Raw genomic sequence first — 144,179 nt, forward strand, 5'->3', positions numbered from 1 at the left:
CACAAGTCGCTTGATGAATGATTTGTTAAGCACTCCACTTGTTTGATGTTAGATTAGTACTGCAATTTTAATGTTGTTACCGGCACTGACACCTAAAATTATTGTTGCGCGAAATGCGCTAGGAAATGGGAAGGACGGGTAGGTATATATACATAGATTTGGTTGAGAGTTGGTCCGAACAAAAAAGGGACTGAGAGTAGTAGAATAAACTTAATAACAATAAGACAAAGTGGTAGAATAACAGTCTTTTATTTATTCATTTTCTTTGTACTAGACCATGTGCTTGTGTTTTTTTTCGGAGTCATATTGCAAACATATGAATATTAAACAAAAATACCTGGCACCATTATAAATTATATTAAATTAACAGATAAAAATAAAATCCACCGAGAAAGAGTTCCGCATTGGTTTGGACATGATTCATTTTATTTTATTTAAAACAACGACGGTGGAAATGCAAAAATACCTAAGCGACATGACTAACTTAACAGAAGAGCCAATTAAAGTTTTTTTAAATTATGTAGGAATCACGCCAAAATATAATAATAGGTAAACAAAAAAAGTCTTTAATTGGCTCTTCTGTTAAGCTGCAACCTGCCGCAGATTAGACACTTTTGCATTTCCACCGTCGATATTGTAATACATTTAAAGTACTTAAAATACATGAGAATTATTACTTACAAGACTCACCAAGCCAATTTCATGGCTTGTCAGTGAGGATCCTTAAAAATAAAATAATTACACATTTGATCAAATACTAAATACTGCTAACTTTTAGTTTATGAAGGGAGCAAAAAAAGACGAATGAACATGGAAATTAATATAGCAACGCCAAAATTACAATAAGAAATACAGTAGACGCTCTCTTAACCGGCCCGCCGCGTTAACCGGTCTCTTCTAGGAATGCCTCTTTTGAAGTGATGTTTGACTTTTTCCTGTACATATTTTTTACAGTTTGTGAAATGTTATTTTTTAATGTGTGAGTTTTTAATACAGAATAAATGTTCTGTTTTCTTAGAGTTTTGAAAAAATTGTGTTTTTTTTCTTCCTTGCGAAAGAGTTTTTTTAAATGTGATTTTCTCTACCTTCTCTTTAACCGGCTTTTTCGTTATCCGGCCCTGAGTCGGTCCCGTCAAGGCCGGTGAAGAGAGCGTCTACTGTATGTAGATTATCATTAGGCCTTCCCCTTAGATCTCCATATTTCCCTATCCCGAGCCAACCGAATCCAACCACTTCCTGCTACCCGTCTTATGTCATCAGACCTCCTTGCCTGAGGTCTGCCGACATTTCTTCTGCCTGTTCTGGGTCGCCATTCCAGTACTTTTTTAGTCCATCTAGAGTCTGTAATTCAGGCCATATGACCGGCCTAGCTATACTTCTGGTTGGCAACCTTGTAGACCATTATGTACGTACATAACAGGCATCAATCGTTGTAATTCGTATATAGGTATAAACCCCTGATCAAATAGTTACTTCCATCTCAAAACATCTGTAAACTAATGAAGAGACCGTGATTTGGGAAAAATGCCCAAAAAGACTTCAAAGTCTGAGCGCGGGCCAATCCTTTTATTTTTTTTATTGCTCTACGATGTTAAAGTACATAAATATTATATGACACTTTAAGCCTATAAGGAAACCACTTTATGCGGAGATTCATAAGTTTTTGTAGTTCATAAGCAAAAGGAAAAATTGCATAATTTTTTTAGAGAAAAAAAGTAACCAATAAGTATAGACAAATTAGACAAACCCATACGCATGATTCAAAAATAAAAAGTAATTAAATAAAAACATACTATAGCATATATACGACTAAAAAAACACGTGAACAGAACAAAATATATATGTGCAAATGTTGATGGGTGTAGAGCACGGTTTAGACTGAGAAAGATATGGCATAATCAAAATAATAAAAAATACTTAAAGATGGACCTGTCAAAAGTCAGAATAATCGGCTTTCGTGGATGAAAAGATTTATGAATGTAGGCGAAGCGAGGTATATGTGCAGAGACAGATTAAAGTGTCGTTCTCTTCTCTTCCCCGTACGAGGAGACGTCGGGATGGTTTGTTTGTTTTTATTTTAATCTACAACAGATTGTATAATTTCGGTCCAAAGATATTCCGGTTTATATAATTTTTATATCCATTAGTACTCGTTAGAAACTTTTTCTAAGCCATCTTTAAACGTTGTAAATTTATAAACTTAATTGTACAAAGAAACAAAATGTAATTTGTATCAACGCACAACGTTCAAATTAATCTATGTATGTATACTTAATGCATCAATAACCTGCACTGCGAATCTGAAATTATTAAGGTTTAATCTTTAAACTTTATTGATAACTAGATACATAACAAATGCACATTTTAAAAGTTTTATTAAAAAAATAATTTTAATTTAATTAAAAAAAATATTTTTTTAGGATCTTTATTTTTGGCAATTTATTTTATGTGAAATTAAAATTTTCTCTTTTGTATAAAAAAATGAACCTACGTACCTTTGTACTTATAGGATGTAATCATATTATATTCTAGTATTTATTTAGTAATAAAAACAACAAAAATAGGTTCCACTTTACATTTCATTCCCAAAATGTTTCACAACAACCCAATTTTGGTACTGTCATAGTATCACGTACTCTGTGAATATAAATTTGAAGTCCACTTTATTAAAACTTGATTCCTATTTTCCCTCAGTTATTTACGAGAAGTTAAAAATGGAAACGGCAAATAAATTAATATAATTATTTGGGTAATTTTAGGTACAAATTATTTTCATGTAAAATACAATAAAGTTAATGCTAAATTAAAAATAAATAAATCAAGAGTAAAAAGATTTATTTGAAAACCTTTTTTGATCTTCGTATTTTTAACTTTTAAGGCAAGATACTACCGGCATTTGCTGACTTTAAATGATGTTTATTCAAAATGTGTTTAAAATAAGTACCTATGATGTTTCAAATTTTGTCGAATAAGCAAAACATAAAATAAAATAAATAAAAATAGATTAACGAATTACAACAGGGATGGAGAATACCTTAGAAAAGAGAATATGGAAGTCTTGGCATATCCAGGAAAATTGTTTTCAGGCGTTGCCTAGTATATGAAATTATTCAGTCAGATGGATCTCTTCACAACAATAAAGGTTTCAGCTCTTTAACTTCACTAAAATCAACAAATGGAAGAAATTAAGAAATATGGATGTTCAAACATAGGAAAAATGTTGAATGTTACACAATGTGTAAAGTGACCACTTAAACCAGCCAATTACAGGTCATAGGCCCTGTATATGCCTAGACTTCCATATTACCTTTTCTAAGGTGTTCTCCATCCCTGTTGTAATTTGTTAATCTTAATGACTCCCGAGGGGGTGAAATCCAGTCTTTTGTCTACAAACATTTGGACAAACTCAAATATTGTTAATGAAAATAGGTTTTAAAAATACGCATAGTTATAAAAAAAGTTATTTTTCAAGCATATTCTGAAAGGTGAAATAATTGTACCGTCAAAATCGAATTATTTTTTTAAGTGAACTGCCGCATATTTAACTGCAATCATACAACGAATGAACTTTAAAAGCACATGTATATGTATATTTGTTCGGTATACAATAAACATTGTTTTAATTAAATGATAGGATCAGAGTTGAAAGGTTTTATTGTGTTGGTCGTATGATAGTATCGAGCTTCCCGTAACAAATAACATATCTAGGTCCCACATCTCTCCTGATCTGTGATATCGTGACGCCTGAGGATGCCTTAAGGAAGGACGCTTATTTATAGCCTACCTGTGTACAAATAAACCGTTAACGAAATACTTGCTCTACGTTTTGGAGACTGCCTATAAGGTGTTGGTTTTAAGATATTATAAAGTACTATACTTATAATATTTATATTATCTACAATATCGCAGTGTGTGCGGAAGTTTATACTTTACAAAATTATTACAGGATTAGTTGACTGCATATAGTTATTAGATTCAAGGGCGCAAAATAGGCTAACAAGGAATACGGTGGGCGTAACTACAAGCATATAGTAATGTCATAGAATTAATAACAGTCCAGAAGGAGCGTAGAATCATATTCGAATATATCGGACTCTGTTCAATAATTCCCCCACTATGCCCCACTTTCGCTGCGCGCATTTGTGATGTCGCCGCGTAATGTTGCACGATGGGAAAAAAATAATCATATCACAAACGTAAGCTAAAAAAAAGCAATCTGTTAATTTCTCTAAAATTTTATGGTGCACGCGGAAATATTGATTGACACAACAGAGTAGATAAGTAAAGTGTCATTTAATAAGAGTAATTTAATTAATGAACTTTAAACTTAAAATATAAAACAAATTTTATTTGACATATAACGGATATTTTTATATCATGTTAAATAATATTTGACGTTTTGAAGATAATGTCGGTCAAATGTCCACCACAGAGTTGTTTAATCCGAGGTCCAATTTTAATTATTTATCTTATTAGGTGAGCAAAGTAGAGTAAAAAAATAAATACTACCCTGGCAATACTAACGAAATTTCCATTTTGTTTCTTCGACAATCTGACAGATGGAAAAATGCATTTGCTAATTAAACATTTGTTTGCTAATTACACATGAAATGTGATACCACCCTGTTTCTTTAAGATCCTAGCAGTATTTCTACACTTTAAAAGGACACAACACAGCATAGTTGAATTCAAATCAGGAGTTGTGTACTGAGCGACGTCTACAAAGAAACTGATGGGTCAAAACGTAAACCTATTCATTTATGAGTAGTTTAGTCGCCTTCTGTTTGATGTGCGTATGCGGTTTCTGGACTATTCCTTATTCTATGAGTAATGTTTTAAAATATGCTGGATAAAAATTGGCAGGACTCACCAAGCCAATTTATATGAAATTGGCTTGTCAGTGAAGATCCTTTACAGTAAAACATATGATTACCCTATTTGTAAAATAAAATTACTACTTACTTAACTATAAGGAGCGAGATTATTTTTTTTTATAAAATTTAAAAATAAAATAAATACACGATATCGATATCTTGACTTCAATATTCCTTACGCTTAAATGTTTTCCATCTCTGTTGTAATATATTAATCTTAACTACTCCCCAAGGGGTGAAATCCAGTCAAACTTTGGACAAATTCAAAATGGTTTTTTTCACTGAAAATAGTTTTCTCATTTTAAAACCCCTTAAACTGAAAGGTGCGAAAGAGTTATTCGGAGAGTTATTTAAAATATTGAGCAGTTACCGGTTATTTGCATCGGGTTTTATTTCTGAAACTACGCACTGTAATTTGTTTTAAAAACGAAATTCCTGACTTCAAAACGCAAGCATAGTGTATTTACCAACACGATCAAATTTCACTTTAATAACGTAATAAATGCGCTTTTAGATCTATTTTAATTTAAACTTAAATAAAAGGTACTAAATAATAAGTGCAAAATAAATGTTAGTATATATTTGTATGTAAGCACTTACCGACTTTTTTGTGAGTACCATTTTAAAACGTATCCGTCTCTTCGTCAGGACATGGTGAATGTGTATAGGGGAATATGCATGTTAGTGTAATTAGTGTTCCGACGAAGAGACGGGTACATCTCAAGACATAGACAAGTCTGTAAGTGTTTGACCAGAAAGTTTATGCTTTAACTCTTGAAAATAATTTGTGTACATACTAATTATTTATTAAAATAAAAACACTTGAATATCAGTCTATTCAGAATATTTATGTTATTGAAGATAAGTACACACGTACATGTGGGATTGTATCGACCAATATTTACAAATGGTATATTTTTTGTGAATTTTTTTGTTTTTGTTAAATTAGGTACCTAATAAAATATAATAAATGGATATTCCCAACACAAGAATTTTTTGAATTAAAACCCTCAATGAGGAAGTTCAGTGGTCTTTTTTTTTCTTTCTCTTTGCTAATAGAAACCAAACAATTTAAAAAAATATGTATTGTATTATCAGCACCATGATTTTTAATTTTTTTATATTACTGAAATTACTCAGTGAGTGAGCAGTCGATATTTTAAGTTCTCTTCCGCTTCTTCTCGGTCAGTTCTGCCGATTGGTCCGTTGTCTTACCGTAAACTGGAAATCTTTAACAACTTTCCTATCATTAGTTGATTCATATGAACTGGTGATTTTTTTTTCGTACATTTCTAAACTACTTAGCTGTACAATTAAATGCTCTAAGTTTTGCTTTAAATTTTAACCACGCGGAAGAAAATATTTTTCAATGCAATATCCCGTAGGTCTGAAGAGCCTGATTGATATAATCTTCGTATTTTTTAGAAATTTATAAAGAAAATTAGAAACAATTTAAATTAAAATTTTCATTCAGATAAATGTTCAATTACGAAAAAATTAAAAGTAAAAAATTTGAAAATAGTTTAATGCATTAACGTATAATTAACTTTCTTTAAACCACCTTAATTAATTAATTGTCCCTTTTATCCACATATATTTGAATATTTCAATTTTACATTTAAAAAGTATTTTTAAATTGCAATATTTTAATTTACTTATATTCTTTTGGTTAGCAACTAAAAACTTTCGTTTATATCAGTCACACCACTAAGTTATGCAGGTACATTTTGTGTTATATGTTATACTTATTTAATTACATTTGGATTGTATTTTACTCTTTATAATCCCATACCAAGCAAAAAGGCTTGCCTTTTTTTTAGTGCGTATTTCGTTTCGTTTTTCAATCTAGGTATTTTTCGTTAAAATATGTACGGTTTACCTAAAAATTGCAACAGTAAATAAAACAAATTAAATAACTTAAAACATGTTAGGAACCTCTTTATCATATAAATGTATAAACCAGTTAGAGACAAGTCCAAAAAAACAAAAAAAATGGTTAAGGAAGTATGAAGTTTTAAGTTTTATGCGTAACTTTCCTCTCTATTAGATTAAATGCTTGTAAAACTTTTTAAAAAATGAAATGGTTCTTATAAGCTGACCAGTATTTCCCAAAACTAATGCCCATGGACGCCTCAAAGGAAAAGCCTGACCGTGAACCTCCAAGTGAAATAACTCTACAAAACTGAATAGTAGTACAATTAAAAATTATATTTTGATTTCCTGAATGTATGTGATTTTAAAATAAAATGAAATCACAACATTGTGGCACATGTAAAAGTATTTATTAAATTTGAAACTTTTGTTTCAATATAAATGAAACTCTTTTTTCTTCTTCTTCGAGTTGTAAATAACTCGCTTGTGGTAGAGCGGTGTTCGAATCTCTGATCCATGATTATACATTTTGTTATTAAAGTATAAGTCTTTTTTTCTATTATAAATCAAATGCATTCTTTTCAACATGCCCTTATAAGCAAAAAATGACGAACATTATGTCTGTGATCTCCCGCTGTTCTTGGCAGAATAGTATCAAACTATCCAAAGAAAATGAGCAATATAATGATCCAATAGACTCGTAAATTATTGTGGATTGTAGATTATATTTTAGCTTAAGCCGTATTTTATTTGTAAGTTGCAATTGTAAATTCAATTCCAGACAGTACTACGTGTAATGCAATTACTCTCGAGAGATGTCTAAACTGGAGGACCATAAACATTTGGCTGTGTTCATGAAATAACATTATGCCAAGTTAAGAAACATTAAGTTCTCGCCGAGGATATTCTCAAAGAGAGCTATATTTTTATTTGTGATTAATTTATTTACAAGGATGGAAAAAATATTTAAGACATAAATTTTTAAAGGAAAAAAGACTTTATGATAAAAAAAAATTCAATATTTTTTAACCAAATTATTTAAAGAGGTTATTTGTTAACCATGTTGATTATGATTTTAGAATTGTTGATGGGTAAATTAAAAAAGCAAAATAAGTTTGAAGACATCAAAATGATAACGAAAATAGCGGGAAATCTGTATTTTAATCTCACATTGAATTTATTTATCGTTAAAAAGTCTATAAAATAAATGATTCGGGTTGTGGTCCTGTGGCTAGTGTTACGAACTCACGTATCAGAAGTCCGAGGTTCTAACTCCACTCGATTCTCCAACTTCCTTCGATTCCTATGTTCAAATAGTGAGTTATTTACAACTCGCTGAAAATTGACAAAAAAAAGAAAAATATGTGTACATATATTATAGAGAGGCTGATCAGGGTCAGGAAAGGGTTTGTTGCACATAATCTGAGTTTATAGACAGAGTATCGAGAAAGTTGACAGCTTTGAATACTTGGGAGTTCATATAACTGAGGATGGAAGGTCGCACAAAGAGCTCGCAACCCGCCTGGAATTGCTGAAGCAACTTTTAACATGATGCGTGTTGTCTGGAACTCTAGTCTATACTCGGTCAAAACGAAATGCCTATTATTTAACTCTTGTATAATGCCAGTACTTCTATTTGGGCATATCTTGGCACCTTACCAAGGCTCAGAGCACCAGACTTATGAGTTTTGAGAGTAAGTGCTTCAAAAAAATATTAGGTACACGGTGGTTTGATTTTATAACTAACATTGAAGTCCGAGAATGGACGCAGCAGCCTCCTATAACGAGCGTCTTGAGGATGCGGCCTCAGGAGAACCTAAATCCAAGTTGCCTCTTTAAACCTCGGGCTCGCGCCGTCCTGGAAGGCCGTCGATGACGATCTTTCGATTTTATTTGGCGGAACTAAGGGCCGTTGGATTGACGTGGGAGGAGGCGAGAGTGCTGGCTGGCGATATGGTCTCCTGGAGACAATTGGTGATGTCCACATGCTCCACTTAGGAGCGGATGTGGAAAAGAAGAGAAGAAGAATAACACAGCAGTTTCATTCAGGGAGCTTACAGATTATTAAAAGACTAAAAAATACGTGCATATAAAATTATAATTAAATTTTATAAAAGTTTAAAGTAGTTGTCAACCCTGCAGATCAAAGACATTCCTGGTTGCCAAAATTTCCTTACAAAAATACCAACTTCCGCCATTCCTCAAATGACACTTTTGTTTTCAGAGACAAAAGTTGGACACTAACACCAGCACAGATGACACGACTACACGGGGGATTACAACAATAAACCATTATCGTCTGACAGGGAAAGGGAGAGAGGAAGGAAGCGCATAGAAGATATATAACCACTAGTTACCTTACTTTGAAAAGTTCTAATTAACAATTTTGATTTAAAAATATTGCCGTCTGTAAAGTAATATTGCAAAAAATGTTAAGGAGATTAATAAAACAATGTAGAGAAAAGTTTCTTTTTATCGGATAGTTGACTAATTCCGGGTACCATAATATTTCTAAACTGAAGACAACTGCGGAAACATGTCGATCGGTAAAACATGGATCTTCTTACTACGGTGCGAATATTGACAGCCGTCACCCGTTCGGTCGTGAAGTGTGCGACATTTACGTAAATATTTATATATTAAATGTCAAGAAGAATTTTTGGTGTAACATTTTGTTAATAAGGGTAAGTGTTTTTAAAGTTTATTATTATTTTAATAATAACCCGTGTTTTCAATTTCACATAACGTGCATTATTTTGACATGTCTTTGATCTGTTACGTTCCTGTTGCGATTTGTAAGAAGATTCGTCATATACACAATACCGTATAGAGTCAGGCTTCAGTTTGGAAGCATGAAATATATAACTAAACATTTATTTGTTTTGCATGACAACTTCATCTCAATCAATTGCAAGAAATGAGATAAATAAAAAATCCCTAAATGTTCAAAACAAGACGACGGGATACATAAAAATTGTGAAAGAATAAATAAAAAAAATATATATATAAAAGCAGTGCAGCAGACTTCTTTGGAAGATTGTATAAAAAATAAGAAGACAGTAAATTATGTGGACAAATTTATTTCTCAAAAAGCTGGAAGAAGTCTTTATCTTATTGTGATAAATCCGGTTATGGTCCCGTGGGTAGTGTCTCACGGATCAAAGGTCCGTGGTTCGAATCCTACTCTACTCTAACATGATTCCCATTTTCTAATAGTGAGTTATTTTCAGCTCGTTGAAAATGGGTCTTAAAATGAAATATTTGGGAAATTCAAAAGAAAGCAAATATTTATTTGAAAAATATTATATTAAAAGGAGAAAAATAAATAAAATGCATTCCATGAAAAAAAGGCGCATGTAACATATTATCGTATTCACAACTTTGATTTTATTTGTGATGTTGGTTTAACAGTTGATTTTGATCACCATTCGATCTTAATACGTAACTATAATTAAGTACAAGAATAATTAGCAGCTTTAAAACTGAATTTATTATTTAAATTTGTTGCAACAGAGAGGGAAAACATTTTCGAGAAGGGAATATGGGAGTCTAGGCATTTACAGGGCGTATGACCTGTCGTTGGCTGGTTTAAGTGGCCACTTTACACACTGGGTAACATTCACCATTCTGCCTATGTTTGAAAATCCACATTTCCTCAACTCTTCCATCTGTTGATTTCAGTGAAGTTAAAGAGCTGAAACCTTTATTGTTGTGAAGAGATTCATTTGATCGAATTATTTCACATACCTGACAACGCCTGAAAACAATTTAAAAAAAATTTAAACTTCTTCTTGGATCAATTGGTTTTATTACAATATTTTGAGTTTATCCAAGTGTTTGTAGACAAAATACTGGATTTCACCCCCTAGGGAGTCATTAAGATTAACAAATTACAACAGAGATGGAGATCATTTAAGAGAAGGGAATATGGAAGTCCAGGCATTATGACCTGTCGTTGACCAACGTTTATTCTATTTAAAAAACATAACTATAGTTTCAGAAGAGCAACGAGTGATACAAAACTTTTAAACTTTTGAATCAACCGTCGATAGTAGTGCACATACGAATCTCTAGGTGTATTTTTAAATAGAATAAAAGTTTTTTGTCCTAAAAAACCTTCAAGCTATTTTTATGAAATTATTATTACTTAAAATTTAAATTTTTTAATGATCAAAACGACCAAAAAAGTTAGATTTTTTTCGGAATTCTAAAAAATCTAAGAAAATAAAATGACGGGAAATACAGATGTTTCAACTTAGGCAGAACAGCGAATGTTGCACATTTAATAAAATCGTCATTTAAACCAGCTGACAAGCCGTCATTAAAGGCAGTATGTCGAGAAATGCCTAGACTTCCATATTTCCTTTTCGAAAATGTTTTCCATTTTTAATCTTATATCTTTCAATATGAATAGAACCCTTTGAAAGAAAAGTAATGCATCGTATAGGGGTTGAAAGAAATACCGAGTAAAAACAAAAAAAACTAATTGTTTTTTAGAACTGCGCCTGACAACTATTGTGTTGAAATGATAAAGTACAATTATTTTTGAAAAAATGCTAATTTTATTATTAGTATCTTATGATCCAGAAGTTTTTGGAAACCACAAAACGAAGAAAAATGGCGTTTTAAAAATAAAACTTAAAGAACCATAAAAAATATTCCTCGCTGCTTTAGATTCCTTAAGTTAAAAAATATTTTAATGGATCATTAACGAGACGTGGGCCCCGATTACAACGGGAAGTTAACATTTATCTTCAATTTTATCTTCAAAGTAAATTAAGTTTTCTGTATGAAAATCAGAATATGCAAACAATGTTTTTTCTAAACATGTTCAATTATAGGTTACCGGCGAAGATACTATAAATGTTCATGCAAATATACTCATTTTCGTACACAAATATCAGTTTCTCTTTATGGACAGTCGAAGATAACTCTGTTAACTTCCCATTGTAACCGGTGCCGTGGCGCAGTAAAATTTTTCTTGAAATTAAACAAATATAAGTAGTATCTATTATTGATTAAATTTGTGGATGTATTTGTATAATATATAAATAACATATCTTGATACCTGATGAAACCGGGTTGTGGTCTCGTGGTAGTGTTGCGGACTCATGAATCAAATATCTAAGGTTCATAACTTAATTTAAAATAGACTTTTAGGAAATGATCTGAAAAATTAAATAATTAGGTAAATAACGAGAAATCAAATACTTATTTGTACGTATTCAAAAATCACTCTAGGAAGTTAATCAAGGTTGATAGGTATTTTAACAGAGATGAAAAAAAAACATCTTTGATAAGATAATACAAAAACCTTGGCTTATCCGCACTGTGCATTGGGCACTGAATAGAAATATAAAACAAATTTTAAAAAAAGTATATTAATTGTAGCGGCCTTTTTGTAATCTCCTGCTGCTTGGGAACAATATAAAAAATATCAAATTCCCAGAAATCGAACCTGGGATCTGAGATACGCTCCGATTGATGTTCCAATGCAGCGGTGCCCATTACACCACCAGGGGCGCATAGGTAAATTATACAATTAAATGTTAGTTTTAACAGTACGAATAAGAACCTTAAATCATTGGGAAAACTAAAAACCACACCATAACAGACAAATATGCATAAATATGAGCAGGTTTTTTACAATAAAGAAAACGCATATTATACTTAATAATAATGGTGTAAACCTTATTTGGACTTTTCTAAACATATTTTTTTTTTACCAGGTAATTTTGTCAATTAATCCATTAATAGCATTACTCACATTTAAAAAATAAGTCATCGGAGAAAAGAAATAAAGATAATAAGAACCTCACCCACGTGATAAAAGTTTCAGCTCTTTTGGAAGAGTTGAGGATATGTGGATGTTAAAACATAGGTAGAATGGTGAATGTTACACAGTGTGTAAAGTGGCCACTTAAACCAGCCAATGGCAGGTCGTAAGCCCTGTAAATGCCTAGACCTTTATATTCCCTTCTCAGAAGTTTTTTTCCTTTCTGTTGCAACAATTTTAGTAAAATTACATTAAAAACATAGATCTAACTAGCGGACTGGACTGACGTTGTCCTGCCCGAACGTTGGTTTGCTTGCTATTAGCTAGGAAAAAGACTTTTCATTGATAAGTAGGTACCTAGCTTCTTGTTTATGATTGAATTCCAAAACTAAAAATTATTAGTGTTCAAATATTGAATTTAAGTAGGTATCCAGGAATTTGTTTATGGTTGAATTCCAAAATATAAAAAAATTAATTAAAAAATATACATATTTTTTAGCAAATGTCAAACTAGGGTTTTCTCACCAACAGGTGTGCACTTTATAAATTAATCCGATTTTCAAAAATGTAACAAATGTCAGTTAATATTACTTTAGCATTATCAAAAATCTAGTAAAAATAAATAAATGGGACGAAATTATGAGCAATGTAAGGAAAGAATCTGATTGGGGTCCGCAAAAAGCGAATGTTGTTTGTAAACATTCAAAAACAAACTTTTTTAAATACAAAAACTACACCCTTCCATTTTTTTTGTATATGCATTCTCGTCAAATGCAACCCTGGTAGGTTAATGAAAAAAATATTTATGATTCTAATTTTTTTTTACGGATTTGATTAAACATTTTAATATCTACAAACACGCACAGCGCAAAGATCTACGTTTCGCTCAAAACCGCACGTAACTCGGCTAAGCCATTTTGGAGAGGTTCAGTGACATCACACGTACAGAAAAGTGATATGTATAAAGATATATAAAATATAGGTATTTTACAAACACGTTAAGAGTATAATATAATAATACATTTTGAATAAAGCTAGAATGTAACCGTCAAATAAAAGTTTTAACAATTCAATCCAAGATGAATAATAACAATAAGCTGAGAGAAAGAAAGAGAGAAAGTAAAATGATGTTATAAAAAATTAAGTACCTTTTCAAATACAAAATAAATTATTCTGGTTAAATTGCACCCTCGGTATGCGGTTGGAAGGGGGAAAGTGCAGTCTGTTAAAGCCACGACCCGTGAATGTGATATCCTTCGGACCATTTAACAGGACTAACTGCGCGACGCCCCTCAGTTCGATGCAAAAAGTCAACTCGGAAAAACAAAAAAAGACTCGAATGAAATCTCTCGCCTCTGCGATTATTCGTCGTACTGAATTATGGAATAGTAATGGTCATAACAGGTATCGATATTAATCGATCATACCCGTACTATTTGTGTGTTTTATGCCCATTATAACTTAATCCCACACAAATACACCTCTACACTTACTCTCATACAAATACACACAAACACACTTTTTTGTTGTACTACAATTTAATATGTATGATTGTTTATTTAGAAACTTCGCTGGTCTGTCTTTAAACTACATCTATTTATGTTATTATATCATTGTTAAGTGTTTATTTCTGTAAAATAAATAAATAACACTACATTGGATATCCCAGCATTGGTTAGAATATTGAATCGTAATCGTAATTTGTTATTTATTTATTTATTTATTTTGTTCATTAACGCCCAAAAGGCATTTACAAAAAATAAAAATGAAATACATGTTAACATACTAAATAATAAACACATACAGAAAAAATATGTGAAATTAGTTAAAAAGGATATAATAAAAAGTTTTACAAACTAAAAAAAAAAACAATAATAACAAAGGTATGCAAGAAAAAACAGTAAGCATATAAACAAAAAATGCAAAGATATAAGTTTATGAAATAAATTCTGTAAAGCAAACAATAAATTAAGTGTTACGGTAAGCAAGAAAGATATTTTTAAGTTAAATTAATAAACAAGCAAGCATATATTATCGAATTGAATTGTCAATAATAGTTTGACGAGCAGCTACAAATAAACTTGTTATTGTGGACTTATAAGATAGTAAAGAATTGGACAGAATGTCTGCAGCCGTTCCATAAGTGTTACCTAAACTATGCAGTCTCGGTATCAATGAATTGTTTTGTTGGTTGGAAGAAGTAATGGAGCAATGAAACAATAAAGTAATCCCTGTGTTGACGGCAGGTACTCTAAAATTAATCAATTCAAGTATTTTTGGTGCGTCAAAAAGAGATTTTATAATTTCATACAGTACAATGAGATCATTAATAGTTCTTCTTTCAGAAAGTGTTGTTAGGTTATGCAGTGTTAATAAATAGTCATAATTCACACTTTGTATTGGAATGTTTAGTTTGTAGTTTATATATCGTAGAAATTTATGTTGAATGTTTTCTATATTATAAATATGATCATTATAGCAGGGTGACCATATTAATAAATTAAAATATATGGAATAATCGTTAAGTTATCTGGTTAAAAATACAATTAAAGTAATCGTTGATAAAATAAAATAATTAAAAATTGTTTCTGACATATTCGGTGAAATAAACATTTATAATTAGGTAAAAAAGAAAATTCACGCTTTCACAGATTTATTTTTTTAAATTTATAATAATTAAATTAATGTAATCTAATAATTTTTTCGTGATTTTGGAGTAGAATGAATATTTTAGTAAAAATCATACTGATTATTTACCGGTTTTTAATGCATAATCAGTTTCGAAACAACATGTAAGAAATTTAATGTATGATGTGCCTATTAAGCAACTACTATTTTAGTTGTAAATGTTTGTAAGTTTAAAAACGGATATTTTTATGATCGGTTATTGATTATTTTTATCAAAGCGCAACACTAATGGAATTATAAAGCTTTAGTGTCGCCGTCTATGACGAATTGATATTATTCGATTTTGTTGACCCTAAAATAAGGCAAAAATAACCGTTACTTTAAAGAAGCTAAATACTCAAAAGTACTTGTCAATCTAGGTTATTTATTGAAGAATAAATACAAGAATTAACGTTCGTTAGTCGCTTTTATTCCAAATTATGATTTCTAAGTGATAAATATTTTGAAATCCACTTTGATATTTTTTCTAAAGAAAACAAGTTAATCAGTAAAGATACAAAAATTAAAATATAAAGAATATCTCGATCGCTTTAGATTAATCTTTTACAAGTTTTGCGACTCGTTAAATACTTGACAAAACAAAAAAAAATGTAATGCAAGTTTCCCTTACTAATAATTATTAAGACCTTTAAACCTTTAATTTTTAACATGATTTTATCTACGATTTTATTATTTATAACGTTTATATTATTTATATTCATTCATTATATTATATTATATTCATATAATTTATAATGTTTATATTGAAAAAAACATTATTAAAAATAGAAAATAACTCAAAATATTGCAATAAATAGGTAATTGCAGATAAAATATTTTACCGTTCTACATAAGAAACCAAACATTTGTCAAACCTCCCAATTACAAAATTTACAATAAAAAATAAATTTAAGCTTTCTGAAACTTTCAGAAATATGTAGCATAGGTTTATACATTGTGCAACAAAATATACCGGCTTAAAACCAAAATCCCCATTGAAAATTAGTCAAGATCCTCAAATAAATATAAAAAAACCTCAAGTGCTATTAAGGATTATTACCTGTAAGTTAATAATGATCGTTAAGAATTCTGATTCTATTCCATATACATTTGTACATGGAACTGTATTATTTATCCACCAGGATACGTGCAAGATATATATATGTACAAGTATATAAAATTAATAATTATGAACGGCCTAACGGCATTAGACTAACGAAGAGACCTTTAAAACTCATTGCATTAGGATTTAAAATTGTTCAATGAGCTACCCGGAGAAATAAAATGAATAAATAGCCTTACAATACATAAATCTATTTAAATAAAACTGTTCTCAATAAATGTTGATATTTAATGTGATGTAAACTAAACGTTTGTCTTACTGGTTCTTAAGATCGAATAAACAAACTTAATAAAGTATAAATAAATATAAAAAATACGAAACATTAAAAAAAAAAAAACAAAAAACATTCCACAAAAGAAAAATATAAGAGGGTATTTTTTAATATAACAAAGGTACATTATGGTTGATAATATTGGTTTAAACCTTTCCGGGACAAAAATTCAATAACAATATTCTAAATCTCGGTAATTTCGTATTTATTTAATTATATTAGTCATTAGTGGCTTTTTTTTTTACATATTAAATAGCATATGAAAGATAAAAAAATTATGTATAAAGTACCTAAAATCAAAGTCAATTGTACTAAAATACGAGAAAAAAATAGTAATTTGACAATTTACACATTTATATTCTTGTCATTATTATAATACTACGGATAAATTTTATCCTTTGGAATTTTGGTTCATCGGGATGATATTTTTATTTTATTATTTAACCATTAGCTAAATTAAAATTCGGTTTATTTATTGTTTATATATTCCAGTTTTATTATATCCTTGTATTTTTTATATACGTAAAGTACATTTCGATTTTTTTTATTTCTCCACATGTGTCAATAAACAAATAGCAATAATGTACATTCCTGTATTTCGGTTAAGTTCCATAAAACAGTGGTTCTAAGAATTTATGTGAAAATAATAAAATGCCAATAGATAAAGTTTTCGACAATTTCAAATTATTTCAATTTTATTCAAATGGGCACAATTTATTGAAGACGCTATGTAAATCAGATTTGTACCTTATTAAATGAAGAATTTATTAGCCTGGAGCTAAATGTGGACATTCAAACCAAATTTTACATGTTTTGGTATAAGTTTTTTCGATGAATGTGTTGAGAATGTAAATAACAAATTAATTAAAAGACAATAATAACACGTTACTTTAGATAGTGGAAGCCATTATTTTTTCATACATGGAATACACCTTATCGTTGGAATTAAACAAGCCTATAAAAGTTATAGGCAAAATCGTCAGGTGTAAGTATGTAAAACATCCACTCAATTATTTTTTACATAAATACTGTCTATTTAATGTAACCATCAAAAAAGTTCATTGACCGTATTCTAAAATATTTGGTATTTAAGAACAGTTTTTACTTCAGCAGCGAAGTTCTTTTTCGATATAAAAAAAAAAAAAAAAATGGGACACTGTACGAATATACTCGTACAAGTTTTACACGCATAAATTACTGTAAGTCCTATCAGAAAGCTTTCAAAATATCATTTTCGACCATTTGTGGACTTGAGAATTTTACAAGACGGTAAATATGTAGATCGTGTTTTTATTAACACTTTGAGCACCGGCCGAATACACGTAAAATTTACCTTGTGCCCGTCCCATTTTTGTGAAATTTCATGCTTTGTTGGGGGTTTCTTAAAAGTGTCATAATTATGAAAAAAATACATTAAATCAATTGAAACTTTTTGGATTTATTTGAAATAATTAAATAAGTAATGTTTGTATGATAGTTTTGCCAAAATTGCCCTTTATGGAGAGCCACATTGCGCATTGCAATGTTCGCACATATACAGAGCCTCACTCCTTTTTTTGTGCTTTGTATCCCGAATCCGTGTAAACACGTGAATATAATTACTATGCGTTGTGTCCCGGTTCCGTGTTTTCACGTGGTTTACCAGCAGCAAAAAAGTACTAATAAAAGTCACTAGATTTCAATAAAATGCACTTTTTTAGACAGCTGATAAACCACGTGAAAACACGTGACCGGGACACAACGCATGGTTATATAATCACGTGTTTACACGGCTCCGGGATACAAAGTGTTAAATACTGTATACTATTATTCAAATGGCCTTGTTGTCTTTTCTAAATGTATTTATGTTCTGTTTGATCAGTTTCTTGTATATGTTTTTTTTCGTTTAAGCTTGGTAAATATAAAAAAAATAAAATAAAAATTAAAACTTTGGTATCCAATTAGGACCAACATGAGAGTTTTTCCACCATTGCGGTTAGTAAAATTATTTTATGAAATACTGCAGTGCAAGTACAAAATTCTAAATAATTATTATACGTCAACCTTACCGAAAATCTAACCCTAGACCTTAATGCACGGTAGGCAAATAAAAACCACTAGGCTACCAAGCGGACTTTGAGTATTGTTGAATACTCAAAATATTCTAACAAAAGTGTTATTTACCTTAGTGATGTGTATTTCAGTTTGCCTGAAACGGTTGAAGTGACTGGTCATCTTGCCTTTAGGTAATAAATTATTAAGATACCCTGCAATCTGTCCATGCAGTGTCCTATGCGCCATACATTAAGAATTACTACGCTCTATAGCTAAAATAAGTCTCACGCCTGTAGTATGTATATTGTATAATTAAACTTAGTTATGCAGAAACCAGCCGGCCATTGAAAAGTAAAACTGAGATAATAGCACTTTTGTGTAATCGAACCAACACAACAGTTAGAATGTTTTTTACTTTGACAAATGATAAATAATGCATATGTTCGTATTTAAATAATATAAGCAAGAATTTTAATATACGTTTGATCAGTTTTAATGATTTTTAAAGTCTAGCCAACCACACAACCTCAGATGTGCATTTTGCAGAAAACAACCACCCTAGTAAAATTGATGAATGTTATGTCATTTTGTATTAAACATTTTATTTTATATTTATATTAGGGTACTATGTATTATGTATTTGAGCTGTTTTAATGATTTTTAAAGTCTGGCTGACAACACAATTTAATTAAGATGAGCATTTTGTAGAAAACCGCTAGCCTTAGTAAAACTCTAATGTATGTTGTGTTATTATGTATTGAACATGTTATTTCATATTTATATTGGAGTACTTAATTTTGAATAATCACTTAATTTAATTGTTATAATAACTTTAAAAATAATTTAACTATGTGTTAAGGATTTCGGTGATTTTTTAAAGTCTGGCTGACCACACAATCAAAAATATGCATTAGCAGAAAACAGCCAGACCTTATATTGAATGATACCTCATTCAAACTTTAAATGTATGAGCAGTTATTTTAAAATGAATTAATTTATAAAATTAAAATACTTATGTATTTATTTACCCACTTTAATTTATTTGAGAGAACTAGATTTCTGGAGGCATTAATCTTCTCATCAGCATCTACATTGCAAGATTTTTCTAGTACTGTGGGTGTTTTCTGCAAATTGAGAAATGCCGTTTTTGTGATCAATAATATTTTTAGAAGGTGATTATTAAAGTTTTTCCTGTGGAAACGGCCTGGCTGTTTTAAGTAAAACATGGAATTGACGCAATTGTAACTGGCTGCTTTCTGAAAAACTACGTTACTAACTACTACGTATGAGTAGCAAGATGGATACGAACTGACTCAAATCCTTACAGGCCACGGATGTTTTATGAGCTATCTTCACCGTTTCAAGCTCTCAAAAATCTATAGCTGTCCATGTGATGATGAGACACCCCAAGATGTCCCTCATTAGTTGATGTATTGTCCCATTTTTAGCTTAGAGCGAATGCAGCTGGAGGCACGATGCAGAAGTTTGGATGAGGACCAAGAAGATATCGTAACAGTAATAAGTCACAAGGACTTATCGCGTGAGGTAAAATCATACATAAAAAAATAGAAAAAGGTGATTGTTGAAATAAATAAAAATAGGACACAAAATGCCGAACGCTCTCAAAGTGGAATGGAAGATCTGCTTATGCCTGTCAATAGTCCGGCTTCTCTTGTATGAGTTCCACAACCAGATCCTCACAATAGTCAAAAAATTAGAAGGAACATACCTTTTGCAGTTACTATAAGCGTTGTACATAATAAGCAAGGCAAAAAATATGCAACTCCTTTATTAAAAAAAATAATAAACTACGTATGAGTTGAGTTTTTGAATAGTTAGTAACACACTGCTTGAATTTTCACTCTAAACCGTTTATTGTTTAGCGAACTACAATGGAGATTACATCCTACAAATTCCACAGTGAAAGTTGAAACTTTTACTACCAGATGATTAATAAGGGTTGCGCTTTGTTAGGCGTAAGTTAGAAATGTGGAAATTTAGAAGGGGAATGTTAAATTGAAACAAAAGATCACTAATAATATATCGGTTGTATTCAATATTAAAGTTAACGTTTAAGAAATATAAATAGTAGCGTTATTCATTTGTTTATTTACTTATTTTTCAAAAAAATAAATTATAAGCTTTTACCAAATCACGATACCATCGGAAAATAGCACATTCATAATTTTGTGAATGTCACAAAGAAAAATCATTAAATTTACTGACTATTTCTTCACCATCCGTTAAAATTATATTATCATGAATTATTATTTTTTTGGAAGATAATACCTATACTGAGTTTGTTTCCAATTTGAAATTTCATAAATCACGTTTCATATTTTTTTAGGATCTGAGTTTGAATTTAGTAATAGATTGGAATAATTCATTTTTACAATTTTTTATCAGAGTATTTAGAAAGTTTCGGTATATTATATAATCTTTACGTTTATTTTCATTAATAGGCATATTATTCGATAAACAAAAGTTTTCATGATTTTTATAAATTTTAAAGTTTATTTCTTTGTTGAATAGATATTATAAGATCGCGAGTTATCCAGGGTTAAATCTTTTTATGTTTCCTTTTTGGTGTTGATATTGGATGACTACTACTAGCAATACGTTTATTAAGAATATCATAAAAAATGTCTAAAGAAAGATTCGGATCGTCATCAGAAAATACTGAATACAATGTTTCATATTGAAATAAGAAATTTAATTTTTGGTATCCGATTTTTATTTTGTTTTTATGTTGATAATTGTAGATAGTAGAGTTGTTAGATTTCATATAATGGGAATCAAAGAAAAGGTAATAGATCAGTTATATCAATTTTTAGTGTAGCTGTTTTTGGAAAAAGACGATGGTTAGTTTTCAGAAAAATATGGTCAAGGCAGGAATTTAAGAGAGAATTTGGCCTAGTACAGGTGTTAATATATGATAAGAAGCCTAAGCTATAAGGTAGATTTAAGTATTCATTAGTCAATTGGTTTGCTATTGAATTTAAAAACGTTTATATTGATATCTCCTGTTATAAAAGAAAAATCAATTCTTTGTAAATTTTAATTTTACATCCAATGAAAAAGAAAAACATAAATGAATCATATTTGAGTAGTTTGATTTGGGCGTGTAAAAAGCAACATTAAAAAAAGCAACATTAAAGCAACGTTAACAAACTAGTAATGTAAAATATGGATATACCGTCATGATAAGTGTGTTTAGAGGGCGCTTTCAACGCATTATTTCTCTCACAATTTTTTTTTGAAGCTTTGAAAGAGTAATCTTTATTTTAGGCAACACAATTTGGAATTGACACCTTGCATCTATATTAAAAAATATTTGAAATATATAAAGACTGTTGGCTGAATGCATTCTGTCAGAATATCCTGGATATTTGCTTTTTATATTTGGTATTGTTACATAAAACGAACGGGAAAAATGACCATTATTGTCACATAGGCATGGCCTGAGTGTATACTTTATTTTTATTGTAAAGTGAACATCAAGGAAATTAAAATACAGTTTATTTAATTAATTAGTTTACACATGCATGTACGCACAAAACAACACACATAAAACACATCTATATACATACCAACAATATTATCAAAAGGTTCCTTAAGTATATTAGTTTACTCTATAATTTAACCATGGACGAGGGCGGAAGTAAATAAGTTTTCTAAGTTAACAATTCACATGTAAACATACCTTAACAAAACACTCGAAGCGTTTAACATTCATTAGTTTTGTTAGCGTTAATTCAGGTTTGTATTACAGGTAACGAAAATAGGGGGTGAGATATCTAGCGATCTGTGATAATTACTAGTCTTGTTTACCATGTTGACAAAACATTAAATTAATTCACCCTTAACTTAAATTACACAAGATACCTTAACAAATAGAGGGCTTATATTTTGTACTTTAAGGGGTGGACATTAGAAACATCACCTCGCAACATTCCAACAGAAGCTATATTACTGATGATTGAACTAGTAATTCTATACGGATAGGTGGGTAAATATCCAATGTATACACTGATTGAAATCCTAAATTGACTTTTTTAAATCCCTTGAGAAATAAATGCAGGAACTTACGTAACAGCTCAAAAACTGTCTTTCTTGTCATGTTCCGTGCGCTTGTTGCAGGCATTTTATTAAAAAACCGTTCCAAAATCACAGATTAAATAAGTAGGAAAATGCAATTGCATTCTTTCAACTCATTTAAAATTATAACACCACTTCAAAATAACTAAATGTTCACTGTAATTCAGTCGAAATTCAGTAATTTATATTGCTTTTGCGTTAAAATTTGCATTTTAAAATAATTCTAACAATAAATTAATATATTTGTTAGTTCGAAGACAAACTTTGAGCTAGACGCTTGTTGCGTCGGTTTAAATTGTATTTTGTTTAAATTGTAAGGCGGGGTATGAGACTGTGTAAATACATAAAATACCTAGCGTCGGCGGCCGACTAGTTGTGTCTTGGGCCTTATTTATTCTTAGACTTAGATATTTAGTATCCAAATGTTATGATCAGATAAAGATATGTCATCATGCTTTGATTGAAAGTCAATTTGGTTTTCAGTGTGTTCAAATTTATGAAGACTCATCATCTAACCAATTCTTGCACTTGATAGTGCAAAGAGCACTGAATTGTCAAAGTTATTGCATCGTGCCTTAATCTTTTGTTACAAGAATGTGATCAGTTTTACAGTTCCAGTCTAGGAACAATGAAATATATCAATTTAAAATCAAGTATTTCATTTTGACCTTCCCTGAAATTGAACTCGAGACCTCAAGAGTGGTAGGCGGATGCGTCAACTACTTTCGATTTTCTTTTTTCAATATTTTTATGAGATTTTGGGTTCAGTTTCCAAAAGACCGGGTTGAAAAAAAGTACTTGAAAGAACGGACGCGTTCATAAAATAAATTTAAAAAAAAGAAAATTGATGTTTTTGTAGATATTTTGTTAATAATTTTCGCATAAAATATCTATCGATCAAAATTCGTGGCCAAGTTTTAGCATTTTTTTAATGACCAACAATAGCATTTGCCTAAATCGCTCGTTGGTCAATAAATAATATGGTAGAACCATAAGCCGTAATTGATATTTTGATGGTGTTATGCTAAAATATATAGGCGGCCTCCGTGGTGTAGTGGTCAAGATGCTTGACTTACACACGACAGGTTCCGGGTTCGATTCCCAGTATACATAAATTTAAAAATTTGATTTTTCTCAAGCCTGGGTGTTCTGTGATGTAATTCACTACTGTAATTGGGCCTCCTGGCCTGTTGTGGTGCGAAAAAAAAAAAAAAACGTAAAATTGTAAAAAAATGAGTTTAGCCACACCAACCTTAAACTGAGATAATTGATATTTAACAGCTATATTTATCTTATATATAAAACAAAACAAACTACAAATAAGCCAATTACAGGTTTTCACAAGTAGCACCACAATAAGTTAAAAAATATTCGCGAAAATAAAATGAACAGTAATCTAATGCAAATCCGAAAGAAAAGAAAAAACAATACGAATTATTTTGAAAGCAAACGCCGCACGTCATTATGATTATTCACAAATAAGTCTACCGGTTTCGAAACGTACCCGTCACTTCGTCAGGATACTTACTACACCAACATGCAAATACTAAAATTTACATTCACCTTTACCATCACCGTAGTAAACAAAGTACATATTTACGAAAAAATACATACACTACAGTTAAAAGGGACGCACACACCACCATGTCCGAATATGCACTTAAATTAGGTTAATAATATTCAGCGTTATGTTTATAGAAGAGAGAATTAGGGAGGGAAAGAGCTAAGGGGTTGAACTTTACAAGATCGGTTAATTTTTAAATAAAAAAATGGGCTATATTGAAAGGTATTTGAATATTATTTAGGGGAAAAATATTTTTAATGTAAAATACCTTCATGTTGTTTAATTAAAGTCCTTATTTATTATTTCAATGCTAAATTGTAACTCCTGTATCCTTATTAAAATCGTGATTTGAATTGATGAGATAATTGGCAAACTCAGAAAATTTATTATTATTCAAACATCTCATGTGCTCGTTAATGCGAATATAGGCTACTTGACCATTTTCCAGTATACCTTGATGGGTACGTCTCGAAACCGGTAGAAGGTTAAATACAAATATCTACTAACATTAATTAAAACGTTTGACCACAAACTTAATGCTTTAAACTTTAATAATATTGAACTCATTAAACTTTTTTTTCAAAGTAAAAAAAACACTTCTGAATCATGATTCTCACACTAATGCATTTCATAAGATTTTATGGCTTGACAAATTTTTGCAAAAAACTTTTTTTTGTGAAAACTTTTTATGAAAAAACATTGAAAAAATGCTGATTTTTTAAATTAATTAATACAAGATGTTAATTGAATATTGGCCTCGTGGTGAAATTATGAGCGCGTTTGCCTGCCATGCAAGAGGTCTCGGGTTCGATTCCCAACATGGTTGTGATGAAATATTTATTTAAAAGGGTGTTTTCACACTAGAATATTTCATAGTCCCTGGACTGTCACATGAAGCGTAAAACTGATCATCTTACCTTCATGTAAAAAAATAAATTAAGATACGCTGCGATTTGTACCAATGCAGTGCCCTATGCACCATTCTGTGAGGAAAGGGATCGATGATGACGATGAAATTTAAAAAATATTATTAAATTAGACGTGTTTATTTATTTATAAACGCTTATAAGGCTGCTACACTAAAACAGCTGGCTAAAACAAAAAAGTATGCATACAAATAAAAAATGAAATAATTATAATAAAAATATAAAAGGAAAAATCAAATTCTACATTTAATTTGCAATTGATTCTTTTCCAGGATACAACACTTGATCATCAGAGTCGGGGCTTAAAAAAATATTTATTTCCATAAGACTGTAGTCCTATGGAGTTGGACTTGAGTCTCAATAAAATGTTAATAAAGTAATAAAAAAATAATAAATAATTACTACTGTTGATATCATAATGTTGAAAAAAAAATGTAAGCAGGTTCGCATTAATGGGCATCATTATTTGATGGCTATATTTGTGCGAAAATAAAATGATAATCGTACCGCCAATAAAATTGTTTATACCACTCCGGAAGGCAGACGGAGAAGAGGCTGACCAAAGTTAAGATGGCTGGATGAGGAGGAAAGTAAAAATGAGAAAGTTTAGTGGTTTGTTTTTAATTATTTTTATTTGTAAATAAATTAAGCCAATTAAAAAAAAAAATATGTATCGTATTATGAATGAGATGATTTTTTAAAGTTTGGTTTTTTTAATAATTCCGAATGTGGCGTCTCATGTTATCTTCCTTTTCTTCTCGGTGGGTTCTGCTGATTGGTCAGTTCACTTACCATAAACCGGAAATCTATTACAACTTTCTTATCATTGGTTGATTCGGAAAAACTAGCGACGTCATTAAAAGTAATTATTTTTTATTAAAATCTTTTTTTTCCGATACATTTTCAAGAAACTTCGCCTGTGCTCGAATTTCATGCTTATTTAAAAATAATGATTACGAAAAACGTCAAAGGACCCTATTGTTGAGAGACACCTAGTAAATTTAGAGTTAATCAGATGCTCAAAATGCGCGCGCTTTGTACAATAATTACTCCAGAATTAATTGCGTCTGTCATGTCGACGACGAAACCCGGTCACTGGAAAAAATTTATAAATAAAAGTGGAATAAAGCTATTTACGAATTTTTATTATTATAATTAAAATGCAGTTCCACCAAGAAATGTCAGTAGAAAAACTTAATGTATAGTTATATTACTTTGCTCAAATTTGTAATAAAACACCGATTAAACGTCAGATTGTAAACTTTCAACCTTCAAATTCGAAACATTAATTAGTGTTTTTCAATTTACCGAATTACGCATTATAAAAAAAAGTGTCATTTTTGAGTTTTCAAACATCTTTATGGCTGTTAAGTGTGCTGTCGGGATAGTGTAGCCATATAAATATTTTAAATTTATCTTTTTAATTTTTATATTTTTTGAAAGAGTCAAGCGTGTTACCTGCTAGTTTCAATATTATTACTTTAAGGAGTAAAAGATACAACACGTTTTTTCTTTTCAAATTACAGGATTTAAAATGATAATCACGTGATTAAATTTGTCCATCAGTTAATTACATTTAGGATGCTAATCTGTGCGGAATTTTTACAGACACTACAATATTTAGGTAAAACCCGTGCTGAGTCTACAGAGAGCTTTAATGAGGGTTCCGAGTGCTTTGCGAGTTAAACGTTTTAATGCCTGTTTGTATTAACACCCCTATTTAACGTAGAAGCAGTCACTTCTAAAACTATATACCAAGTGATATAATAAGCCCTACTCGATTACGGTTAAACTTATTTACAAAGTACGTCACACGACAGGTGTTTACAACTTCGACAAGAATTAACGATATCCGAAACCCCACTCTATCACAATTTGATTCCCTTTATTACAATACCTAGAATATGCGAGCAATATGACTATAGATTTATTGAGGTTGACATTTTTCATAAATGTAAATTTAAGTCAAAAGTCATAGAAATATTGAAAGAATCACATATTGAATTAATTTTATTGTTACGTGCATCTTTTTCATTTTTTATATTTTACATTCGTTTTATTTAGCATAATTTAAATAATCTTCAGTGTAAACAATTTTTTTGGTGTGTGCATGAGTGTCCAACACAAAGAAATTGTCGATATATCGAGGCTTTACTGACAGAAAGTATTAAGTCTCTTAAACAAGTTGCGGGATATTCGCATTTAAATCTTTTTTATTCTTTCAACGTATTATTTCTCCCACTATTTTCTTTTATTTGAATTATTTCACCATCATTTATGAAAATAACTGTAATATACGGGTATTTTACCACGCCTTTTGGTAAAATTAAGTCATTTTACATGCAGTCCGATAAAAGTATTAAAATTTACAAATATACAGGTGGTAGATATTACAAATACTTCAAACAGTGTACATTAAATTAAAAAATAAAAATTATATGACTCTATTACTTCAGGTTTGCCTGCTTTACAAAGCATCAGGTTCTCGACGTCCTGGACGTCCGCTGCATATTAAGTTAGCAGTTCATGTCACAACTACGACATGCGAACCTGACTTGTGAGGATGCACAGGAGCTGGCAGCCGACCGAGATGCCCAGAGAATCTTTGTGAACATCATATGCTCCAACTAGGTAGCGGACATAGAATGATGACAATGGTTATGACGGTTGGCGGCCTCCGTGGTGTAGTGGTCAAGACGCTTGACTCACGCACGGAAGGTTCCGGGTTCGATTCCCGGTGAGAACACAAAAATTAAAATGTGATTTTTCTCAAGCCTGGGTGCTCTGTGATGTAATTCACCACTGTAATTAGGCCTCCTGGCCTGTTGTGGTGCAAAATAAAATGTAAAAAAAAAAAATGTAATTAGATTGGTCAACTATCAAATAATTAGTAAAAAGTTGGTGCAAATACCGCTTTTCCTCTCTTTTGATAAAATGTATTTGATGTTAAAACGTGTATCTTGGAAAGTATTAGTCCGAAGAAAAAAATAAATTATTACAATTTTCAAGTAAACTTTATTTTCTCAGACTTTTGTATATTTTTTTCTATAAAATCTGTAAGAACGTAATTGTACGTAAAAAAAACTGTTTTTTTTTTCAAAATGACGGCATGTTCATTTCAACATGAGCTTTTGGTAAAATTACAGAATTTTACATCCCTAGTCTAGACCCCGTGATAGTTTCGAGGGCTTACAGATCAGAGATCCGAGGTTCGAACATTGCTCTACCACAACTTGCTTCCTGTCAAACACATAGATCTATTTTTTTAATAATGGGTTCAAAATTACAGTGTTTGGGTATATTGAATGTTGGGTACCCCTGACTGGAAGGTTATTGAACTTTTACGCTTACTCGGTAGCAAGTTCAAGGTGACCCCAATGTCACCACGTGTAAGGGTACGTTGTGAAAGAGAGAAGGGTGAGAAAAACAACCGCATTAGAGAAAGAGAAGCACGATATCTCAATAAAGCCGGAGAAATTTAAATGGATTTCTAGTCATTTTCAAGGCTTATTAAAAAATGTCACCAACTGGTTTGAGTTATATTATTTACCGATAATAGGTAGGTAGTGTATCTTCGTGATCACTCGGGAGAATTTATCTTCAAATATACCGTCATGGTAAAGGTATGACGTAATTAACTTGCCATTGTAATCGCGGCCCTGGGATTTAATTTTGCGTAAGGAAAACATATTTCTTTAATTTAAGACACTTTAGAATTAACGTTTCCCCCACTGTTCCAAAAACATCCGCTCGTTACGGTGCATATACACATGCATAAAATGAGAGACTTTATATCGGAAAAATGTAATGTTCATAGGCAATTGGTTCAATTATTTAAAGTCAAAAGTGATAATATTGTTAATCTAATTGCTTAAAACATGAAAAAAAACATAAGCTTATGCTCGCAGCGTGAGCAAAAGAACCACCCCCTAAGACAGCCATATAGCTACTAACAGCACTAACTGGCGTCTAGGAAAAGTACTAGAAACATCAATCTCCACGCGTAAGACGCGTGAAATTGTCTCTCTCGCTCCCAAATACACCTGTATTATCGAGAATTAGACGTAAAGAGTGTTTGAGACAGTTATATATTTGGTTACTTTTTTACTATGTACTCCGCAACATGTGACACATTGGTAAACTTTTTATTGTTTAAGTGATTTATCTCCAACATTAGATAAAATGCTTTTTCTGTTCCCAATAAGCATTAGTTAAAATATTTAAACTGATAGGTAAATATAATTGATTATATTAAAAGAGATATTAATGTTATTAGATGCAATGTATACTAGCTACACATCACTGGTAAGGGACAGTTAATATTGAATAAAAACATTTTATAGTAAAAAAAATATATAGTTGTAAATTTTGTAATTTAGTTGTTAATATTTTATAGTAAAAAAAAAATATAGTTGTAAATTTTGTCATTTCGTTCTGACTTTTTAGTAATGTTTGCTTTAAGGAATTTTACACTGTTCGCTGTAAAATGGGTAGGTATTCTAAAAATATTCACAATTCTAATTAAGACTAAGTTACGAGGTTTTTACGATGTCTGAGAGCTTTCAAACATGATGAACTTACGGCTGTATTCATAATTATTTTAAACCGTTTTTTACGAGGCACCATTTTTAAAAATTACTAATTGGTTTTAGAGAATAGCTCGCAAGATTGAATGCGAAAAATTGGAAAATACCTTTGGAATAAAAAAGAAAATAAGTATTTGGTACGTATCTCTTGTACGTTAGTACCGAAAATGTATCAAATTTACTGCTACCCAATAAAGAAGTTCAGGGCTACGGGAATTTTGAGATATTTTTTGTCTTACACGTGGAAAAAATAGAATAATTAATTGTACGGCGAAATTTCTCGAAAACGTACGAAAATATTAATAAAAATGAACTACTTGGAACTCCGTTACAAGTTTTTAAGAATCAACTAATGATCTTAGAGTGTTGACATAGATTTCCGATTTCTAGGAAGCCAACTCACTAATCAGCAGAGCTTTCCGGCTAGGAGTTTTGAAGTCAGACGGGGTAATTTAAAAATTACAAAACTTTTAAAAAATCATAAATTTTCAAGAAACTTCGCCGTACAATTTAATGCGCTAATTATTTATACCGCGCTTAAGAAAACATTTTTCGTATTCAATTTCCCCTCATTAGGGAAGCAGGAAACACTACAGTCTAAGTACAATTGAAGGAATACATTATGATCGTTGGGTAAAGATGTTTAACTGTTAACTAGCATCTACTCTTTTTACTATCAATAAAAACTTGACATATTTTTATTAATAGTATCTGTGAAACTTTGACATACTTGAACATATTATTGGCGTGTTTCGAAGACAGAAAACGAATACAAATGATTGATGGCTACTTTATTCGACAGATTTATGAGTAATCTACATGTAATAACTTAGTATTAAAATGCTGTAAATGTTTGTAGGTTAATAATATTTTTACACGTAACGGGAAAAATGCAGGAAATGTAATAGAGAAAAATAAGTGAGATGGACTCTCCAATTTTTATGGCCCTTATTAATTTATGCTGATGAAGTGCATTATTTGGGATATATGAATTTTCTCATGCTATAATACTGTTCGCTTCGTGATGTAGTGGTTGGGTTTGTTTAACATGCACGAAGTCTCCAATTCAAGTCCTAAAAAATAAAATAAAATATAAAAGTCGGGATGTGACCCCACGGAAGTGTTGTGACATCACAGATTATAGTTTCAAGACTCTGTCCCGCTCTACCACACCTTAATTTCCATTTTTTAGCACAATTATTCATGAATAAAGTTAGTTAATATAAGTATTTAACCACTTACCGACTTTTTTGTCTACTGTTTTCAAGACGTATCCGTCTCTTCGTCAGGACACTCACTACACCAACGTTACGTAACGTAAAACCACTTAGCCCCTCCCCTTCCTAACCCCCATTCCCCCATTCTGCGGCATATCACTAAATATTATTTAAATAATTTTAGTGCATGTTCGGACATGGTGGTGTTTGCATCCCCTTTAGCTCTGCATGTAATTTATGTATTTTTTCGTAAATACTATGAATACTACTACGGTGACGGTAAAGATGAAAGTGTATTTTAGTATTTGCATGTTTGTGTAGTGAGTGATTTGACGAAGAGATGGGTACGTCTCGAAATCGGTAGACATAAAAAGTCGATAAGTGGTTGAATACGAATATTTACTAACATTAATTGAAATGGTTGACCGCACAGTTAATGATTTGAACATAAATAACAATTATTAATGAGTTGATTTAATTAATTAACCGTATGAGAATATTATATAGGGCAGACATGTCTTATAAGAATCATGGGTATCATGGGTCGTATTTGACTTTGTTGGGAATGAAGTTATAAAAGAACGGACGCAGCAAACTCCGGCGATCATCAAGCGGAGACGATACGGTTGGCTGGACTCCGGATGTCTCCTGAGAGCCTTAACCACGCTTGCCTACTTTACAAGGCATTAGGTTCTCGACAGTTCATGTCAGAACTACGGGACGCGAACTTGACTTGGAAGGACGCAAAGGCGCTAGCTAGCGACATAGATGACTAGGGGCTCTTTGTGGACACCGTATGCTCCAACTGGGGAGCTGACGAGGAATGATGATATGTTGCAACATTAAGGCTTTTTTGTGCTATTTAGTACATATTGTGCGCTTTGTTAAAATGAGCAAAACATATTTGATATTTTATTGACAATTGAAAACATTTTGAGGCAATATAACCTCAAAGTAATAATTCACTAGAGAAGCTCTTTAGCTCTATTGCATAGAACAAAAGTGTTTTAAATGTTTGGTTAAGATTTTAGTTAAATAAAAAACTTGTAACGGACGGTTTCGGTTTGCGCTTATAATTGTCGATCTGAGTACCTACAGATCGTTGTATTGCTTTAAACTATATGTAACTTCGTGGTTCATAATCATAAGTTTTTGTCCATATGGGCGACTTTATTAGCCAGTGACGTATTACGACTCTAAGATTATAACACAATGTAACACAAATGTCCCCGTCACAATAGATCTTCACTGGTCGCAGTGACGTCAAGATCTTGAATAGCACTAACCCCCACCTCTAAGAAGAAGACGCAAATGTCACATTCCAATTTTCTTCAGTTTTAACATTTTAATATGAAAATTTTGAAAAACTTAAAAATACCTGTTTCATTACAGTTATCAAAACACATGTTACGTTTTTAGTTTTATAGAAGTTGAGTTTTAAAGAGACTATTAAAATAAATAAAATAAACAAAATAACTAAAATAAAATAAAATAAAATAAAATAAAATAAAATAAAATAAAATAAAATAAAATAAAATAAAATAAAATAAAATAAAATAAAATAAAATAAAATAAAATAAAATAAAATAAAATAAAATAAAATAAAATAAAATAAAATAAAATAAAATAAAATAAAATAAAATAAAATAAAATAAAATAAAATAAAATAAAATAAAATAAAATAAAATAAAATAAAATAAAATAAAATAGAATAAAATAGAATAAAATAGAATACAACTTGACATTCCCTTTTAACGATTATAATGAAATTAAAAAGCAACTTTTTGAAACACTGTAAAATAAAACATGTGTCGGTGTGTAATAAGTTTATGTTCCTTTAATTATGTTTATTTTATTATAATATAAAAATTTTGAATTGGTCAACTATATTATAAAAATCCCTCTCTTCCACTCCTCCTATTTCCTCATCTTTTTCAGAGCTCTTTTTTTTCTCATGTCTTATATAATATATTATTTTTCTCTTTACTGTGTAACATGTTCTCTCATTATATTTGTGAAAAACTTTAACTGGATGTATATATTATTTTTAATATTTTGTATTCTTATATAACAACTGTTGTTTTTCTTTAATAAATAAAAAAAAATAAAAAAATAAACACGATTGGAACTTATAAATATGAAGAAAAAAACAATTAAGGTATTTTTGTAAAAGTAAAAAGTTATGTTTTATTTAAATTTACGTTTATTGAATTAATTAATGTCAAAAATGTTGCCAAAATTTAAAATTCTTCCTTCAATGAACTGAAAATATAACTATAATTAAAAACAATGTCCGCAGTTTTAATTTGCTATATTTGCATAAATTATTGGTTATTTTTCAAAACGTATTATTTTGTGTAGTAGGACGTAACGCTAAACTAAATAAGGGTTCTTTTTTTCAACTTTAAGTTAGTTGTATAAAATGAGAGGCATTTAATTAAAGAAAACTTTAAGAAATACAATCAACATAAGGATAGTGTTGGGATGCAAATTTGGAACCTAATGCGTGAAATGCCAATCACGCTAACCACTCAATTACGCTAAAACTCTTAAGTCAGTTCAATCAATTGAAGGGGTTAAAAGCAAAAAACACAACTGTCCATAATCACTGTTTTTGAGAAAATCAAGAAAACTAGTAGCGAAAAGACTACCTCGAGTCACTGTGTTGTACCTTAACAACCTTGTCAATCTTAGGTAACCTGAGGTAAGGAAACAAACGCTTGATAACCACTGTTTCTCTTCATCTTAGTAAAATAATACGTGTGTCTTGCTTAGTGATCTAATTAGATGCATATATTATTACTATTCCGACGACTACAAATGGTAAAAATAAAACATACATATGGTCAAATGGAGACTTGTAATTTTGGAATACCTCAGGGTACGGTGATAGGTCCGCTTTTATTTATTCTCTATGTCAATGACATATTTTGTCAAAATTTCAATTAAAAAATAATATCATATGCCGATGATATGGTTGTTTTAGTTGAGGGAGTTAACTGGAACTCAGTAAATTAAGTGGCTAATGACGTTATAAATAAATTGAAATTATGGTTTGACAAAACTATATTATCTTTAAATACGGAAAAGACAAAAATCATCCCATTTTTTATTAACATAACAAATTTAGATTCAGTAGTAAAATTAATTATTTACCAAAGCAATTGCAACAAAACTAAGTGCGATCTTTTTTGTTCAGTACTTGATACAACAGATAAAATTAAATATCTCGGTGTATATATAGACCAAAACTTAAAATGGAAAGACCATATTAGTGAACTAGTTAAACAAATTAGAAAAAGAAAATACATATTTATTAGATTAAGGAATATTTAAAAATCAGAAAATTAAAAATAGCTTTTTACTCAATTGTACAATCTTTGTTACAATGTGGTAAAATAAATTATATTATACAAATATATAAAAGAATTTGAGATGAATAAGTCACTCAGATACCAACATAAAATTAGAATTCCTAAATTCCACACTAGTCATGGTCAAAATAGCTTTGTCTTTAAAGGAGTAAAAAATTATAATAATCTTCCCAATGAACTAAAAACTATTGAAAATAATATATCAATAAATAAATTTAAAGTAAATCTAAAGAAATTTTTTGCACACGTGTAAAAACCACATTGAATTTTAAAAAGTATGAATGTATTATTGTTTTGGGTTCTTTCTTTATATATCCTATGTTTTATTTTTTTCTTATGTACTCGTTTTTAAAATTATATAAACTCTTATAATAAATAATAAACAACTACAACAGTGTAAGTCACTCTCCAAGCACAAGAGTTAGTTTTTTTTTGGAGAGTTACAGTGATAAAATTGACTAGATGTGTAAAAGTAGATATGTGTATAGAATTTTTAAAAAAACATGTACCCTTTATGAAATTTATTAATAAAAAAATATAAAAAAATTGTCCCATTTTTTTATACTTAATTGTCACAAGGTACTTGATCCGGGTCAAGATCCTAATGGAAAAAATATTTAATTTGAAATTATCTTCTTCTTCTACTTGCGGTGCCTTATCAAGCCTCCCCGACGCTGGCGATCACTACAGCGAAAGAATCTTGGCCCTGCGCTACTCTGAGGTCAGGACAACTGCTTGTTTGATGTACTCGCTACATTGAATCCTGGGAAAAGATGACCAGAGTGGTTTCCCGTTGCCTTCTCTGGCGGATTTTTCTGTCAAGGTTACCTTTCCTTCGATGGTTGGTTCTGGTTTGGAGGCGCCAGAAATTCGCCTTTCACCCTCTCGTTATCTGCTGTCATCGCACCGTTATAAAAGCCATCTCATTGCCCAGGGTTCACGACGTGGACGCTAACGAGTTGGACAAGTCATAAGTGTTGTCAGTGGAATGCAACTGAGCGTTCGTAGCATTTAATAGAATCACACCCTCCAGCAAGATGTGACTCACTGCGACCCTACTGACGGTTCGAACACCAATTATCTAATATTCCTAAATGTGTGATAAACCACTTTGTGAATGTTACAGTTTGTAAAGTGGCCATATAAAGAGGCCAATGACAGGTCATAAGCTCTGTTAATTTCCACACTTCTATATTTCCTTCTGTGAAATGTTCTTTATCTCTGTTGCAATAAATTAATATTAATAACACACTGTTCATCCAGATCCAGTTTTTATCTACAGAAATTTTGAAAAACTCAAAATATTGTTGGTTTTTTATGAATGTAAATTTAAGTCAAAAGTCATAGAAATATTGAAATTTGAATGTAAATTTAAGTCAAAAGACATAGAAATAATAAAAGAAGCACATATTTTATTTATTATATTATTATATACATCTTTTTCGTATCTTGTATTTTACATTCGTTTAATTTAACATAGTTTGACCGTAGTTATGCAGAAAACTGCTAGTCCACAATATTGGTGGCCTCCTTGGTGTAGTGGTCAAGACGCTTGACTCACGCACGGAAGGTTCCGGGTTCGATTCCCGGTGAGAACACAAAAAAATAATTGTGAGTTTTCTCAAGCCTGGGTATTCTGTGTTGTAATTCACCACTATCATTGGGCCTCCTGGCCTGTTGTGGTGCTAAAAAAAATAGAAAAAAATGAGAGATTGGTGTTATCGAGTGCAGTTATTTGTTTTTAAAAAACTTGTAATAATCACCTTCTTAAAATAGTATCGATCACAAAAACAACATTTCTCAACTTGAGGAAAACACCAACAGCACTAGAAAAAATCTTACGGTACTTACAAAATCATTTAAACTGGTAAAATAAGGTTCAAGTAAAAGTTTGATAAAAATAAATAAACTATGTATTCATTGTTTAGTTATAATCACAAAAATACTTGATGGGTCACGACGAAACCCGGTCACTGGTAAAAAAAACTTAATAATTATAAATAAAAGTGGAATAAAACTATAAAGTATTTTTATTATTATAATTAAAATGCAGTTCCACCAAGAAATGTCAGTAGAAAAACTCAATATATTTATTCATTGTTTATCATTTGCAAAGTCAAAAACATTCCAACTGTTGAGTAGATTTGATTATTCGCTCTTTTCCCAAACGTGCTAATTTCTTAATTTCACTCTTCTATGGCTGGCTGCCTTCTGCATAACTACGTTCATTTGAATTATTATCTTCGGCGTAAGCAATTTTTTTGTTCCTGCTTGTTATGTCAATCAGCGCATGTATGTCTTAATCAGTGCATGTGCTAATTAAAATGCATGTCGCGATGGTTTTATATTTTTGTGCATCAACAATGGTGAAGGTGTATAGTGGGTTTTGCATGTTGGTTCAATTGGTCTCCTGACAAAGAGACGGGTTTGTCTCAAAACCGGGAGACAAAGAAAAGTCGGTAAGTGGTTACGTACAAATATTTGATAACGTTTAGTATTTTTTTTGGTGTGTGCATTGGTGTCCTACACTAATATACAATAAAATTGTCAATATACCTGTTTTCTGTGAAATGTTCTTTATCTCTGTTGCAATATATTAATATTAATAAAATCCAGTTCTAGTCTACAAAAAATTGGATAGTTACAAAATATTGTTAGTAATTGATTAAATAATAATTAAAGCTTTTAAGATGAAATCTGTACCCAAGAGGCTTAGAGGATAAAACACGGGAGTCCACATTCAGTAGTTTTGAAGTTAAAAATGCAGAAATTATCGCTAGAAGCTGTTTTATTCGTAAATAACACATCGGAGTCCACATCCGTCATTTAATGTTTTTTTTATTTGAAATAAATATCTGAAATCCATTTTGTTTTAATGCAAAGAATATCAGCTGTCCCAGATACTCTATTTTAATATGTTCTTTTATTATAACTTTTCCATTGATAGTTCTTTACAGATTGAAATTATCTCATTTGGTTCCAAAGTTATGATGTTTTGGAAATCACAAAATATCGTTTCCCGAACATCTCGTTCAACGTGACTCGGGTGGTTTACCATATCCTTTAAAGTATAGAAATAATTTTTGACGTAAAAAGTTTATAGTGCTTTTAAAACAGCGAAACGACTCGTTAAACGTGACGCATCAAGTGTCAAAGTTTGCATTCTTTACATTTTAAATTGTCACACGTTTTTCCTCAATTTCCTCGATTTTCTTCCTTTTCTATGCACTAGCAAGATCCATTATATAATAGTGCTGAGAACGCCGCGCGGTCCACCGGCCGCCCGCCTTTTAGTTATATTCGGGAAGCCGAAGTGTTCACACGCGCCGGAGTGTCGCCGGTTCACGCAGCACGCACATCGCGTAATCAGTTGCCTATTCTCGTAGAACGAAATTCGATTTTTGAAAAATTTCGCGTTACTCAACTTACCCCGAAAAATGTAAAACTTATTTTTATATAGCCCTTAAATAATATTTTAATTTTAATGCAAATTAAAAAAAGTTTGCAAAAATTAAAAAATAATTGAATTCAAACTTTCTTACTGGAATAAAATATTCATAAACTCACCCCGATCCCAAATTAAAATTTTACTCGCCTTTTACATGCATTTTTTTATAATTATATGGGCGTTAAATTTTCATTTTAGAGTTACAGTTTTTTCTATGATAGCAATGGCGTTTTTATTTTTAAAAAAGTGTTTTTTTTGTCAAAGTGAATTTTGAAAGTACTTGAAAAAAACGTATTTTTAAATAAATTTTGTGTATCATAAATAAGAAAATGGTGATATTTTGTGAAATGAGTGAGTTCTCGAAATGAAAAAAAAAAATGTTTTACGCATATGATATGATGTATGTATATGAATGAATGTGAATAATAAAAATCGTAAATATGCAAAAAGCATTTGTAAACTACTGTTAAATGAATAAAAAATACGTAAGTGTTTTTTAATTCCTTGGATGAAATTTCAAAAAGTATCAAAACTCGTGATTTTCAAAACAAATTATTTTTACAATTTCATATCATGTCGGAGTTTAACTACAATAAAATGTGTAGCATTAAAATAATTGAAGAGTATGAATTAAAAGTTTTACTAGCGTTAACAAAAATCAAATAGGTCATTGACCCCATAGAGGGTGAAATATTAACACGCAAATTTTCTTATCTACGAAATATAACTGAACTAATCGGAAACCAATCAAATAACTTAGTGACAATATATAACCTTTAACTGTACTCTTTTTAATTAAACTCAATTGAAAAAGAAGCATGTGGGTAAAAAAATATGAATTATTCATTTTCTTTTCAAATAGGTAAATATCAGTTGAAATAAACTAGTTGCTAAGTATTACAATATTTGAAAAAAAACATATTTTTATTAAATATTTGCTTTGAAAGGAGAAAAGTTCTATTTGAAACAAACGACTTTAGCTTTAAAATAAAAAGCACTTCTTAATACCGGAACACGTTTTTAAGATAAATATTTTTTTATGTACAGACTTAGAAACGTAATTTATGAATAATAAATATGGACGTTAATATTAAGATTATAATGTGATTTGAACATAATGTTGGGTGAACAAAGTTTTAATTTGGAATCGGAGCGGAAACTTGAATGAATAATATTCATTTGTTGAAGTTTTCATGCAATGTCGTTTCGCACGCTCTTAAATTTGCCGAACATATTTTTTACGCCAATATCGTATCGTCATAGTGGCAGGTATACTACAAAGTCACGTAGGCCAGATTCTCTCCTCTCTTCATTAAGCACAGAAAAAACCTGAACGGGCCCGAATCGGACCGAATTCTGACGGCCGTTTTCACGTGATTTTCGTAATCTAATCTGAACACCGTTTTGCGACGAATCAACCACTAATCGGGTTTAATTATTAATTGTGATGCAATGCCACGTCGAATGCTGTGACGGTTCGCGGAACTGAAAGTGAAAATAACGAGTTTTTTCTTTACAGATATATTTCAGCGATGTAATAAATACACAGCGGTCCAAAGAAAAATAAGTGATATATGAAAAGCGTCGAGAAAGTGATCGGTGATAAGTGATTAGTGAAAATTCTGATTGGATTACTCTTCAGCCAATGAATGGCCCGCAACGCGGAGCTAAGGATAATTAACAATCTTTCATTAGTAAGTAAATAAAGAATTAACTAAACATGAAGATTTAAAAAAAAAAAACGGTTTTGGCGTAATCATTATTGCGTGTATTTTGTATGGGACTGAAATATTATTGATGTAATAACCTATATTTACATATAAGTTATTGATTCAAAAATACTTGGTACATTTCAATAATTTGTCACACTGTTCCATTAAAATATTGCGTATTGCATCTTTTTCAACTTATTTTGAAATGTACCAACACTTTAGATAATATTTAGTTTTAAATAAATTATCCTTACAGTGTATAATATTCACCAGTTTGAAGATGCCCATTAGAGGGTGAAAGCGTTAATTGGTCAAATAAATAAGTGGATGTGTACCAAGTATTTTTAAATTAATAACTTATTTGTAAATATAAGTTTATATCATTACAATGGAATTTCAACAAGAATTGTCAATAAATAATTGAAATAAAAATGAAATATTATTGTAAATATTGAAATGTTATGCGATTATCAAAAAATATGCGTTACGATTTTTAGGATATTACGAGTAGGTATGAGGACTTCCAGTCTTGACAAAAATTTGAGTCTCTAGACGACGACGAGACTCAGAGACCAAGTCTCGAAATTTTGAGACTTTACGAGACTTCGAGTGTATTCGATGCTAAATATAATTCATAAAAAACAAATAGTGCACGTAGTAAATAAATCACATCATAGCATACTTTTAATTAAAATTTTTATGAAAATATCACCAAACATAGATCACAATAGTCTAACTAAAATAATATTTAAAAATATATTTTTAAGTCAACAACCAGTTAAGGGCAGCCATCATGCTCCAGACAGAGCTAAGAGAAAAAATGATGATCCAGCCTCAGGTTAATTAAAAAAGGCAGTTTTGAGCTGGGGAGTGTATTTTTTGCTTTTGATTCTTAGTGTTGCCCGCTCTTTCGCCGAGATTAAAAAATCTGTATAAATATATATACATATAGTGCAATAATTTATATAGCGCTATTTTTGTGAAAATCACCTCAAGGGCGCTGTACAGTAAATAAATATATCAGCAAGTCTTGCAGCTACAGAGCGCATGGACAGTTAGAAATTTACCCCTCATTTACACATTTTAAAAATTGACAAATAAATTTAGTGTATTAATGGTATTTAAAAAAAAAATATATGAATTGTAAAAAGGAGTAAGATTACAACACGTCTTTCAGCTACTTAGCGCATAGACGATTGGTATTCTAAACCCCATTTACAAAATTTATGTTTTTTTATAGTTGATATAAGAAAGCTTGATAACCAATCATCGTGCAGCTACAAGGCGTATGAATGAGAGGAATTTCAGGAAAATTAAAATGATATCAATAAATTTACAAAAAATAAACGTAAACATAGAGCATAGTAGTAAATTTTTAAAGTGTTCATGCCAAGAAGTAAGCTATCAAAAACTAAATAAATAAAGCACTGTTTCAACTCCATGGTTAACAAAGGAAAAAAGATGTCCGAAGAGAAGCTTTTGTAGACAGTAGGTAGATACCGTCGCCATGTAGCCGACTGGCTGCTTGATATTAATTCGTATCCAGTTTATGATCATGTCCATTAATTTTGAAGAAATCTTCACTTTCATTATCATCTTTTCTAATATTATATTGTGAGTGCTATATTTTATAATTAGTATGTAAGCTACGTGCTAGCAACGCGTTCTCTACCCTACAGAGCGTTTAGAATAGTACCGCTGGTCTCAAAATTTCTCGAGAGTCTCGATATTGCAAAGGTCTCGAAACTCAAAGAATTGAGTCTCCTAAAATAATATAATTAAGCAATATTATTATTATTTAAAAAAAGCAATGATGGAGTAATATTGATATAATTCACCTGAATTACTCACATAATATAAACTTTTGGTATTTGAATTAATGAAGCGCGTAATATTAATTAATTTTCTTGCTTTTAATAAAATATTTTTCTGGTTTATTTAACTCATATAACTTTTTATTAAACTCCACATGTGCATGCGATACTAGTAAATAAGCGATGCTTTAAAATTAAAAAAAAAAATCATTTGGAAAGGTGTATAAGACGATGAAAATAATTTAAAAATAGTTTCTAATAATTGTCAGATTTTCAAAAAGTAAATTTATTTTTGTAGTATCGTAAAAAAATGCGTTCGTAACATCGACAATAAAAAAACGGAATATTTAAACTTTAAATGCACTTTTTATATCATCGATGTAACTGTAATATGAATTAATTATAATAAGGCGCAAATTCAAAATTTTATAGAAGAGCGATTAAACAATATAACTTCATGAATAACAGTATTTTTTATGTCCGTTTTTTAAAAATAGAAATGTCCCATAATATCAGCAAGCGAATCAACAATAATTCCTTTTTCTACTCTAACTCATATAGTGTCCATGCGGCTCGACTTTGGAATCATCTCCCATCCACAATCAATTAAAAAAAATGTTACTAGAGTATCTCTGTTAATCACATCTGAAGAAACATCTCCTTTCTCTTCCTTAATCTATTCTTCTTTCCTCTTTATTATTTTTTCCCATTGACTACTAATATCAATTTAAGGTAAGTTATTTAGAATTTTTTTTCTACTTTTGTGTATCTTTAGTTTTTAATTTGATTTTATCTTGAATACGTTCTAAACCTTAAATTTTATAAATGACACCTCCATTAAACTGGTTGGTTCGTAGAAATTACCATTTGGCAATAAGCCCGCCAATGTACAATTTATGTTATGTACAGAAAGTTAATAAAACAATGAAATAAAACATACTATTCAATTTAAGATATATACACATTTAATGATTTTGTGGCTAATTTCGCATAATTGAAATCTAAGACATAAAAGTTCATCTAATTTTTTAAAGCTAATCGGCTTCGTGGTAATATTAGCTTAAAAATATGTTTTTGTACTATAATATTTCATAGTCCCTGAACTCGCTTTATAAATAGTTTATGTTCCTATTCTCATTGCATCTTGTCTATAATATAAATTTGTACCGCATGTTGTATATTGTTGCGTAGTTATTATTTTTCAAGGAATAACCCGCTTAGCCTCTATTTAGAGGCTTGTCAGCAGGTGGGATAGAGGAGATAAGGAAGTAGGTAATGAAAAGTACACCACAACACCCAGACCAATTGAGAAGAAACCTTTCTTGGATTTTTTTCTTGCAACTGGCGGGAATCGAACCCGCTTTTTTAAATGTTTTTTATGTAACAATTTGTATACATTATTACCAACAAATCACTGTGCGCTCAACAATTAATATAAAAACACAAGAAATTGAAATATCCTTTTACACGTTAGCACACACGTCATGTGCCAAAAAATAATTTAAATCGTTTTGAGTCGATCCAAATTTTAAAATTGGAATTCGTATTTTATGTTACCCTTAGCGTTTTCGAAATTAAATTGTCAACTGAATTATTATTAAACGTATCGGTAAAATATTCATTAATGAATAATTCAGGATTTAATTGAACTATCTAGTTTTATTCGAATTGGAATATATAGCATATCATTAGGCAGGTTTTAGGATATTTCATTTTATACTCGTAATATTCATAATCATAAAAATATTTAAGAATTTTTATGGATCAAGTAAAATCATATTTTATGTACAATATTAGAGAAAATTTAGCGGGACTGTTAGAACCTGCTACATTATGCTAATAAACTGATAAGTGGCAAGGATTTTTTGATATTTTTTAATTAATTAGTACGATAAATTTTTATTAGTAAAGAAAACTCGGTATTCACATAAAGCGAATGATTGACGTTAAAAAGTGTTAATATAAAATCACAGGTATGAAATGAAATACATCTCATCCTCTTTTTCTTAGAATTCTAAACATCTGAAAAACATAGTATGTACCAAAGCCAAACACGAAATCCAGACTCTTCTTTGGCAAATCAAACCTGAATGTGGAAGTTTAGGTATACGGGAAATCGGATGTAATAAATGTTTTCGTGCACGCGGTGATGTTTTTATAAAAAATAGATTTTAATAAAATTGAACCACTTTAAATGACGTCACTAGTTCTTCTAAATAAACTGATGGTAAAGAGTTGTGTTCGGTTTCTGGTTACCGGGAAGCCAATCCACCTATCAGGACAACTCACCGAAGAGAAGTAGTTACGTCACATGCGGAGTAATTAAAAAATTACAAAACTTAAAAAAATTGTGCCGGTAATAAGTCGACACCAAAAAAAGGCTTAGTTTGATAGTCATTAACAAATAAAAAAAATCAGCAGCATCCTCACTAACTGTATTTTTGCTTTTGTATGTTTTTTTTTGTTGGATAAAATATGTTTTTATGAAAAAGGTAAATAAATAAAATATTAAAAGTAAATATTTTATGAATTGCTGAAAAAGTCAATACAAAACCACTGTTTATAGACTTTATAATAATTATATCAACATATTACAACAGACATACAGAACATTTTAAAGCAAGGAATATAGAAGTCTAGGCATCCACAGGGCTTATGACTTGTCTTTGGCTGGTTTAAGTGACCACTTTACACACTGTGTAACACTCACCATTCAGCCTATATTTGAACATCTTTATTGTTGCGGGTGAGATTCATCTGATTGGAAAAGGTTTCAGCTCTTTAACTTAAAAAACGTCAACAGATGGAAGAGTCGAAAGAATATTGATGTTTAAATATAGGCTGAATGGTGAATGTTACACAGTGTGTAAAGTGGCCACTTAAACCGGCTAATGACAAGTTATAGGTCCTGTAGATGCCTAGACTTCTATATTACCTTCTGTAAATGTTCTTCATGTCTGTCGTAATATGTCAATATTAACAGCTCTCTTGTGTGTGGAATCCAGTCATTGTTTCCAAAAGTTGGACAAACTCAAAACATTGTTGATAATTATAACAGGTATGCATCTAACTGTGTATCCAGGTGTATAAACAATTCAGTTCTGTGTGTGAAAGAAAATCAGAACCCTGGACGAGCAGTTCTGGTGCCGACCCTCATTAATGGAAGCGAAGCTGGAACGAGTAGGAAGTGGAAAAACAAGTATAAAAGTAGGCTGAATGCTGTCGAAATGCCAACTCTCAGGCGAATGTGTGGTAAAACTATGCATGACAGGTGCACAAATATCGAGATTCGTGCATTATGTAAGGCTGAGACTAGCATTATTGACAAAATCAAGAAAGGGGTGCTGCGTTGGTTTGGACAAGTGAAAGAACGGCTAAAAAGATTAACTATGCGAAAGTTGACGGATGCAGAAAATTAGGAAGACTGAAATTGGTGCATGAGAAAATGTATCTAATACCAGAGTGACGTGGGGTTCTATCGTCTCCACCTACCCCCATAGAAAAACGGCGTGATCGTTTGTTTAAAACAATTGAGTTTGGTAGAAAATAAAAAAGCATTTTATTTTATTGAAATTCGAATTAACTTCATTTCAGTGCATAATATTACGCCACTATTTTTTAAAACATGTTTTATATTTTTAATGTAGTATATTTTGATTACCTGTTGATGTCGAAACGCAATAAATATTTTTGTCAGTAATTAAAAGGGCATACCTTGAACTTGATAAAATTGTAATTCAGTAACTGAAACATGACCTTCTCTGGTCAATAATTTAAACATTGTAATTATCATACACGTACGACCTAGTTCCAATATCCGGATATTTAAATTTTAGGTCCAATTACCCCGTACGAAACTTTGAAAATATCCAATTTAATTTCTATCGATTCAAATTAAATTTCCATTTGTCCGCCTCATTTTCGAGTGGCAAGCACGTTTGTCTACCTTGCAAGAGGTCTCGGGTTAAACATCTATATTTATATCCCAATTTTTACACAGACTCCGGATTGGTAACAAATAATAATGATCAAAAGTATATTGTATAGTATCCTCGGCACGGGTAACCTTAGTGAGGTCATATTATTTTTATTATTGTTTATTAAATGAAAATACGCTGCGGTTGGCGGACCGATCAAGTGTCCTATGGATCACCATCTTCGTATGAGGGAAACGACAGTAATCAACAAAGATATTGTAAATAGTAGTGTCAGCTTCGCGAAACTTATAAATAGTAATGCAAATGTTAACGAAATATTTATTTATAGATAGATGTTCAAACATCAGCATCATTCTCTGGTATCTAGGGTAGCTTGGTCATTTTTTTTTTACATCAGACAGATATCAGTCTTACGTTTCAGGGACCAGTCCATATTATAGTGTGGATATATGAAATATTATAGTGTAAAAACCCTATGTTGATAAAAATTTCACGTTCATTATACTCTTTCTTTTCATGCAATCGAACCCGAAATCTCTTGCTTGGTATGCCAAACGCGCTGACCATAACACTACGATTATCAAACAGATATCAAGATAAATGACCATTTAAGTAAGAGAATTCGTCGGAAAGAAAAAGTTTAGTCATTTACATGGCTTCTGTCATTGGCTCATTGAAGCAATTAATTTGCATACTTTTTTTGTCTATTTTCATTATTAAAAAAAATAAAAAAATCAGCTTTTTATTTTTGTAAAAATAATAGTCTACGAAGATGTGGACATATTCAAAGTAATATATATCATTGATTGAATTGCTATTCTCTATGTAACATTTCATGATAAATTATTATAAAATAAAAACTTTGTTAACAGTGTAACATAAGCATAACACAAAAAACAAGGTTTTTATTTTATACATATTACCTATGCATCGTGTGGTGAAAACTATCACATCCGGAACTACAATGATCGGTATGAGCTAGACGACATATTGACATAATAAGAAAAATAATTTAGAAACGTTTCAAAATTTAAAAAAAAAACTTGAAAAAAAACAAATGGTTGCTTACTTCTGCAGCGCGCCAAACTAGCTACCCTTTCCTCACTCCTGTTTTCTCCCATGCAGAAGGAAGCAACCATTCTGTTTTTAAAATAAGTTTTTTTTCATCGTTTTAAAATGCTTCTCAATATTCTTTTAAATATGTCGTACTCATACGATCTCCGTGGTTTTGGATGTGACGGAGTATACCATACACGCTTTATAATTTTCTACGCGTGTAAATGGAAAAAAAAAAATGTATATTTATTTAAGACCGAGGTGCGACGATCTTAATAAAAACATTGTAATTTTCATTTAATCAAACTGAAATAAAGTTGCATACAATGGACAAATTGTTTTCCTAATAAATTCACACATATGTTTTTATTTTCAAAGTATTGCACGCATCTAATTAATTCAACGCAGGTATGTAAATAAAATAATTTCGGCGTGTTTTATACTGCATAAAGAATTGATTGATTGAATCTCATCAGTTATTTCGAAATGATGCGATGTTGCGACCTTCATTAATCTACATATTATTTATTGAATAGTTTTTGTTAGATATGTTGAAAAATGATAGATTTAAAAATGTTATTTACAAGCAAATAAAAATGTTTAAATTTAAATGCAAAGATTTTTATAAACATATCAGATCATAAATTAGAATTACATGAATTGATAAAATCATCATCATCAAACCCTAATCCACACCTGATAGTGCATAGATCACTGCATTGGAAAAGTACATACACTGAATCGCGATCATGTGTTACAGGAATGTAAAGTGATCAGTCTTAGGCTTCAGGTGCAAATCCAAGGACAGTATAATATTGCAAAGTACAATAACCTAATAACGAATAATTCATTTTGACCCTCCCAGGAATCGAACTCAGGACCTCAAGCGTGGTAGGCTGAGACGCCAACCAATACTCTACAAGGCGGAGTTTTCTCCACTCAATTCCCTTTTTTAGAAATTTCATCTGATAGTAGAGGTTTCTGGTTCTATTTCACTCACAGAATTCTATTATTTATCCACCTAGACACAGAGATACGGTAGCTGGCATTAAATAAAGGACATCGGGCTTAAGAAAGAGACTTTGCTAGAGCTTTGTAGAGCGTCGTCTCTGTCGCACGAGTTATCACGAGGATCATTAAGAGAAATATAAAGTATGCATAGGCAACGTGCAGTTGCCGAAACTAGTCGGTTGTGTCAATAAGTGGTTCATCACAAAATTTTTTTTCTTCATATATCTCAATTTTTTTTATTTATCTGTATTTTTGTTCAATTTCATTGGACAGTATTGTATAAATACTTCCTTGGCAAGTTCCTTGGCATCTTTTTTCTTTTGCGTTTTTGGGTTATATAACTGTTATAAATAATTTCAAATAATAGTTGCATAAAGCTTTAATTAACGCAATTCATACATTTTTTTTTAATTTCTTCTATTTTTCTTTTAATTATTAATTTTACAAACATTTTTCTTTCTTCCTTACTGTAACATATTATTTACTTTGTTTGCTTTATCTTTTCAGCATTTATTTTACTATCTTATGTCTTTGCATTTTTGTTTATATGCTTATTGATTACTTTAATATCATTATTTTTCTTATATCTTTTCTAAACTTCTAACTTTTCCTACTAATTTCACATCTTTTGCGTATATTTTATGGTTTACATGATATAAGTAGGTTAGGTTAGGTTAGATTACTTAGGTTAGGTATTGTTAAACGTTATTATTATATCTTTTTTAAATTTCTAACCTTTCCGACTAATTTCACATCTTTTTTGCGTATATTTTGTGTTATATATAATATAAGTAGGTTAGCATGGTTTTTTGTAAATGTCCCTTGGGCGTTAATGAACAAAATAAATAAAAAAATATAATTTTCTCAAATAAAAGAGTATATTTATGGGTCGAGGACATTGAACTTTAATTTGATCTTCCTGACCGTATGGTATACTAATGTAAAGATCGCAATGAACGAGATTATTAATGTGATTATGTATAGAATGCTTTTTTAAATGATGACTGACGCCGATGGAAGAAATGGGTATGATATTTGCATTTCAGATAGTAAAAAATGTGCTAAATTGTATAGAATAGGAGGTAAAATTAATTTAAGATTCAATTCGTGTCGTGAAGCCATAGAAATATAATGTAACAGAAAGCGAAGAATCATGTTTGCATACATCGCACTGCGTCCAAAAGTCTGGCTTCCCGCCTGCGCGCATGCGTAAAGTGGCAGCGTAATGTTACCAGACCGTGAACAATAATAATAAACACGCCCGAATAGGATAATTTTGTGTAATGTTATGTTATGGTTTCCCAAAAAAAATATTTTTCTGACTGAATTATAAAACAAAGAGATACTTTTATTAGGCAAACCAAAAAAAATCTTCAAATAATCATTTAGTAATTAAGTATTGATTTTAAAGGTTTAACTGTAGCCTTTGATGTTCCTGGAGTGGCACCTTAAGCGTAATACTGATCACCATACCTTCATGTAACAGATGATCTTAATACGCTTTATTTGGTTAACAAATGCAGTGCCTATGCACCATTGGGTGTGGAAAGATGATTGATGATGACTTTATACAACACGCAAAATACCCAATGAGGAACTTAAGCCCTACGGGAAATTGGATGCAAAAAATATTTTCTTGCGGGCGGTATAAATAAGAGCATTTATAAAATGTACGAAAAAAATAATAATAACGCACTACTTTAAACGATGTCACTGGTTCATATAAACCAACCAATGATATGAGAGCGATGTGGGATATCCGGTTTGTTTACCGTAATCGAACCAATCGGGAGAACATACGTCACACGCGGAATTATTTCAGAAATACAAAACATAAAAAAATCATACAATATAAAAAAAAAAAAAAAAAAGTTCGGCATAGTTTAATAATCTATTAGCAAATAAAAAAAAACACCGAACTTTCTCATTGAGAAGGTAAAATTGTAATACAAAAACAATGTGCGAAAGCCTCCCCATTAAAAAACAGCTCTTTTTAAAAATTAATAAGGTTTTTTTTATGCATCATCTTTTGACAAATATTTTCTTTTTTAGTACAAATTTTTGACCAACTTCATTTGATCAGTCTGTTTTTTTTGGTTGGCTGCACGATATTGCTTTTAGCAATAAGTCCGCCAAAGTACTTATTCTTTGTACTAGATGATTTGAAATAAATAAATAAATGCAATATCAATATTTAATTACCTTAAATGTTTTCGATTCGGTACTAACATTGTTGAATAACTTGTAAAAGTCCCAAACCCACTTTTGCACAGAGGAGAGTAGAAACAGTTTTTACTACCGTAACGAATGGTACTGTAGTTTTTTCTATATATTTAAAAAAAATAATGGGACCGTACGAATACACAAGTCACACACAGATTATTCGAAGTCCTAACTGGTTGCGCATATATATTGTAGGTATGCATTGGTGTCAATTATTGTCGCAATCTCCACATCCAATCGACCTACAGCCTTGTCTACCTTACCTCAGTATTCCTTCATAACCCGAAATAACAAGACCACTGGTGGCTACCCGCAACATTATTTGTGAATCCAAGGGGGCCTTCCATAATTTTGAAATTTTTATTTTGTTGGGAAGTTCAAAAAGGATACATAAAATACTTATAATGTGTAAGTACGCATTGGTATAATTCTTTATCTATATCCCAATTACAGAACTCATCATCTTTCATAAATTATATAAAATAAGTGTGCAACTTTATTAAATAAATTTGAGCTATAATAAAGATAAATTTAAAGATAAGACTAATTGTTTTTTTTTAATTAAAGAAAAGAGAAAATAAGAAAAAAAGAAATATTTTTTTGACTAGTAAATTTCTTATTCTATACTGATTTACTTTTATACATTTTTACACAAATTTCGTTGTATGTTTTCACTGTAACTCTCCAACAAAAAAAGACTAACTCTTGGGCTTGGAGAATGACTTACACTGTTGTAGTTGTTTATTTGTAAGAGTTTATATAATTTTAAATATACGGTACATAAGAAAGAAAAAAAAAACATAGGTATATTAAGAAAAAAACATAAAATAATAATTAATTCATACTAATAAAAATTTAATGCAGTTTTTACGTGTTCAAAAATTTCCTTTAGATTTACTTTAAATTTTTAAGTTTTTAGTTCATTGGGGAGATTATAATAATTTTTTACACCTTTGTAGACAAAGCTATTTTGACCATGACTTGTATGGAATTTAGGAATTTTAAAATTATTTTGGTATCTGAGTGACTTAAGAGTATTCATCTCAAATTCTTATATTTTTTTCTTCTTTATAAATTTGTATGATAGAATTTATTTTATAAAAAGTAAGATATAAGAAGTAATAAAAGAAACTAAAATTGATTTACAAACACATACACAAATATAAGACATTTGATTACAGAATCACAGCAATATTTAAAAAAAATCATTAACTCCATCATGATAAATGTGAATATCATAATTTTTCTTTCTATTTTGTTATAGAGTCTTAACTTTCTCTAAGAGGGTTAAAATGTGCCACATTGTTTGTAAAAATTGGAAGGTAAAAGTTATCCGGTGATCTCAGGCGCCTACGGGGAACGTACAATGACACATTTTCAACACAAAACACTGAATCAACATTATTGTGAATTATATTACATAAGTACGTCAAATCTGCAAATCGTCTCCTAGAACTAGGATTATTATTACGCGTCTTTGGTGTCGCATCCTTAATTTCAAGTGTCTGGACCCATATCTGGACTCGTATCTGCAATTTTTCTCCTAGTCTCTAACTAGGATTAGTATTTCGCGTATTGGGGGCCGCATCCGTAGTGTCAAGTGTCTGGACCTAACCGCCGCAGGAACGAGAGACGACTGGAACAGGTCAGTGGTTTTCCTTCCTAGTCCATCTTCCTTGTAAGATGTTGTGGTTGACGATTGACACCGCATCGCCACCTGGATACTAATTTATTTTCATAAATTACGGCCCACTCTGCTCAATAATAAAGTAGAAACTCTATGATGACTTCGCCCTCGCTATTTCGTTCCCAGCTTCCGAAGAAAAAAATGGTTTTCCCACCACCGACAGAAAACGACAAACTTCATATTTTTCTATTTTTAAAGTTTTACAGGTTAGAGAGACGACATTATAAAATACTACTTACATTTTTAATGATAGATGTAAGGATTTGCGCCTCCCGATACTAGCTATAGTACAGCTCTAAAAACATTATAATTCGTACTTATATTATAAATGCGAAAGTGTGTTTGTTTGTTTGTGTTTCTTTCGCGTCTTAACGGAGCGACCAATTGACACATTTTTTGAATAAGGATAGCCGGAGAGGTGAGAAGTAAAATATGATACTTATTTTTCATCTCGAATTTAAAAAAAATACAGCGAAAAAATATATTATACATCAACAATGAGCAACATTATTTAAAAATGAAAAGCCGGTAAGTGGGGATATCAAAAATAATCAATTTGAAATCAATTGTTTTAATTTAAAATCTGACTTGATTTATCTGTTGATTTATGTTGTACTAAGTAGGTACTTTTTTCCCCTTTATTAGGGCCTCCTACCAAAACATAATTACCGAGTATAAATGTTAAAATGTAAAGTAAGTCTTTTGTCACTCCTCTGTCAATTTTTTTTGTTATATTATTATTAATACAAGATTGGTAAAAAAAACATGTCTAATTATTATAAAGTCAAGCTTCTTATTAACAATTAAACATTGGTTAGTGAGATTTGTTTTTCGTTTTGGTTTTATAGTACCATTTTGGATTAGTGTAGTGATTCACACTATATTTTACAAATACTGCAAATATTGAGATATTAATACATAGACGTGCAGTATACAGTAGAATATTTTTAAAACTAGTGAGAGGTAAACTACGGTAACTCCAAATAATATGAAATTGAGTTATTATTATATCGAAATAAAATTTTTCGTCCTCTATCATTTAGTGAATAGCATTAACTCCTAATTTCTTTAACAATAAAGATAATATATTTATTTTTTACTGTAACTTCACACCAAATTAGAGGTTGAGGACAGTAAGAAAACAGATTTTTAATGCATATTTTTGTAATGTGTATAATATATTTTAGTGAACCGTTTTACTGTAAAGGCTCTCATTGAATACAAAATGTTTAAAGTATGATAAAACACTAATTTGTCTCTTCTGAAAAGTTGGATTTATGGAAATACTTAGTTTACGTATCGCATACAAAAATAAGTAAATAAATAGTTATACAATAAAATAAATAAAGAAGAACGTTGTCATTAACCACTTATTAAAAATGTGTTTTAAAACAATGTTGTTTTATATTTATTTTGTTATAATTAATAATCACAAAGTAAGCGCTTCAAATACAATTTTTAGTTAAAATAGTTATATCTTTAAGTTTACAATTTCAAAGCACATCAAAAACAACACTGACGACCATTGTCAAAGCTTATTCTTATTCTTAGAGGTGGGGGTTCAAGCAATGCAAGCTCTTGACGTCACTGCAACCTGTAAAGATCTATTGTGACGCGTCCGAATAGATTTCGCCCTCCAAGCCTAGGTTTATAAAGAGTCTGACTACTGTGTGGAAAGCGAGAGTTTACATTTTGCTGAATCTCCTCCTCCAAGCCCAGATACGTAAAGTATCGGGCTATTTGGTAGGGGGCGAGATCTTTAACATCCTCAGGTTTAACCAATGGTCTCCTGAGGATGAGGCTTCTTCAGACATTCACATTGAACGTGTATAGGTGTTTTCTCATCTGCACTTCAGAACCTACATGTAGAAGTTTCGGAAAGGTTCATTCTAGAAACGTGTTTGTTCAATCAGCAGTGCCATTGGCGGGCTCTAGCTCTACCCTAACTTGATTTCGTCTGAGCTTTATTAGGTCGAAGGCAAACCTTTGCGAATACTCTTGTTATCAGTTCTTTTTATTATTCCAGCTATTGTCGCAGCTTTGTAATATTGTATTTTTCTAACAAGTATCGTGAATTGCGTTTTCTTTATCGTCAATGGCTACCGTCTATTTGTTTAAGTCAATGCATTTTCCATACAAAACTTGATTTTGTGCTGATTATTTTCGGCAAAAACACACTTGTCAGCCAAAAATGTAAGCATGCGTGAAGTGGCAAATTTTAAATTGACCTAGTAGGTGTGTGATCGGCCATCGGAGAAATGATACCGGATTCAAAAGTTGATTTTGCAAGTAATATTAGCATTTATATTAGCCTTGTAATTCTTTCGTTGGAACTTTAAACGATTTGCGCTAATCTTGTACCATTATCAATTGAACGTAGTTATGCAGAAAGCATCCATCCATAGAAAAGTTAAACTGAGATAAAAGCACTTTTGTGAAAATAATAAATAATTGAATAGTTAGAATGTTTTTTTTACGTTGAAAAATGATAAAGCATACAGTCGTTTTTTATTGAATTATGTATGACCAGTTTTGATAATTTTTAAAGTCCGGCTGACCACTTAACCGAAGACGTGCATTTTGGAGAAAACAGCCAGCCTTTTTATTATTATTATAACTATTTTTATTTTTTTGAAATTTAACGCTTACATATTATTAAATTCATTTTACAAAAATAATTTCTAATTTTTCATTTATACTAATGTTGTTGATAATGATATATTTTACGCCTTGTGAAAAGTTGGTCTGAGTCTTTTGTTTAGTTTTGTCTAGTAGTTTTTTGTATAATTTAAATCCCTGATTTGTTAGTCTCGATTGTTCTTGTCTTGTTTTGGAATGTTGTATGTGATATTATTCTGATATTCTTGTATTATCTCCATGTTTATTACAATTTCTTTCAAGTTTTAATTCTTTATCTACAATGATATCAGTGGCTAACTTATGAATAAATTTTAAAAATTCTAGTTGAAAAAGTTCATTAACATTAAATTGTTTATTTTTTTAAAGAGTTCTTTAGTTGGTGTAAGATGAGATAAAATTCTGATACATGTTGTGTCATTTTGTATTAAACATATTTTTTTTTGTCAGGATACTAAATTGTTAAGAATCGCTTAATTAATTTGAAATTTAAGAATACATTTTTCAGTACAGGTATTTTTTTTTACAAATATTTATGTATTTATCCATTTTGATCAAATTAATTAATTTTGATAAATCTTAGATAAATCTAAGAGAACTAGATTTTTGGAAGCATTATTCTTCCTATCAGCATCTATACCGTAAGATTTTCTTAGTACTGTGGGTGTTTTCTGCAAATTGAAAAATGCCGCTTTTGTGATCAACATTATTTTCAGGAAGTGATTATTAGTGTAAAATGAAAGCGGCCTGGCTGTTTTTGGCAGAACATAGAATTGACTTTACGGCATCCGATAACACTAATATATATTTTTTTCATAATTGTGGACTGGCTGCTTTCTGCATACGTTTATTTGCGGTGCGGATTAGCGAAACGAGATTATAAAAAGTCAAAGCAAACTAAGAATCGTTGGATAAAATGGAATGGTAATTACGCTGCTGTGTAATGAGTGGAACTTTGTCATTTTAGATATTCAATTGACGGCTAGTTTCGCCATCTCGTTCCCGGATAGGCAGATCAGGAACAGAGCAGTCAGAGAGCGCGTGCTCTCTGACTGCTCTGTTCTAATTTATCTAAGAGAACTAGATTTTTGGAAGCATTAATCTTCCAATCAGCATCTATACCGTAAGATTTTCCTAGAGCTGTGGGTGTTTTCTGAAAATTTAGAAATGTCGCTTTTGTGATCAATACTACTTTCAGGTCCGCGATTATGAACGGGTATCTCGATCGGTATGTACTGAGACGGCATAAACTAATATCGATATTTATGTATGAAAGTGTGTATATTTGGATAAAAATTCAAAATATCTTCGTCGGCAACCTGTAATTGAACACGTTTAGAAAAAAAATTATAAACATATTCTATTTTTCATATAGAAAACTTTATTTTACTTTGTAGATAATACGATAGTGTTAAATTTTTTTTATAAATTTTTATTTTGTTAATCTTTGTTTTTGATTTTTGTATAAAATTGTAAGATTCAATATGTCCATGTATTTATAATTTTCTCAAACTGAACGGTTTGGGTAGGTAGGATAAAATTGCCTCAAGGCAATATGCCCGCCGTTATATGTATATTTATTGTAAATGTATATAAAGTGTCAAATATATAAATATATATAATATTGATAAGATAAATTTTAACTTTCCATTATAATATGTACCCTGAAGTTGATTATTACAGTTTTTAGTATGAAAATGACCTGCTGTTTTTAGCAGAACATAGGATTGACCATACAGCACCTGAAAACAATTTCATTTTCAAAATTGTAGACTGGCCGTTTTCAGCAGAACTACGTTCAATTGATTCAATAAACCAAAGAATTATTTAATATTGCGTACTGAATTGCATAGGGTAGTCAAAAAATAACGACGATACTCACATAAAATTAAATGAATCTAATCGACAGGCGCAAAAAATGGCTTGGTGGGATTCAGTTTTTTTAAAATGAAACATTTGCGTTTTTATGATTTATAAAAAAAAATCAATTCAAGGGGCCATTTGCAAAGAGTTGTATACCTTACTAATAGAAAACGGTAATTAAGTTGGGGTAAAGTTTGGTTCGAACCTCGGACCTGTGATCCGTGAGTCCACGACACTAGCCACGGAACCACAGATGATTCTTAAGTTCAAGTATTGATTACATGTTTTACTTCTGGTTGAACAATGAGGATAGGTCTCAGCAAAATTTTCCCAGAATATGAATTGAATAATACACAAAACCCGCGTGACTTTTGCTCATAGGCACCTTTTCTTTATCGTACCGAGAGTGTTATATATATTTTGAAAGAGCGTTTTATGACCCCAAGGACGAAATCATTTCAATCAAAGGAGAGGTTTAGGAGTGGAATTTTTCTCGGGGAAAGGTATTTAAGTTGGAATCTTCTTGACGATTTTTCAATCATTTTAGTGAATCATGTTAATCAATTGTTTGTCTTTTTTTGTTCTTTTTATATTGATGTGCTATGTTTTATTTTTTAATGATATTCTTGTTAAGTTATAATATTATTGTTGTATTATATTATTATCCAATTTTTTGCAAGCGTTTTGTGGCGCGGCGCGGGCGCTGTACGCGACACCTTGCCGCGCTCGCGCGGTCACTATGGACACTACATTTGTTACCAAATGTTTGGGTTCACCGCGCCCGCCTACGCCGCAAAACGCTCGCCACCATGCCCAAGCACTTACGTAAGTCTAGTGGAATCGGGGCTTGCGTCTCAATAAATGTATACTATTTGTGTTTCGCATATTGTTATCTAGCTCTTATTTGTAAACGATAAGAAAAAATGTCAATTTTTCAATGATTTTAGTAGGAGCTAGATTTCGTACATTCTGTGCGCTCTGTAGGCGCAAAAAATGAATCAATCTACCTGTTATCAAATTCTATCATAATTAAAAACGTGGAACTAGAATTTCAACCGTTCATACGTTATGTGGCTGCAAGACGTATTAGGATACTTATTGTATCTCACTCTCGAGGCGATTTTTACAAAAAATGTTGTTATATAAATTATCTATCATAATGACTTATTTACTTATCTTCCTGTAGCTCGAAGTGCGTACTTACGTACGCATTCGTATAAGACTCATTATAGAACTCATTTGGAACACCTTGTAAATTAATAAAAAAAAATCTTCTCTGGTATATTACGCTGAACTGTCTGGCCTATTGTTTCTCTATGATCGGTTCCGATATGCTAATAAAAGATAGACAAAAAATGGCATGAAAGAGATACGACGCGAAATGTCTATAAATAACGGGAGATATCTCAAGATAAAACCATAAAAAACGTTCAATTTGATTGAACCATTACAGATATCGGAGCCGGAATTGTTTGAAAATCGTCAGTTTTTTCTTATTTTTAAATACAACAACTGTTAACTACTTAATTATATTTTTACAAACGCATTAACACCCTAACACATAAATGTAAATTAATATCGCATATATTTTTAAAGGTAGATAATTAATATATTGAGTTTTTTAACCGACATTTCTTGGTGAAACTGCATTTTTAATTAAAATAATAAAAATACGTATTTAGTTTTAATCCACTTTTATTTACAAATTTTTACCAGTGACCGAGTTTCGTCGTGACCGACATCGTCAGACTGGTGGGAGACTAAACAAATTTATATGTTATATACAAGTGCAAGCAGGGCAGATAACATATAAACCTGCTTGAACTTGTATATAACAAAGACATTTGTTTAGTCTCCCACCAGTCTGACGATGTCGGTCACGACGAAACCCGGTCACTGGTAAAAAATTATAAATAAAAGTGGAATAAAACTATACACGTATTTTTATTATTACAAGTAGATATTTAATTTAAAAATAGTGGAAAGGTTGAAAAAAAATGGTGGATTAACTTGTTCTGATACAATTAAATCAAAAGAAACAAAATTTATGTAACTCAATTAATAAAACTATAGATATAGAACATTTACAGCCTTACGCATAAACTTGGCATAAAGTTTCGCCTAGGCTCAATGGTAGAATACGAATGGGAATTTCATCCTTATAACAGTGGTTCAATATATAAGGTATTCCCATCCTTATTCTACTACTATACATAGGCGTAAATGTATACCAGGTTTATAAGTAAGGCCCTTAGTAACTTATAAATTATATTCTTCTTCTTCGCGGTTTCAATCTTGCGGATTGGTTTCGTCCTCCATTGGTCTCTATTATCTGCAGTCCTTTTCAATTCGGTATATGAGGCGCAGTTTAAATCCTCGCACGCTTGCTCCAAATACTTCCATCGAGGGCGCCCTCTATGATTTATTCCCTCAGCCATTTCCTCTATTATATCTTGCAGGAGCCCCTCATGGCGTATAATGTGGCCGATCCATTAGCTCGCCCCTCTGAAATAGTTTTGACTTGGTGCCTCCCTTCTACAGTTCTGCTGAGAACCCCATCATCAGTGATGTGGTCTCTCCAGGAAATTCCTAATATTTTTCTGTAGCACCACACCTCAAAGGCCTCTAGTCTTTTTTTATCTCTTTCGGTAAGGCACCACGTCTCACAACCGTACATCAATATGCTTCATACATATGTCTTGGCAAGCTGCTTGCGGAGTTTTAAGTTTATATTATTTGACTCAAACATCTTAGGCTTTTTACTTAACGCAAGCCTCGCTTGGTGTCGACCTCTCTTTTTGTTCCCCATCCCAGGTGATCCTGCTTCCAAGGTACACAAACTTTTTCTCGTTTTTCAAAGTTGCTCCTGACTTTTTTTTTTCCTGACGTTAGTACATTTATTTGCTGCTCATTACGGGCTGCAGTCATTACTTTGATTTTGCTCATGTTTATTTTCATATTATATTTATTATTTAATACATGTATTTATCATGTTTCTTTTTTCCGTGTATTATATTATGAATAAAAATTGACCGAAACAAGAGTAACAATTTGAGTAAAAATCATATTAAATAAGTAATTTTCATAATTAGCGCATATTGCTAATTTTCGTTACAAAGAAGATAAGGTGATCAATATTATACTTCAGATGAAACATTATGGCGTAAAACCACCTCTAAGTAACATCTAATATGACCAACTAACATTTCGTATGTGTACTCGTTCTTGCGTATTTGTATCTTGTATTTTTTTGCTTTACAACAGGCCAGGAGGTCCGATGGGGAAGTTCAGTGCGACGGAAAATTTGATATAAAAAAATATTTTCTTACACGCGGTAAAAATTACAGCATTTAATTGTATGGCAAAGTTTATTTGTACATTTGGGTTTTACCAGCTATTTAAAAAAAATAAGTAGAAATATATTAACATTACTTGATTTATTGCACATTAAATGAATCCACTCTTAATCTAATAATACATAATTTATAAGAAAATTATTTTTATTATTTACGCTTGTATTCATGTATGTGTATATGAATGTGTGTGAGTGAATGTGTGAAGGTGTGTATGTGTCGGTGCGTAAATAAAATAAGTAATTTAAAAAGTGTATATGAGCGAACTAGGTTTGACTGTAAAGAAAATAAAAATAAATAGTTCATACCTACTTTCGAAACCTTTTTAAAAATATTTTTATGTTATGTTTTGACTGTATTTTTAAAAAGCATGGGGTCAGTTTCTCTGATGTATAAAAAATAAATAAGAAGTCAACCAATGATGGAGTGTTGTGATGCAATTTCAGTTATCAGGAAGCTAACCCACCAATTGGGATAACTCACCGTAGAGAACTTGTGACGTCGCAGGCAGAGTAATTTCAAAATCACAAAACTTTAAAAAAATTATCGCGCTGATAAAAAAAACAATAAGCTTCCTTATTACCGTGTTGAACACCCAGGCTAGAAAAAAAATCACATTTGTTTTTGTATTTTCACCAGGAATCGAACCCAGAAACCTTCCGTACACGGGTCAAATATCTTTGCCATTTCACCACGTTATAGTATATTTAATTTCTGGCGACATCAAGATGTACGAATCATCAGTATTTTGCATACAAATCAACCTTGTTCATGAACTTATATAATATTGTGAACAAAATATTCTAAATAAACAAAGAGAGTCTAAATTTCTCCTCCATGTAGATAATCTCCATAGATTATCGCAAACCTGGCACTGAATAACAACATCAGAGGAGACATTTCCCGAGAGACAGACAGTTCCAAAACGAACGTGTTAATAGAAGAAATATGCGGAGGTAATTTAGTTATGCGGTCATGAATATCTTAGCTGTGTGAAGTGCACTACACTCTACGCACAGTCAAATACGCACCGCTATGTTTAGCAATTGGGAATAATGGAGGAATTAATCAGACTTAAAGGATTATATGCAACCACCACGTGTCAAATAAAACACGAAGTTTATTATTTATTAAGAGTGATTCACGAGTTTTTCACATTACGATTGCATCATAAGCAAAACGTGTTTAAACGGTATCGTTTGAATTTTTGGAAAACAATTCTTTTGTTTTCGTTGTAATTTTTTAGTAAAATAAAGTCATATTCAATACAACAAAACGAATTAATTGGCGAATTCATAATAATAATTATTATTTATTTTAACAATCCAACGACAACAATAATGATTAATAATAATTATAAATATTTATTCCGAACCCTGAGGTAGTGAGTGCAAGCTTCTAGCTTTCACAGCTTCAAACATCAGCTAAAAGCACAAAAATACATGTTTTTTACAATTCGCTTTGTTTTCTGGATGCATCCATGTAAATATTTAATAAACTTTGCTTATGTGTGGATAGTAAAAAGTTTTCATATAAATCATTCAAATGTGCGCGCTCAACAGGCAAAAAATATAATATTCACACGTTTACATGGTTCACCGACAGGCACTAACACATTTACATAGGTTTATTAAATATTCGAACTCACCGTATAGTGGACATATCTCTCACAAAATGACAGTCATCTTAATTTAGATAATACTTAATCTGTTTAGTCCCAACAATTTTTGCATATAACGTAATAATAATAAAATAATTCAGCAATGTATAATTATTTAAACGCTCAAGGGGGAGTAGACCAGTTGTAGGAAAATAAATTTCGTTAAAATCGTTCCAAATTACTAACGAACATATTCGCACTTTTTGTACACATACAATCTCACTTGCCCTATGGCGCAGATGGTTTGACGGCCAACTGTGAAACTGGCGTCGCGGGTTCGATTCCCGCCAGTGGCAAGAAAAAAAATTAAGACAGATTTTTGGATCTGGGTGGTGTGGTGTGGCGTTAAATTTAAAACCGATCGGTCTAAAATCGAGTTGTGGTCCTGTGGCTGGTCCTGGCCCCTGGACTCACGGATTAAAGGTCGGTGGTTCGAATCCCACTCTACCCCAACTTGATTCCCTAGAGACTAACTCTTGTGCTTGGAGAGTGACTTACACTGTTGTAGTTGTTTATTTATAAGAGTTTATATAATTTTAAATACGAGTACATGAGAAAAAATAAAAACATAGGATATATAAAGAAAATACATAAAATAATAATACATTCATACTAATTAAAATTTAATGTAGTTTGTACACGTGTTCAAAAAATTTATTTAGATTTACTTAAAATTTATTTTTTAATATCTTCTTTCAAGTCGGTCCCTCAATGCTGAGGATCGTGATCACAATGAACACTTCTGATTAGTCTGTTCCACTCCAGTCTGTCCTCGACGAACTGACTCATCAAATTTTAGCCTCGTAGCCACCTTTATTTGGTCAGTCCATCTATATGGGATTCTACCCCGGCTTCTCCTACCTTCAACTCGGCCATTTGTTGATATATTATTTTTAATACTTTTTAGTTCATTGGGAAGATTATTATAATTTTTTACACCTTTGAAGACAAAGCTATTTTGACCATAACTTGTGTTGAATTTAGGAATTTTAATATTATGTTGGGATCTGAGTGACTTATTCATCTCAAATTTATTTTTTCTTTTTTATAAATTTGTATAATAGAATTTATTTTATAAACAGTGTCTACTGTATGAACCTTAAATATTTTATTTAGACTTTCCGTATTAAATGTTGATGATTTCTTTAGAATTACTTTAATAATAAATTAATCTTCGTACTATTTTAAGAGGGTTTAACATATTGGCGTATGAACCACCACGTTTTGGTTATAGATTTTTAGGTGATTGTAAGATTTGCAGTTGTGAACCAATAACTACATTAATTAAAACATATTTTACTATGTATAATGTGAAATACCGAAGTCCGATTGAATTGTTAATTAATATCCACTCATGAAAATATGATATATTTTAAACTAAAAAAAAAATCATGCCGATATTTAAAGAAACGTTATCACTTTCTTTTAGCGTTAATATAAATAATAATATAATATGAATTGCGATTGGTAAACAAATATGATTAGTGAATTTTGTGCAAAATATTAAAAATGTTTGATTGGAAGATTGAAGACTTGTATTATGATAAGTTGAAGAATGAAACAGATTTTTTAATAGCTTAGACTGGAATCGAATTTGATCCGTAAAATAGTAAACCAACGAATGTTAACATACGGAAATTTTTTAATAATTATACTCCAAAACTAAATAGGCTCACGATAAAGTAAAGAGTAATTTGAATAACAATGACATCAGTATTAATATTCAAATTAAAAAGTAAATTGTTTTCCGAATACATATTCAGTAATATTCAGCGTAATAACGAAATTCATTGCAATCCTTCGAGAGGAGGTGAATTTTTCAGACTTTTAAAAACAAGAATCAAGGCGATTCGGAACAATCTGTACCATAAAGAACTAAAGATTTATTAAATCTGAAAATAGGTTGACAGCCGATTGAATCTTAACTTATTTAACTATTCTGAAAGTATGCGTTACCATATAATGAACTCTCTTCAAAATCTAAAAAGAACGTTAGACCAATTAATTTTGTACAAACCAATAAACGATAAAATTTATTCACTTGTTCTACCTTAAAAGCTTCTTTTTCGTGTGCCATCTAGACTGACAAGACAAAATAGTATGTTTTAACGATGTATAATTAATTTATTATTTTATTAATTTATTCATACAAACACATATTATATATTACAAAATGAAAATGTAACCCAAACTCTATGATAACAAGAGCCCTGTGTTGAGTTGGGATTTAGCACAATGGAAAGAAAAAGCATGTACTATGTAATAAACATCTGGATAACACGCTTAATAGTATATAAATCCATGTAATATCTCGCAGCAGTCTCCTGCAATGGTCTCTTCCCTTAGACAAATCCAAACAGTACCTAAAATATGCGAGCAACGTAGAAAAGGTCGATATGTTTCATGACAATGAAAGTAAATTTAAGTTAAAAGTCATAGAAATATTGAGAGAAGAACTTATTTAATAAATTATTATTATATACCTACGTCTATTTAATTTTTGACATTTTAAATTTGTTTTATTTAACATAATTAAAATTATTATATCTTTTTTTGGTCTGATCATATGGGTATCCTACATTAATAAAATGATTTTAAAAAATTACTATATTTTTTATGCACACTGTTAGTTTATAAATATATAAATAAAACGATTAGTTACCGTAAGCGATAAGGGATGTTGGGTCTATCGCATCGTTTCATGGGATGGTGATGGTTTACGTTAAAAACAAATGTCATGTCGTCAAAAGGCGTCTAAATAAAAATAACTATTAAAAAAAAATTCCTACGGAATATTTATTAGTCAAGGCATAATTAGTTGTAAAAAATTATTTTGTAAGACTATCTAAATAAATAAATTACAAATTACGCATCGAAAATAAATCAATTACACATCGAAAATATTTTTTAGCAGGATTTTAATGAGATTTTAAAAATGTATTGCTTTGAAACATTTCCGTAGCGTTAATGAGGGTGTAAATTCACACACGTATGTCAATAAAACATTGATTACTTTATTAATTAATGTTCATAAAAACTACACTCTAATTGTATCGAAATATTTAACCATCACTAGAGTTTTTTGCGTCCCTTGCTTACGGTTTTTATGGCTTTAGCTTTCTAATTTTTGATCAGGTACATCTGAGTGGAACGTGAACGTTGTAAAGCTTAGCGATTGCCGTTAATAATAATAATAATTATATTTGACTGATTTATAAAGCGCCATTTTGTAAAAAATCACCTCAAGGGCGCTTTACAATTGTATATCTAAACTTACATTCTAACTAAACTTAAGTGATATATTATATTTCCAGATTTAAAATTGAGGGTGTGATAGTTTAAAGAAGTGGGATTTTAGTTGGGATCTGAACTGACTGGGACTGTCAATGATTCGTAAGTTTGAAGGCAATTGGTTCCAGGTAGAGGGGCCGGCGGCGGCAAACGCACAATCTCCAAATCTAGTGTTTGGGGAGCGCCGGATTTCGACGAGTTTTCCTCTTCCTGAATCAAATGCTGACCTAAGAGTAGATTGTCTTTGACATGTACTTTCCCTAATACAAAGGTCCGATAGGTATTTTGGAGCCATTCCATGAAGGGATTTGAATACTGTCCAGCACAGCTTGTATTTTATTCTCTCTGGGCTTTTTAACCAGTGCAAATCTCGAAGATGTTGTGAGGCCGTTGTTTTTATTTTGGTTTTCTGACTGCTCCCTCAGGACTCGTCGGAGTCTCCTCACCGCTCGCGTCGATCTCTTGACAAGCAGTGGCTGTCGAATGCACGTGTTTCGCCAAATGTTCCGCCGTGTGGAGATCACTTAGTTGGTTCATTAACCTAGTCGCAAATAGATCGCTGTGGCCGCCCCACTCCGCGGACTCTCTCGTGTTCCCCTATACGCTCTATACAGTGTACAGTAAGTTGTTGTTCGCAAATATATGCGCACGCACGCGCTCTCTGGCTGCCCTGTTCCTGATCTGCCTATCCGGGAACGAGATGACGAAACCCGCCGTCAATTGAATATCTAAAAGGACAAAGTTCCAACCATTTTACAACAGCGTAATTACCATTCAAATTTATCCAAAGATTCTCAGTTTGCTTTTACTTTTAAAAATCTTGTTTCGCTAATCCGCACCGCAAATGAACGTATGCAGAAACCAGCCAGTCTACAGTTTTGAATAAAATTAGATATAGGTGTTATCAGATGCCGTAAGGTCGATTCTATGTTTTGCCAAAAACAGCCAGGCCGCTTTCATTTTACACTAATAATCACCTCCTGAGAATATTGATGATCGCAAAAGCGGCATTTCTAAATTTGCAGAAAACACCCACAGCATTAGGAAAATCTTACGGTATAGATGCTGATGGGAAGATTAATGCTTCCAAAAATCTAGTTCTTTTAAATAAATAAAAAAAAAGTGTTTTTATGCAGAATGTAACAGCATACATTCAATATTAGACTGACTGTTTTCTGCAAAATGCATATTAAGGTTGTGTGGTCAGCTAGACTTAAAAAATCTTTTAATAAATAATTGAAGTATTTTCAAAGTTAGTAAAGAAAATAAATTTAGTGATTCTTAACAATTAACTATCTCAACATAAATATAAAATAAAACGTTCTATACATAATGACACAACATAATCCACAATTTTAATAAGACTCTGTTTTCTCCAAAATCCTCGTCTTAGGTCGAGCGGTCAGCTGGACTTGAAAAATCATTAAAACTGGTCAAATACAGAATTAAAAAACGATTGTATGCATTACTTATTATTTGTCAAAGTAAAAAATATTCAGACTGTTATGTAGATTTGATTACTCACTCTTTTCACAAAAGAGCTATTATCTCAGTTTCATTTTTCTATGGCTGGCTGCTTTCTGCATAGCTACGTTCAAATGATCGAGTGTCTGACGCTACTTGGTGTGTCTGAAGATAAAATAGGGAGAGTCCTTTCTCTTTCAGATGAATACATTGTTGTGAAGCGTAGGATAATTTGGCATCTATACAAGAGTTAGAAAATGAAAAAATGTAACTTATTACAAGAAGGAATGCCGTGTATATATTTTTAAGTCATATAATGTCACTGATTTTGCTGAATTATACAAAAGTTATGAGTATATACGCACTTAAGAATATTTAAAAAAATAACAGACCGCTCGATCACAAACTCGATAGCAAGACATCTTGACTAAGATGTATTTCTCCGTCCGCTACAGCACGCATTGTCTAGAGGTGTTGATTGACGGAAGAAGCATTCGGACGCACTGCACACGGGGAAGACAATACACTCGTACGAAAGGATTACGAATGGGCCGTAAAAATAATACATTATGCATAAATTGTGGGAATATGACCAATAACAGCGACCGCAAAACTGTGGTTTGTGTTTCAGCATCGGCACCGAGAGATGTATCGCGAAATAAAAATCTTTAGCATAATGAAATAACGTCAATTAACCAAAAAGATTATCCCGAATAAGCACATTAAACTGAATGGTTAAATTTCAGTCATAAACAATAAAGAGATCATTGCGCAAATCAAACATTGCACACATGTAAAGTTAGATATTAGCAATTAGCGAAAATTGACAAATCTGCTTTCCTCGCATACTTTTACTTTTATTTGCTTTTTATATATCTTTTTATTTTTATGTTTTTTCATTTTGTATTTATGTATTATTTGATTTAGTACTTACTCTTAATTGGCATATGATTTACTACTCCTATTTCTTATATTTTTTACAATAGTATAGAGTGAGTTTCAATTATGTTTTTATACAAATATTATTTTTCTATTGATTTCAATGATACTCTAATTTTTTTATTTTTTTTATAATACCATATTTTATTATTATTTTGTTGATTTTAATGATACCATTATTTCGAATATTTGATTGTGTATGAATCTAAATTTGTTTAATTTATATTTTAATATTTATATCTGATATTTTTTTTTGCATTGTATTCTTTGGAATTTTATTATTTATTACTTATACCTTGTTTTTCTAGATTGTTATTATATTGCATCACATGTCATTATAATTTTATCTAATTAATTTTACTATGTATTATTATTGTTAATTATTATGGCTTGACACGGGCATAGCCTAAAAAGCCTTAGTAAGTTCATTAATATTTAAACGAGTGTAATTTTGAATGAATAAATAAATGAATTATGCAGTTTTTTATTTATTTTATTTAGTTCTATGATTAACATAGTCTAATACAATATTTACAACACAAAATTTATATCCATTTGTATCTAATATTATTTATCACTATTTTACACTTGTCATAATTTATAATATTTGAACCGTTCTTTTATATGTAGAAACACTTAAACTTATGCAAATAATGTAATATATCGGACAATTGTTTTTTGTATGCTTACTCTTAAAATTTGAATCAAAATATATTTGCACTTTTCTTATTTTTTACGTTATAAACTATTATACTAACAAACAAACACAGGGGGAGGCAGATAAAATAGAACGCCACTTTACTCTGTATTTTGCCTGCAGACCTCGCTTCTCTACATTCATACTTCATCTTCTCATGCACGCACTAAAATTTTTCTGTTTTTTTTTCGTCATGTGTTTCTCAGTCTTTTTCGTTTTCTGCATTCATTAACATTCACATTGTAAATCCTTTTAGCCATTATATCGCTGTCCATTCACTCTATATGCCCAAACCAACGCATCAACCGTTTCTTGTCAATAATACTTGTCTTACTAACTTTGCATAATGATGGGATCTACACATTTCGTCATGATCGTAGAACAACGACGGATGTGCGAAAAATGCGACATTGGCTTTCTTTTATATTTGATCTTGAAAAGGTTTTATAAAGGCTTTATATTCCAAGTTAGAAAAAAAAAGTATGAAAGGATATACTTTTGTCAACAATGATTTGAGTTTGTCCAAATTTTTGTAGACAGACACTGGATTCAACCCCCTAGGGAGCTATTAATATTTAAATATTACAACAAAGATGAAGAACATTTTAGAGAAGGGAATAAAGAAGTTTAGGCATCCACTAGCTGGTTTAAGTGACCACTTTACACACTGTGTAACATTCACCATTTTGCCTTTATTTGAACATCTATATTTCTTCGATTCTTCCATCTGTTAAAGTTTGTTGAGTTACAGAGCTAAAATCTTTATTGTTGCGTGTGAGATTCATATGATACAAGGCAACGCCTGAAAATATTTTAAATTTTTTATTATTCTTGGAACTTGTTTTGGGTTTGTTCAAATTTTTGTACACAAGAACTGGATTCAAGAATGGTTAGAATGGTGAATGTTACACAGTGTGTGAAGTAAAAAAAAAAAAGTGGCCACTTAAACCAACCGATGATAGGTCATAAGCTCTGTGGATGCCTAGACTTCTGTATTCCTTTTTCTAAAAAGTTCTTCATCTCTGTTGTAATATGTATATTTACTTCGAGTTCTGACATGAAACGGCCAGCAAATAAATTAAACCGCTCTCATGTAAAGTTGATGAAAATTACATGCGTCATTGTTTTACGATGATGACGATTTGTGCACCTATCATATATAGTTTATCACACATTCGCCTGAGAGTTAGCGTTTCGACAGAATTCAGCTTACTTTCACACATGTTTTTCTGATTTCAAACTTCGCTCCCATAAATACGCGTTGATACCGGAACTCCATTGTGAACTGCTAATTAAACTGAAATTATTATAGATTCATGAAATCCCTGCAATGATAAAACGAAATTCAAAAATCGAATGATTCAAGACGGGCAATTAATTCAACGTGTTGAAATACTCAAACAGAAAAATGTAAACAATACTATTGAACACTTTATGAAGTTTTCCGCGAACCATCCCGCGATAATGTGAGTCATTGGCGCTAGCAAAAAATGAACGATGCAATGAAATGACCACGGAATTCCTAGAGAATTCCAAGTTTCTAGCCACCAGTCAGAAGCGCATGGCGCATGTCAGCTGATCGCGTTTACCGTCTGTTTGTCGGCATTCCACTTTAGGATACTTGTTGCTAAGTTCACCGATATATTGTTACCTCACAACGTTTAACCATGTACCTTATCTGCGTTTTTTTATTGCAGAGCATTGCATTTGACGTCGGACAAGTATACAAACAAACGCGCACCGTGTTCGCTATATTAGCACCTGTGAAATCTCACGTAAGCGTCTCCGTCACGCTGCATAATGTTGTAATAATTGTATCATTTTTTGCAATCATTCAGTTTTTTTGGGTTTGATTACGCGCTAATGCGAACGTAGACTTGCGGTTATTATCGGTAAATTGATAGTATATTGTGATTTGGAGGACTTTGACTTATTCAAGGTATTATTGTGGATAGTACAGACGCCAGGCGTTATTCATATATTAAGTCCGAAGTAAAAGGTCTCCAAATAAGTGGCCTGTTGTGGTAAATGAAAGTTTCTTAGATAGCTTTTAAATGCATTTGACACAGCTGACAGTATACCGGAAGTTGAATGCCTTTTAATTGTTGTTAAAAATTGTACTGATCTGCTTTTTCAGCCTCTATGATTGACTGAAAACATATCCCGTATCTGTCTACAAATAAACAGTTTACATTGCTTTATTAAAGACCATTCCCATAAAAAGCGCGAAATCTTCCTCTGAATGTTATTCTTCTTAAATAAACGTGGTGAATTTTAAGTAAACTAGAAAAAACATCATGTTGACGGTACTAATTAATTATTAAAATCGAATGTGGTCCAGTAGCTAATGGATGGAGGTCCGAGGGTCGAATCCTACTTTACCCCAACTTGATTTCTATTTTTTAATAGTGAGTTATTTAGAACTCGTTGAAAATGGCTGCTAAATCCGAATATTTGGGTAAATCATAAAAGGTTTTGTACTTTTTTTTTCGTTTTCTTCATTTTTTGTTGTTGTTAACATTTGAAATAAATAAAACAAGATTATAAGAACGCAAATATCTCTTTTTTCATGACAAAAAAATGTATGGTTTGAGTTTTACCTACTTGCGATTTAACACATGATATTCTCTAAATATCGAAACATTAGGGGTCTTTCTTATTACCCTAGTACAAAGTTACGCCTAGGCATTGTAGTAAAATAAGGATAGAAAAACCATTATTATTCTACCATTATAATAAGGATTGTATTCCCATCTGAATTATACCGCTATGCCTAGGTGTATCTTAATAAAAAGTTTGTGAGTAAGGCCCTATTTTAAAGGGTGCATATTTTAACTCTGAAAATACTGTTAAAAAACTCCTCTAGAAACGGTGCTGTAACGTCACGTCGTCTTGCAAAATACAAGATTAATATTATTTTTTTTGCACTACAGAAGGCCACCAGACCCAATCGCAGTGGCAAATTTAAGCACAGTACACCCAGGCTTGATAAAAGTGACATCTTATTATTGTGTTCTCACCGGGAATTAAACCCGAAACCTTTTGTAATGCGAATCAAGCGACTTACCACGGAGAGCGATAGATATTAAAAAAATTATTTTATAAAAAACATTTTTTTTACATATATACATATACATATCATCATCATTTTTAGTTTAGTTTTAAGTATCTATTATATTTTATATTATAACCGTTTTATTGTATATTGACTGTAGATTTCAATAAATAAACATACATACAGATACATGTGATTTTCAATAATCTATTTCCAATAATTTAAAAAAATAAACTTATTAACTCATTTTATTAAACCGTTGGTATTCGTTATTTGAAAAAAAGCATTATTAATTACTAGTTTGTTATAAGTGAAAACATACATAAAACACGTTTAATTTTGACCAACATTTGAATGAAATGTGTCATCTGAATTACTGATAATTTTAATAAATAAAATTAATTTCAGATATAACTGTACTTAACTGATTAAAATTGACACTAGGCAACTAATAAATGGCCTTGCAGTAGTAGGATTGCAAAATTCGACCCGCCTACTACATATGAATATGTATTCACAAGTGTAATGTAATTATTATTTGGATAAGTATTTGAAGAAATTATCTTTACGCTACATACATAATAACTTTTAATATCTTATCTCTATACACTATATTATATATGTGTCATGCATTCATAGTACGAATCCGATATCAAGTTATTATGTTGGGTTGCTTTATTTAACAGCTGACTGCGATCCTAAAGAGAATAATAAAATTACGGATCTGGTCTTGGAGGGGGAGATTTAGCAAAATGAGAACTCTCGCCTTGCACACAGTAGCCAGGCTTTTTAAAGACCTGGGCTGGAAGGGCGAAAACTATTCACTGGGACAATAGATCTTCAATAGGTCACAATAGATCTTCACATCACAGGTTGCAGCGACGTCAGGAGCTTGCATAGCACTGACTTTTGAGTTTGTCTAAATGTTTGTGAATGAAATTAATTTGTAACTCTTAAAATATAATAATAAAGTGACTGGTTAATAAATGAAGCCTAGATAAGCTAATATTTTCTATTAGTTTGATTATAAATTGATGCGATACTTCTCATAAATGCTGTTGTTTTTTATTTTAATATGTTTTTAAAATTTTATTTATAAATATGAATATATTTCAATAATTAGGGTACATTTACTGCACTTGAATGAAATATACAGAGATAATATTTTTTTTTTAAAATACTTTTCCTCTTCAAAAAAAGAGACAGATTCTTGTGCTTGGAGAGGGACTTACATTGAATTATTAAGATGAGTATAAAAAGTATTTATATGATAAAACATTGTCATTTTTTGTTAATCCTTTATCCATTTTCTAATTGTTTTTGTACAAAGAGTTACTTTGATTTCATTTTCAATTAATTCATGTATTTTATTTGCCGAGGGGCGGTTATTGGAGTTTTTTACCCCTGGCATGAATAAATAAATAAAATATGGTTTAGAAACAAAATATAGACACAGTTTATAAATCAAATAATCTGTCCTTGATGTACAGTCCATTTCTTTAATAAGCTCCACTGCACATATGTGTGCTGAACGCTTATATTCATATAAATCATAATTAGTGTGGCTAACACAAACGAAATATGCACGTTTACTTGGTTTACCGACAGGTACAAATACATTAACATAGAGTTATTAAACATTTGAACGCAATGTACATATGTTCATGTTTTACCACGGGTGATAATTTGAAAAAATAGTCAACCATAAAAAAATTAAGAAAAATAAGAAAATGATGTCTTCAGGGTGATTTTAATATCAGGGTCCCGATTACAATGAGAAGTAAACAGAGTTAAATAAAAAAATTCAGCCCTACGGAAAATTGGATTGAAAAAATGTTTTTTTACGCGCGGTAAAATTGTACGGCAAAGTTTCTTGAAAATGTACGAAAAAAGTATGAAAAATATTTTAATAAAAACGAACTACTTTGAACGACGTCACTATTTGATGTTAATCAACCAATGGTAAGAGAGTTGTGAAAGATTCCCGGTCAACGGACCGATCGACAGAACTGACTGTAATTTCAGAAATACGAAACTTTAAACATCATAGCGATACATAAAATTGAAAAAAAAATTTTTGCTTACTCTAATAATCTATTAACAAATAACCTTTTTTTTAAAACACTGAAATTCCTCATTGTCTAAAAAGTAAAACCGATTTTTTACAACAAAAACGTGAATATTAATTTTTTAATCATTAAAAAAAACAATATTTTCTATCATACTATTTACCTAAACATGATTTTTTTGGCTATTTTCAACGGGATGATCACTATTAGAAAATGCAATTCAAATGGGGTAGAGTGGGGTTCGAATCTCGGACCTCTGATCCGTGAACCCGCAACACTAGCCACGGAACCACAACCCGATTCATTAAAATTGAAGTGCTTTCATTAGTAACATGTAACTGAACACGACCCAGACGAGTTTTGAGCATGGAATCCAATTTTTAGTACATCGCATTAACCCTCGCCATGTAGAAGCAGGCAAAATCTTTAATGTTTGAAATTATGACAAGTATTACAGTCGTCATTTAGCGTCATTAAAGCGTGGTAGGAATTCGATGATTTTTAAGAGCATTCGTCGTAAGCATAAAATAGATCATTACACGAATGAATCGGTTTTAGAGTGGATAAAACATGTATTTTAATCCTCTTTAAGAGATTCGTGTACCTAAAAAGGATTAAAAATGTCCTAACGACGAATAACATATTTTATATTAAATCGAATACCACGGATGTAACATCATTTTAACATGTAGTTTAAAAGACGACTGACTGAATTTATAGAAAAATATCTTTATAAAAATTGTCACCAATGAGGAAAGTCAGTGGTTTTTTATATTTTTTTATTTGTTAATATACTTTTAAACTTAGTAAATTAAAAAATAAATAAATTATATATCGTGTTATTAGCGCTACGTTTAAAAAAAATGTATTTTTGAAATAATTCCGCGTGTAACGTTAGAGGTTCATTTCCGCTTATTCTCATTCAATTCTTCCCATTGGTTCAGAAGCGACAAGCAGACCGGAAATCTTCCATTGCTCTCGGATCATAGGTTGATTCACATGTACCAGTGACGTCATTTAAAGTAGTGCGTTTTTATCCAAATATTTTTTATTATTTTTTCCATACATTTTCAAGAAACTTTGCCGTACAATTTAATGCTCTAATTTTTACCCCGCGCAAGAAAACATTTTTTGTATCCGATTTCCCGTAGGACTGAAGTTCTTCATTAAAAATTCTGTGTGGCAGTAGGTACTTATATTAAGATGGAAGGTTGTCTGACTTTTCTTCATACGAACGTATTCCCGTAGGATTATAGCACTAGAGCAGTGATTTTTTGTACGTTATAGATAGTTACCATTAGCGTGTCTCCATTATTTTTAATTAAAAAAAATAATTGTTTATTATGGGAGCTAGAATCATCGAAAAACACGCCAAGTTTTATCTGACGTCTTTGGACGAACGGTATACAAATATGGTAAATATTTTTTTTAAATTCTTTAAAAAACAACGAAATAGGTTCAGTTTTAGGGTGCGGGGAAATGGCGTGATGGTAGTAGTAGAAGTAGTAGTAGTGGGTAAGATATAAGACTGATTATATTTTTTTTATTAAAAAAAAATCCTGTTCAACGTTTTATTTATTTATTTATTTATTTAGTTCTATGTATTTACATAGTCTAATATATATTTACAACACAATATTTACATCTATACTTATTCTAACATTATTTATCACTATTATACACTTAATATCCTAATTTATAATATTCACTGTTTCATATGTACATTTTCATTAATTATATTCACTATTTACACTATTTACACTATTTACTACCTAATATTTTTCACATATATACTTTTTACATTTAATTTTAAATATATTTACATTAATTTCATTTTTTATGCTTTCTGGCATTTCTTCAAACAGTTTTATTCCCTTGTACATAAGGCAGTTCTGGGACATTGCTTTTGATTTTTTTTCCAGTCTTATATTTTTAGATCCTCTTGTTGCATAGTTATGAAAGAACTCATTATTTTTTAGTTTATCTTGAAAATATCTCGGAACTATTCCTTTAATAATTTTGTTTATTTCATTGGCAACATTGAATTTGATTCTTTGATCAATTGTCATGATATCTAGAAGTTGAATCATTTTCTTAAACTTTGTTCGTCTCCCACATCTTAATATTATCCTCATCGCTTTGTTTTGTATTATTTGGAGTCTTTTTAGATCTCCTTCATTACTTAAATATAAAATACTGGAGCAATAATCAATGTGGGGAACGATAATACTTTTAAATATCAGCAGAGAGGTTTTAATGTCTAATTTATTCCTTATCCTTCCTAACAGGGATACCTTCTTTGCGATTTTCTTACTCGTATAGTCTGCATTTTTTGAAAAAGATAATTTAGAGTCAATCCAAACTCCTAGATATTTTATGCTTTCAACATTCTCAAGAACTTCTCCATCTAATTCAACACTGTGATCACTGTTAAAACAGCGTTTCTTACCCATTATCATACATTTTGTTTTTCCTACATTTAGTTTTAGCTTATTTGCTTTAAGCCATTTGGAGACTGTTTTTAATTCTGCATTTATTTTCCTTATTGCTGAATCATATTCGTTATCAGCTACATAAATTAAGGTATCATCTGCAAAAAGTCGAACTTGGCAATCAGACAATGTTAAAGTCATATCATTTATGTACAAAATAAACAATAGTGGTCCCAGAACAGATCCTTGTGGAACTCCCAAATCATTTTTTTGTTGATCTGATGTTTCATTATTAACCTTTGTCATTTGCATGCGATTGTTGAGGTAATTTTCAATCCATTTTATTTCCGTGTTTTTAATACCAATATTTTTTAATTTTTTAATGATTATATTTCGGTCAATAGTTTCGAACGCTCTTTTAAAATCTAAAAACACTGCAACTACATATTTATTTTTATCGATGTTCTCTTTCCAGTCATCTATAACAATATTAAGGGCCATTTCACATGAATTTTTAAACCTAAATCCCGATTGTTGATCACATAAAATATTATTTACATCTAAAAATTTTGTAAGCTGCATCTTTACTACTTTTTCCAGAACTTGTTCATATAACGTTAGGTATATTTAAATTGAATTTGAAATCTTTGAAAATTATATTACCTTCTCTGAAATGTTCTTCATCTTTGTTGTAATATGTTAATATAAACAGCTCCCCAGGGAGTTGAATCCAGCCCCTGTCTACAAAAATTTGAACAAACTCAAAATATTGTTGAAATCTTTAGAAAAAATATTTTTTGGATAATTTTTAACGGCGAAGTAAAGTATTTGCTGTATTTAAAAATGAATAGAAAAATTAAAAGCAATCAACTTATCATTTCTACTAATTTACTTATTAGTTTATGGCTATATTAAATTGAACGGATCCATAATATAATCCTCTCTGCTGTACGTTGCGCATTGTGCATATTAATATGTGCGAGTAACTCCTAGACAAACAAGACAAACTTCCGACAGTACTGTCTTTGTCTGTACTGATGATGCACTGTCGGTACTGCTCGTAGAATTAAGATACAAATATACGGAAATGCGAGTAGGAGACGAGCCAAGTCTGTCCTATACTCATCTCGTGAGGCATTTCTGTCTCCTAGCTGAGACCAATTCTCTCCTGAATTAGCTGATGGTCGAAATACATCTATCTAGAATACCATCCATTGTATCGTAATGAACTTCATTGACTGACCAACATTTGCTAAATAAATAACTTCATTTAATTTATTCAATCGGTCGCCTGTGTACGAGCGGATAAAAATTACAAATCTACGTGTAAAATATATAAGAATCCTGGACGAGTGTTTTCGACTCGATGGCTACTCTCAGGTAAAAATGCAGAAAAACGGAAAAGAGTAGAAATTATGAGATCACCTCATTCTGTAGAGGTTGACGTGTCTGTCTGCTGGACTGGCACCCGAAGCAAATCAATTTCATAATCATTATCATCAAACCCATGTCCACACACGATGGTGCACAGGGCGCTGCATTGTTGATCATTTTATAACAGGAAGGTATAGTGATCAGTCTTACGCTTCAGGTGCATGTTCTTATCTGCCTGTCTTTTTCGCAGTCTCAATCCTGGGAATTGGTTTGCAGCAAAGTCCAGCGTCTAGTCCTCCAGTGCCCTTTATTCTCTGCAGCCTTTTTCAGTTCAACCCACGTTCAAATCGCAAACTTGTTCTAAATACTCCCGTCGAGGGCGCCCTCTGTGATTTGTCCCTTCAGCCATTATTTTATTTTATTTTCTTTTATTCAAGAAACAGACATTACATTACATTTTTTTATTTATTTATACTATTACAATGTTTGTATTCTTTTTTTTATACAGAATACTGTTTCCTCACTGGGGTGTTCCGTGCCGAGGGAATCATTTTACAATAAGTAAAACATGCCTTATATTAGTTATTGAACAAGTAGTTACATAATAATAAAATAAAAACGTAATTATTCTAATCAACCTCATTATCATTAACATAATAAGCAATATTAACTAAAATAATCATAAAAAAACATAACCAATTTATATAGACCTGTAGACCAAATTTCATAAACAGTACATAATTTTTTACCTATTTGGCTTGATCCACTCATTGATCCGTGTGCAACCCACCTCAACTATCCATTTCTTAATAGCAATTTTATACTGCGAGTACTTACTAATTGTCTTATCTTACTTAATAATATATATTACGGTAAGAAAAACAAAATAAATAAATTAAAAGCAATTCTAAAAGTAATAAAAGGTAGTTTAAAAATGTAAAAACATGCTCAGAGTAATTAAAAAAAAGAATAACAGTATTTCAAGTAATCTTTAAAATTTAAAAAAGGAATATTAATAAACGATCTTAAATTAAAGGTAGTTAAAAAAAAATTTAAGTGATATTAACAGTAATAAAAATTTAAATAATTCCATTCCCCCTATTCTGTCATGCAGGAGACCTCCATGGTCCATAATGTGGCTGAGTTATTAGGCTCGCCTCTCTGAGATGGTTTTGATTAGGGTCCTTCCTTCTTCGATTCAGCTGAGAACCTTGTCATTGGTGATGTGGTGTCACCAGGAAGTTCTCAATATTTTTCTGTAACACCACATCTCAAAGGTCTCTCTCTAGTCTTTTTTTATCTCTTTGTAAGGAACCATGTCTCACAACCGTACATCAATATGCTCCATACTTATTTCTTGACAAGTTGCTTGCTTGTTTTATGTACCATTAGCTGCGTATAATGGTTTGATAAAGATGATGATTTTGAAAAATACTCGTTAAATTGATACAATCCGAATGTATTCATATTAGTTTACCCATTTGGAAAATTCAGAACGTTTTTGCAAATCATTAAAATTGTTCCGGTGTTATCAATAGGTAATATTATATCGAGTAAGTTTGGATTACCTTTCACCTGCACTACAGAAATGTATTATTGTATTTATACTGGTTTTGAAATTGAAGGTTTTTTTTACGATTATTTTAAACAATTATTATATAACCAATAAATTATTATTTAGCGAGAGACTGTCTATCAACAGTTTCATTAATACTTTTCGAGACATGTTTTAATGCTTAAGACTGTAATCTGATAAAAAGTATCAAAATCATTATGACTTAGCCATTTTAAAATGCTGTTTATTCAAAATTGCACGACTAAAAATTAACTAAACATGCATTAGATAAAAAAAATATTTTTTGACGGTATTTCTTTTTAAATTATAGTAAGTTTTGTTTAAAAATATTATAAATACTTTTCGATCGGCAGATTACGCATCTTAAAATTTAGAACAAACTTTAATACATTGATTTTCATATGAAGACTTGGAATTAAAGTAAATTTTGTTCAAATGATTTTCAGTTAAAAATTTAACAAACGAACTCTAGGAGCAAAAGCTTACACTTTTGTTTTAAAAAAAAAATGCAAGTATATTTCAAATAACATAAATTTTCTAATCCTAAATGGATGAATAGTATTGGAACAATATGGCCAATTTTATGCGAAAAAGGCAACTGCACTTCGGACTGATTATGCTTAGCTAAAATCGACAACATCGAGATTTCGTTGTTCCGATTTCCGCTCCCAAAAATTCAACGGATTCCGCTTTTTTTTTAAGAAAAAGTTTCATAATCAAATTTTCGGTGTCGGCACCTTTTCCGTTTTTCAAAATTACAATTTCATTTTTGTTTATCGTGCGTCCGAAGACGGCAGATAAAACTTGGCGTTTTCATGTGTTTTTAATGGTCCTGGCTCCCATAAGAAATCATTTATCAAAAAAGTAAAACAGTAGAGATACAACAATGGTAAATATCTATAGTGTGTTAAAACAGCATTAAGTGCCATAATCCAGGGAGAAAATACGGAAATAAGTTTGAATGATGGAATGTTAAACGGCGTTTCCTCTTAATGAAATAAATATTAAATAAATAAAGTGTTCGTTTGTGATAGAATGCACTAATAAAACTGTAGGTATCGTTTTTATCGACAATACAGTGTTATTTCGAGCTTTAGTGGTAGTAAAAAGCGTTCAACGTCAAAACAACGATAAAATAAACGCAAACATAATTTTCCAACTAGTAAAGTATTTAAATAACATGTGACATTTTTTTAGACTATAGTGTGTTATTAGCGTTGTTTGGATTAGTAAAACGTAAAAATACGCTTAATATTTCTCTCAGAATTCAATCCGAAAATAAATCGGTCACAAGAGGCCATAGCGGCTGTTGTTCTTATATTCATAAGTCAAAACTCTTTAGAACAGTCTGGCAACGAACTATTAGACCTGTTTCGACACTTCCGGGACGCCCATTACTTGTTATCACCTAGATCTGCTAATAAGTTGATCTTCCCAACTGTCACACGTTCGAGTGATAGTGCTGATGAATGCAACACGGAAGTTCAGTGCTACAGGAAATTGGATATATATATATTTTTCTTACACACGGTAAAAATTGGAGCGTTTATTTGTAAATAATAAAATTGAACTACTTTGAATTACGTCACAAGATCTTCCGAATTAACCATATTGGTGTTGTGATAGATTTTCTATTTCCGGGATGCCAACTCGCCAATTAGCAGAACTCTCCGACTAGAACTTGTGGCGTCACTAGCGGAGTAATTTATAAAATGCAAAAATTAAAAAAAATCATAGCACATAAAAACGTTGTTTTTTTTGCTAATGTGTATTATACGAGTAGTTTATTAACAAAAAAATAAATATTTAAAAAACCACTGAACTTACTCATTCGAAAACATAGTTTTTTTTTAAATTTCATGCAATAATATATTTTTGAATAACAGGTTGACAACTTCATTTAATAATAAAAAAATGAACGTCCTCCCATAAAATTTAAAATAATTATATGTATTTATTAAAAATTGGAATATAATACTTCCCATCTCCCCCCCTCTCTTCTTAGTTAGCGTAGATTTTTAGTATATTTTTGTTTCAAATTTTGTATACAATTATGAGATTCCTAGATTATGTCCATATACTTCTTATTTTCTTAAACTGAACGGTTTGGGTGGGTTTAAAGAAATTGCCTTAATACCGTTTGTCGGCTTTCTTATGTTTATAAAATGTACATAAAGTGTAACATAAATAAATAAATATTCAAAAGAAATCTTTGAAATGTATTGAAATTTTAGGTAATTTTCCGTTCAGAAAATAAAAGACGTGAATGACACATATTATATTTTAACAATGCCTATGCTTAAAAATATACATATTTGAAATAAGGAAATATTATCATCATTCCTTTTCCGCACCTAATGGTGAATAGGGCACTGCATTGGTACACCAATCGCAGCGCATCTTGATATTTTTTTTATGAATGTAAGATGATCAGTCCAAAGCTTAACCAGGGACTATGAAAACATGAGCAGTTTACTCACTTTAATAGATCGGAAGCTGTTATATGAACAACTTATCTAATGGGATTAATGAATTTTTGTTTTTATTTTTAAGATTATGTTTGTTCGATTTTAATTTTTTATTTTTATAAACAACCGATTGAATTGCTTTCACAACATTGTCAGACAAATGAAAGTTTTTAGTTAGTTTAAACATAAAAACCGTACAAACCTGACGATGGCGATGTCGCGAGGACCGTGAAACCGGGTATCAGTCCTTTAAAGTAGATTAGTGTCAACCGATCATTAATTTTTATTTTCTTTTATAAATGTTTTTTTTTTTAATATTTGGATCCAGAAGCCAGAGTCCGGTTTCTTTTTCATTTATTTACGGTCAGTCATCATAATAGATACATACAAAAATTAAAATGTGATTTTTCTCAAGCCTGGGTGTTATGTGATGTAATTCACCACTGTTATTGGGCCTCCTGGCCTGTTGTGGTGCAAAAATAAAATAAAATGAAAAATAAAATTATTTTATCAATTCTTACAATACATTGAGTTTGTCCAAATGTTCTATTTATTAATTTTACGTACGTGGATTATTTTCCGATAATGTTTAATTTAAGAGATGATCTGACATTTCTTCATACAAACGGAGCATGGCACTAGAACAGTGATATTTCAAAAAACCCTATAAAGCACCCAGTTTTATTTGCAGTCTACGGACGCACTGCCTACAAATATGATAAATAATTTTGAAAAACGGAAAAGGACATAGAAAATTTAATTTTGATACCATTTTTTATAAAAACAACCAAATTGGATCAGTTTTGAGGTGCGAATAATGGGACAGCGAAACGTCGATTTTAGCTAAGCAAAACTTGTCCGACATGCAGTCGTCTATTTAGTACAGTATCGGGGTGGTATTTGCATAAGAGTGACATATTCAAATACCTATCCATGAAAAATTTCAGACACGGCCTATCCTCTTCAGGGCATAATTCACTGAAAAGTATTTTACACAAGTTTAAGTATTATTAACATCTTCCTGTCAATTTCCTAAATAAATTAATAATTTGGTGAATTCATAGAGTCTTTACCAAATAAAATTACCATGTTATTTAAAATAGACTAAATATATGCTTTTGCTGAATGATCACGACTTTTCAAACCTGTCATGTTAGTCTCCGAGATCTGACGAGAAGAAATATTATGTTTGTTTTTCAGAAATTTCACGAAATGAAAGTTTATTTTGACATGTGGTATTCAAAGTTAAAGAGATGCTGTCTGGAAAAGAAAAAAACGACTTAATTAATGTTACAACTCGCGGCCTCCGTGGTGTAGTGGTCAAGATGCTTGACTCACACACGGAAGGTTCCGGGTTCGATTCCCGGTGAGAATACTAAAATTTAAATGTCATTTTTCTCATGCCTGGGTATACCGTGATGTAATTCACGACTGTAATTGGGCTTCCTGGCCTGTTGTGGTGCAAAAAAAGAAAGAAAAATTACGTTAAATATTTCAAAAACTAAATAGGTATATCGTTTGTGTAAAATCACTTAATAAATTTAATGTGCATTCTGATTTTGGAACATGACAGTTTCTTTGTCAACGTTTAAATATTGACTTTATATTCTTGTTCCGAAACCGACTGACATATTAAACGTATTTTAGGAATTTTATATATCATAAAAACGCTTTTAAATTATTTACAATGGAAAACCTTAAAATTCGTTAGGAAAGGTCATTTACGTATAAAACATCTATAAATATGAAACATTCAAGTTTATTAGTGAAAATTCTCGGTTGAAGTTATTTGTAATACTTTCGGAATAATCAGTGACAGTTAATTCACAAATTTGAAATAATCAGTGACCGGTTTCATCGCTTTTGCGGCATCTTTAAGGTAGTCTTTAGTAAAAACAAACAGTGGCTTATCGATAATTCATATCCGTATTTGCAAACTCCACATTTAAACGACATTGTTTCAATTATATTTTTTCTCAGCATCTAAAAACACAATATGTAAGTTTTAAAAAGTACAATATTATATGATATATGTCAAACCACAAACGAAAAATCATCATTCCATGCCCGCTCCCTAGTTGGGGGCATATGGTATCCACAAAGAGCCTCCAAGTATCTTTGTCAGCTGCCAGCTTCTGTGTATCTTTCCAAATCAGGTTTACGTCCCGTAGTTTTGAAATCAAGCATACATAATAAAGAATACGGATAAAACAATAAAGAATAATAAAAAAAAAAAATTATACAAAATTAGTTTTAATCATATGTTATACATATATACAAAATAATATAATCATTGAAATCATTAGAAAATAATACAAAAATATCATTGAGATAATGTGGTATATTATGTAAAAAATTAGTGTAATAAATAATATAACCAAATAACAGTGAGTACTGAATTCAAGAATTTTAAAAAATAACAATATATAAACATATTTAATAAGCAAATAAAAGTATGGAAGGAAAGCAGATGAGTAAATTTGAAGACAGAAAAGTTGTTGTGTTGTTGTGTCCATTATATTATTTTTTTCTTCCTCAAAAAACTTACGCCCCCGCCCCTTCTTTATTTACATTTAAGTCAAGATTGAAATGTCACTATGTAAATATTTAAGTTTTTCCTTTATCCTTCTTCTTTTCTTCCCATACCCTCTCCTCTCTTCATTGTGTAGTTTTTTTATTTTCTTAATCTTTGTTTTTAATTTTTGTATAAAGTTGTAAGATTCAATATGTCCATGTACTTGTAATTTTCTCAAACTGAACGGTTTGGGTAGGTAGGAAGAAACTGCCTTAAGGCAATATGCCCGCTCTTATATAAACTGTATACGTATATTAAGTGTTAAAATAAAGATAGCCATCACAAAATATAACCACGAAACAATATAATTTTTGGTCCTTCCTGCAAAATTATTGTCTTTTTTTTAAATTTCGCATTTTCAGAATAAAACAAGTAAAATAAGTCATTTTTAATACTTGTATAAAAGAATTTTCACTCTGCAAACACAGAAAAATTTTGGTTTGTTGTCTTATGCTGGAAATAATATTTTCTATGAAACTAACGAACGAATAGTCAAACCAGGTTAAAGTTCTTTTTCGTAGTGCTTTTGTACCGCGCAGCCAAGATTCGTCAAATAAATATTTACCGGTAAGACAACAATTATGTTTGAGTCGAAATGGGGTTACCGGTATGAGACAGTAGCAACAAGTATGTAAACTAAACGGAAGTACTCATAGGAACTGTTAACAAGTAAAAAGGTTCAAGCAAAACATTTGAATACGGTTATTACTGTACTAATTAGTCTCTGTTTTGTATTGTATAAAAACGAATATATTAAGTATAATATATTTATGAAATCCTACACGTACAAACATATCATTTAACCAGTTTTTTTGTACTAAAGTCCGGAAAAATTAGATTTAATTTAGTGTGCAGTTTTATGTAATATTTTATTCCCTAATGCCCGTAAATACGGGCTAAATAGCGGCAAAACACAAGGTGATGAAAGTACGTTTAACTGTTCTCACCTTCAAGTTATTCTGTGCATAAGAGATAAGAGTTAAATGTACTAAACGTATTCCCTCACCTTGAGTTTTGTCTGTACATACGGGCATAAGTACCCGATTCACTACTCAGAAACTACTAAAAAGGCCAAAAAACTTGCATCTAAATTAATGGCCATATTATGGCTCTTGTCGTTCAAAAACATCCCAGATGCTCTAAATATTACTTATATTTTCCCGATTTGTGAAAATTCCATGTTGTATAAGTTTTTGAACACCCTTTTTATTTATATATTGTGCGATCTGAGGTTTTGAGAAAAAATGCAAAACAATAATCGACATCATCAGGTCTAATATGGTGAATCATGTAAATAGTATGTACCTTTGCATTTTAAACATAATTTATGATAGCGGAATAATAAGTTAATTCGCTAAACTGACAATATGAGCTAGTGGATGCAGCCAAAAATCTATTGGAAATTTTTTAAATTTTTTTTTTTTTTTTTTGCACTACAACAGGCCAGGGGGCCTAATTACAGTGGTGAATTACAGGCTTGAGAAAAATCACATTTTTAATTTTAGTGTTCTCACCGGGAATCGAACCCGGAACCTTCCGTGCGTGAGTCAAGCGTCTTGATCACTACACCACGGAGGCCGCCTGTATAAGGACCAGAAAAAAACAACATATCATAATACTGACTAACCTGGTGTTGAGTCCTCTTCCTTGTCGGCAATAAGCTCACGCTGTCGGGGAAATTTGTGATCATTATTATTATTACTCAGGTTACATAATTCTTTTTTTTTAAGGACAAATATGACGAACATTACCGTTCGTTCTGTATTTAATTTGTGCTGAACTAGGACACCTGCATTACGGTGTAAAGACGATTTTCAATATTATAATTTTTGACGTGGTGTGAGATATATTCGCCACTATGCATCATTATGTCTGAGTATATTTTGGTAATAACAAAGTACGCGTTATTTATTTTGGCAAATTAGAGTGTAGTTAGAACTCGAGGCTTTAGACCATTTTTTGGCCAGTCGATACACTTTTCTGCTAAGTTTACGTCCAAATATTATAGTAATTAGAAATTCTTTACGATGCAAATATTTCCGTTTAAGTCTTTTATGTATACTGTTTCATTAGACTGTAGTGCAAAACGAAACAAAAAAGTAATAACATGGTTAGACGCACTTACGAATATCAGAGTTATTATTACTGATAATCACGTTGAATCTAGTATACCTAAGCGTGGTTATAAGAAGATAACGCTGTGCTCGGCACAGAGTCAATATATTGTTCGTTCGTATAAAGTAGAAGCAAGTGTGAATATAATGTTTAAATCATGAGAAAAGAAGGCACAACATGCTCTGTACTTTGGTACCATAGTGTAATTGAAGACTTGGTTTTAAAAATCTTAAATGTCACAAACCAATAATTTTTCAGGGGAGTGTTTAAACTAAAACCACGGTTTTATTATGGTTTTGATGTTCTTTGATGGAATAAAAAAATATATATACTTTTAGTGCACTGAATAGAACTTGAAAATTTTATTAATATTATTGTGTATTCAAATATTCAACAAAATTACAGTGTTATTACAAAATTACTGTTCCAAGTCAATATTTGAACCTTTGTGGTTTTTAGTCCAAACTATGAAGAATATAGTAAGAATGGTTGAAATGCATTTTTTTTCTTCAGAAACTTGAATAGTATTGAACTTTTCGTATTCAGATTTGTCAAAATATTCAGTAATATAAACCAACAAGCTGCAGAAAGTGTCTCGGTGGATTTTAGTTTTAGTAAAAATATAACAATTAAAATTTTAAAAAAATTGTAAAAATGTATAATTATATAATCAAAAATTTAAAAAAAAATCCAGAAATATCCAGAACACTTTTTGAACCAAAAGCGACAGTGGGAGAAAGAAAGAGACAGTCAAACAATAAGTGACAGTGACGTTACACAGTTATAGAAATGCTAATTAAAGGGTATCATTCATACAAATTGACTTGGACAATTAAGGTTCGTTTTTTAAAATACGATATTCATATGAAGATTTGTTTTTTTTTAAACTTAAAGACGTACCGAGACGTATCAAATACACTAACTCAACAAAAACAACTTACTAAAGCACGCTAAAAACCGGCCTAAATAAAAATCAAAGTCTTATCCTTTTTTTAAAAACACGATATTTTATAGTGTATCCTTAATTTCAATAATTTATGTTGGGTGCTAGTGAAATATAAAATAAAACTTTTAGCTACATACAAAAATTAAAAGTTAGATAACCTTTAGGCTGTACAAGATTGTTCACGCGAATTACAAAAAACCCTCGGCTGGAAAATTACGTTTCAAACTAGTGTCAAGTTTTGAAAAAAGCGGGTCTCAATTGTTGTTTTCAAAAAAACACCGTGTTTTAACAGTGGCTACCAACGATTTTTTAGAAATATTTAGAAAAAACTATTTGTATGGACGCGTATAATAATAAAATCTAATAACATTTGGAAAATTTTGAACATTTGATGTTTTTAGAACGAGGCCTTTAATCATTATATAAATTCCTACCCGCGAATAACAATAATTAGTCGTGGATTAAGCATATATTTAATTATTTGTATGAAAAATCCATTTTTATCAACTCAATTAACTGTATTATTATACGAAATTCAAAACTTTCTTGTTATTTATTTTTATCAAAATTCAGGTTAGTTAGGTAAAATTTCTTTTAAGTTATTTTAACAAAACTCAGTTTAGTTAGGTAAAATTTCTTGTTGGCTATTTTTACCGAAATTCAATTTAGAAAAATATTTCAGTGTAATATGTAAGACGCTACTTAAGCCGTGAAAACGAACTTAGCGAACGAAAACGGCGACAAATTACATGTATGTATTTATGCTGAGGAACCTATGTAAGGTCGGTTAGAGAGTCTAGGCCGAAGAAACGGATCAGGGTATAATTGCGACTTCACGAAAACGCAAACTGTCATGGCGGATCGATATCGGCGGGAAATCGTGTTGGACTGATTATTACAACATACGAGTAAAATCTTAATACTATTCAAGGTGGGTGGGTACAATAAGCGGCGCATTTATACAGAAATTTGATACTTAAATGCGCTATTTTGTGAATATTTTAAATAAGTAATGGATTTAACCGACTTGGACGTTTCCTTCTTACAAATCTACATCTCTGTTGAAATATCTATCAATTTTATTCTGGTATAGTGCATAATCAAGTCATACAAGAACATAATTTAAATAGCTTTTTTTTTAGATAAGTAGGTACCTATAAGTTTACGTTTATATGCTTTTTGGATAGTTAATTTAATTTTCAAATATGAGGTAGAATAACTACTTATGGTACATTTATTAGTTATATCCATTATATTTTCATTTATACAGGATGTTCTTTAAACCCTGTCACATCCGATACCACGATGATCAGTATGAGCAAGAAGACATATTGGCACATTAAAATACATTTTTAGAACGAATACAATTTACAAAAATAAAATATTAAAAAAACAAATGGTAGCTTACTTCTGCAGGGGTGAAACGAGGAGGGGGGAAGGGGGAGTCTGATATACCGTCAACCGCGCGGCGGCGCCTCCCTCGCTTTTCCCCTGCAGAAGTACGCAACCATTTGTTTTGTTCAATATTTTCAATTAAAAAAAATTTTCGTTCTGAATTTTTTTTTAAATATGCTTATATGTTTTCTTGTCCATACTGATCATCGTGGTTCCAGATGTGACAGGGTTTAAAGAACAGCCTGTATATCTGTACCTTAAAGGATAAACCACGGGAATTGCATTGAACAAAATCGTGCAGTTTCTAATAATTTAAATCTATAAAGACCTTCTATTGTAAAACAATATTTTTTTCGATGATTTTAATACATATTAAAATAGCGTATTTGGGGCTACTGATGTGTTTTGCATTAAAACAATGTAAACTTCTGATTTTTATTTCAACTTATTTTTTTTTATCTTTCCTATCCTAATTATAAAGTATAACTTATAGGCGTAGATAAGATTTAAGTTCATATGTACCGGTATCTTCTATATGAATTATATGTAAAAACTGCTGTTTTTTTCCAAAATAAATAAATAAAATAAAAACCTTTTTACGACGAACGTGAATTTCGATGTTTTATACACGTATAAAAAAGATTATTGCAATCATGTTATTTCACAAAGTTAATGCCGATGTTCGACAGCGCCCTCTGTTGGCCCGCCTTGCATTCCGTGCGATGTTCAGTTACAAGTTACAGTACTAGCGTCCTACATTATAATGATGTCTGACTGTCCAAGGTGGGCTTTGTTTGTGAGAAAAGTTTGTAATTAGAGGTTTTGTGCCTCGTTGGTCACCTGCATCGAATGTAGGAAAACAAATAAATAGTAACTCATTAACTATCGCCACTGCAATGTCTCGAGTATTGTTTAAGGATTCATTTTGCTTGTCAATGATTTAATGTTTAGGATACATGTTTGTATTTTTCATTGTAAGAGCTAACTACGCGGCATTCCTAGTTTGTAGTGATTTACAGTAAAGTTAAAATATGCGCCATTTTACGTAAGAACGTGACGTGAATAGAACGCCAAAATTACACGAATTTACTTAATTAAATAATTTGAAATAACTATTGATGTACAAAAACACAGTTTTCATTTATAATTTCAGGGTTTTAAAATGCAAACAAAAAACGAATCGCAGTTGGGATCACGTCATTTTGACGTCACACGTCATGCCTGTCACAGTTTTCATTTATAATTTTCGGGTTTAAAAATGCAAACAAAAAACGGGTCGCAGTTGGAGTTACGTTATTTTGACGTCATGCGTCATGCCCCCAGAGCGCCCCTCTGACAAACATTGCGTACAAGTATGGCGTAGAAACGTAATACGTACCGTTTGTTCCTGAGGGCACAAAAGTCTATCTTTAGGTAATTAAAAAAAAGCATATTTAAAACCTTTGAATAAAAATTATCCGACGTCCCACAGAAAAAATATAACACTGTTACTTTCGTTATTTTTGCTTATTTAAAAATTACATTTAAAAAAAACCTGGGAAGATCCTGTTAATTTTTAATTACTTATGTAAAAATTAACATACTTGTGCAAAATTCATGTTAAGAATACTGTATTTATTTATGTTATTTTATTTTTTATTTACAAATCATATAACACAAAATATTTTACTAGTGTTATACGTTGAATTACATTCCCAGGAGTTACAATAAGTCAATTCGGGACACAAATAATATTAACATTTAGAAAATAACACATATTGAGAACAACAAAGAAACAAAGCAAGTTTAGCACCTTTATAACTAAATATAGCACAACAATATATACGCCTAAAACATTTTCTTATACAAGCAGAATAAATATATATAAAAAAAGGCTTTTAAGAATAAAAAAAAGTAGTGAATCTACTAAGGTTACGTTTTTCGTTTGCATGGGTTGTCTTATTCCTTAGGTGCATGTTGTAATTATAAAAAAATAAAAACAAAAATGTGATCTTCATGTAGATTTAGATCTATGATTTTTCAGTTTTGACATATACAACAACAACTGTTGAAATAAGTTCATTGACCGAGACAGGTCTATCCATTTCCATAATATTTTCTTATCTGTATTGATAATACATATAATAAGTATCTCTTATCTAGATATGTATATCTGGAGATTAATTTTATTTTTGCAATATGGCCTACTGTTTAGATTCTAAATAAAAATAATGTTAAAAAATATTATTTACGTGACACAGAAAAAAACAAATAATCAGAAAAATATGATAAAACCTTACACAACATTTAAAGGCATTAAACATGATATAATTCAGTTTCTAGTATTTTCATTTGTTTATTTTTATATAATATTATCGGGTTGTGGTCCGGTGGCTAGTGTCTCGTACTCACTGATCAAAGGTCCACGGTTCGAATCACACTCTACCCCATCTTAATTCCCATTTTCTAATAGTGAGTTATTTACATCTCGTTATTTACAATTACGATAGAAATAAAAATGACCAAAAAGAATATTAAACAAAAAAAAAATTAAAACAAAATAAGAAATGTATACATCGCAATCCTCGAACATTATTTGTTTATTTATTAACGCCCAAAAGGCTTTAACATATTTAAAATAAAAATAAATATTTGGGTTTTATGTTTTACCCAAATATTTCATTTTCAGGCCCATTTTCAATGGGTTGTAAATAACTCACTATTATGAAATGGGAATCAAGTTGGGATTCGAACCACAGACCTCTGATATACAAAGATTAGAAACAATCAACAAATATGAATATAAAATGAAAAAATATAACTAAATATTATTATTTTTTTAGAAAAAAAGAAATATCTGCGTTTTTATAATTTACTCAAATATTTCAATTTTAGTGGCCATTTTCAACAAGTTGTTAATAACTCACGGGAGGAGGTGGAATAATAAATGTAATATTTCCTTACTATTTGTTATTTCTAAATCATTTTTTATAGTACTAAACGCTGTTTTTTGGATTGTTATTTTTAATATTGTTATTGCATAAGGTATCATTATTTCTTCCAATTTCCTATATTTTTTCCCTGTTAATTATTAAAGTATAGCACAGGCACAGTCTAAAATGCTTTAATACGTTCATAAATAATGTATGATAAATAGATTGTCTTATTCGCCCAAACCAATATTGAATAAACTGCTCCACAAATGTATTGTTTATGTTATGTTTTAGTTTTTTTATTGTACGTTTTGTTATATAAATAATATAGGTGTACATAAATGAAATATTATCTTTTAAAATTGTCTGAATATTTTGTTAATTATTTATGTATGTAAGTCTTCTTTGTTTCTTCTCGCATGTAAAATATTTTTAAAAAAAATATATTTTTAAAAAAAGTATATTGTTAAAGCACATATTTTTTATTATAAATCTTTGTTTATAATTTAAAAATGAATAAATAAATACTTAAACTGCAATTTTTTAAAAATAAAATGAATAAAAATATAATAATCAGATGAGTCTTACGCTAGACGTGGGAGTCTTTTTTACAGATATTATACAATATTGGTGTGTAAAAACCGATATGTAATATGATTAAGTAGACAAATGCAACACAATTCAAATTTTTTAGCTGTTTGTATGTTTCTAACATATTTTTTTTTCATAATATTATATGAAAAATGGTTATTAACGTAACAGAATAACCAGTATTTTTAAGGTTGGTTCGAGAATCTTCGTAATCAGGTTACAAATAGCAATCGAAAATGAGCGAGTGTAGTTATCATTAAAAACCGAAGATTTATGGCTCTAGACGTGTGATTTCATAATATTATACTAGCTATGACATTACCAAGAAAGGATTTGTTTAGTGCAAAACATGAGAAAACAATTACTGGCTTTGCAAATGATTTGCGTTTTCTATTTGTATCATTGATCTGAGCCCGTATTACAATGTAAAGTTAAATATCTTTTATTTATCTACAAAGTAACACAATGTTTTTTGTATGAAATATAAAATACTATTAATAAAAATAGTTACCGACGAAGATACTTTGAATTTTCTTTATACCGTCTTCATAAGTGATGAAGATAGCGTTTGTAATTGTGGCCTAGAGCTGGTTTTATGAACGCAATTTTAATGCGTTATAGCGCATATTTACGTTCTAAATACGCGTTATAACGCCTTAAAATTATGTTCATAATTCCAGTCTAGTAGCTCAATCACAAATAACTATCGACGTGCCAATAAGCGATGTGATAACAATTTCTCACCATGGTTGTTTGTCGTATTCGCGATCACAATGGAACATCTGTGAACACCTAATATTGAATGTCAACATATTTACGTTTTGCGACGTATAATCCTGCCGTGCAATCACATATTTGAATATCACCGGCGTAAATATGTAAAATATTTAAAAACTGCTATTTTTATTTATTATTTATCATGCTATTTATTGCATTAAGCCGACGGTTGGCAAGACAAGAAAAGCAGTCGCCTTAGTAATTGTAATTTGATTTACACTTTTTTGTATTAAATACTCCTTAATATTTTGCTAATTCAATGTATTGATTTTTTTTTATAGTAAACGCCGATTTTTCACCAGTGAACTGCATTTATTTACCAGGAAAACAAAAAACGAACAGACACGAGCGTTGACTTAGAGATTACACACGCGTTGACTCATGACTGCGATAAATTAAGCATGTTTATTATTGTTCATTGCGATCGCTCAAATGCTTAGCATGTTTTTATGCACGTCAATAATTATTTGTGATTGCGCTATAAGGGTTGAAAACAGTACTGTACGAATCGAAAGAAGCTGTCATTTAATGTTTTAAATTTTTTTTCGGGTACATTAACGAATTACAAACACGTTATAAAACGTTAAAGGGCCGGTGATTATTTAAAACTAAGTGTTAACAGTAAAGTAAATTCTTATCTCATATGTATAGATGATGTAATAACTTATATTTCCATATAAGTTATTAATTTAAAAAATACTGGTTACACTTCCACTTATTTATTTTGACCAATTGGCGCTTTCACCCTATAATGGGCATCACCAGTCTGAAGATGCCCATTAGAGGGTGAAAGCGCTAATTGGTCAAAATAAATAAGTGGAAGTGTGCCAAGTATTTTTTAAATTAATAACTTATATGGAAATATAAGTTATTACATCATTACAATGGAATTCCATCAAGAATTGTCAATAAATAATTTAAATGAAATCATATGTAGAGAATAGCTTGGCAGTGAGAAGAGTAGAATATACTTTCCTCACCTTAATTTTTGTCCCTAAATAGGGGATGAAAAATAATAATGATAATACTTTTTATTTATTTTTTATACGAGTATGTACTTTATTTGATATAAATTATTTATTGACAACTATTGATGGAATCCCGTTGTGATGATGCAATAACTAATATTTACATACAAGTTGCTAATTAAAAATACTTGGTACATTTTCACTTCTTTTTTCGACCAATTAGCGCTTTCACCTTCTAATGGGCATCTTCAGACTGGAGTCTTCCACTTAGTCACTTGCACTTATTTTTCTTTAGACTCTTCAGACTCCAGTCTGAAGATACCCATTAGAGGGTGAAAGCGCTAATTGGTCGAAAAAATTAGTGGAAGTGAACCAAGTATTTTAAATTAGTAACTTATTTGTAAATATACGTATATTTTTATACTAGTGTTAACATTGCATTGCAATTAAACGCTTGCGAAAAAATAAAGTGATTCTACATACTTAATTAAATAATCGTACAATGAATTCTTATTGTCAAAAGTTGATGCTTAATTCAATTAGCTTTATGGCAATCAATATAAATTTACGTTTGTGATGATTCTTTCTGTTAACGAATCATTGAGTTTATTTATAAAATTTCAAATAAAAATGGTATTTTATGAATACACTCGGGGCAATGCTGCCGGTTTCAGAAGATATCAAAGCCTTATGAATGGAAAATAAATATAATTGTTTATCGACAGATCATTTTGAAATGTCGTTTGCATTAACGTGACCCTCTTCGATGTTTTAAATGCAACTAACTGCATTCGAATGGCATGTACCTACAAAATTCTACAGTATTATAGTGCTGGTCCCTATATTACAATAAAATGTTTAAATATAAAAAAACTCTATTACCTGTGTCCTAGGGGATAAAGAATACAGTCTTGTGGATGAAATAGGACTAAATCTCTGGATTTGTGTTTTCGACTTGATGGCTGCTTTCAGGTAAAAATCTCGAATAAGGAAATCACTAATCACGTTTTCTTCACGTGACAGACGTTCATTATACGCTGCATTAAGTGTACCTGTGCAATGCTTTATGCACCATCGGGTGCGGATAGCATGTTGATGAAATATTCTACCCAGATACACGAGATTTTTTTCTTCCTGTTTTAAAATATCCCCGTTTACAATTATCTTTCATTTAGTTATACTTTCATCTTTTTTAAAAAACAATCTGTCTCGTTAATTCCTTCGATACCTTGAGACTGTAAATAAGGCTTCACTTTTTCCCGAAACGTGTTCGAAGAAAATTATGTAATTTTGATTTTGCGATGTACGTTATGTTAAAAGTGTTAATCCAGGAATTAAATGAAATGAATAAGGACTTACGTTTTCCTTTCTTTGACACATGTTCCAGGATAACACTCGATCGTTTAATTTTTTCTTCAAGTTATTTTATTGATTCGCGCACGCTATCTTAGATTGACCTTTGAATAAGGTTTTTTTGTGATTTTTTGTCCATTAAGATGTCACAAATTACTGTTCCTTCTTTAATTCAGCGCAGGGAAAGAATAAGTCAGTGACTGTGGAATTCAAGTCAAGGGCCACCGGATTACGAAGGATAGGACAAATTGACACTTGAATTCAATCTAAACAAATCCATACATCATCCATTTTAATTTCGAGATCTTGGAATACTTTTTGATAAAAAACTTAAATCCAACCATTACATTGATCACATTTGCAAGAGAACGTCCAAAATCTGTGGATTTATTTTGCGAATATCTAAGCTATTCAATAGCCCAAAAATTGCGATTACATTGTATAAATAATTTGTTCGTAGCTTGCTTGAATTTAATTCTAAAATATGGTTTCTTTATTATAATATTCATATAACGCAAATTGAATCAGTGCAACGTAAATTTTTAAAATCGTTAATATTTAGAATGGGATCAAATACCTTCATAATTAACTATTATGATAAAGTACTTCCATATCTTTAGTTTAGAATTCAGAAGGATTTTGGGTGGTTTGATATTCTAGCACAAATTAATATCTAACTGTATAGATGCTAATGATATTCTTGTTCAGATTAACTTTAATTTACCTCACCGTAATTTGCGTACCAATGCTTTGCTGTGGGAAATTATAAAACCAACATTGGATTCTTTTCCCCTTTGCCAAGGATGCTCGGAACAGTGAACAAAATCTCATTAAGCGGTACTGTCGATGTGTCCCAACAGCAAGGGCAAGCATTCAAGAAGCAAGCGATGTTGTCACTCCTGACTCACAATGACACACTTGCTATGTCCATTTTAAGATAGTTTAGATTAAGTGTTATTATGTATATTTAGATTTATTTATTTTATTTTAATTTATTTATTAAAAACGCCCACTGGGTATTATTACGAACATATTTTTACATGGAGAATTTTTATAAAGAAAAGTAGAAAGACACTATGGAACATAGTAGACTTTGTGGGAGTGGAAGCGGGAGAGAGGTGTTTATAATTGAATTTGATTCAGTGATCGTTTGAAAGAAGACAACTTGTTATCAAAGAAATCAAGACTGGTATGTTTGTTGGCAGACCTAAGAATTCTGGGCATAAGGGAATAAAAACCATAGTTAGTTCTATGGTTATCGGTATGAAAGAGTAAGTTTTGTCTGTCGTTTCCAATTGGAATTTTTAATTTTATTGAGCTCGGTAGTTCAGGCGCATCAAAGAGTGAGTTGAGAATTTTAAATAGGACTAGAAGGTCGGATTTATTTCGACGGTCTTGAAAAGAATATATATTTAAGCTAGTTTCTAGCTCATTATACGTATATTGGTATCCGGATAAGCCCAACCTCCAGCCTATCTTTCTCAAAAATCGATGTTGAACTGATTCAATATTCTTGATGGGAACATCATAATATGGAGACCAGATAAAAAAGACCAGATATACTCATTAATGCCAATTTGTTAGGGTTTCCATAAACCTGTTGATTAGCTTAACAAAAAAACACAAATTATCAACATCTGTCAGCAAATCATTATTGCATTTATCTTAGACCTTTGACTATTATAATTTGTTTAAATATATGGCAAAAATTTCAGTGACGTGAAAAGCGGTAGTTTCACTTCGTATTTTTCACCTCGGACAAATTGAATTCACAGTAATTATCGCGTGTATTGAACGTTATTCGTAGTTCCTATGTCCAATTGGCAGTATTACCACAAGGTCTTGTGATGTGACCGCGAGTGCACTGACCCCTATTGTAATTTACGATTTGGTCCGCTTTCAATTTCGCGACCAATCAGCAGTCATTGTGACCTTAATATTTTCGATCAGAGGCGTACCTGACTCTGTACTACACGTCATATATTACTAAACAGGTTAATATCTCAGAGAATTGAGATGAAGAAATTACCAAGAAATATTTAATTAAAAATACTCAATTTTACAATTCTATTTTTGATTAATTTAATTTTTTGACTATTCTGAAGATGTCTATTATAGGGTGAAAGCGCTTATTGGACAAATTGGAGTAGAAGCGTACCGAGTATTTTAAATTTATAACTTATATTAACAGCAAAAACAAAAGCAAACCATTACGCCGTTTATCCGTAAGGATAAGCAGTGATTATTCCGACTTTTGACATGTCCATTTTCAAGTATTTGTTGAATTTGGTTATGCCATGTCTTTCTCGGCCTTCCTCTATTTCTGCATCCATTAACATTTGCATTGTAAATATTTTTAGCCGTTTTTTCGCTGTCCGTTCACTCTATACGTCCAAACTAGTGTAGAGCTCCTTTCTCGATTGTGTCGATAATGCTTATTTCAGCCTTACATAATGTATGGATCTCAACAATTGTGCATCTATCGTACATAGTTTTACCACACATTCGCCTGAGAGATCGGATTTGAAAAGCATTCAGCCTACTTTCATCCCTGTTTTTACAAGTACATACTTCGCTCCCCTGCATCAGGGTCAGGACCAGGACTCCATTGTGAACTGCTAATTTTGCCTCTTGCGACGAACATTTATTTGCCAAGGTTGATTTAAGTGCATCGTTCACTCTGTTCCCGGCACTCATCCTCCTTTCAATATCTTTCTTAGTCATTCCATTCCTAGTAAACATACTTCTCAGATACACAAATTCCTCTACTTGTTTGAATATATGTTATTGTATAATTACTTCCATTTTCCTTAATTTTTTCTTTTTAACTACCTTATTGTCTTGTCGGTTTTGCTTTTCTTTTAATTTGTTACCAATAATATATATAATGTTGTTTTAATTATTTATAATTGTACATCTTAATTTTTTTAAATCGTTGAAAACAACGATACAAAAGATACTAAAATTTATGCATACAAAAGTATGCATAAATTTTAGCGATTACATCTGACGAGGCAGTTTAGTTATACTTTACGTCGATTGACTATCAAAATATGCCAAAATTAAAAAAAAAATATATCAACGCTATGATTTTTTACAGTTTTGTAATTTTGATATTACTCCGCAAGTGACGTCACACGTTGTCGTCGGTGAGTTCTGCTGATTGGTGAGCTGGCTTTCCGGAGACTGGAAATCTATCACAATACTCTGTCATTGGTTGATTTGGAAGAACTTGTGACCGATTTGAAAAAAAGGCGAATATTAAATGAAATGCTCTAATTATTACAACATGTAAAAAAGCGTTTTTATATCCAATATCCGATAGCACTGAACTTCCTATGGGTAGGCTTTTTTTATGTTTTCTCTTTTCTTTTGCTCTCTGTATTAGATTAATCAAAACATATTAATATTAAATATATTAAAATATTTTTATATTTTTTCACAATATATTTTTTTTTTAAGTACTCACTGTTATTTGGCATATTATTTATTACTCTTATTTTCTACTACAGTATAGAGTGAGTTTCTAGAAACCATATCTCAATTGTCATTTGAATTATGTTTTCATATATTTTTTTCTCTATTGATTTTAATGATACGAGTACTATTATTTTGTATAATTGATTGTGTATGAATGTAAATCTGTTTAATTTGTATTTTAATTTTTATATATGTTTTTTTTTTGTTTTTCTGGATTGTTATCTATTGCATCAAATGTTATTATAATTTTATTCAATTAATTTTATTAAGTATTTTTTATTGGTAATTATAATGACTTGTCACGGGCACAGCCTAAAAAGCATTATTAGGTTTATTTATATTTAAACATGTGTAATTTTTTTGAATAAATAAATAAAAATAACATTTTAAGCGCGTTCATATAAGTATAGACAAGTACTAGATTTATTACCAATTTACATATCAATGGATTCTGTTGACGTCCCGGGTTTGATTCCTGGCAGGGTTGGCGCGAAATGTTTATTTTAAAGTTAGTTTAACACTGAAATATTTCACTATCCATAGTCCATGGGATGGAAGGTACCTGAAGAGTACGACCGATTGAACGTTACCTTCATGTATCCGTTGATCGAGGTACGCTGCATTTAGCGTTCCAGTGTAGTGCCCTATGCACCGTTTCGGATGTGGAAAGAGGTACGATGATGAAGATGACTCATTGTTGTGATTCATTAAGATAAAGTTTTTCTTTAGAAAAAAGAGAAATACTAGAGTTCTTACTATTAACTCCAATATTTTAATTTTCAGATCATTTCCTAAAAGTCGTAAGTAACTTGTGCTGGAAAAATGGAAATCGAGTTGTGGTAGAGTGGGATTTGAACCTGGAACCTTTAGTCCGTGAGTCCACAATACTACCTCGGGACCACAACCCGATTCGCTTTGACGGTTTGACGAGTTTGACATGCACTTTTGAAATTGTATGGACGATATAATTTTTTTTTATTGTAAAATTTTCGTTATTAAGGGCCAAGATCCGAAATAGAGAGCCATGCTTACACCGTCCCACAACTCGCATAAAATTATTTTTAAAAATCTAATAACAACCGCCGTGCGTCTAGTTTAATATATGTTTCGCGCCAAGACTTGCAATATAAATTTGTATGGCGACAAGAGGCTGTAGCGTATCGAATTATTATCAAAGTTTTATTTAATTACAACCAAAATTTAATTAATCGTTCTATGAAGTTGTTTTCATGCATTTTAACCTGGGATTATGATAGGAGTTTTTAATAAAATGTCCATAATAGGTGTGCGGAGCATGACAGAAAAGGTATTTAAGTTAAGAGTTTTTAAGTAAGTTCCTGCATTTATTTCTCATGGGATTTTAAACATTTTAATTAAAAATTTCAACCAATGCAAGTATCTATTAGATATTTACCTAATTATCGGTATACAAATAACAGTTCAATCATGAGTAAAATTGCTTCTGTTGGAATGAGGCGAACTGATGTTTCTAATATCTGAGCGTTAAGATTTTTGATAAAACTCGTTTTTAAAAAAAAGGAAATTTGATAAAAAAATATCGGTTCGAATTCTCGTAAATCAAAGATACAAATTACTTTGACGCAGTGTTTGATAAAATCGATAAAATTATTTCATGCAAAAATTTTGCGTTCGAGTAACGCCACTGAATGAATGAATGCAACACTGATATTTTATTTATATTGTTTTATTTATTGTTTTTAAATATATTATCGGTTTTTTAGCTATAAACCTGTGTCTTTAAAATCCCGTTTAATGTTTGAAAAAAAGTCCGGTTTTACCTCGCGATGCTTTTTGCATTTTAAAAATTTTTCAGAATCTTGAATGTGGTAACATTTTCACAGAGTAATCATTGTCTTGAAATAAACAGTAAAAAATGGCGAAGTTATTAAAAACAAAATCTTTTTTTGATGTTAGTATTAAAAATAATGTCAATAGCAGATTACGTTTTGGTAAAAAATATTTATTTATTTAACGGCTGGTGGTGTAATAGTCAGCGTATTTGCCTGCCATTCAAAACGTCTTGGGTTTGATTCTTTTGGCAAAATAAAATATTTTTCCTTAAAAAAAAAAAAAACATTTGTGCAAAGTGGCCACTATAAATATTCAAAAGAAATAAAAAATATTTATTCATACATAATACTTGTATGCATTACAATAATTTCAATTAAGTTTTTAATTTCAATTAGGTTTTTCTTGGTTCGGAGATGACAACAAATAATGATGAAAAACAAGCGGCATAATAACCCAGAAAATATTACCAGTATCTAAAAGCCCGGGAAAATTTAATAACCGCAAGTCATTTTCGTATTTCGGATTGACATTTTCAATTTTTTGTTACATTGATAACTATCCTTAAGCGAATTTTGCATTGATCCAACACAGGGACTTCTGTGTATGCAATATGTGCATTATAAATGTTGATATGGAGCTATTGCAGATATCAAAATCAAGTGCTTGTTTGTTGATTTATAAATGATCGACGTCCTGTAATAATGATGAGTTAGTCGCATGTCTCAAGTAGGGTTGTAATTTCAACTTTGAACATTGACAACACAAATAAACACACTTTAATTAGATAAACACCATCAGTAAATCGCTTCTTTAGAAAAAAATATGCATAATATGCCGCAGCCAACATAAAATTCTTTTGCAAAATTCAAACTCGGCTCTTCTCACCAACATGGGTGCACTTTATTCTTGAATGCGATTTTCAAAAATGTATTGAATGTCAGTTAATATTACTTTAGTGTTACCAAAAATCCAGTAAAAAGAAATAAATGGGAAAAAATTATAAGGAATGTCAGGAAAAAATCTGATTGGGATCAATAAATAGCGAATGTTATTTGTAAACGTTAAAAAACAAACTTTTTTTAAACACATAAAAACAATTTTTTAAAACATTTAAGTTTGTAAGTGAAAATTCTTGATGTAATGTTCATTGTTATTTATTATATAAATAAAAGACGAGTGATACTTTAATCTACAAATTTGGAAAACCAGGGACCGGTTTCATCGCTTTCGCGTCATTTTCTAGACTGGTATCTTCATTAAGGAGTTCATTGTATTTATACAAAACAGAGGTAAGGATAGATACAAATAAAATACTGAAACGCATTAAAATAGCATTATATCAACTCATTAGTTAACCCGGAAAAATTTTGATAATGATCCTTAAGATAAAAATTACTTTATTTAATTTACTTTCATACAATTTTAAATTATCTATCCTTACCTCTGTTTTGTATAAATACATTGAACTCCTTTAAAAAAATACCAGTCTCGAAGATGTCGCGAAAGCGATGAAACCGGTCACTGGATTTTCCAAATTTGTGGATTAAAGTATCACTCGTCTTTTATTTATATAATAAATTTCAAAAAAACAACATCCTTCCAGCATTCTCGTCGAATGCAACCCTGGTAGGTCGATGGAAAAAAGATTTATGCTTCTAACTTTTTTTTACAGATTTGATTGAAAATTTTAATATTTACAAACATGCTCAGCGCAAAGATCTACATATCCCTGAAGCCGCACGTAAATCGGTTAAGCCGTTTAGGAGGAGTTTATTGACATCACACGTGCAGAAGAATTGTACATATATATAAAGATTATTTTATGAAGTTTTTTATAGAATTTAAGTGATAAGATTATGTATATATATTAGAACTATAAGCACCTGCTGACGAACTGCATTTTATGCAGTTCAGTAGGACTTGATAATTCATATGTTAATTTTTGTATGCTTTTGATAAATAAATTTAAAAAAAAATTAACAAGAAGCATTTTACTTAAATAAAAAAGATTATATTTTAGGTTGTCATTTCGATTGAACTTTGCCTAACGAATCAATGATATCGTTTCAGCTATCTTGGAAAATTCGAAGATTAGAAAAGTTTGTAATTGTTTTAATCTTCAAAAAATAGTTCAATAATATGGGCATTTACTAAATACCATTTTAAATGGCACTATTTAAAGTTAAATTTACTATTAAATAAATCACTTTGTAAATGTCTGATTTTGAAGAAAATAATTATGCTTTTATTTTTACTAAAACATTAATCAAATCCGATAAAATAATAAATGATACTCATCTCAATCTTCTGTCTAAAGATAATATTGTTGATCCATCGACGCTGGAAATCCAATTATTTTTTTGTCTTACTACCGATAACAACTTAATTGAATAGATAGGACATGTCAAATTGATAAGTTGGGGATAATTTTGCAAAAAAGATTCAACCCTCATGAGAGTAATTTTAAAATGATTAAAATCGGTAAAAATAAAGTTTTCTCGCAAAAATGCATAATTACGAGATAAGACGACAATCTAAATGACCTTTTTTTGGGTTATTATGCTGTTGGCCGTTTGCACTCTTTTCCGACGTTTTGGATCGCATTACAGCGTTTGTAATCAGGGTTGATTACATTACATCTTCATTTAAAACTTTGTTGCGAATCATCTGAACGGATGTGAAAATCTTAAAAATAAAAAAAAATACTTTCACAAAAAAAAAATGTATTTAATATTTCTTCCTTTTCTGTAAAAAATCCTTAAAACAGTTTTAAATGAATGCCCCGAAATAAAATAATAACTTCCTTATTTCTTTTTAAAAAAAATATCGTGTGGTAATTTTACCCATTTAAAGTTTGATTTTAAACTATGAGAAAAATTCGAGTACCAGGGTGTTTGAACTATTTTTCGGTCATCTCGTAAAATGTTACTTTTGTGGGTTACTGCCATTTACCTGAACATAAAGGTAGATACAAATAAAAATTAGATATATTGACTTCGAAATACTTTTTAATCCGGCTTAGGGGCTCGCCGAATATCTGGTATACGGCCCAATCATTATCTGTTTCATCACTATTTCATACCATTCAAAATATATTCTATTGTCAAGTTTTTTTTTTGGTAAAAATAAATATTTGCGTTCTTATGATTTACCCAAACATTAAATTTTGAGGGCCATTTTCAACGAGTCGTAAATAACTCACTATTAGAAAATGGGAATCAAGTTAAGGTAGAGTGGGATTCGAACCACGGACCTTTGATCCATGAGTCCGAGACACTAGCCGTAGGACCGCAACCCGATTCTAATGATTTTTAGTTTTGCTTATCTGGTGTGTTTTGTTTTTTGTTTCAGTTTTGGATTGAATTATCAGCTTGTGGCGAATGAAGAAATTAAGACTTACCCTTACGTACGACGTTTAAGGGATCAACGTTTAAATGCGGAGACGAAAAAAAAATAGTATTACACAAAATAAATTACAAATCCTCAGAATGAAAACCCAACCAAACACTTGAGAAACTTTTCTAAATTACACGGAGATAAACATATAAAATCTAGATTAGTTTATCTCATTATCAAAAGAGAATAACACAAAAGAGACCCAAAATTTGGTTTGGATCACCTCGTCGAAATTTTAGTCTCAATGCCTTGAGTAATGAAGGACTGTTGATAAGCCGAAAATAGATCTGATATAATACATTGAAAAATCATCACTACAAACTGAAATGCTTTAGATCTGATTGATAAATGGGATTCAAATTATTGAAGAAGATCAACTGAATAAGATAAACTACAAATCGAATATCGAATTGACAAACAGTCGAAGATAAATTGTGCGAAGTGTCCATAGTTTGATTAATCTAATTTAGTTGAGGTGCTCAAAATTTATTTTTACTACAACTTGAAAACTTTTGAATTCAGCTGTATTCCATCTAGTCTATGAACTATTGAAACACCTAGTTCTGGATATAAATAAGTGCGACATTGACCGTGTTTTTTCGCTATCTTGTAAGTTGTTCCAGATTAGTTTCAAGGTTCTGATAGTGTTGAAGTTAAGTGTTGAGCAAGTTTGAGCTGAAGATTTCTTATTGTGAATGACACTCATCTTTAAGACAGATTCTCCAGAATTTGATGTATTGTTTGCAATTTTAAACCATCCAGCAGTTACAGGTTACCAGAGCTTTGAACCTGATATAAATTCTTTATTATTCGCCAGATTAAGAAATTAATTATCTGAAGAAGGAAAAAGACGAGATCATTACTAGACTCATAATTTGGTTTGATATTTAGTGATTATATTGCATAAGATATTTATGGCGAAAATACGACAATAACAACAAAAAGTTCAAGGAATTAGCGATTATCCATTAGCTCTATAATATTGGATTTGTCGAAGTATAAATTTTAAAAAGATTAATAACAAAAACATCTTTATTCGCTGCAGTTTTGTAAAACCGCGAGTGATAAGCTGAAAGAGGCATTTAAAGCGAGAATACAATTAAAAAAAGGGTTTCTGCGATTGACAGAGTACAAATAGTCCGCAATAAATCTCCAGGCCCGAGAGATAGGATTTGCCAGCATCCCGGGGAGCGGAAGCGGCGCGTGCATCCCGCGAGCGCTGGTCCAGTGCTCGAGACGAGGCCATGGGCGGGCGGGCGTGACGGCCGCGCCGCGGTGGGCGGCGGCGGGGCTGCTGGCGCTAGCGCTGCTGGCGCTGGGGGGCGCGGCGCCGCCCCCGCAGCCGCGCGCCCAGCGCTCCGCCAACCTCAGCCACATCACGGGCACCTCGAGGAAGATCCACCTCTTCATCAAGAACAGGAACCTCCAGTTGCTGCCCGACGGCGTGGTCAACGGAACCTCCGACGAGAACAGCGACTACAGTAAGTGCTTTTTGATTTTTCTAAATTTTCATTATTTGATAGTTATAAGAAAGTGTGCGGAAATACGTAAAGTAGGACAGTCTTACCAAATTACCGTTTAAAATGCCCACATTAGCGACACATTTCTTCTAAATCCATAATACATTTTCTTTTAAGGTATCCACGTCAGAAAAAATGAGTTGTAGTAACTCCTGGGCATTCTCAATTACTTTTAAATAATTTTTATTATACTTTGTAAAATATTTAGTATTATATGATTACTATTTTTTTTTAAATATATATACTAAAACTTAGGAGATAAATAATTATTTTATAAACGAGTAATAGGATAATTTTATTTTAGCTCGATTGGTCCATATAACCCGTACAAAGTAGAAATTAGAAAAAAAAACTCAAATACTAAACATAAATTACTTTACAAATAGTTTCTGACATTAAAAAATAAAAAGATAATAATTATTTCAATAGCGGCAGGATGTAAAGACAATACTATGTAATTTTTTTATTTTTTTTTACATATTTATTACAGCAATTTACAAGTAATTATTTATACAACAAATTAATAAAGTAGTAAAAGTAAACATATATTTTTATTTTATTTTTGCTGTTGGTGCATCTAAACTGCCTAACTAGGGATAGCTTCCCCGTTCTAAGGCAGTAAATAATGTATTTTACAATAATATTAAAAAGTAATCACAGTTTTATCATTATGTGTGCTTTTTCAGTCTGATAAGTAAACAGTAAATATCCAGAGAAAACAAAAATAATACCAAAATCTCTATATCCTAAGTCCTAAGTCATTACTAGTAAAACAAGAAACTAGCTTACGTCCTTCTACATTGGACAACAATTTCTCAGACTACCTCGATTGCTACTGAATTGCATAAGTTGGTACCGTTCAAATGTTAAATAAGCTTCTGTTAATGTGTTAGTGCCTGTCGGTGAACCGTGGAAACCTACAAATTTCGTTTGTATTAACAGGAACACTAAAATCATTTTTATTCTCTCACGCACAAATAAGCAAAGTTCACGAGAGATTTGAATGTACTATACATGCTGCATTTTTAATTGTATTTTATTCTGTAGCGGAGTCTTAATATTTTTATTTGTTTTTTCAATGTTAAAATGTATTGTATGTATTTTTTCTTTAATGAAGATATTCTACTTATAAGTACGTAAAATAACATTCTTTGTAAGCCTTTGTAAGCCACATAAGGTCATTTTGAGGTTTAGCTGAATTTTATGTTTATTATACATTACACTCTCGTTGTAAACGAAAGTTTACAGAATTTATGGAGTAATAAAAAAAACTGTAAATTTAAATATATTAATTTATATTATATTATTAAGTGGTTTAAAAACATCTTCGTTTTTTCTAAATATCGATATATAACATTTTATAATGAAAATGATTACAAGAGTTATTAATTGGATTGGCACATATTTTTATATTTATTTGCATAAGAGAGTTTGTGGTTTCGATTTGGATTGAGTTATTTTTAAAAGAACGATTTCGCAATAAATTCGTAAGGGAACAAGCCAACCGCGTTGTGAATTACACGATCATTCTTGTTTTGACTGATGAAAAATAACTATAAACATTGTATGCTAGTATAAAAGCAGGTAAATAAAAATATGTTAACTGATAAATCAGTTATTGTGTTAAAAATTACCAATATAGAATTCTGTATGTAACATATTTTGATACCTTAAATTTCTGTAGTTTCACTGAAGATATAGTTGGTGTAGTGAATATTTGTCTTTTCATCGGATTAGTATATCAGTGTGGCTTTATAATATATTAAACAAACTGTTGGAGCAGTTATTCTCATACGTGAAATAATATTTCCGGTATGCACAAGTGCAACGATTCGCCTGTTTCGATGCATTGATTCACGATCGAACAAATATTGCGCGAAGAATATTTTTGTTCAAGTTTTATGGTCCAAAAATGCTTTTATTATTCAAATTGCACGATTTGGGTATGCGAATCCTTTTAGACAAAAAAACAAGCGTAATCCTAAAATCTTTATAAGCGTCGTGGCGCAGTTGGTTAAACGGCTAACTGTGAAACTGGCGTCGCGGGTTCAATTCCCGCTAGTTGCGAGAAAAAAATTCAAGAAAGATTTTTTCTCAATTTTTCAGGATGTTGTGGTGTATTTTTCATAACCTTCTTCCATATCCCTTCTTTTCCACCTGCTGACAAGCCTCTAAATAGAGGTTTGGCGGGTTTATCCTTAAAAAAAATATTTAAAAAAAACTAAATCTTCTGACAACTATGACTAAAATACATTCAATGCACGATTTCAACATGATACTGAACTTACTTTGTATGAAAAATAAAACCATGAGAAGTAAATGAATTATTAGCTTGTCCAACTTCATATACTTAATTTTATTGAGTTCAATTTAATGTATTAAATATATTTCCAAGTTTCCGGTATAGAAGGTGCAAAATTAAGTGTTATAAAAGCCTTAAAACTTAACAAGAAAAAAGAAAAAAATATTTAATAAAATTAATATCTGAAGGTCTAACTTTGGGATATCCATGTTAAAATATTATAAAATGTATTAACATAAAATCACTAAATATATTATATTTTATTTGCCCACCGGATTAACATTTATTTGCTAAAAGGAGATTTCGCTTCTTTATTACACTATTCAATCATGATTTTATAAAAAAAGAGTGCACTTACAGTAAAACTAGATCAGATATAACAATTAAAATTAAAATTCCGCGAGTAAATGTAAACCAAGCTATATTATAGAATACAGTTGAATGCATATTTTATTATTTATTCAAAAAATGTTTTAGATTTTTTATGTATACATATCACTTTCCATTCCTCGACATAGCACATAATTTTTCAGCAAATCCTTTTCTAATCGAGGCGCTAGACTTTGTAATGAGTTACTTCTTCATATAAAAAGTGCACCTTCTTTGGCCGCCTTCAAGAAACGCCTGAAACATTAATATATGTCCTCAGAACCCTAACCTCCCCTCATTTTATTGTTTTTTTAATGTATTGCTATTCATTTTCTTTCCTTGTTTCCTCTTTCTCTAGTTCCAAACTCAAAACCCGATTCCTTTTTTTTTCTTTTAATATGTAAAACATACTGCACTTTTATTTAAATTAATATGTTCAAGCCTCATCTTCCTAATAAAATACAGCTGTCATTTTTAATCAACTAGGTTTTTTCAGTCGGCCACAAAAATGTATCAAAAATGATCAAGGTACACTGCGATTGGTGTATCAATGCAGTGCCCTATGCACCATTAGGTGCGGAAAAGGAATGATGATGATAATCAGGTTTTTTTATGTTTGTGTCTTTTCTCTCTAATTTTGACCAGTCCGTTTTTTAGTCGGCTGGAAGATATTCTGTCTGTTCTGTCTGTCTGACAAAGTACTTATTCTTTGTATTCGAAGGTTGAAATAAATATGTTTTTTTAAATAATACTTAACGTTTCAACGTCTCTAACAGAGCAAGATGCTTGTGTTTTTAAATTTGATGTGTGTCCCTTTATTTGACTATGAAATAGTGATAGCTAAATAACTATTTTAATGATTATTTTAAATACACGAATCAGTGAAGTTGTTTATATACAATATTTGATAATTGGTTTTTAAAATACGAAATGATACGAACAACGAACGTGCCCGACGAGTTGAACCGGTAATAATATTGATTAATGCTCTCGTTCCGGATTTCATTTTTATACCAATTTAATTGATGTATAATGAACATGAACCTTTAAGCACACAATAATTTGTTATCAATAATGTGCAAGTTAATCCGTTAGTGCAAGCTTAAGTGGTAGTTACTAAATTATTTTTTTTGTTTTGATTTAGTGGGTATTAGTTTTATTCATTTGTTTACACCTATTAGACCTTTTCACAAACTGGAATAACATTATTAAAATATTTTATAATAGGAAAAAAAAAATACAAAAATAGAGAAAAACAGAATGACGAATTCCTAAATAAGATAAAGTATATGAATGTATATTTTTTTATTGAAAATAATGAAATAAGTCACGTAAAAGAAATTATTAATCTTTAAGAAATTTTGAAAAATACAAAAGTATATTGGTACAAAACAAGAAAATTTGTTTATGAAATAATCAAGACTAGGATATTTTAGCAAGGTTCAGAAGAATAAAAGCCGTTATTCGTAATACGGAAAACCACGGAGAACTGTGTAACATATGTAGGAGACTGTTTTTTTTAAAGATTTAACTCTTTGAGGCACACCTTTTTATTTTCAAAAGAAATAATAAATTACTATTATTTCTTTGATTATTGACTGTAATAAAATTCAAAAAATGAAGGACGCCTTTTTAGGTGATATAAATTTTAAAACTACCATGTCAGTTAAGAAATAAATAACTCTTTTAATCAGTCAGAGACTAGTGACTGTTAGGAAAAATGTAAAGAATATATTGTATTTCCAATGTTGTAATTAATATTTACCGCGGTTCTAGCATAAAAAAATAAATTTAAATTTACATGTTTTTTTTTTATACCACTGTGCTTCAAAAAATTAAAGGTATTGTTTGAATTTATAGAGATAAATTTTTTTTTGCGCAAAAAACTGTAAGAAGTGGGTTTGTTTTTTACTGTTTAAAAAACGCGTAGGTATGTTGCATCAAAACAAGTAAAGATATCATTAAAAAGTAAAACTATTATACAATGTCAATTGCCCACATAAACCAGCCAATGACAGGTCATCAGCTGTGTAAATGCCTAGATTTCCATATTTTCTTCTCAAAAAGGGTTTCCCTCTTTTTTTCAATAAAATAAACTCTCATATACGTAGATAAGTCAATGTATGGCAATTTGAAGGTCTTAAATAAAGTGCATAATTAATTGAATGTGTGAAAAACAGACTATAAATTACATTTTATTAAAGTAGATATTTGACACCCGAAACATATCGGTTTCCATGTATGAGATAAAATAATGGTCATCATGTAAAAAAAATGTTTTATTGACCGGAAATTAAAATAGAAGGTAAATATTATGCTCTCCAGTAAAGTTGGTATCCACTATTTATTTTTTATTACGTTTTATAAATTAGTTAGAGATGCACAGTAAGATATCGATAAGTCATAAACGTTGAAATATTAATGTAAATTTGTAATAAATTAGTTTGTAGGTACAAATCAAATCGTAATTTAAAAATATAAGTGTTTTTTTATCAAATGATAACAATTTAAATATGCTACAACCGGTTACGATTAAATATGATTATTTGTTAAATTCAACCACGTCAGTGACAAGTTTGTTTTTCTGGTTTTTCGACCATCTTGTTCGGTGGCATGCAAATTGTAAAAATATCAAAATTAATATTCGATATAAATGGTAATCACTCTGGGTCCGCTATTTCATTAAATATTATATATTTGACTAGCTTACGTATCTAAAACATTACGTGTTATAGGCAAAAGGTTGATGTAGAACATTGAACCGTGTGTAACACTTCATAATATTATTTTTATGCAACTTTTATAAACACGTCGGCCTCGTGGTGTAGTGGTCAGTGCATTTGCTTACAATGCAAGAGGTCTCGAGTTCGATTCCCAACGTGGTTGACATGTAATATTTATTTTAAAAGGTGTTTTAATACTACAATATTTCATAGTCCATGCACTGGTACCTGGGCTGGTATTCCAAACGAAATTATAGCGCGGTATAGCGCGTTTTTACGTACTAAATACGGATTATAGCGCGCTGTAAACGCGTTCGGAATACCAGCCCTGAAGTGTAAGATTGATGTATCTTCACGTAACAAAAATGATAAAGAAACACTGTGATTGGTGTACCAATGCAGTGCCCTATGCGCCATTAGGTACGGAAACGGAATGATGGTGATAATGATATATAAAGTATGAACGTATATTATTAATATTTAAAGCACTAACTTGATGGTCAAACATTTTAATAAATGTTATTAAATATTTGTACATAACTACTACCGACTTTTCTGTCTACCGGTTTCGAGACGTACCCATCTCTTCTTCAGGACACTAATTAATTGGTAATTGATGTATATGATTAAAATTAATTTGAAAATATTTAATCATAAATAATAACCTAAACATATACCTACAAAATAATTTTTTTACTGCTTGAAATTAAAGGTTACACTTTAAATGGTTTTGTTTTTTTAGTATGAGCGTTGCTAAAAGGAAGAAAAAATAATTGATTTTTTCATTATGTGTTAATAAAGGGTATATCTACTATAAACTTAGTGGTAAATTTAAGTATTAAAAAGTGTAATTTTAAAGAAATGTCACTTTTGTTAAATGTCATTTTTGACTAAGATCCATAATACTCGTTGTAGTATTCCATTATTGCGGAATGTGAATTATTAATGAAATTTGGTGACTGGTAATAAATTTAAATATTATAATCAGATATAATTTACTGGATCGCCATGTGCAGTATTTTTGTACTTTATAACTTCTTAGTACTAAGCGAATGATAGACAATAGTAAATTGCCCTAGAAAAATAGCATATATAAAAAAACACTTGAAAATAATAATTTTCAAAGAATCCAGAAAAATGCTTTAAGGGACCTTTTTTTTGGGTAAATTTCCACTCGTGTAAGTTGAAATATTAAATTTTAATATAAATACATATTAAAAATAATTTATTCAATCCGAAATTGATATTTCAATAAAGAATATAAAGATATTAGGCTCATGGAAGAGTTATATGCCACTTAATGTAACATCATCTGCCGAAGATCTCAGGTGAATAGCGCATAGGGTCATGTGGGGAACAGCGTAACACGGGGTACACTATAACAGTTTTGACATTTCCTATTTTTTTCTTATTGTGATACTGTTTATTCTACAGCCATTGAGGGGAGATCCTTAAGCCCACCATCCACCCGCAGCTGTTAAAAAGTCCTGGGGGACTCTCTGTCAGCTGCGCATAAAGGAAAGTTATATAAATATTCCTAAGGAATACAAACTCTATGCAGATTAAGGAGGGGGGAGGAGAACGTATGGACAAAGGCCAACACGTCGTACCTACCCCTCAGAATCCCCTCAATGCCTCTGTTTTTTTTAATTCAAAAATATTTTAACAAACAATTTACATAAATAAACGTATCCAAATATACAAAAATAATTTCTTAAAACTATAGTAACATAACAAACATAACTTACACAAAACATAAGTAAAAAACACGGATATTTACAAAAAGATAACGACTTTGGATAAAGAAGGACTTATCTAAGAAGGATTTATTCTACAGCCAATGAAAATCCGATATCCGCCTTCAATACACAGTTAATTTGATAACAGTATTTACAGTTTTGTAGTAATGGCAAAATATTATTTTTGCTGATGTGAAGCAGTGATTTAAAAAAAATCATTTCGTCGCTATTCTGAAAATGGTAAGAATCGGTGAGTAAATGTATTTCCGTTAAAATGTATTTTTATAAGCTGTTTAATAAATCAAACAAGCTTTGCCGGTTATTCTAAATTAACTTTTTGAAATCGAAAGCAAATAATGTTTATACCCTCTGGGGTCCTCCAAATCTGGGGTACTGATGAACAAGTAAGTGACTTCAAAAAATTACTTATAATATAATTCACAAGTATGTATGTTTTCTGTAATTTATTTTTAATATGTCAAGCTGAAAGATAAACTATTGTAAATTATATATTTAAAGCACTAACTTTGTGGTTAGTCATTATAATATAAAAAAAACAACTTTATTTTTAACCACGAATTTTTTTCTAAAATTAAAGAATACTTTTTTGTTACACTGTTCCCCATCTGACGCTACTTTAATAGATATTTATAAATTTATAAGCAACAATCATACCATTTAATTTAGAAGTTATCAGTCAACGCTAATTAAATATTCAATTAAATTTAAATAAAAGCCTTCCATAGTTGTAGATTAACTTACACCCATTATTATGAATTCTTATATTATTTTGAGTAACCAAATGGCAAAATTCACTTTGAAATAAATATTTTAGAAATATGTATTTAAATTAGCTAACGGATATTTAAGTGTTTAAAAAATGTTAATAAGCGTAGTAAATAAATTGAATAATTAACTTAAGATAATTAACTCAAATAGTGGAGTGATATTAATAACAAAAAGCGTTATATTCTGTTTTTTTTTTAAATAGTAAATAATGTTTTGTGTCATTCATGTAATACAAACTGTTTTTCTTGTTTAAAACAAAATTAAATATTAAGGTTTTCAATCAGTCAATAGAAAGAAAATGTTGATTGGAAAATTAACTAGAGTAAATTCAACTTGGAGTTCCAGGTTCAGAATTCAAACAATATCCAAGGAAAATAATTTCATTTATTTTTTTTCCATTCGCACCTAGTATTTCAACTCCGCCCTGTCAGGAATCGTACTTAGGACCTCAAGCATGGTAGGCCAACGCCCAAATACTCCATCGCAAGGTGGACAAATTTTCAGATGATTTCCTTCTTCAGGGTTTTTACCTGAGAGGACCATCAAGTCGAAAACACTCGTCCAGGGTTCTGATTCAATTTTAGGAACATAATTTTCTAAGTGTGTTAACCCAGTAACACAATTTCTGTTAAAGAATCCCGTAAACGGTATCCCAGGAATCCCGAGAACATAAAAAATATTTAATAAAAAAAATATTATTTTCCTATAGGTTACCACAACTTTTAATTTTGTAAGTAGTTAGAGATAAAAGCGAAATTTAATTCCTGAACAGAGCTGTCGTTTTGAGTTTCACTTAACTGATTTAATGCCGGCGATAACATATATTGTTATGTCCAAATAATATTATGTGCGGGAGCAATGAATGAAAGACTTTGTATGCAAATTTGTTCTCGTGTGTTGTCGGCGCCTTGAAATACTTAAACGGTGTCCCTGACATTGGCCGTAAAAAATACTGGTAAAATAACATGTTGCGTAAATGTGACAAAAAAACTTTATTGGTTTTTAATATTTAAAAGCTAAACTTTGTGGAAATTATTTCACTATTGAATTGCTAATGTTTTTACAGCCGTTTGAATGCAAAGATGAGTTTTTCTGGGTCATTATGCCGTGTGTCCTTCGCGCTATTTTCCGGCAGCTAGCGTACATCATCACGGTTGAATTACCCCTTATTATTATTATTTATTTATTTTATTTAGTTCTATGATTACCATAGTCTAATATATATTTACAACACAATATTTACATCTATACTTATTCTAACATTATTTATCACTATTATACACTTAATATCCTAATTTATAATATTCACTGTTTCATATGTATATTTTCATTAATTATATTCACTATTTACACTATATACGTATTACGGAATATTTTTCACATATATACTTTTTACATTTAATTTTAAATTATATTTACATTTATTTCATTTTTTATGCTTTCTGGCATTTTCTCAAATAATTGTATTCCCTTGTACATAAGGTAGTTCTGGGACATTGCTTTTGATTTCTTTTCCAGTCTTATATTTTTAGATCCTCTTGTTGCATAGTTATGAAAGAACTCAATATTTTTTAGTTTATTTTGAAAATATCTCGGAACTATTCCTTTAATAATTTTGTTTATTTCATTCGCAACATTGAATTTGATTCTTTGATCAATTGTCATGATATCTAGAAGTTGAATCATTTTCTTAACTTTTGTTCGTCTCCCACGTCTTAATATTATCCTCATCGCTTTGTTTTGTATTATTTGGAGTTTCTTTAGATCTCCTTCATTACTCAAATATAAAATACTGGAGCAATAATCAATGTGGGGAACGATAATACTTTTAAGTATCAGCAGAGAGGTTTTAATGTGTAATTTATTCCTTATCCTAAAATGATAATTTATTCCTTTTAATAATACCAAAAAAGTTAATATGTAAAGGATATTAGAAAGATAAGAAATTTTATGGTCAAACGGAGTTAGACTGGTAATTTTTCGGGTTCAATTGTTTTTTTTTTTAAATTTCGACGTGTCAGTGATGGCATTAAGATTAATATTATTTTTATAGTTAAATACTCGTAATATGATGCATATATTTTAATCATTATTTTTACAAAATTCTGAATAAAATAATCGAGGGGAGAACTCTTTTCGGTATGCAGGGGTTGACACGTTCGCTTAACTTTCTTGAGGTTCTGGGTTCGAATCCTGTCAACGTGGACGTGAAATATTGATTTAAAAGCTTTTTTGAGCTGAAATATTTCATTGTACCTGGACAGGCACCAGATGTGTGAGACTGATCACCTTACTTTCATGTAATAGATGATAAAACTACGTTGCATTTAATTTACTAATGCATTGATCTATGCACCAGTGAGTGAGGAAAGTTGGGTGATGATGATGAAAATGCTTTCTGAAAATATGTCTGTAATTAAGGTTCCTACCTACTCGGATATATTTGGTGATCTGAATCGCTAATAACTTTCTCTCTGAAAGTTCTCATGAATTTCAGTAATAATATGAGAAATTACGAAATATATATAAGTTATTAAAAATGTATTAATTCTTGTTTTATTTGATATTATTTTGTACATATATTTAGTTTCTCTACTTACTTTTCTTGATGGAACTGGTAAAAATTTATAAATGGAATAAAACTATGTAAGTATTTTTATTATTATAATTATTTTGTACACTTCCCAAACACAAAAGCCTGAATTTTTTTCGCAAGTTCAACCTGAATGAGATCGCATCGTATGAGAGTGAACGAGAGCGAAATACGATTTTTATTGCGTGTGAGTGAGATGGATACAAAACGAACGAACGAAATTACGGAACGAAATTGTGACAGAATAAAGCTGATGTGCGCGCGTCGGTATGACGACTTTAGGTCATTTTTTAAGATTTTTGCTCAACAACTCGTTACTCGTCCATTGTAAAGAAAATTTCGACGTTATTATTTGTAGAATATACATTTTTTTACAGTTTATAACTAAAATATATTTTTAAAATCTTATATTTACTTAAATACAGAGCTTCAAAAATCTTTTTTTTTTCTACAAGTATAAAGGTTTTATAAGTTTTATGTGTATTATATACATCAAAACAGTCAATTTAAAAAAATAGGCTGAAAGTTCATAGAATTATAACATTGAATAAATAGGTGAAATTAATTACCATTTTGTCAGTTGGTTCGTTTCACCTGCATCATACTCGTATGTATGTTTATACTTGAGCATCACATCTAAGTCATCACGTGAAAGCCAGTGTTTGACTGTTGTGGCGATTTACATGTCGATGAGCGAATAAAAATACAAAATAAATTCGTGAATCAGGAAATACGAATTGCATTCGTTCACTCGTTTATGTTTCGAGAGAAATTTTGTGCCGTGTTTACGTTCAAGTAGGTAACAAGACGTGTGTTTGAGATAAGCAAGCGAAGAACATTTATTTTGCTTACAACTTTAAGTAATGCTGGCGCAAACTAATTATTTATATATCAGCGATCAGTTTGGTGAAGTACGTTTCTGTTTTTACGCCTAATGACTTCGACTTTGGTAATTTTAAAGAAAGAGGTGGTATAGGTTTCCGTTACAAGAGTAATGTCATGAAATAACATCAAACTACGTTACTATAATACATAGTTCGAGATAGTCAATTAATCACGATTAATTGTTTATTTTTATTTGTATATTTATTTACATAAATCTATTGTTCATTTTTTGGAACATAAGTCCCAACTCTTTGAGACCAATTGGGGTGAATAATTATCAATTAACAGACATATTACATCACCACAAATATTATATATAATAATCAATGACAAAATAAAAAAAATATAAAATAAATGTTCATATATATATGGCACATCAATATGATAAACAGCAAACACAAACATTTGAATTATATAAAAAAGAAAAAATAGGGGAAAAAAGTAAAAAAAGAGGAATAAACGAAAAAAAATAGAAAAAAACAGAACAAGAGAAAAAAGAAAAAAATATTAGTTAGGTTTCCAAAATGAAATTTTACTAGATCGTATGTGTGTACGTATGTATATTTGTGTATGCATATATGTTTATGTGTATATATGTATATATATATATATTTTTTTATTTATTCATATTTTTCGCTTACAAACTATAATTAATAATATATAATAAATAATGTGACCTCACTGGGGTTTCCCGTGCCGAGGACACTTAACGATTAAGTTTTTTGAAATTACATTTGTGAATAAACAAAGAAGACTAACTTAAAAAAACAAACATAATTAAAAAATATTCAGACAATTTTAAAAACAAGGTATTTATGTACATCTAAATTATTTATATTACAAAACACACAATGAAAATAACAAAAACCTAACATAAGCCATACAGTTGTGGAGCAGTTGATTCAGTATTGGTATGGGCGAATGAGACAATCCATTTTACTTCTACCTAGCTCCACTATCCATTTTTTTATAGCCTTTTTAAACATTTTCTCATTAATAATTGCTTTAATAGATAGTGGAAGTAGGTTATATATGTATGTTGAATATTTATATTAATTATTATTTATTTTTACACTAATTTATATTTATTTTCTCTATCTTCTTTCTTCTTCTCTTCCTTCTCTATATTCCGATCCCACTTCCTTTCTCTCTTAGCGAAGAGTATGATTTGTTTTTTATTTTTTTGTTCCTATTTAATATCCGTAATTATCAGTCTTGATATTCTGTATGCATTGTTTATTGATATGACTGTTGGTGTGTGGTTAGTGTCCAAAAAAAAACAATAAAGAAAATAATATATATTTATCAATATACAAGAGAACATATATTTTTGTAGTTGGTTGTTGGATAGGTAAAGCTTTTCTAGCATGACGAACATGGTTTGAATGGCATAAAACAATATTTTGTTCTGTACATAAGCTCTCCCGTGCTTAAGGAGCATTCTAAAACAGTCATTAAAATTATATTGTTAAGCCCAGCGTTAATATTTTAAGACTACACCAAGTGTTGGCGTAGTTTAGTGCTAATAATAATTGAAAAGCATCCCTCAATGTCAGAGAAAATACATTTATTATTCAAGGGATATTGTTCTGAGCTTTCATTGTTTTACTCTAGGGCGTTCTGTATTGTTTGAGCACTAAGATCGTCATGTAAATCAGAATCATAAAATGCGAAAGTAACGAATTACATTCGTTTTGCATACCGAAAGTATGATTTTATGTTCCACATGGGTTGCTTTAAAATTCCTCAAAGACAAAAAAACATAAACACTTATTTACTAGTCGCCTAAAGCTAGATGCTCGCCTAAAGCGAAGGTGTTTTGGTGAATAAATAAAAATGAAAATTTTCAGTTATTTGAATTTTCAATTAAAAAAAAAGTTTATATAAATCAATGTTAATAGTTCTAAAGCTCTTAGTGTCGTAAAATTACATTTTAAAGGGCAATAGTATAAAAATAACTACGAGTCTGTTTTATATATGTATTTATTATTTATTTTATTTATTTAACTTTTTGTACATAATTTTATTTGTAAATTGGCGGGCTTATTGCCAAATGGCAATTTCTTCCAACCAATCAATAAAATAATAGTTTTATTTTTATAATTCAGGGTACCGAACATATTCAATAGAAAATAAAGTTTAAAAAGCTAAAGATATATAAAAATAGAAATAAACATATTTGTTTATAAATTATCTTAAATCAAAACTATTACTCAATTGGAAAAAGGAAAAAAGAGGAAAAAGGAAAGGAGGAGAGATTTAGGAAGAGAAAGGAGATGTTTCTTCAGACGTGATTTTAACAGCGATAATGTGGTAACATCTTTGATGGTGGATGGGAGATGATTCCACAGTCAAGCCGCATGGACCCTTTATAAGTTAGAGAAGAAAGAGGAATTGTGGATGGGTATTAAGAGAGTGCCTAGAGTAATAGAACGAAGAGGTAAACCATGAACTGAAAAGCGTTGAAATTTTTCACGCAGGTATAAAGGAGCGTTAGGACTGTGAAATAAATAACCTTTGAATTGAAAAGCTAATCAAAAATACAACTTGCAGTCGTAGTAGACCTTTTTTGTTAGCTTAATCAATGAATATTTTAGGAAACATTTTTTCCTGGATGAACTAAAAATGAAAGAAAACCTGATAAAAGTTTGTTATTAAAGAGCATTGTTAGATATTTTTCGCAACAATTTTGACGACATGCTACGATGCTTTTCCTTCAGAAAAGTGTCTAAGCGTCTTTAAAATTCAATAGATTAAAATTAAACAACTTTATTTTTGTTGTACAATTTTAAAACACGTTGCCTTCTTCAGGGCTAATTACAAACATTTGTAATTAACCCTAAGAATGCAAAGTATTTTGAGAAAATTAGTTAGTTATTAAATTATTTAAAAAATAAAGCGATTCATACAAAACAAATTCATTTGAATTCATTGAATGATAATGTTCCACAAAGTTAGTGCTTCAAACATTAAAAAAAAAAGTTGATCGCAAAGCAATAGAAAAATTGATATGCATGTTTGGTATATTATTCCAATCTTCAACCACCCTGTTGGAGATTATGTGTTTTAGTGCCGAGGTGAAATATAAGACGATATAGATTCTTGTTATGATTAGCAATAGGTGCTCGGGTTAAGTTGATACATATTAGAAGTTATATACTATTTAGAATCTTTATTAAGTTATTCTTTATTCTTTAAGTCTCCTTCTGTCGCTTTTCCGACGATGTTAGTAGGTGTAGGAATCAGTGGACTTTGTTTTAGGAAAAAACTATTTTTAATGTTTAAAGCTGTATTTATCAGACTGCTGGGTAAAATTTACTGTTTCAAGACCTATTGTAAAATTGTTATCATGTGCATAAATTAATTATATGTGGCCCATTTCGTGCTGTCAACAGCTATTTTATGTCGTTCTTGTCATTATTTACGGCTGTGCAATCAAAATAGTAAAACTTTATTGTGTGAATATTATTAGCATATCTTACCGGTACCCTTGTATCATAATAGATTTTATGATTAATTAATCTTATCGGACTGCTCAATAATATAAAGAAATAATAACGTTAATTGCCATATCCAATATTAGGCATGATTATTTAAAGGCAAATCGAATGGGAATATTTCACAGCAAGGAAACGCAAATAAATTATTTTTAATAAAAAAATGTTTGCACTGTAAGTACAATGAATTATCTTAGTAAACGATAAACCATTATTTAAGATCCGCAACCAATTGAAAGTAGTTATGCAGAAAGCAGCCAGCCGTAGAAAAGTGAAACTGAGATAATAGCACCTTTGTGAAAAGAGTGAATTATGAAATCTACACAACAGTTGGAATGTTTTTGACTTTTACAAATAATAAACGATGAATACGCTAGTTTTTTTAAACATTACAAACAAGATTTAATTGTGTATTTGACCAGTTTAATTGATTTTTAAAGTACCGCAAAATCTGTCTAGTTCTGTGGGTGTTTTCTGAAAATTGAGAAATGCCAATTTTGTGATTGACACCATTTTCAGAAGGCGATTAATACAGTTTTTGTGTGCAAGCGGTCCGGCTGTTCTTAGCGGAACATAAAATTGACCTTACTGCTCCCGATAACATCAATATCTTATTTTTTCGAAATTGTGGACTGGCTGTTTTTTCCATAACTATATTCAATTGTTTATCTTACAAAAATGACAAAAAAAAAGTATTTTTGAAGTGAATTTCAGGTGATATAAATAAATTTTATTTTGAGTTTTATTTACAACTTAACCAATATCTGGTTCATCTAAATTCGAAATTAATCAACCGATTTTCAATGTCATAACCACCAGGGCTTATCTGTTATGCTTGTTTCAAATATAATTATGCGCTGTTTAGTTTTTTTTTTAAAGTCGAGCAATTAAAATAAAATCAATTGGGAATATTTAAGAAACCTTTATTATTTTTTAATAAGTGAAAATATATTTTTGATGTTTGTTTTATACAAAAGGTTTTATTGTGATTGTTTTCATCTTTTCTGATTTTTTTACATAGATATTTTTTTATTTTGAAGATCGTTCAAACAAACTGCACTTAAGAATAATCTACTTGATAATAAATGATTTGGCGATATAAATAAAGTTTTTTTTTCTTGTTTTGTTTTCTATCACGTGGAAATTCTTTGAAGAATATGTGATATGCCTCACTTTCACGAAACAATGTTCAAAGTATTTATATTTAATGTTACGTTACAAATGATCGTCGCGTATCTTGGAAGGATTCCAAGCAAAGTATTAATAAAACAGATAGTTTCTGACATCTATTCTACTGAGCGATATGATTCTTATATAAATATGTACTCTTATCATACTAAACATCAAAATAAGAGCTTTTAACTTATTGGCTTTCGTGTGAGGTCTGTTAAATATTTTACAATTCTTTAAACATATTTATTGAATTGTTTTTCGCTGAGAATTTCATTGAGTAGATAAATTGATAGTATATTAGATTTAATTTCTCACATAGTAAATGTAAGGTTATCGCTCATGTTATTTTTTGTTTCTACTGTCAAAATTCAATCTTCAAAATTATCATCTCGTAGTGGTGCACAAGATCAAGAATGTATGTAATTAGCAGCGTTAATTAGAAAATCGATCTATCACTTTACACAAGTAAGGAATCTGAAAATTTGCCTTATGTAGTAAACTAAATATAGTGAGATTCCATCGAATCAATCGTATTTTTTTTTCACTATATCTAACTTTATTTTGAATTATTGTGCTACCATGTTGGTAGTTTCGTAAGTAATTTCGAGCGTGAATCAGAGACATGGGACAGCTCCTTGTAATTTTAGTTTATGTGAACACTTAGATTGCATGAAGGTATGTTCTAATAAAGTAAACATAATATACGTGTACAATAAAACAAAGCTTTTGCCGTTAAAATCCGTCATTGATAGGAATTTCCACTAATCCGGTAGTGCTCTAGTCCGATATCTGCCGGTTTACCGAGAGACCACTTAATAAAAAAATATACATTTCGCATTCATTAGACTTAATCACATTAAACAAAATAATTAAACAAAAATATCCTTAATTACCCTTTGGCAGGGTCTTAGAGAGATTTTCTCTAGTATACCGCCAAGTAAAACTGCAAAATTATATCAATTGGTAGTTTTTTTGCATAATTAATCCGATTTTTATTTCAAACCAAGTTTTTTCTTTAACAATCAACAACCATCAGTATTAAAAAAAACACACAATAAAAATCGTTCATTGAAAGCATTCATCCGAAAAATAATTAATTAACTATAATGTGGTCCCGTGGCTAGTGTCTCGGACTCACAGCTCAAAGATCCGTGGTTCGAATCCTCCTCTACCCCAACTTGATTCTCATTTTCTAATAGTGAATTATTTACAATTCGTTAAAAATAGCCCTCAAAATTAAGTATTTGGGTAAATCCTAAGAACGCATATACGAGTATAAAAAAAATAAACACATAAAAAAATATGATATACCTACATTAACAAAAACTTTTAAGACTTGGATTTTCCTATACTTTGATGTGCTAATTTCCATTCGCAGAGTTACCAGCTACCAGAAAAAATTAAAGGTATTTTTATATTTTATGTAAAAAATTAAATTAGTTTATTTTTTCTCGCTTACAACAATGTTTTTTAATACAACAAAGTCGATAATATGTAAGAAAAAAAATTATCGGTCACCACTATTCCATTTTTTACTTTCTCCAAAGTGATAAGCTCTTATGTCATAATAAGAAATATTATATATTTATGACGAAAAGTTCAATGAAGAATTTGACTTTCCTCTGAGAGATAAGACAAAAATCTGTGGGTTAAGGTCAACTATCGCCACTGTTTCAAGTCAATACTATAACAATATAAACATGTTTAACAAAAAAAATATTTCTTTGCTTCTTATACGCTGTTTAAAATTTTGATTCGTTTGTTTTTTTTAATTTTTTTAGAATAGATACATGTTAATAAAAGAAAAACAAGAAACGCGATTATTTTTATTTTAATTGGCATTCATTTATGTTGCATATCGTTCCTAAACAATTATATAATAATATTTAAAAGCTGGTCAGCTCACAGGCACAAATAGATGCTAGTTCTAGGGAGACAGCATTACATACAATTTTATAAAACACTGCAAATTTTTTTGAAAGAGGCGCTGTGGTACAACAATTTTCGTATTTCAGATTTTCTTAATTATTGTGAATTGCTTATGAAGGCTAAATGCAACTATAAAAGTTCGTGAAATTGTTAGTAAAATGAAAGCATTTTCATATATCTAATTGAATATTCTCAATCGAATTAAGAGATTATCACAAGCAATAAATTATAAACAATTAATACTGGAATCCAGTCCTTGTTGACAAAAATTTTAACATTCTCAAATACTTTTCATTGAATTCACTGATCTAAAAAAATGTATTTGAAATACAAATATTTTCAGACGTGGCCTAGTCGGATAATTCACATAAATGTCGAGATTTTTTACTTTCAAAAATTACTAAATGAAAGAATGAAAGAATGTAAGAATCACGTATGTTCGAACATGTGTAGAATAGTGAATGTTATACAGCGGGTAAAGTGGCCATTTAAATCAGCCAAAAACTGATCAGAAGCCCTATATGCGCCTAATTTTTCACATTGTATGTCCGTTTTATAAAAAATATATATATAAAAATCTCTGTAGTGTCACTGGCTCCGGATAACGAAATCCAAGGTTTGAGTCCCGCCTTACCACAGCTTGTTTTTTGTTTTCTAACATGGTTTTTTATGACTGTAAGAAATTGGTCCGAAAATGTAATATTTCGAGTTAATCATAAGACCGCAAGTATAAATATAAATAAATAAAATATATTTCCGAATTTGGTTTAATAGGAAAACCTGTGGCCATTTCAAATATAAATACGATAAAATAGTTAGTACCTAAGCAAACTCATGTTTATAAAATCATTTACAATATAATTTATGGTTTAAAAATTAATCGAGCTGTCATTGCATTTACAAGTGTTCTTGAGTGCATTGACCCCCTTTTGGTTAACCTGATAAATAAAATACATTCTTTTAAATATGCACAAATTCCTCGCATAATCTTATAACCCATATATACTCGTATATATATTTATTTAGGTTTCCCCATATTCATTAAAATATTTATGTTTACTTTTATCTAGGTACCAGTTCTGTAAAGCATATAAATTAACAAAAATGAAATGAACAAATTTTATACCGTATATATTCAAGAATTACGTCTGAAAAATATATTTGAAATGTACACACCGTCGTATATATCTGAAATATATAATAAATACTGTCGGCCTCGTAGTGTAGTGGTCTCGGGTTTGATTCCTGACACAGTTAATGTGAAATATTGATTTAAAGCGGCCTTTTTACGCTAGAATATTTCATAGTTTCTGGCACCTGAAGCGTAAGACTGATCATATTTCCTTCATGTAACAAAAATGATCAAGATACGCCGCAATTTGTGTACCAATGCAGTACCCTGTACACCATTATGAGCGGATAAGGAATGCATAATAATTGTAGAAAATAATTAACTGTTTTTATTAATTGACTTTTGAAATATGTATAGTTAGTACCCATCTATTTTGAAGAAAAAATCTGATCCAAACTGAACATTGTTCAACGTCCCAACTACTAACCGTGAGATGGATATACAATTTGAACTGTTACAATAAATAGCAATTATCATAAATATACAAAATTATCACCTGTATTTGGTATCTTCATTAGCATATTAACGACAAATGCCATTTTTGCTTGATAATTTGCCCATGAATTTCTTCGATGAACGACGTAAAAGGCTTAAAAATACGTAAAAATTATTCTTTGTAATTTAAAAAAAACATCAATAATCCACATTAAATATGCAATAATTAAGCATGCAATGTCTAAAACATAGCGGCCCCCATCCGCGTCTGTAGTGTAAAACGCTTGTGTAACTCTTGTGGTGTAATACGAGTCTACATAGGTTATATTAGACATGTTATATCTCTCTTATAGATTTAAATGATATTATATTTTTTGTAATCTTCAAATGGTCATTTTCACATCAGGTTTAGAAAGTAACATTTGTACAAATATGCTGAATTTTGATAGAAAAAATATTTGTCCTTACTTTGCGAAGAATAATTTTACGAATGAAAATGATGCCAATACCACAATTAATCTGTTTTACTATATAAGAAAGAGCACGATAATAGAACTTATAACAAGAAAGACAGAAACGCTGTTTTGTGACCGGTGTTTGTGTGAAAGAGACAAAAATCTATCACCCCCTCTCACTTCTGTTCAATGTACTTCATAGTCCTAACGCTCCTATATACCTGTGTGAAAAATTTCAACGCTTATCAGTTCATGGTTTACCTCTTCGTTCTCATTCTCAAGGCACTCTCTTAATACCCATACACAATTCCTCTTTCTTCTCTAACTCATATAGTGTCCATGCGGCTCGACTGTGGAATCATCTCCCACCCACCATCAAAGATGTTACTACATTATCTCTGTTTAAATCACGTCTGAAGAAACATCTCCTTTCTCTTCCTTAATCTCTCCTCCTTTCCTTTTTCCTCTTTCCGCTTTTTTCCTTTTTCCCATTGAGTAATGGTTTTGATTTAAGGTAATTTACCAACAAATACGTTTATTTCTATTTTTATATATTTTCCACTTTTTAATCTTTTTTTTTTTTTTTCTATTGAATATGTTCTGTAACTTGAATTATAAAAATAAAACTTTTATTTTATTGGTTGGTTGGAAGAAATTGCCATTTGGCAATAAGCCCGCCAATGTACAAATAACATTATGTACAAAAAGTTAAATAAATAAAAAACAAAAGAAAAAATTGTTAAATCCGAAGGGAGATGTATATACTCTAAGGTTTAATCAGTCAGTTATTGGCAGTAAGCTGGAGTGCACGCTAGTTAAATTACCGGTGTATTTATGATTTTTAATTTATTTTGCATTGCAGGTCTAAATTAAATTTTGCAAAATAAATTATTAAACAGAATGTCTTAATGCTTTTTTTTTTAAATTTCCAAACATAAGCATATTCTGTCTTTTGCCTGAGGTAACACTATGTGCCATCACCGCTCGTAAAATAATTTTGTAGTACAGCATTTTGAGAGCTAAAGCACGGGTTATCGGGTTCGATTATTTGTAAAATTACAAGTTTTTTTATGCAAGTATTCCATAAGACAACGAGATAAAATAATTTAACCAACATACAATTTTCCCTACCTGACCCTTACGACGAAAATATACCCAAAACACACCAGTTTGATACAAAATACTTGACAAAAAATTGAGACGATAAAAATTTTACACAAAATTGTACTGAAAATCATACAAGACGATAAAATAACATTAATTTATGCTTTATGCTTTTTCAAATTTTAAAGATTACTTGCTATACTTGTTATTCCTTCTTTATTTTTTCTTTTTTCTCTTAATTTTGAAGATGTTTTTTAAATTGACCTAAATTTTATTGTCTTATATTTCACTTAAAGATTCTTCTCATCGTTTCTTTGAATCCATTAAAATAAATATGTGTAAATTTATGTTTTTCCCTTTTTAAAAAAAATGTTATTACTATTTTATTTTATTTTTACATCTGAGCATGTTTTTCATTCTTTATTTCAATTCTTAATTTTTAATGACTCTTACAAATTTTCTTCGTTTTTAATATTATTTCCATTTGTAAATACTCACTACAAACTACAAACTTTAAAATATCTTTTTTTCAATTAAATTTTAATTTTTAAATAACTTTCATTTACGTTTTTCTTTTTCCTTCTCTTTTTTATACTTTTATAATTAACCTTACATATAATTGCTTTATAATATGGAAACTTCACTGGTCCATTAGAATTAAGTCTAATTGTGTAAAATATTAAACTTTGTAACTGTACTGTATGTTTCCTGAATAAAAGAAGAAAAAAATTAATCAAGAATTAAGGCATACACAAATATTATACTAGACAATAACAACACTACCACATTGAAAAAACAGAGACAAACATAGGACAGTCAAAAACACTCTTCTCGTATAATGGACTTTACTATGACGACTTCCCTTATTTAATTTAAAATTAACTTAAAAAGGACACGATGACTACAGTAACCGGATGAGACATAACATGTCTAGATCTAAAAATATTTCTTATATAACCCTACCGAGTTTTGAAAAATAATAATTAAATAAAAAAACAGTATGATCATAATTGGTCCACTTAGCTTGTTGCGGTGAAAATGTAATTTGCGTTTATAAAGTTTTTTACATTTGACTATGTAATTGTATTAAAAATGGAATGTCCATCATAGTACATTTTTCATTTCTGAATCTCAGAAGTCCAATCGGAAGTCCGAGCTTACGCTTTGAACATTCTTGTGTTGTACTGATATACATTTCGGCAAAAACATAAGTAGACCGTGTGTTGTGATTGTTAAGTGTAAAATCGACATAAATAAAAAAAAAATCATAAATAAATAGAGTTTTATGCCATTATTCAATAACTTACTATTATTCTAGATTGTTTTAAATATACTAATTATAACTTTGTTTTAAATATACTAATTATAACTTTGTAAAAATCTCTGAAGGGTTAAATAAAGTACTAAAAGTCAGCTTGAGTAATTTATAACGCGTTTTCAGAACAAGCTGGTGATTTGATATTGTATAATTGACAAGCTTTATTATATATAGTCACTTTGGCCTAAATCGCTATGAACATTATTACAGTTATTGCAATTGATCAAACATACGGTCATATATTTATGTATGCAGCAGCAAAACATGCAATTAACTACAAAAAAAAATATATTTACAAACAGTTATCGATAACAATAGAAAATACATAATTAAGTTAACAATATGGTAGGAAATTATTTGGGCAACTACTTATGGTATTTTAAATGTCTTATTTCAAACTACTGGCATTAAATGAATACTTATTTAAGAAAATCGGTTTTGGAATAACTATTCCATTAAAACTGATTAAATCTGATATGGTGAAAAAATCGAGGATTAAAAATGACTGAGACAACATGAGTTCGTCATATTGCAGAAAAATTATGAATGTTCGCTCTGAGAGTTGATCCTAAGTTATTCTGACAGCCGCGGCCGGTTTAAAATTATCTGTATATAAATCTCTAAACATTAAAACAAGAATCTTAAATAAAAGCTATATCTCTTCTGATTTATGCTAAACTAATAATTATTACTGTATATTTTAAAGTAAAGATTTTTAAATATTGCTCTTTTTTCAATGATTCGCACTATGTCAATATTTGTCGGACGATTTGTGTTATGTTTGTTCAGCAGCTTAGCTCTACACGATTGTTGTATTAAAAAGAAAAGCCTGTATTTTGTGTTAACCGATTATTTCTCCACGCGTACAAACGTTTACTCGTATCGATATTATTTAGGTTTACCTGCCCAAAATAAACTGAAATTTTGAGCTCTTTTGTCAAACCTATGGCTGCTTTTGACTTTTCATTTCTGAGCCATTTTCGCAGCTTTATTAGTCACATTGTTATAATTTTGATTTTTTTAAAAACCAACTAAAATTCTAAACACAGCTCTATATTTTATTTCTTTATATTGTACTTTTTTTAATTTATGTTGTTTATACACTGATCTTTTTATTTTTATTTTTATACCAACTATACTTCTGAACACTGATCCTATCTTTAATCTCTTTACATTGTATTATTTTAATTTATGTTGTTTATATACTCATCTCCTTTTTTATACCAACTTTACTTCCAAACACTCTTCTATCTTTTATTCCTTTATATTGTATTTTTTAAATTTTATGTTGTTTATATACTCATGTTTTATACAACTTCCATGTACGTAAAAGCCTTATAGGCGTGAAAAATTAATAAAATAAAATCAATAAAATAACCTTATATTTTTTAATGAAAGTGGAAGAAACTGTCTGCGTTAAGTATTTAGATATATAATATGACCAATATACTCTTATGTGCATTAAAGAAAAGGCGTGATAGCTAGAAACTAAGTAAAATCACGTTTTTATTAAAATAATAAGTATTTATTTCAATTTTGATAAGCTACGTGTTTACCTAGCAATGTAAATTAAAACACTGATGTGATGAAAAATGAACTCAAAGATGAGAAAAAAGGTTGGAAAAAACTTTTCAAACTTCGCGTTGATATAAGCTTGCGGCATCTGTTATTGAAAAAAAAAAGTTCAGTGTTTTTTTAATGATTAAAATCTTCATGTAGGTTACAAACATCATTTTGTACTTATTTCTATAGTTTATTATAGTGTAGTATATTTATAAAGGCTATTATTTCATTTTTAACGAATAAAAGCGTGGATAGTAAATAGTCAAGTAGACCAATTGCTGATTCAATTGTTTTTACACGGTAACGTTTAAGATAAATGCATTTTGTATTAATACAGTCCGGTCTAGAGTCTCCAGTACATTTTGTCCATGCAGACCTGTTTCAGAGAATCTGATTGATTTTGTAAGTCGAGAGTTTAAAATAAATTCCATTTTGAAGTTCATTTCCTACCATAGTTATGCTATGCTTTGTATGATTCTTACATTCAGCGTAGATCCCGATACTTGTGCATCTATCGTAGATAGTTTTACCACATATTCGACTAAGAGATTTATGTATTATCGGCAAAATTAAGAAAAAAGAGAAGCGAAAAAAGATGCGAACATTGATAAGTTCGAGCGAAATTAATATTTTAATAATATAAATTGAGCTTTAAAAAGTAAATAGCGGATATTAAAAAAAAATAGACAACTCAAATAAAGCACAACAAAAAACAAAACTTATCGTTGGTTTTAAAAATTATTAATTTAGAGGGAACGGCGCGGCGTCTCGCTTTTCTTCATACAAACGGATTCTCGTATTTTCTCTCTATTTCTCTCGTATGGCACTAGAGCGACGACTTTTTACGCACTATAGTTGTTTACCATTGACGTGTCCTTATTGTTTCGTTTTTACAAAAAAAGATTATTATGGGAACTAGAACCGTTCAAACATGTAAAAAACCCAGTTTTTTCTGCTGTCTTTGGGCGCACGACGCACGGTATATAAATATAACTATTTTTGAAAAACGTAAAACGTACCGGTACAGAAACCTTTGTTTTGATTTTTAGTCTAAAAAAATAACAAAATTGGTTCAGTTTCGAGGCGCGGAAAACGTGACAGCGAAACGTCGATTTCGTCGATTTTAGTTAGACAAAATTAGTCCGACGTGCAGTTAGTTGTCTTTTTCGCATAGTATCAGGGAGGCATTTGTGAGAGAGTAGTAAAAAAACAACAACAAAAAACAAAATTTATATTCATTAAAATTGTCTGGCACGGCATATTTTTTTAAGAGATTAAACCAAAATAAAAAAAAAAAGAATTTTATATAAACCAAAGAAGAAGAAACAATTTTTTTTTAATAGACCGATTAAAACTAATACAGTCAAATGAAATGAAATAAAACATATAAAGTCACAAAAAAACTCTGCCAATTATGGGTTTTACATAGGAACAATTATATAAAACATAAGACACAGTTCACCAGTAGTAAGTGCAAATGGAATAAAAAAAACGTAATATAAATTTTTTTGTAAACATTTTTTACAATGTTTTTCTACATTTATTACTATGTTTTTACTACATTTCCCCTATGTTTTTCATTTTGTCCACTACCTTTATAATTGTTTCTATATATTGTTAACTGATTTTAATTTATTTTTTGGACCGCCTTAGAATGGTATAAATAATCCTAGTTAGATAGTCAAAGCAACTTTGTATACATTGTAATTTTGTGTTTGTAATATAATATGATCATAAATATATTATTGTTATCGAAAACATTTTTCACTTTGTGGTATGACATTTTAATAATTAAAGTGGTTTATACAAATTTCTAAACATATAAGCGATAAATATAAATAATAAATAGAAAAGGGAAGGAAGAGAGAATGGATAAAGTAGTGAAAGGAAGTAAATATCAATTATTTTTTTTGAAAAGCAGGTAATTAAATGATCATATTAGTTTTTAAGATGACGTTCGAACTTAAAATAGCAAAATAATAGTCACAATAATTATAATCATGGTTTATTAACAAAAACAACAATTACTTTATCTACTACATACGCAGTTAGGTAATAGATTTCTCTGGATCATGTCTAGTCTGCCTAACTAGGTACAACCTATTTTAAGGCAGACATTTTTATGTAAAATAAACAATGATATTACTACCTACTAGTTTATTTATTACACAGTCATACAATATTAATTAATATCCTTTATTATTTAAGAATGTTATTGAGTAAATTTTCCGATTTTTCTCGACCTAAACCCAGTTACCAATTTTTTACAAATTTAGTCAATTGAATTCAGGTCATGATTTTGCAATGTCTGGATAACATATTGAATATTTTGTGGCCCAGAAATCTGAAATTTCTTTGCCCGAATTCAGAGTTTGTGGTAGACCCCATGACCCATCCTCTTGTTTGACTTCTGGTAGTGTGGGAAAGTTCCTTTTGAGATTTAATAGATTAATTTGCCATCACAAACATTATTATTTTAAAATATATAATGCATTATATCTAAAATCTCAAAGTTCCTCAAATAACTTGACGCTGGGGTACCTGATTCGAGAGGTTTAAATTTCGATGTATAAGTGCCTCCCCATCCTTTTATGCTTTAGGTTATAATTGAGTTACATTAAATAAAATATAGTTATTTAATTAGGGATAAAATGTTACGTATCGATTAAAAGATATGGGAAAGTTTTCTGAGTGAATTTATTGAATACAATATTTAATGCAAAGTGCACGTTTATTATAAATTAAATAAAATATTTGGGTTATATTCAAAATGAATCATTCCAATAAGAATTTAAGTATGGAGAGGTTATTGCCATGATTATTATCTTAGGAAGTGTATCTCAGAAGTGACCCTGAATGCATTAAATATCAATAAGTACCTTCTATTAGATTACATATCACTCTCCTTTAGAGAATTAATTGAAAGAATGTATTTTTTTAATGTCAAAGGTCACGTTTTTGTAACAAATTATTAAAAAATACTTTTGTTTTGCATTTATTACAATGTAAGTGGTTTTGATAATAAATTACAAACTTTTGCGCGTCGTAGAATATTGTTGTAAATCTCTTACAATGCAAAATAAAGCTGCGAAACAATTATTATGTATAATTTTTTTCTCCTATATTTAAGAACTATTACATTAATGTTACATAAAATATGTTATAATACTGACAACATTGTTGGTGAATCGTGTAATTCATCTTTACGTTTTAAAAATAAAATTATGATAGCGGATAGTAAATTAATTCTCCAAACTGACAATATGAGCTTGTAGATGCAGCCAAAAATTTATTAAAGATGCACTCGGACTAGAGAAAATCAATATATCATGACACTGACTAATCTGGTGTTGAGTCTTCTTCCTTGTCGGCGATCAGCTCATGCTTTCAGAGAAATTGGTCTTTAGGAACACTGCAGGCACACAATTTTATCCCCAGGCGGCGGATGATGATGAACGGCGATGGACGATGAAATGATTGCGGCGTCGTGCGAGTTTAGGTGAATTAAGTTACAACAACTTTCACGGCAAAAAATAGCGTCAAAACTTTTATCAATTCAAAAAGCGTGCGTAACATGAGTCGTTGAAAAAGCGAAAAGAAGCGCGCGGGCCGTAAACAGTCCAAATAAAAATGTCCCGTCAGGCGTAGCAACCTCACACAAAATCAAAATTGGCCAGTATCTACTTACTAAAATACACCGAAACAAATTATCGACTCAACTAACAGTATTTAAATAAATTATTCAATTTTTATTTATAAATTTTACCAGAGACCATGATTTATCTTGATCTACATCGTCGGATTGATCTGAAAAAGATATCCCAACCACAACTTCTCCTTCTTCTCTGACTTCTCTTCTTCATCAAGTGTTCATGTGGCTCGACTGTGGAACCATCTTTCATTCCCTATCAAAGATGTTTAAGTGATACATGATTCGATTGGTGTTCCAAAGACCCTAGACACCATTAGGTACGAGAAAAGAAAATGTACACAGAAAGCGAGAATAAAACAAAACAGAAGTTTTGTATTGTGTTTCAGATTATTGGAATGATGTGTTTACCAATAAAAAAAATGTTATCACTATAAATATTAAAAATAACCGAACCAGGCTCTCATTTACTTTGATTGATCACACTAATGAAACTATATAAAGAAGTTATCGTGGGCGGGTGCTGTAATAGCTGTCTGGGATGCAAAGCGTCAGAACATTCTACTGGGATACCTAAAAGTTTGATTGATATCTCAAAAGAAACTTAAACTATTTCTATGAAGGGAATATAAAAGTTCTGGCCCTCGAGAGCAATAGGAAAGTAAGATATTTATCTAATATCGCCTTACCCATATCTGCCCTCAGTGATTCATAAAACACTACACCGAATGGTTCATTAAATGCAGCGTATTTCGATCCCCTCTGTTGCATATTGAGAGGAAAAAGTTAACATAATGAAAAAAAACGGCAGGTATGTACAAAAAATATTTAGTGAAACAATAATTGGAAAACGCTGCGCCCGAAAACCCTAAACGAGTTTTCACAAATATAAAGGTATCTCACTGTGTTATTGTGTAACTCGTGTAAATGCGAGAAAGAGGGTTATAATATCCTGTATTGCAGCGAAATCTCGTGAATAGGGAAATATTACGTTTTTTCAAAACATTTTAAAAGTAATAAAGGTCTATAAAATACTGTCCAGTAAAAAAAATTTTTTTGCTAATTATTAGCAGCAGAAAAAATACCTTTAAATTTGTAATTTTAAATTCCTGCAAAAACGGCCATTCCGTTCGCCACGCCCCTAATACGTCACGATTTATTTTTATTTGTTCCTGGCCATTGAAATTTGTTAATAACAATATCACGAATCTTGACGTCACAACCAAGGCCAAACACGTCGCGTTTTACTTGCGAAGTATTTTTAATGAATTTGATTTTTACATTTATGTATGAAAACATTTCTCCACAATATCCATATTGATTTTGAAAATACAATGAATTATTCTAAATCTATTTCATATATTTTTATCGGTATTTGTAGTTTGTGATATTTCATTATTACGGTGGTAGATTTTATATAACCAGGTGAGGTCTATCACATTTTTTCCTTCTTCAGGATTATTTATGAAATATTAATTTTTCTGGACCTTAGCAAAATCGAACCCGAGACCTTAAGTATGGTAGATAAATACTTCAATCACTAAACCATACAGCAGAGTTATTTATACACCATTTCCTCGATTTTTGCCTGAGAATAGCCATCGAATTCAAAATATTCGTCAGGAATTCTTGTTATATTTTACATTCAGAACATTACTTGTTTTCCGCCTAGATTTTTTTATTCATATAATTTTAACGAACTAAGCCAATTACAACAGTTAAACGTATACAAATAAAACCATCAAAACAATTGTAATAAAATAACAGTTCAATCCGTGCCAATCATTCTACATCCCACTGTATTAATGCCGAAGTGATCTACGAAAAGCAGAGACATCCATCTCAAAGAACTCTAAGTGTGCGAAGAATTGACTAATTTTCACGTTCTGGACATTCGGGCATAAAAACCAAAATTACTTTGAGAAGATTTGTGAAACAAAATAAATTGATTGGTGATATGTGTGGGAATATAAAAAGTGATTGATTGGAAGACAACATAAATTGTAAATAATTAAAAGTAATACTGATAATATTAGTTTTTAGTGGTCTTGTAAAAATAACAGAACAGTTGATAACATTACAGACATTGTGTTCAGGTCAGTTGTGAGTTGCCAACAATTAATATCTGTCGATATGTAGTATTATTGTTTTGTTTATGTTCTTGAATGAGTTAAACAAATAAGGAATAAGCAATATAAGCATATAGCTAACCGCATGCATTAACCAATGAAGTATTTTGAAATTTTATTGAACTTTGTAAAATATTTTTAATATTCCCACTTCGCCTGTTTATCTAAGTGAGCTCTTTCAACCTTTATCATAACATGGGTTATCTCTTCGTTCTAGTTTCTTCGTTTTAGTTTCCCTTTTACTTTCAATACTCATTCACACTCCCAATTATTTTATCTTCTTTCATAGTAGAAGCTGGTCGAATAATCAACCATGTAAAATCAGAGACGCCTCTTCATTATTCACATCTCCATTAAAATGAATGTAATAATCCGTAATCCGTAAGGGTTAATAAATAAATTCAAAATAAAAATAAAAAATAAAAATAATATCTTGAAATTTCTTCCATATTATCCCATCGCATTTTTGTGTTTCGTTTCCTCATCCTCTTTAAGAACTGAATGTTATGTGTTATATTATTCGTATATAAAACCTGTATTTGGTGATTAAAACTTTTTGTTACTTTGTATATATTATGTTTCAATTTGTTGCAACAGAGAGAGAAACATTTTTGAGAAGGGAATATGGGAGTCTAGGCATTTACAGGGTTTATGACCTTCATTGGCTAATTTAAGTGGCCACTTTACACATTGTGCAACATTCACCATTTTACCTATGGTTGTTAGGCATAGGCAGAATAGTAAATGTTACACATTATGTAAAGTGACCATTTAAACTAGCCAATGACAGGTCATAAGCCCTGTAAATGCCTAGACTCCCATATTCCCTTCTCAAAAATGTTTACCCTCTCTGTTGCAACAAATTTAAATGCGAACAACTCCCTAGGGAGAAAATCCAGCCAGTCTGCAAGCATTTGGACATACTCAAAACGTAGTTAAACATATTTGTAGTTAAACATATTTAAACATACGTACATACATATATAAACGTAGTTAAACATATTTGTTGTTAAATTTTGTATGATTGTGTTGGTTTTAATAAAAAAATCATTAAAAAAACTAACTCAAAAAATCGATAAGTAAAAATCAAACAATTTGAGAAATTATAAACATTGCTTAATCAATTAAAAAATATTTTCGACTCTTGGTGTGATGGTCAGCGCGTTTGTCTACAATTCAAGAGGTCACGGGTTCGATTTCTATATGGTTGACATTTTTTTAATAAAAAAAAAATACATATTTCACAAAACTTTTTTTTAAATTCAATATAATCTACGTTTATACATCTACTCGTAGTAAATGTTGTAACTGTAACTCTCTAAAAAAGAGACTAACTTTTGTGCTTGGAGAGTGACTTACACTGTTTTAGTTGTTTATTTATTAGAATTTATATAATTTTGAATATACGAGTACATCAGAAATAAAAACTTATAGGATAAGTAAAGAAAAACAGAAAATAATAATACATTCATACTTATTAAAATTGAGTGTAGTTTTTACACTTGTTCAAAAAAACTCTAGATTTAATTTGAATTCATTTATTGATATATTAGTTTGAAATATTTATTTGAAAAAGTGTTTTTACGCTAGAATATTTCGTAATCCCAGAACTGGCACCTGAAGCAAAAGGCCTATAATTTTTCCTTCCTGCGATTGGTGTACCAATGCATATACCATTAGGTGGGGAAAAAGAATGATGATAATATCAAGAAATATATGGTATGGATTTGATTTAAATTAATCAATTTATCATTTAATATATTGTAATGAATTCCATAATAAACAATATACTACAGAGGTCTACGAGTTTCGCTTCTCTATTACGTCCCATTCATACGATGCAAATTAGTTCTAGTAAATACACATAATACATGGGATCAGAACAATACGTCTGTGGTTTACAAACACCGAATGACTTCATAAATGGTTCAGAAGGCTAAAGACTCCTATATATTACAATCGCCCCCCATTCTGTACACGTTTCTTCCTTTCCAGGGATGCTGACTTCACAAATTAAATCCATTCATAAAGTGTTATCGTGTAATTGATATTCGAGCAAATTTGATTTGCGTTTTCCTGTTACGCAAGGTATTTCCAGCGGATATCGAGTTCATTGTTCACGCCACTGAATTCATTAAATCATCGTAAAAGATAGATGGAAAACAACACCTTTATGAGTAAGATACCATTGTATTACTTATAAGGGGTGAATGAGAATGATCGGGTATTTCGTTCATACGAGACATATTACATGTATGTATTACGCATCGAATAAACGGTCAAAGAACCAGGCAGCATTTGTTTTTTTTTTAAAATTAAGTCTAAAAAATTTCCTTTATTTATTTTATTTATTTATTTATTTGTTTATGCATACATTTTTACAAAAATGGCACAAAAAACACTCTGGAAAATTCTGCTTGTACTAGGAGTAGGCTCAGTATATGAAGGGTCGGCAAGCCAGAAATATTAGTATGCCTAATGTTGCAATCGGTTCCTATATGGGCAAATGCCTGTTTTACGAAACTGGTTTGTTGCGGCAAAAATGGTTTTCGAATATGTTTCCTATAAATAAAAATAATATTGAAGAAATAGAAAAACAGTTATAGCCCAAAAGAGAAGAAAAGAAAAAAAAAGTACAGTTTACATTAAATGTAAAAATAAAATTAAATATAAAGCATCTATTCTACATACATACATATACACATACATACATATACACACACATATTCATACATATACATATTCATACACACATACATACATAATAAATATGCACATGCAAAAATACAATAAATTTTTAAATGATTCTATGGGATAGCATAATATTTAGATTACTATCCTCAGTAAATTCTCAGATTCCTTTCTTCCAAAGTCTGTCAATCAAATTGTTAATTTTTTTTCAGTACTGATGGTTTATCATATTTATTTTGTCCAAAAATTATAATTTCTATTATAAATTTCTCAAATTATCTAGTTATTATAATTCGTATTTAACCAAATTTATTTATGGAATTATTCAGTCCATTTAGTTACAATAAACATATTAAAATCAACATATATTGTACATACCGGTACAATATAAAACTAAAGGAAATTAAAGCTTGGACAAATAATAAAATAATAATAACTACCTCGAGACAAGATCTTGTCTATTTTAGTAATTATTTAAATCTAGAAAGACTAAAACCAAAAAAGTCCAGATCCTGTATTAAGTTTACAATACGATACACTCGGGATATTGGTGCATGTAAGATCTGGTTTGTGCTGTGCTGATCAAGGAACAGCAGATCATTATTTCGCAACCACTTGGGGATCGGAACATTGAATGCTACTAATTGTTTCAGTAACGATGGATAGTAATAATGTAAGTTTGTATTCTAAATTATTCCTCTATAAATAAAGCTAATTTCTTAACACGGGAAGACAAATTTTTAATTTAGCAGTTCTTTGGGGCATTTTGTATTAATTTTTTTTACATTTTTGTAAAATAATGTTGTTTGTACATTTCTCATCTTTTAAAAAAAATAACTGAATGATAAATATATAAAGGCATAAAAATATATTTCTACATTATTTAAACGTTCGTACTATTTTTTATCAAACTTTTTTTTAAAAAAATTTCTGTATTTTTCCATGTATTAATTTACATAGAAATATAATTACAAAAATACACTTTATAAAAATACATCTTAAAATTAAGCTATAACATGAATTGGAAAAAATGCCCACAAAAAGGTATTGAGTATTAATGTTGAAAATTATTTGAAGATTATTTTGATTTTTTTGACCATAATAATCTATGATCCATGAGCACAAAACCAGTAAAACTGTTAAAAAAGTTTTTAAACAATAATTATAATTGTATTTACTACAGGAAAAAAAAATGATATTCTTTTTTATCTTGATTTTCTCAGTTTTAGTTAACTTTTATGAATAAAAATGTATTTCTGCTAGACGCCATATTTGAAAGTCATAAGGTTATTATGTCAGTTGGAAGCAAAACGTATTTTAGAACATAATTATAAGCTTTGGTATTCTTAAAAATAGGTAATATTTTATTAGATTTTTATAACATTAATAATTATTTAAAACGCGTAGGTATGTTATTTTTCAAAATAAGGTAAACTCTCGAATTATTCGGAGAGAAATCTGTGAATCAAATTTATCCAATCCAAACTCCATAAGCATGGTCAGAATATATAGGTTTGTAATATTTATAAGGTGTACTTTATTCGTATTATTAAATTTGAATAAGTCAATAACGTACATATTAAAATTTGAAGTATCATCAGGTGTCTATAGTGACCTTAGAATATTTCAAGATAAAAAGCTGTTGAAGGTATTCACGTAAAATGATGTGTCGATGAATCATTTGAAGATCCGTTATGAGTCAAAGTTTGTTCTCAATCTCGCTAAAATTCAAAGTATTCATAATTTCTCCGATAAAAAAAACGCTAAAACGACAAAATATTTTGTGAAGGACATATGAATTTTACTACTTCTTAGTGAAACGGGAAAAATTGTCTAGTATCCAAAATTTATGGCATAAATTACGACAGGTTATTTTATTTACTCAATATAATGCTTAGAAAGCTCTAACAACCAATTTACATAAGCTACGAGAGATCCAGGTTATGATCTATCAGCGTTTTTAACTACCCATAAAAATATGTTTTGGTGGTCATCATAATGCAATCAAACGGAGTCGTAAAAATATAAAATATTTACGATTGATCATTTTTAAATATTCAGTAAGGGATTCATTCACTTTCTTTTAGAATAGAGAAAATGAAGCTTTAAGCGAAATTACACATCATGAATTTAAGAATGGTCTATCTATTGGTAAATACAATTACATTTTCTTTTTTTATTTGAAGAATACATTTATTGTGCTGAAAATTGTACATCATATTGATTTAGTTCTAGTGTTTCCTTTAAATATTATAAAAAAAGTATCGCGTAATAATTACAAAAAAAAAAAAACTAGCATTCGTTATTTTATTTGAATTGTTTCAAACCTTATAACATTAAAAACGTTTTCAGATTTTTCTCCGATATCAGATTCATTGCAAATATTTAAAGTATTGCCCTCCTAAACTGTTAACGTAAACTGATGTAAAGATGAATTAAAACATAATTTTTACAAATCATAAAAAAAAAAAAATTTACATGTAGGACATAAAGGTTAAAAGTTAGATAGATTGGAAATTTTAGAAATAAATAGGATAAAAAATAATAGTGATAGAATTTTAATAGATCAGCAGATAGAATTCAAAAACTCACCCTTATTAGCCCCCTTAGTTAGACCCTGTACATTGTAATAAAACAATAACCATTTTTCATATAATAGAATCTGCTCTTAAAGTACATCGACAACACATATTTCAATAATTTGACTCACTCTGTTCCATTGAAATATTGCGTATTGTATCTTTTCAACTTATTTTTAAATGTACCTACTCTTAAGATAATATTTAGTATTATATAAATTATCCATACACTGTATAATATTCACTAGTCTGAAGATGCCCATTAGAGGGTGAAAGCGCTAATTGGTCAAAATAAATAAGTGGAAGTGTACCAAGTATTTTTTAAATTACTAACTTATATGTAAATATAAATTATTACATCATTACAATGGAATTCCATCAAGAATTGTCAATAAATAATTTAAGTGAAAAAATGATGCAAAGAGAGAAACTAAAACAGTATCATTATGTAAATGTATTTTTAATGCATTTGATTTTATAAATTTAATGAATGTTTATTGCAATAATGCTTCATCACTTTCAATTATGTTTTAACAAATATACATTTTAAGTTCCAAATAAAATGAGACAAGAAGACGTTTACTTACAAAAACGTGGTTTTAAGTAGAAAATAATTAAAATTTTGAATTGTAAATTACTTCTCAAACCCTAGTTTCTCAGCAGCAATGCCGTTACAGTTAAAAGATTAGGTGAACGCCTTTTTAAATTAAATTAGACATATTCATTAGTTCATTTATGACAATAATGGCGATTAGAACTGTAAAAAAGTCATTAATTCAAGCGCCCACATCTGTACTGGGAATTTTAATGTTTATTTAAAGTATTTTTTATGCGATTATGTAATATTAAAATGCAATTAAAATTTATTTACACCATATTACTATGTTATCAATTAATCACTGCATTGAAATAATGAAATGGAAAACTGCTTAAGTGCTTTGATATCCCGGTAGGTTTTTTCGAAAATTAAGTCAGTATAATATTGTAATAATATACCCAATTAAACATTCATGCACAAGATTTGGATAATCAGAGATTGATTTCGTCACTTCTGATTCATAAATGTATATTTGTAATTTCATAGAAAAATGCTACACAAAGACAGAGATTTATAAGAGGTCGTACAATTTAATAAATTTGTACCAATATAATAGATGTAAAAGGGTGTTTGTGTATCGTCATGTCGCAATGGAATAACTGATCGATGTGATTTTTTGCATAACGAAAGCCGAAAAACTGACAAGTGTTAAAAGATACTTTTCATCCATAAAAAACATCTCACTCCCTACTTTTCTCATTGAAATAATTCGATATAGGCTACTTTTTATTCCGAAAAACTTTATAATTTCGTCGGGAAAGTTGTTAATGTTGAACATAAAAAAAGTTAATTAACTAGTTTCTTCGTTATAATAACACGTGAGTAAAGCTGCGGGTAAAAGGTAGTACATATATTATTTTTAAACCCGATTTAAGTAACAAGTAGAGATTAGGTGACATCACATAATATGTCTCGGGTGCTTTTTAAATTTGCCTCCGATACAATATACCTTCGAATAGTCTAGTAGTCATTGTTATGTTTAAATATATTATTTAGTGTATTTAAATAATAATATTACACATTTAAATTAGAAACGTTGCGTTTTATTTTCTGTTATAATTCAATTCAATTATATTTGTGATGGCACAAATTATTATTACTATGCCATGCTTCGGCAGTTCATGTCATAAACGCGTTGGTTGCAGACCTGACACGAATTGACACACAGGAGTTGAGACGACAGAAAAGACTTTAAGGCAGTTTTTAAAGCTATGTTAAGCACAAAGAGATTTATAGTATAAACACATTTGCACTTCAACGCAAATTAGCAACTTTTTATGTTAAGTTAATAAATCTGTTGGTATACAATTTTAATTAAAACTTCCCCGATTTAACAATAATTTGGCTAGTTTTCCCTATACTTCCATTATTTACGAGAAACCGACTCTCATGGGAATGTTTATCCAAAACCAAGTATAATGAACATGGGAGTCAACTACCTACATGCAGAATGGTGAATGTAACACAGTTTGTAAAGTGATACTAGCCAATGACAGATTATAAGCTTTGTAAATGCCTAGACTTCCATATTCAAAATAGCTTTAAAAGGTTAAATCAGCGATTTTTTTAGTATTTACAAGTACGAATAATGACAAAGTAGCCGCTCAAACCATAAAATAACAGGTCTTAAACCCTGTACTCAATATGCCATAATGATTAGATTTTAGTTATATTACAATGCCCATACTTTCACATTCCTTTCTCAAAAATGTTCTTCATATCTGTTTTAATATATTTTAATATTATTAAAAAATATTTTTTAGGAGTTTTTTATAAAGTGCAACTAAGTTGCCAGCTATTACCATCAACTGCAACTGATACACTCAGGTATAGTATTTCAGATACGCTGAGCCATATATTCAATTAATTGGATCAATTAAGTAGCCTTCAGTAACTAATGATGGCAATTTAATTAAAATTTGTATGTTGAATTTGGTAAATTCCAAGATGCGCAGATTCCCGTTTTCTTAACCTTTCGACAAACATATTGCGTTAATCCTTACAAGAAATCTTCCTGGTAACTGTTCCTTTTTATTTCATTTCAATTTTACATATTGCTGATCATTATATTTAACACGGACGTATGTGGTTTTAATATCGCCGACGCAAGAAGTATGTCACTGAACTGGTTTTTCATTTTTAAAATGTTAATAATTCAAATGATAAGCTCCGAGCATGAAGATCTTGGATCCAGTTGCTCCCTTTTTAAGGGCATATCGTCGTTGCGCCGCAAATGTCTGTTCCCTAACATTGTGAAAAAATTAAGGAGATTAATAAAACAATGTGCCTGTTAATGATGGATTTTGTTAAAGTATTTTTTTTAATTCATAACAAAACGAAAAAGTACGAAATATTATTTTAAACAAAATTGTATAATCTTAACACTTAAATGTGATATTTTAATCATGGATTAAAAGAACTTTCAGTTAGTATGTTTAACTAGCTTAAAAAAAAACTTGTAAGTTTGTAAAATTATATTTTTAAAGATCATGAAATACCAAAAATCAGATGATTTATCAAATGGATTTAAGAAGCATTCAAACAGATTCTCATAATACAAATTTTAAACATTAGAACGTTTGTGTTCCATGCAAATTTGCATTCAACATTTAACGTTAATTTGTATGTAATGTACGCTGCACTTACGTTCATTATGGACAAATAGAAAAACATAGTTTGATATTTCGCAAGTCGTTTTTCCATATTGGATGAGATTAATTGGGTGCATTACAGCATACTGCGTGAATTATACGATGTCCAGTACAATTTTATGTAAAAGTACGTCATATTCATTTGATTTGTAGTTATAATTGGCTTAAACCATATTAACATAAATTGTTTTTTGAAAAAATAATCATTCAAAAAATATATTTTTTAAACATATCCCAGGAACACTATGAGAAAGGCAAGATATAATTAAATACATGCTTATATTTCTCCATTTTATACAACATTTGGTTTAAGACGTAAGTTTTTTTTTGCGGATATACCTAATCCCTCAAAAGATTTAGATTATTTTTCTCTTTTTTTCTTTTTTTCGTTAATTTTTTTTGCACCACAAAGGCCATGATATCCAATTTCAGTGGTGAATTGCAGCACAGAACTCCCAGGCTTAAGAAAAATCACATTTATTTTTGTGTTCTCACCGGGAATCGAACTCGGAACCTTCCGTGCGGGGGATCAAGTATTTTATTACTGTCATTGGCCACCCTAGTCTGTCGTAGTGCAAACTAATAAATATAAAAAAAAATAAAGAAGATTTTGTTGGATACCAGTACAATAGCTACAATTTCAGTCAAACAATTGTTGCGGGTCAACGCAAAATAATTAATTAGTTATTTACATAAATGTGTACCTATATTTTACGACTTTAATATCACTCGCAATGATTATTACAATTAAACACAAGAATTTGTCAATTAAAAAGCTATAAAAATGCAACAGTATGTATTTTAATACTTCTAAACATCCTGTCCGTTATAACCATATTTCACGTCAACAAATTGTGTTCTCATTCATAACAATATTATATTGTAGAATTTAGTGTTTTTTTTCAATTTATTTATAGATAGACTATCAAACTAAGCAAAATTCTAATGAAATTTGTTTTTATGCATCCTATTATCATCGCTATGATTTTTTAATATGATGTCATTATGAAACTTTACCGGCTGCGCCCGTGACGTCACGAGTTAAAGTCGGCGAGATTATCCAAACGTTTAAGAGAACCCCGTACCCTTCAAAACAAGCTAAACTACCCGGAAAATGAAATTCCATCACAACACGTAATTGATTGAATATTTTAAAAACGTGTGCACCAGCACCTATAACGTTTTAAAGTAGTTTATTTATATAAAAAATTGAGACGTATTTTATTTACATTTTAGAGAAATTTTATGGTACAATAAACTGTTCTGATTTTTACCACGCGTAAGAAATCATTTTTTTATATACAATTTTCCGAAACACTGAAATTCCTCATTGATGTTTGAAAATATACATAACGCTTCCGTTGTTTTAACTTATAAAGTAAAATAAATAAACCTTTACTGACAGCCTCCTAGTAGCATTTATTGTTGGCGATCAGCAGGGTCGACGTAAGTTCACGTAGGCTAACGTCGGCCCTAATCATCGCCAACAATAAATTTTACTAGGGGTGAGATTCGAATAAAAACTGAATATTTTCACCAGCTATGAAATTTTTGAAAACAAATTTTATCATCATCATCAAACCCATGATGGTGTTTAGGTCACTGGATTGGTATAATCATTTTAGCGTATCTCGATCATATGTTATAAGTAGATAAGGTAATCAGTCTTCAAATTAAGGCTTCAGGTGTCAATCCAGGACAGTACAAAATTGCAATGTAAAATACCTTAAAAATAATCCTTTACGATAAACCTCCCAGAAATCAAACTCAGGACCTCAAACTCCATTCTATTTATTTTTTAGGATTTTTATCTGAGAGCAGTCAAGTCAAAATATTTTATATAATTTTTTTAAAAATGTATCAAAGAATGATTATATAATATGGATC

General features: G+C 30.3%; 1 protein-coding gene and 1 long non-coding RNA gene across 2 annotated transcripts; both read left to right on the top strand.

The window, feature by feature from the left end:
* Positions 1 to 37,673: 37,673 nt before the first annotated feature.
* LOC148275106 (uncharacterized) lies at positions 37,674 to 103,550 on the top strand. The gene is made up of 3 exons (XR_015824117.1): positions 37,674 to 37,821; positions 39,350 to 39,524; positions 102,425 to 103,550. It is a non-coding gene; the product is annotated as an uncharacterized LOC148275106 (long non-coding RNA).
* A 63-nt stretch (positions 103,551 to 103,613) lies between these two features.
* Positions 103,614 to 105,047, top strand: LOC148275107 (uncharacterized; the record flags this gene model as incomplete). The annotated part of the gene is made up of 2 exons (XM_088236135.1): positions 103,614 to 103,950; positions 105,037 to 105,047. Coding segments are annotated over 2 exons (348 nt in total), but the record flags the coding sequence as incomplete, so codon positions are not given.
* Between the last annotated feature and the right edge of the window lie 39,132 nt (positions 105,048 to 144,179).

This window comes from Micrasema longulum, unplaced genomic scaffold, assembly GCF_059751315.1.
Source record: "Micrasema longulum isolate JH-2025_06_02 unplaced genomic scaffold, ASM5975131v1 h1tg001511l, whole genome shotgun sequence".
Taxonomy (NCBI): Eukaryota; Metazoa; Arthropoda; class Insecta; order Trichoptera; family Brachycentridae; genus Micrasema; species Micrasema longulum.